Here is a 144,179-nt window from a genome sequence, read left to right as displayed (position 1 = left end):
ACTGGCATTGTTCAGTCTAAATTGTTAGGTGCTGACAGAAAGACCCAGCCTTTGACAAAGTCATTGGGGCTCATTTTGAGAACAGTTAACAATACTGGTATTGTATTTTTGAACTTTTAGCAGATCACAGTACATCTGAAATAGTAGGCCCAAGATAACCTAAAATGCCTCATTTTTATGAATGTCTGTTCCAGTCCCATTAAGCAGCAGCATTAAGCTTACTCTATTTGGATTAAACAAAGACTTTTAAGAGTTTGTCATTTTAAAAATTCTTCAATATACATTGGAAACACTTACTGACCTACAGAGCAATATATTAATTTCAAATAATTTCATGAAACTTACCAATAAAACAATCTGGTGTTGCAGTTATCAAAAACTGGAAAGAAAATTTCCCTTAATATTTTCCCCTGCACGAGCTGCTAAAACATACCCAACTACAGAGACAGCAGCCACATTTTTTTAATCATATTTTCCAATTGATGATAAGTATAGAGGTTCAGAAAGCAAAAGCCTGAATATCATATTCTAGCCAACATGATGTACACTATAAAAGTTTAAAGAAATCTGTAATATTTTAAATTTTGTTACAGAGGCCCATCAGTATGATTTATGTCATACTGTTCTATTATCGAAACATTAAACTAGTCTACATACCATCTATGTCTCATCCATGAGTGCACTGATGCAATTTAATGCTTTCAAAGCTTAAATTCAAATACATTTCTTTAATGTGTAATTCCAGTGACAAAGAGCTACATAGTTGCTATAGAGTAACCTGTCCAGATGTTGTTAGCCAGACTGAGATTAGCTTTCCAGAAAACATTTTCAAGCATTGTAACTTAAGCAAAAGTTTTTCTTTTGATAAGAGCAAACATACCCTTATATTAATATGGAATTCAAAGCATGTTTCAGTAATATTATCAAGCATGATTTCAGAGTGGTGTGCATTGCAAACTTCAGTATCCTCTTTAATCTATATTAATCTTCACAGGTCTTGGCTAAGTATTTTTAAAACACCATGAAAAGAAATCCCAGTGGGGCTATAATTAGGAAAGGCAAAAATGTGCAACACTGAACTTGGATAGGCCTTTAGTCTTAACGTCACAAACATGCTACCTGAAATTGTCTTCATTGTGCTTATTACATCTACAAAACTCCACACTTCTGACAAGAAGTGCAATAAATATGATTACTAGTCGAGCAAATTCAAGCCATATAATTTGGAAAAGGCCACAAGAACCAGTGAAGAATGCACAAATGCCCTTTTCATCCTTTTCCAACCTTTCTCTGCATTTGCTTTATTTTCCCAAATAAATCATAAGGTATTATGAAATAAATATTAAAACTTCTTAAAAAAAAAAACTCAATTTAATAGTTAAACTGATTAAAAATATTGAAAACTTCTTACACTAAAATAACATTAAATAAACTTCTAAATAAATATACAAACTGCTTTTTCGGAATTTAAGTTAGCACCCAATATCGTCCACAACATATGACATCTGATCATTAATCATAGAAATGCAACATTTTTAGACATACAGATCGTACCAAGACTTCACACTTTCTTCAGAAATGAGTAGACACTGGAACCCATGCCAATCATGACAACTTACAAGTCACTTTATAACTAATAGTGTCTGTATTATCCAGCTGTGCCAGATTTTATGTATATTTGCATAGATATTCCTTTCTTACAACTCCTAAAGCCTTACACTCATCTTGATAAAAAAACCAAACATTTTTAATTAGTTATTCCTTCAGGGAGGAGGTCATACTAAAACCTCCAGCAGCTTTAAAGAAGAAATTAGAGTTGTAAACCTGCAAACAAAGGGTGCAATAAGGCTTCGCTAGCAGTTATCCGTGTAGCAGGATTCATATCTAGTAATTTGTCAAGAAGATCATATGCAGTATCAGGAACTCTGTCCCATCCCATTGCCACAGTTGACATCTTTTTAGTGGTTTCTGGGTCCTTTTGACAATCCTGTTGGACCTCTTTAACGACAGTATGTTGTAGTTTTAAAGAGGATTTAAAACAGTACTCTTCCTTTGAATAAGGACTATTTTGCGTGTCATTAAGGTTTCTTGAGATATCCCTTTCACAGTTATTTTCCTTGAATGTATGGATCCCTCGAAGTTTCTCACACACTGTCCTTAAGTTCTTAGCTGGAATATCTTTACTGCACAAAACATATTTTCCTGAATAAAAATAAGATCATAAATATTAAAAAAAATAAATAAAAAGACAATCCACAATTTACAAAAATTATCCACAAACACATTACAATTAGTATTTCACACACTATGGTGTACTTTGTTACTCCACAAGAAAAATCTTAAGTGCAGAAAATGTAACTTGATGCAGTTACAGTACATAGCGGGCCTTCTATAAAATGTAATATTGCACAACACTGTCAAAATGATACGTTAAATTAGTTTACACACCCACTGAATCCAATTATACATAATTATTTGGAAGTATCTACTTTCACTTATATTTTGAAATATTTTCTATCACATCAAATAGATTATTTTAAAAGTAACTGAAAATATCTTTTAGGAAGGAACCAGGGGCAACCATATTTATTTATATATCACATTTAAATTACATACCAAATGTCTTGGCTGCTTTGGACAATTCTTTGGATCCACGAATAGCCATTATTTGTGCTAAAGCAACTAAGTCATCACTTGCTTTGAAAAATGGGTATCTACCACTCAAAAGAGAAAGAAAAATAACTCCTGCAGACCACATATCTATAGCTGGGGAGGACCAAAAAAAAAAAAAAAAGATTACATTGGCTTAGAAATAGACTTTTGTTTTTAAGCTGCCTACACTTTTCATAAAATAATATAACAATATCTCATTCACTTTGTGATTACATTAGCCAAAAAAAATTTTAAGAAAAGTTTTTATACTAAAAAAGTGATCAAATATTTTATGTATTACAAAATATTACATTTATTGTGGTTAAATATACCAGTTTACTGATAGCAAGGTTTGGCATGCAACAGGGCTGCAGCTAACAACTATTTTGCTAGTCAATTATTTTCTTGATTACGGAGGATTTTTATTTAAAAAAAAATCCAACATTTCTGCCAAAATGTAAACATTTTAATCAAAAATAAGTTTTACTTTTTGCGCAATGTACTCCTTTATAACCATAATACAAATATACTCATAAATAAGTTGTGCTAAGGTTTAGCTTAATAATTTCAAGACATTTGTTGACAAAGTAGCAGAAGGCTGAAACCATTAAGTGTTCACAAACATTGCTTGGCGTGTAATGCTTGATTTTATCTGCTAGATGGCAGCAAAAACAGAGATAGATAGATAGATAGATAGGATAGATAGATACTTTATTAATCCCAATGGGAAATTCACATTCTTCAGCAGCAGCATACTGATACAATAAATAATATTAAAGAATGATAATAATGCAGGTGAAAAACAGACAATAACTATGTATAATGTTAAATGTTAACGTTTACCCCCCGGATGGAATTAAAGAGTAGCATAGTTTGGGGGAGGAACGATCTCCTCAATCTGTCAGTGGAGCAGGACAGTGACAGCAGTCTGTCGCTGAAGCTGTTCTTCTGTCTGGAGATGATACTATTAAGTAGTAATGTGTATTTCAAATTTTTCTTTCCCCAGGTATGGCACTAAATTGTATGTGTTGGTATCATCAAAAGAAATACCCTGCAAAGTAGTTTCGAACATTGTTAATGAATTGGATAGGATTTTGAGCTGCCAAAAAAAATAGAAAAAAGGGATACTGAGAATATTACTAAATTGCAATATCTCCACAGGATGAGTGAGAGTAATCACCGCCACTCTGCTGTGTTTTCACCAAGTGAGCTTGCTTGTGCAAATCTTGCAAGATACAGATTTTTAACCAGCTGACTTGACTCCATAGTTCTTAGGTCTTTGATTACCAACTCCCCCACCCCCCCCCAAAACAACATCAGCTACATTTACATCCTACACCTCCACTGAATTTCAAAATATAGTCAACATTATTGCTGTGTCATGAATATATGGAATATATACAGCAACAATGAAAATTATGAAAATTGGCAAATATTTTTGTCATCAGTTATTATCAATGACATTGATTAGATATTGCAACCCTACAAGAAATTAGTTACAACTAAAATATGAATACAAATAAAGATTATAAAAAAAAAACAAAAAAAGTTAGGATGTATGGCCATCAAATTTGTACTGGTGACGTACTACATCAAATATTAGAATATATAAAGCCTTAGTACAGAGCTTATTTATAAAAATTAGAAAAAACCTAAACCTTTGAAGAAACTATTTTAAGCATCTACTATGCAAAAATTACCCAAAGCAACACAAACTTGCACAAAATACACACACACACACATACATATATATACCTGTTGTTTGATTGGGGCATTTAGTTAGAACTTCAGGGGCTCTGAAACCAGGGGTACCTGCTCTAGGTGCAACTTGCTGACGCCTTTAAAATGTAAAGATAAGCACATTATTGTTTTGTAGAAAGACATCTAACATGACACAACAAAGAGTCCACAAACAAAGTGTCACTTAAATATTTTTAACCTCATGACCAGTTCCTATATTTGAAAATTTAATCAAATATGAACATATTTTAAATTTACTGAAGTGCTACAAGACTATCACCTTCTCTAATTTGTTTGTATGTTAAAAGAACCTTAGTAATAATCTGCAAATTTAAAAAGTTTATTGTATTTTATATTTCAAAATCACATACATATCAAATTATGACATTTTACTCAAGGGTTTGTGTGAAACATTTCTGAGTTGGAATTAACATGTACTTCATAACCAGAAAACTACAACCAAAAAAATCCCATAAAATATAAAAATTAATACTTTTTCATATTTATATGGAACAATTCTCTACTTGTCAAAAAACATTCGTTTTGTGATTTTCACTTTGTGATTAGGCTTGTATGATATGGACTTCACCATTTGACAATTTGCCTTAAGAAATCAATTGCGATTACCAAATACAGTGGAACCTCGGTTTGCAAGTAACTTGGTTTACGAGTATTTTGCAAGACGAGCAAAAATTTTTAATAAATTTTGACTTGATAAACGAGCGAGGTCTTGCAGTACGAGTAGTACGTATACACTTTGTCTGGTCATGTGATCACAACTGAGCTGATGGTTCTTCTCTCTCTCGCTGCGGGACTGTGGGCAATCGTCTCCTATTTTCTGTATGAGTCGGCATGCCTCACTCATATAGTCAACATCCGTACGAGGATGTGGAACAAATCATCTGAGTTTCCATTATTTCTTATGGGGAAATTCACTTTGATATACGAGTGCTTTGGACTACGAACACGTTTTCCGGAACGAATTATGCTCGCAAACCGAGGTTCCACTGTACCTGTTACACCCACTGCAGTCATCAAAGTAGTGCAGCCAAAAGACTAGAAAGAATCTCAATGGCTTTTAATCTAGCATGGTACCAATCATATTTATGAAACAATTTTTAATATGCCTTGTTATTCACCTTTGCTTTTCTTAAGAAAACTTCAATAAACTAGCCCATTTAAACAACATACATCAAAAAAATGAAACAGCTTTAATACAGTTTAATACTAACTCTGCTGTCAAATCATTAAATTGCTTTTATCTGACCTATTATGGAACCACTCTACAAAAGAAAATACAAAGCAAATTAAAAATAGACCCTGAATGTCAGCCTTTTAAGTGTTTTTTGAAAGTTAAAAATGTATATATTTACCACTTCTGGTTTTTAGGAATGAAAAGCACAGCATTACAATATCACTGTCTGTACTGAACAACCTTTCAGATGCAGTGCTGGTAGCACACTTGCACAGGTATTTACATGCAAGTTTAGCTATGATCAGGAAGAGCTTCTTATGCATTTTCCAATAAATCAGCAAATTTTCCTTCTCTTCAAACACACAGATTGTGATTTTCTCACAGTTGCTATGGCAGGATCATAATGGGGTCACAGACTGCATGCTACATAATTTTAACAAAGAATTTTTTTTAAATAAAGAAGGAAAATAGCTCCTGATTATACTACATAACTAAGTGGTTACAAATCTTGACAATGCAGAATCATGTAGAGATGATTATTCATCATATCTAATGAGCCTAATTGTGATTTAACAAGAATATCTAAAATCAAGTAGTATTCACCATTATACTTGTAGAATGTGGTACCGGAAATAAGATTCATTACAAGCAAGCACTGGAATATATCAAACAAATTAATAAAACATTCAACAACAGAAGTCTTTATTAAAGATAAAAGGCCAATTTAGTACTTTCTAAACTGCGATTGGAGATTGGTCCATTGGTATGATCAATCTTTTATCATGAAAATGTTTAGTTGCAGCCCAAACATAGTAAATTAATATCTTAATTGTGTACAAAATGACTAATATTTCAGAATAATGTTCCAGAGACAAAATCTATAACATTTTAAAATTGTGTCCAGTACACAAACCAACTTCCAAGTTGTTGAAGTAAAATGCATTCACATGGCAACAGATTAGCTACATTTATGGTAGGCTATAAAAAAAAAAAGGAGAGAATATCAAGAGCAGCATTACCTTGACAGACATATGTTGCAAACTCGGTCGGTCATATAACAGTCACATGTCAAATTTATTGGACACTGACTTGATGATTTTTGACTTTGGTTGCTTACAGTACTAACTGAACCTTTAACTGGCACCATCTTGCGTTTAGGTAAAGCAATCTTCCGAGACTGCACACTTATTGTCTTAGATGGTTTGACTACCTGAAAGAAGAAAAAAAAAAAGATATTAGTTGAGAGAGCTACTAAAAGTGATAAAATTATTTCTTCATTTATACTATCAGCTTCATTTTCTGGTAGTATAACTTCAAATCCATCTTTAAATATACTAAAATAGAAAAATATTTTAAGCATATACAGTCATACCATATTTACCTTGCTCCCAGATCCATCATTTGAATTAAGGCTGTTTAGGCTTTTTTCACCAAATACGGAACGCTGGGAATTGACCAAGAGTGAGGTCTGTTAAAATAATTTTTACATCTTAAGGCACATAAAAAACAACACATGTAATAGCTTGAGTAGCCAAACACCATTTTCATATAAACAGCTAAGGTTTAAAAAAAAAAAAAAAAAAAAAAAAAAAACACACAGAAAGCCCTATTTAAGTCTTTAGATAGCTAATTTCATTCCACTACAATATATGCAAAAAGAAAAAAAAAAAACTCAGTAGGAAGTTTTACTATTCTATTGCGCCCTCTGCTGTATAAATGAATTAAATCAGCACAGACATTAATCGGTGCACAGATTTTAGTCGATTGATTATTTGCAATACACTTTTTCACTCAGTTACTACAAACTATTGTTTTTAACCATTACATAAAAAGGGAAGTCTGTAATAGAACATTAAGTTTTTTTAAAAAGGACAGCTAGCTTAAATCTTTCAATAAATTTTGAATACTTGAAATGATAGATACTGCACTACTAATACTTGCCATGGTGCTTACATACAGTATATCCATTGTATGCATCATATATACATACATACATATGTAAGACAGAAAAACTAATAAGTAAATTTACTACAATGATAAACTGTCCAAGTAAAATATGGCACATTACATGCATATTTCAAATATACTGCTTAGCTCTAGATGTTAATTATAGTATAATTCTCTAAAATCTTTGGTTAAAAATGTGCATAATGCTAAATTCATACACCAAACTATTTGCATAAATATAGTACAAACATTCACAAACCTTTGAATTTTTCTGCAGTAAAGGTGACAGGGATCGTTTAACCGGTGGCTTTATGGACTGATTCCGAGAAGCATCCTTTGAAGATGTACTAGCAGGAGGAATTTTACTTCCAAAAGCATGAGAAGATTTATTTTTCAAGCACTTACTTGGTTGTCCTTCAGGTTTAACAACCTTTAGAAGTTCTACAGTAGTATTAGGAGTACCCTGTGCAAGCCCAAAATCCACTAAAGCATACCTACAAATTTGAAAGAACACAACAAATTGTACAACTAAAAATTTGATTACACAATAGAATAATCAAGTCTCCCTATAAGTTTTGTCAGTAGACAAAACTTTATCAATAAGAAAAGCAACTCCTGGCACCTCCTTTGTAAATAACCAGACATCAATATGATAAGAAGTGAGAGAGAAACTTGAAATGCATTCTAACTGCTTCTACAAGGACTGAGAAACAGTTGTACAGCATTGCTATTAGTCTATTTTCCTTCTTTAAGCTAACTATATTAATTAAGAAACAAGCTGCATTTTATAGAAATGAAGGAGAAAGGTAAACATTAGTACTACATTGAAAATGGTATTTTGTTAAAATTATACTTGGCCAAATGACTGATTTATATCAAGTGTGATTATTGTGAAATTAAACATACATTTAATTAATATACAAATACACATTTAAAATATACATTTTACGTTAACTGAACTATGATATTTGACTTTCAAAAATACATACTTCATCTGTTTGCGGTTATAAAGGAAGTTGCTGGGTTTGATGTCTCGGTGAATGATTCCAAAATGATGAATATGTTTTAATGCTTTTAAGAGGTTAAACATATATTGTCGAACTTCTTCAAAACTCATAGATCTTAAAATGTCCTAAAACATAAATATATAACAGAATTTAGTCTGTTGCCATGGAATATATATATGTGTGTGAGAGAAGGGACAAAAAAAAAAAAAAAAAAAAAAAAAAAAAAAAAGAAAACTTACCACAAACGATTCATGTTCAACATATGGCATTACAATAACAACATGGTCATCCTTTCTTAAGCAGTAGGTGACTCCCATGACATTTTCTCTACCACTACGAAACAATGGGAAAAAGTATTACTAGTTGCACAGTGAAAAAGTTTACAATATTAGACGATATAACTTTGAAATATCAGTGCTAATCTTCTGTAAATATTCACCTTACAGTAAATTACTAAACAGACAAACTGAAGTACCTATATTAGAATACTTGTAAATTGAGAAAGAATTTGGAATAACCTACAATCCTTCATTAAGTACACTGGAAATATTTATCATTAAATTTAACAAATACAATTCACAGTATTAATAAAACACATAAAAGAAATTACTGAACACACATATACTATTTTCTTTACCTCTGCTGCAAAGTTATGGGCAATATTAGATATAAGCACTGTCGGGACCTTTTCAAGCTGTAATTAACAAAATGCTTCCTTTGCCCACTGGTCAACTCTGCTAACTGCCTGAACAAACTGTCACCTCTTAAGACAAATACTTTAATTTACAAAAATTTATAGTCTGTCTTGCTTAAACTACGCCATTTAGGCCATCCCACAACATTTCAATTATGTTGCCCGAATAATTTTTTTTGTTGTATCTAAATATTTTACTGTAAATCGTCTGGAACAACACATTTTAAACTACACAATCCACATTCTATTAAGGTTCTGCACATGAAGGATTTCTTGAAAATAAGTCATGCAGGTACAGAGCTCACAGCAAAGCCCAAACTTTTATATACAAACATGCCTCAAAGTTGGGAAGTCATGGACTAAGTGAAACACAAGATACCCTTTTCAACACAAAACATAAATCAAATGTGCACATTTTTTCTTATTTGTCCACTGACCATCCCTATTATATAACACATGTAGTCACTGACATAGTAGATGTGGACTGCAATGTTTTTCAAGAGATATGGTTTCAGACTTTTTGCAATACTTAAACCACTGTTCCGAGCTTTCCTTTATAGTGAACTTGTTAACAGTAGCATTAGATAATATAAGTGATGTCTGAACTTGCTAGCCATTGGTCTAGGGCAGGGATCTCTAACTTCGGTCCTGAAATGCGACTGTGGCTGCAAATTTTCATTCTAACCCTGTTTTTAGTGAATAGTTTTTGCTGCTAATCAACTTATTTTCCCCTTCATCTTTTATTTTTATTTTTTTTAAGATTCAGTCCTCAGAATTGCTTCATTGTTTCCTTAAACACCACCCAAACAGAAATGAGATGTGAAGTGAGACAACAGAGGACCAGTTAAGTCTGGGTCTCAAATTCAACCAATTTCATTACAACAAATTTCTTAAATTAAAAGCCAATTCTTGTTAATTAACCTCATTTACAAATTCCATTGTTTGTTGGTGCTCTTTCTTCCACAGCAGACATTTATAAAACTGTTGATTTTCTTTTTCCTAACAGCACCACTAAAATGTTTTGTGGACCTGAAGAGATGCACATTACTGAGACCTTCACCTTTCTTTATTTTCAAATACTGCATGATGGACACAGGCTGCTGATAGTGTCTTAGCCTGTTTTGTATCTCAATATTGTTTATCTGCTAATTAAAAGAAAAAAAATACTTAAGGGGTCCTAGTCTTCAATAGCAAGTCAATTAAATTAAGACAAAAAAAGAGTTTGTTGATCATAACCCGCAGCCATGATAGTGCTTCAGGACCAGAATTTGAGACATTGGGACTATGGTTGTTTGTAACATCCTAAAATATACTTTGAGCTCTTTTTATTCAAACAGTAAGAAAAATACCAAATGGCATTTTCTCCACTTGTATGCTGCTTGTCTGACCAGGTTAGGCTTATGTAGGTCAATGTCTTTAAAGATGGTTTTTACCCCTTCCCATCATTGTGAGTACTAGTTTTTTTGAGAAGTCCTTACAAATATTTTTAAAAGTACATGATTTTGCACTATAAAACTAGGAAATGGGGAGACAGGGAGTTTGGAGATGGGCAATTGTATAAATATAAAAATGTATGAGAATGTAAAGTTTAAACCAAATTGTAAGAGCAAACGTAAAATAAGTAGATTAAAATAAGCTGCCTTAATGCTAGAAGTATCAAAAATAAAACAAGTGAGCTGAGTTGTATGTAGCTGAGCAGAATTATGATATTATAGCAGTAACAGAAAAAGGTTAAATAACAAAGATGGGGATAAGTAGAACATAGATAGGTACACTTTTTTAGGAATGATATAAAGAACAGAAAAGAAGGGGTTTTATGTAAAGCAAAATTTAAATGCTAGTCTTCTCCAGTTGGATGATGAGGACATCTGGATTAGTCTGGAAAGAAATAACTAATGAGCCCTTGTTTTATTAGGAGTGTGCTACAGACCCACCTCCTTCACTAAATGCAGACAGTAATTTAAGCACCTCTTTTAGTAATATTAAAAAGGAATGTTTACAAAGCGATATTACAGTCATTGGGGACTTTAACTATCTGAAAATTAACTGGGTTAACTATGCAAGTAGTGGAGTACAAGAGCAGGGAGTTCATAGACTTGATCAGTGGCTGGTTTTTAACAGAGTATGTTAAAGCACCAACGCGGGGGGGAAAGACAGTCTAGATTTAGTATTTGGTAATAATCAGCCCTAGTGTAAAAACCAGGAAATAACTAAGAGCATAGAGGTGATTGAGCTGCTAGGATCAAGAGACCATAATATAATACAATTTTCAGTGTTTTGGAAGAGCACAGATGCAAAGAGTAAAGCTGCTACGTTTAACTTTGGTAGGAAACATTTAGCACAGATTTGGCAAAGTCTAAGTTCTGGGGGGCCACTGTGGCTGCAGGTTTTTGTTCCAACCAGCTTCTGTTTTTAATTGGACTCCTGGGCTAATTAAGTGAACTGTTATTTCCCAAGTTCTGTGTTTTGGGAACAATATAGAAATTAGAAAACTAGGTTTGTTAAAACAAAAATAAACTATATATATTAAAATGTATCAAGCAGTTATATGGGAATAATGTATTTTTTTCTTTTTAATATTTTCATCTTGATTTCCATTCTACTTTTCTAGGTGTTCTAATTGTTTAATTAAACCATTATTTACTAATTAGTGAGTCTGACGTTAAAGTATTTGCAGCCTGTCACAATTCACTATTTGCCTGGGTGTCTGCTCTGCTCATTTTTAAATTGTCATTAATAAGATAAAAGGGGAAAAACTACACAGAGAGAGGGCAAAATATAATGAAATCAACAAAAGAAAGCATTTATATCTATAGCAAAAACAGAAATATTTCTGAATGTCTGATAAATGTAAAAATCATGCTGCTGTGCTTTTCTGAATTTAGAATAAAAGAAAAATACCACCAGCTAATTAAAGGAGATCAGCGTTATCAGGTGTTGTCACTGATTAGGAATCTGGTTGGAACAAAAACCTGCAGGCACAGGGTATACCCAGGACCAAGGTTGGGAAACACTGAACTAGGATAATCTTTAAAATGCGTAGACATTCGAAGAGCAGTGTAAGAGGTTTAAAAACATGCACATAATGCCAGACAGGTACACTTCAAAAACTAGAATTAGTAGAGAAAAAAAATCTGTAGTGCTTAAGTAAGGAAATAAAGAAGAGGCAACAGAAAAAACGTGTATAGAAGACTAATAACTTTAATGCTAATTGTAAGGTGTCTATTAGAGAAGCAAAAAGGCCGTTAGAAAGGAATATTGCAGATAATGCAAAATATTATCCATACAGATTACTTCAGTATTTTAGTAGAACAACAGTCAAAGAGGAGGAGAAGTGCATCAGGAATACTAAAGGGGAATTACAATATACAGACAGTGAAATAGCAGATGCTCTGAACTTGCATTTTTTGGACATCTTCACATGTGAGGAAGCGGCTAACCTCCCAGGGGTAAAATGGATTACTGAAGAAGAGTGACATGGAAATTGTAGAAGGAGAAGTACTGCTCAGATTAAATAGGCTGAACTTAAACAAATCATCAGGACCAGATAACATTTATCCTCAAATGCTTAAGGAAGTTAGTTAGCACATATATAAACCTTTGATACATACTTTTATTAAGTCACTGCACACCAGAGAAATTCTAAAGGACTGGAAAATGTCAAATATTATCCCATGATATAAAAAGGGTAATTAGACAGATCCAAGTAAATATACACCAGTAAAATTAACATCAATCACAGGTAAATTAATGGAAGTAATTAAGGATAATATTGAGCAACATATGGTAAGAACAGGAGTTTTTCTGAACAGTCAGCATTGGTTCAGATGAGGAAGCTACAAAAGGATATGATCAGAGTGGTGCATATGACATTATTTATCTTGACTTCCAAAAAGCATTTCATAAGGTCCCACATGAGAGACTGGGTATCAAACGAAAAGCAGGTGGGAGTTGAGGGTGTAGTGTATAGATGAGTGTAGAATTGGCTAAAACACAGGAAGAAGAGGGTGACTGTGTGAGGAACCTTATCAGAATCAGGTGAAGTCTGGAGTCCCACAAGGCTCAGTGCTAGGGCCACTACAATTTATATATACTAGTGCTGGGCGGTATACCAGTCCATACCGAAAACCGTTTTTTATTTTTGTTATGATATGGATTTTTCTTATACCGCAACACCGGTTTAAATTGCCTAAACAATGTTCGGAACGTGGCATAGCGGGAAACTCTTCAAATGGGGACCTTTTTCACTGCTACACCACTAATCACAGAGGTGTTGCGCGGGGGCTCTTTTTCACTGCTACACCGCTAAATAGGTAGTGTATGTATTGCGCGGTGAAAATGGACAGAGAACATTCCGAAACTGAAGCTGTAGCCAACGATAAAGTTGAACATAAGGACATGGAAGAACTTTTGCCGAAAAAAAAGGAGTCACATCCGTTGCCTGGAGATACTTTGGTTTTAGAAGGTCGGATGTGGACCATTATGTTCAAATGTGTAAATACTGTTTCTATACTACTAGATAATACTGCAAGCCAAGTTGTACTTGTTTTATTTGTTTTCAATACAGTGTAATGTACCTGGGTACTGTGTAATAGTGTGACGACATGTTGACTTTAATCTTGATGCTTATGACGAGAATAAAGTCGACATGTTGGCTTTATTCTGGACATTTCTACTTTATTCTCGCTGTTTATGTCAAGATTAAAGTTAACATGTTGACTTTATTCTCGTGATTTGTCATTAAAGTAGAACATCGTAAACTAAACTTCATCGTAAAATATTTAATTTACTAGATTTTCTCAAACCCCGTCTTAAGTTATATAGCAAATTAAACGCCTTGTGTTAAGTGTTCCCCGAGCCATGTTGAATCGGTACGTGCTTCTTAAACTGACTTCCTCTTGTACTGAAGAGGCGCTGCAGTGATCGTCACACAGAATACATTCACTTCGTGATATTCCTGTTCTCTGAACATTTAGAATGCTAAGATAAATACTTGGTATCATTTTCATGATGAAATGCATGAAAGCATGTATTAATCATGTGGGGGCACGGCGGCGTGGAGGTTGCACTGCTGCCTCATAGCAAGCGTGTCTCGCGTGTACCCTGCCTTGAATTTACATGTTTTTCTGGTGGGTTTACTCGGCGTACTTCATTTTCCTTTCAAAGTCATATAGGATGTGTGGTTTTGTTATGCTATATTGACCCAGCTAGTGTATGTTTTGCTCGTATTCACCCTGCGATGTGCTGGCGACTCGTTCAGCATTTGCTCCTGCTTCACACACAATGCTTACTGGGGTGGGCGCAACCCTGAAGAGATGGCATAATTAAACATGTATAACGAAGACATTTTTAAAGTTCTGAACACTCTGTGGACTAAGTTTATAACTAGTTTTAATTTCACAAAGACGTTTATCGTGTGGTGATTGGTTATGTGGAGAAAGAAAAAGGGAGGATAGGAACTGGGGTTTTGGTACGTCAGACAGACAGCCAGTGGCGTAGCTCGAGTTCGCGCCACTCAGGGTAGGGCTTCAATTTACGGCCCTCCAACGTATCTGAATATGTTAACTTATTTAAATAGAAAATTAAAATGACGTATTGAGAAAAATTAAGATACATTTTGCATAGATTTATTTATATATAGAGAAACAGCAATATTTTTTTCACATATAATTATTTATAAGCATCAACTAGACAAGAATATAGTACAGACACACTGATAAGCCATGTTCTGATTATTAGTTTAATATAATTACGCTGCGAAAACCAGAACCGATGTGGTGTACAAGTGATAGGTGGGGATGAGCAAGAACGCATTCGGATCAATAACGAAACAAAATTATACATTGTGAATTAGTTGTTTATCTTCCTAGAAATTATTATCGGTGTAATGTTTGTTTATTTTTGTTATTGCCTCACAAATTTCAACTGCCATGTCTGATGCCGTCACAGAAGGACCGTCTGAAAATGACTTTTGAAGCATTTGTGGATGAAAATCAGAGAATTTGACTTTTTTTTCATTCACGAGTGATATTTTTCCGAACCCTGATGCTTACACGTGAAGTGTTCCGAGCCTTTTGGCCAATAATGCCGCCCGGGGCGGACTGCCCCCTCTGCCCGGCCCAAGCTACGCCACTGCAGACAGCACGCATGCAATAAAGAACGCCCGCTCAGAAGAACATCCATTGAATTCTGTGTTCGTGTCTCCGACCACGAGATCACAATCCCAACATTTACACAATATTTAAGTTAAACCTTTGCGATACCCATTCATACATCCAGTTTTTTCGAGCCTCGTCACACCTGCCGTAAAGTTCTCTACATTGAACATACACCTGGGGACCCCTTACTGCGAGGAAGCAGCACTACCGCCTCACTACCGTGCATGTTTAATACCTGCTTTAATGCATTTCATCATGAAAATGATATCAAGCATTTATCTTAGCATTCTAAATTTTCAGAGAGCAGGAATATCATGAAGTGAATGGATTCTGTGCGGTGATTGCTGTCAGCGCCTCATCTTAGTGTGGAGGAAGTCAGTTTAAGAAGCGTAGTGATCAACAACTGGGTTGGGGAACACTTAACACGAAGCATTTAATGTGCTACATTAACTTAGGATGGGGTTTGAGAAAATCTAGTAAATTAAACATTGATTTTAGGATGAAGTTTAGTTTACGACATTCTACTTTAATTATAAATTAAACTAGGAGAATAAAGTGGAAATGTCGACTTTATTCTTGACATATAGTATGTTTTTTTCTTCCGTGTCCGTATTTTTTTTTCTTCACCGTGGCCCTAATATGATTCCAGAGGACTATACCACAAATAGCATCATAAATGCAAGTTGCAGTTTTATTATTCATGTATATAGCTTAGCTTGAAGCAAGGTCCATATTAATGCAGTTTGCCTAAATGATGGTTCAGTTAGTAAAGATGTCATCACCAAGTTGCACTTGTTTTGTTTTATTTTATTTTAATTTGGTGAATACTATGTAATGCACCTGGGCTTGAAGTCTTGACGTAATAGTGCAACTATCAGTAATAATACTATTATTCATTTTATTGTTATTAGTTTAAATAGTATGCAGTTTAATGATGGTAAAGCTGTTTAAAAAGTCACTAACATGTCAGTGGACAGAGATGGTTAACATTAACAGAAAGTGTAGTTGGTTTACAAAAAAACATTTACTATTTATTCCTTTTCTAAGACATGTTCAGTGCAATACAACTTTTGACAAGCACCTCTTTATATTTTACTAAGTGTAAATGCCTCTTTGGATGGTTGAAAATATGTTGTCAAAATGATAGTTTAAGTTGTTTGCAAAATTTGTTCAATAAAAAGGTTCTATATTTTGACTGCATCTGTCATGCAATGTGATTCCTTCTCTTCATTAGTGCCACCCCCTTGAAAACTATCACTTTATGGGGCCATGAAAACCTGTATTAATACTTGTGTGCACATTAAAATGTTTTTATTGTACAATGTACAATGCTCATGACAGTGGAATAGGTTATTCTTAGCCAGTCTACTGCAGTAATTTGAGTGGATGTTAACCACATTTTCCACTGCTACATGGGGAAAAAAATACCATTGAATACCGTGAAACCGGGATAATATCGAAAAATACCGTGATACAATTTTGGTCATACCGCCCACCCCTAATATATACGTATACACATTGCATATAAATAATTTGGATAGGAATATAAATAACAAGCTAATTAAGTTTGCAGAGGATACCAAGCAAGGTGGACTGGCAACAAGAATGCGACAGCACAGCTGGAAACTTCTAATGATGGAGCAAATTTTAGACTTAAGGAGGTTTTTCTTCACACAGACAACCATAAACGCATGGAGTAAGTTACCAAGTAGTGTGGTAGGCAGTAAGACTTTAAGGACCTACAAAACTGGACTTGATGTTATTCTGGAGGAATCTAGTTAATACAAGACTTCCCAAAGTGTACAATTTTTTTTGTTGTCCCTGATCTTCTTAAATTTTCTTCGACATACACCAAGAAGCTCGTAGCTCCTTATCACTGCGTTAATTGCATGCTTTTGTTTTGCAAATGTGTGGATTAGCAGTACGCAGCCTGCTACGCCTCCCCCCACACCCCTTGTTGAAGTGTTTATCTGGCAAAGCAAGGAATTATATAGATAATTAAATATCATGATTTGAAATACATACATTTCATTATTACGATCTGTGTAAATATAGAATGACAAAGTGTTTTCATATGTTATAGTAATAACATCATAATTTAGATGTGAAGTGCAAAGCCCAAATATCCAAGAAACACTTTCACAAAAGGTGTAACCAAACAAGTACGCTTTTATTCAAGAGTAAAACCGAAGAAAAAGAAATTGCTCAATTGAGGATTTCTGAAGCCCAACTATCAGTCGGTACAAAGTAACAGATGTTCACATATGTGTGGTTTGACCGTTTCATTTTTAACCAATTCTCACAGTGGTAACACTCTATTAAACATCTGCGTAGAAGGTGCAGTGAATAAGCTACTGTTTAGCAATGGTGAAGTGATGTTATAATCCTGCATCATCTCTGCATTTAGCACTTTGAGTAGTGGGCTGCTGCTGCTATTATCTTGTAACAAAAACATACATTTGTTGCGAGTCTATAACATCCTGTGTAAATTTATGGTACTTATAAAAGATGTTATTTTTCCTCGCACACAGACATTCATATCAACATGTTATTTGAACAATTTTTTGTATTCAGTTTTATTCTTGAATAAAAAAAAAATCATTCAAATGACATGTTGATGTGAATGTCCGTGTGAGAAGAAATGTTAACATCCACCATAGACAATGTGGTGTCTGTTTGCTCAACAAGACACCAAGAAGAAATGATTGAGCTGCGTTTATGCGTCTGCTTTTATCCCTTCAGCGCCAACTTTTACAAGTACCATAAATTTACACTGGCAGTTACAGACTCAATTCAAATGTGTTTTTATTAAATAATAGTAACAATGATAGCAGCTCACTATTCAAAATGGTAAACTCAAGGAAGACCCAGGATTGAACCCACAAACTCTTGATTATGAGGCAGCAGTCCTTACCTCTGCACCAGCCAAGCAACATATCTACCTTGTACTGATTGATAGTTATGGCTTCAGTTTTTACACATTGTCAGTAATATGTACAGGTGCTGGTCATAAAATTAGAATATCATGACAAAGTTGATTTATTTCAGTAATTCCATTCAAAAAGTGAAACTTGTATATTAGATTCATTCATTACACACAGACTGATGTATTTCAAATGTTTATTTCTTTTAATGTTGATTATTATAACTGACAACTAATGAAAGTCCCAAATTCAGTATCTCGGAAAATTAGAATATTGTGAAAAGGTTCAATACTGAAGACACCTGGTGCCACACTCTAATCAGCTAATTAACTCAAAACACCTGCAAAAGCCTTTAAATGGTTTCTCAGTCTAGTTCTGTAGGCTACACAATCATGGGGAAGACTGCTGACTTGACAGTTGTCCAAAAGACGACCATTGACACCTTGCACAAGGAGGGCAAGACACAAAAGGTCATTGCTAAAGAGGCTGGCTGTTCACAGAGCTCTGTGTCCAAGCACATTAATAGAGAGGCGAAGGGAAGGACAAGATGTGGTAGAAAAAAAGTGTACAAGCAATAGGGATAACCGCACCCTGGAGAGGATTGTGAAACAAAACCCATTCAAAAATGTGGGGGAGATTCACAAAGAGTAGACTGCAGCTGGAGTCAGTGCTTCAAGAACCACCACGCACAGACGTATGCAAGACATGGGATTCAGCTGTCGCATTCCATGTGTCAAGCCACTCTTGAACAAGAGACAGCATCAGAAGCGTCTCGCCATGGCTAAAGACAAAATGGACTGGACTGCTGCTGAGTGGTCCAAAGTTATGTTCTCTGATGAAAGTAAATTTTGCATTTCCTTTGGAAATCAAGGTCCCAGAGTCTGGAGGAAGAGAGGAGAGGCACAGAATCCACGTTGCATGAGGTCCAGTGTAAAGTTTCCACAGTCAGTGATGGTTTGGGGTGCCATGTCATCTGCTGGTGTTGGTCCATTGTGTTTTTTGAGGTCCAAGGTCAACGCAGCCATCTACCAGGAAGTTTTAGAGCACTTCATGCTTCCTGCTGCTGATGAACTTTATGGAGATGCAGATTTCATTTTCCAACAGGACCTGGAACCTGCACACAGTGCCAAAGCTACCAGTACCTGGTTTAAGGACCATGGTATCCCTGTTCTTGATTGGCCAGCAAACTCGCCTGACCTTAACCCCATAGAAAATCTATGGGGTATTGTGAAGAGGAAGATGCAATACACCAGACCCAACAATTCAGAAGAGCTGAAGGCCACTATCAGAGCAACATGGGCTCTCATAACACCTGAGCAGTGCCATAGACTGATCGACTCCATGCCACGCCGCATTGCTGCAGTAATCCAGGCCAAAGGAGCCCCAACTAAATATTGAGTGCTGTACATGCTCATACTTTTCATGTTCATACCTTTCAGTTGGCCAACATTTCTAAAAATCCTTTTTTTGCATTGGTCTTAATTGATATTCTAATTTTCCAGAGATACTGAATTTGGGACTTTCATTAGTTGTCAGTTATAATCATCAACATTAAAAGAAATAAACATTTGAAATACACCAGTCTGTGTGTAATGAATGAATCTAATATACAAGTTTCACTTTCTGAATGGAATTACTGAAATAAATCAACTTTGTCATGATATTCTAATTTTATGACCAGCACCTGTAAATTAAACACTTTCCTTTTCTTCGGTTATAATCTTGAATAGAAGCACACAGGTTTTGTTATACTTTTTGTGAAAGTGTTTTTTTTTTATATATATATTTGGACTTCAATCCTCAAACATTATACACGTCACGTGAACATTTTGTTAATTATTACTATAACATGAAAAACATTTCTGTTTTAGTTACTTGTTCAACATTTCTTGCCATCCTACATTTGCACAGATCGTTGTAGACATGGAACACACATGAAATGTATGCATTCCAAATAATGATACATATTATTAACCCTGTATAATTCCAGACACCACACTCCAAGATAAAGTGACTTCAGCTGCCTCGGTGGGGAATGAGTGAGCAGGCTGCCTGCTGCTTGTGCTAATTGACACATTTGCAAAACAGTGACAATAATGAGGAGGTGTGAGGGAATTTAAGGTGGCCCAAGATTACGAATATTTTCGTAGGCTTCAGGGACTCTAATGTTACTAGTACTGGTGAGCTTTGATGGACTGAATGGCCTGTCCTTGCCTAAATCTTTCTAATGTTCTAAAAAAAAACCTGTACTATGAAAACTGAATTCCTATAATGAGGAAGGCAATTTCAAGTCTCAACTCTATTTGTACTTATTATCCACTTAACACAGTTGTTATATTAGAATTTCTCACACTGCAATTACTTTAACAAAGTCAATGAATCAGAGTAAATATATTAAATATTCAAGCTTGTGTCACTTATTTAATAAGAGTTCCAGATACTTCTAAGTACTGGCGACAGTCAGAATCTAATGATTGACAAACTTCATACAATGTAGCTACCGTGACAGTATCCTTTGATGTGCAGCAAGATGTGTGCATTCATAATCAAATGTATACCTGAATTAATAGAATGCCTTTATAATTTGCTATACACATACAATATAGCATTTTCTTTCACAAATAATGTAACTGTTCACTTTTATTAAAATACTGACAGATTTACGTCTAACTAAAACAATATGGTTAAAAACCTACCCATAACTTAAGTGTCAAACTTGGCTTTTTCAACTATAAAATGCTAAATATGAAGCCATGATAGGAAACAGTAATGTCCAGAGCAGCGATAAGAGTCAAAATAAAAACTGGCATATAGCTAAAGTCTACTACTAAAAAGAATATACAAGTTAGATTTATAGCAACATTAAAGAAAATTCCCATACTCACCCTGCCACAGTCAAACACTGAAGCTCTGCAGCTATTCTTACTGGATGACTTGTAGGGATCAAATGCTTTAGCGCAAACAGGTCTTCATTTCCAGATTTTAGCTTTGCTGTTGCCAAGTAAACTGAGCTAAAAGTACCTGTCAAGTAGAACTTTTGCAATTTAAATAACATTCCATACATTCAATACATCTGTTTGTCCAACTCCGCATCACAATTTTTCTGAAGCCTATCTAGGCAGCTCTGAGAACATAAAGCATTCACTGCATGTTGTACAAAGGCTGCAGCACAGATATCTTTAAGAAAATAAGTACTATATATAGGTAGATACAATCACATCTAGAGTTGGATACCCAGTACAAACCTAAACTAGATAAAATCTACATACTGTAGGTAGGCATCCCTGTTCTAGGTTAATAGACTTTAATATTTAATTCACTTATATGTAATTTATTGTTTCCTTTTATTAATCAAAAAGCAATTAACCACAGGAAACCAACAGCAAATAATTTCATTTGGCTATATTGCCACCTTTATGTGTGTACCCTTAAAAAAATTAAATTACCATGTTTGCAGACTGAACAAATCTTCCTTTGTCATTTTTGGCTAATTAACCCACAAAATAATTTAAAAAGTGAAACAAATTAACAAAGAACAACAACTGGGGTGGAACAGAAGAATATCTGCTGCTAAATGGCATGATCCATGAATAGAGGAAGAAATGATTTCTACTTTAAAAAGCTGGCTAGACTAAAGCATGTAAAAAAGAACTGGATTACCTCAATAACACAAAAACTCCACCAGTCTGAAGAGACATTTATTTCAACATAAACAGGTTAAAATGTACCTGGACAACAAGCCTTGGGTCACCCAGGAGTGTTGCATCTTAAGAGTAACTTTTATTCTACTTATAATAACTAAAATGTGTCCGGTTTTTGCCAGACAGCAACAGGCCTTTCGAAAACAAATGTGTGTTTTTCATTTAAAAAAAAAAAAAAATTGATGCACTTTTAATGACATGGTATTTATCTGAACATAAGTAAAGGAAAAACACATTTAAAAAATAAGAATGAGCTTATTTGACAAAAGATTAACATCCTCTTTAATCTCTTGAGCTGTTGAAATTAATACAGACCTTGACATCATGACTGAGGAAATAAGCTGTAGTTGTAAGAAGAATCTAACATGCGTTAACCCCTGCTTGATCCACTAAGAATAAATTGGTGTTCCAAAGCAAGTACATTGAAAGTAAGGGATTTATTCCAGAGAAACAAAAGCACGTGTTTAAATATCACAAGTTGACACACAGCTAAGACAAACCACACTTATATTTAATTGGACAGATTAACTTTAAAGAAAGAAAAGACAATTTGAAGTACTGTATTGTAAACCAATCATTTAGGTAGGAATACGGTATAAAAAACAGGTTCGTACCTTCACCAATTTTATCCTTTATCTGAAAGATTCTCAAAAGATGTGGCACTGCTTCATATAGATTCTGTATATCCTTTTGAACAGTACCTAAAAGAAAAGAATTACCAAGAATTGAAAAGCAAATATATTACAATTAATAGCAACAGTAAATTTGAATGCAAGTATTAAAAGAACACAAAAGCATATGCAGTTTATATAGCAGGCATACCTCTCAAGTTTCTAAAGATGCTCTGCATGGATTTTTAAACAATAGAACACATAGATAAAAAAAAGATACCTATAACAAAGCACACATACCAGTTTCACAAAATATATAACTTACTAGATATATTATTAGCACTTTCATGTTGGTCATCCTTTGAATGAGAACAGGTTATATTTTCTTTCAACAGCACTTGTGTAGCCATTTCCATTTTTCAAATAAAATCTTAATTTGAAGGAAAAAGATAGCATGATTAAGCATTCAAGATTGTAAAACACAATTTACATATTCAATTTAAGATTATTTTTGGAAAAAGTAATACCTCAATATTTAATTAATAATACAAATCAGCAGTTCATCTAACAAATACTTTTGAACATCACGTAACACTTTCTTTTTTAAATTAATACTTCTATTAGAGGAATTTGAGAGGTTTGATTGATTAATGGGAGTAGACTTTGCATTAATACACCTATAAGCATTCCGAACTGGAACTATTTTACAGTTATTACTCATGTATCTATCGTAAGCCATCAGATATTTTCTGTGCAAGTTCCACAGAAAAACAAGGTTTAAATACTTTCACAAATCCACAACTTAACAAAACTATAAGAAGATTCACAAATAATGCAGCATTGCTCCTTCTCACTCGTTTGGCTCTGCTAGGTAGTGAAAATTAACTTGAATTTTGTGAACATTGTAAAGGAACCAAAACCAAACACTCATATCTCTAAAATCATCAATTATACCTGTACACGCTTAAAACTAGTTAAATTGAAAAATTTTGTTTAAATCGGTTTTTGAGAAGTTATACAAAAAGTTTTATCATCTATTACCTTCTTGTGAAACAAATTATTTCCAGCTTTCAGGAAACTACAAACACTAATTGTATATTTTAATATTTTTCTTGACATGGAACTGAAGGGCAGCCAACAAGCTCAATGCTAAACAGACATTAAAGTCAGAATTTCAATGTATTCTGTACACATGAAAACATTTCTATTACTATTACAAGATGATGTCATTTTCACTTAATGTGCATTAAGGACAAAAACATTTTCTAACATATCACTTCAAAGTCGTTCTGACTGAGCTTTTCGCGCAAAAACCATATTTTTACTTTTTAAACTGGGCAATTACTTTCACTCGAACGAGGGCTGAAATAAAATTATTAATAAATAAACACTTCGCGGCCTGTAAACTACCATTACTTTCTCATAGTAACAGCAAGACTGGTAAAACCTCGCGCGAAAACGAAGCTATCAGTGAAAACACTTTTAAAATTATTTCAAACTTAAAATGCGTACAGTAAACTGACCTAAACTTCACCATACAGTAACATGAATAGCTCGAAGACAAGACGATTGTTCTGCTAGGATCTCTAAAACGCAGTGTCGCTACTTCAGGCTGTCGCTTAACCGCGCTATCCCATGGCGGCCTAGCTAATAATGTGCGATAAAAAGGCCAGCAGAGCTTAACGATACCAGTCCATTAACTTTAAGGCCACAGTCTGGGGGACACTGGAAAAAAACCAAATACATTTCTCAAAAATAATGGACGTAGTTTTGATTAAACGTGTACATTCAGATGCGCCACATGAACCAAGTGGAGAAAAATCCAAAGTAACTTAAAAATCCAAATACACCTTTGGGGAAAAAATAACTGTTACACTTCTAACTCGTTATACGAAGTTTAGACACAGAAGCATTAATGGTGTGGGGGGGAAAAAAATGTACCTCCTCGATTTCCAACTTCTAACCCTTGTATTCTTCTCTCCCTTGTTCCGCCAACAAACTGCCCGCTAAAAGTGACGTCAAGCAACAGGGCGGTCCTTTGACATCATCCCGGCGCATTTCCGCTAAAACGCATTTTTGACGGTGGCCCGATTGTTTATTTGACTATACTCTTCAGTTATCGTACTCTTCAGGTAAATGTACAAATTCAAATCAACTACAATATTAGAAGTTTGAACATTGAGATGCATTCGGGGACGTAATCGATTTGAAAATTGGAGAATGAAAAGTGTTTTGTTTTTAAATCAGATTTTGTTATATGTAGATAGATGAAACATTATTTGTCCCCATGGGAAACATGTGGCTTTTTACAGACACTCAATAAATAAGTCTGAATGAACCAGAATAACTTGGCCATCAGTTATGGATAACACATAGTCAGCCAGAAATGGACTGGCCATCCAGTTCAAGTGGTAGTAGTAGATGTTAACGTAATTGGAATGATTACGAGGGGTCTGGCAAATAAAAGGCGGCGGCTGTGGGAGGGAAAGTCTTTTTAAAAATTGGTACAGGGAGTTAACTTTATCCATATCTCCTTCTAGCACATGAGGCCTGGACTGTTTCACACATCTTTCAAGTTATTCTAATTGAGTTTTTCATCTAGTTTAATTTTGCAAGGTTCATTCATTCACAGAGCTTTTTCTTCTGCACCCACTGGGTGTCTTTCAGAGCCTCTTTATCACTTGATTTGAATGCTGTATTATTCTCATTGAGGAAACTATTGAACTCCTTAATCCAGGGCTTGTTGTTTGGAAAGCAACACACAGTCTTGTTGCATACCACAGTGTTAACACAGAATATTCATATAGTCTGTTTGAGGGACAACATGCTGGGACCATTATCTCAGCCAGGATTGATTTTACATCCCTACCTGGCTGCGACTCTATTAAAACAGACGGCAGGAAAGAGCGATATTTCTGGTTTATTGTCCCGCCTGGATGCTAGGTGGCAGCATCCCTGGGTATTGGTACCCTTTCGGACACTCTCGGAGAATACCAGGAATTGAATTCTAGTAGTGCAGCCCTGCTGGTGTCCAGGACTACTGCTATTGGGTGCTGCAGGGACTTCCGTATGCTCGGGTGCTGTTTCTAACAGGCAAAGCCCTAACATTGGAAGTACTCCTGTATCCTCAATAAAAGAGACTGCACTGCCTTGTTCAGGTGGGTAACGAAGGAAGGCAACAGGAGGTGTAGCAGTGTGACAGAGAGAGAGAGAAAGTAATAGAGACAATGTATATAACTGTTTGTACAAGTTACTTGTAATAAATAAATAAATATTTGATTCCAGGACTGTGTTTGTGTGTCGAGTTTGGGGCTCAGTGGCACCCCCTAGCTTTCACATCTGTGATGCAGTTACTGAGTTCCTGAATGTCATATTATGTTATGGCCAGATTTGCCCAAAGGCGGCAGATGATGTTTACACCTATACTGACTAAATTCATCCATGTTACTTCCTATATGGGGGAAGGTGCATTCAGGGACGTAATCGATTTTGGGGTTACTTCTTTTAGTGGAACATGATGCTAACTGAATGAAGTTTGTCATTGATCCTTCCAATTTCCAAAGTCACATGGTTGAAATCACCACATATTACAACTGCAGGGTCAGAATGATTTATTATTATAGTGTTGGTGATGGAGTGAATCATTTCCATTACTGATTGTCCATTTGCAGAGGGAGAAATATAAACATTAATAAAGACAATGTAACTTATCTTCCTGGGCAAATAAGATGAACAGGTAGAATTTCAACATCTGAATTCCAACTTGTAGTTTTAACTGTAATATGCTCCCTTTTGACATTCCTTATTCATACAAATGAATAGCTTTGCCCATCGCAATGCATGGCAGTCTAGTTTTGAATCTTTTTTTTATCTTGCTTTTGTTCTCACACCAGGTCTTTGCATATTCCATCTTCAGACAAACTCTTGCGGTACACTGAAACTAAGCTGCTTAGGTGCTTGCAATCGCAGTGCATGTAGCGGATTACAGGAGTATTTAGTATACTAATTTTGTTTTCGGCGGCACGGTGGCGCAGTGGGTAGCGCTGCTGCCTCGCAGTTGGGAGACCTGGGGACCCGGGTTCGCTTCCCGGGTCCTCCCTGCGTGGAGTTTGCATGTTCTCCCCGTGTCTGCGTGGGTTTCCTCCGGGCTCTCCGGTTTCCTCCCACAGTCCAAAGACATGCAGGTTAGGTGGATTGGCGATTCTAAATTGGCCCTAGTGTGTGGGTGTGTTTGTGTGTGTCCTGCGGTGGGTTGGCACCCTGCCCAGGATTGTTTCCTGCCTTGTGCCCTGTGTTGGCTGGGATTGGCTCCAGCAGACCCCCGTGACCCTGTGTTCGGATTCAGCGGGTTGGAAAATGGATGGATGGATTTTGTTTTCTCGTGTCTTTTATATTCTCAGGTGCTGCAAGCACAATGTTGCCTTTGGGTCCTCTTTGAGACCACTCCCAAGTGTAGAAGACAAGCTGGAGTTTGGGCTTGCATTGACAGCTTTTCATCTGTAAATGTAAAATCAATTTATGCCATTTGTAGTGGCAACTATCAGTGACAAACCAGAAGCCAGATCAAATGTAATTACCAAAAACAGTAATTAGCAAAACAAGTTCAGAAACAAAAAGAAAAACAAAGCATAGAGCTTCTGTAAAAAGGCTGCTGCTTGCAGTGCCCAGAAGTAAATATATTTTTGTATATAAAAAATTTTTGTATTTTGTATATATTTTGCATATTTTTGTATACAAATAACTGTAGTAATAGAATGTATTTAAATGTGTTAGTAGACTACTTTAAATAGATACTTCACAATGTCCAAACAAGCTTAAGGTGGCTTGATAGCTCTTGTAGGCAGAAGATTGTAATTTAAATCAAGTAAAAATGGCATTGATTGATATCCTATTGTTAGTTGTCAGGAGTGGGAGTTCTATTGCTAATTGCACTTGCATTTTCTTAAACATAACATTTTTGAAAGAAGCTGGAAAGCTAAAATCTCCTTTAAGTCACAAAGTGAAATAGTTTGCTGCTTCAGGTCATGAAGGAGAGCAGTCTGGAACTTTGTCGATAAATCATAATGTCAGAGAAATAGGGAATCACTATAATGTGCAAATAATGGGAACAGATGGTCATCTAATTACAAAATTGTAGATATACATATTTGTTCACTGTACACTTACAGGGCAACAATTACATCATTCCTTTACTCTTACATTCATTTCTTAAACCAAATTTCCCCAAGTCTAATTTAGTAACATCAACAGGGAGAATTTAATAAACATAAATCGTTTATTTTAACTTTGTGAAAAACATTATAATAAACAACATTTGTATAGAAAATAGAAAAACAATACTAGAATATAATATAAAAATCAAAGTATGTGAAAAAGTAAAATGCAAAACAATGTGAGGTGCACATGGTAATTAAAAATAAATAAACTGAACATTGTAATATTTTATAATATCAATAAAAAGTGACCATAAAAAAAATTAAAAATGGCTTGTAAAGGTGTTACTGTAACAATCAAAATTACTGTTTGCAGGCTCTGGGCACATGGTCGATCTCATTCAAGATTTAATCAGTTTAAAAAAAACAAAAAAAAAAAAAAAACCTTTTCTCACCAGAAGCAACAATGACCCTGGTAGGCGCCAGCTTTTTGCTGTTGTTACAGGAAGCAAAATTTTAACCAGGCAACAAAAGGTTCAAGGCAGAACCATGGATTTATACCAGTCTTTTGTGAACCATATTCCTGGCATGATTTAACCCTTTGCGGTCGTTAGGCCAGAAAACTGGCCTTAGTAAAAAGTGCGCTATAGGTCATCAGGCCACCGCTGGTGGCCCTGCAAGTTTCTGACCGATTTGCACAGTCGCCTGGTCGAGAAAAGTGGCCTGTGTTATTCCTACGTGCTTGAAAAAAATAACTGCTGTAATTATTGGCGTTTTTTCAATAATTAATTACGACTAATGTAGCGTGACGTTGAAAATTAAATACGACTGCAAAGGGTTAAAGTCACCATGTAGTCTGTCTTTGGACTATAAGGACAAACCAGAGTCCTATAGGAAACCTACGAAGAGCACAACCTCCATAATTTTAACACAATTAAGCTAAATTAATCAGACAGTTGAAGGCTCTTCATTCATTTTTATACTTTGCATTATTCATTATGGATTAAAACAAGTTTTTACATTTACTGGTTTTTACTTAGATTTCACTTCTGCCTAAAAAGTTAAAAAATAAAGAAGAGTACAATCTACTATATAATAAAATGCTAAGATCCGTGTTTCCTGTTTCTCAGAGCAATCTGATTGGTCAGTTTTGCTTTTGTAATGTGATGGAAAAAGGAATGATGAGTGTGAGACACATGAGGAGGAGTAAAGTCACAGGAGGCACACTGAGAGTCACCTTCAAAGACAGGGGGAATAAAAGCTGACAACAAGTGAGCAAGGTGCCACAACATGACAAAATCTGAGAGGCAGGCTTTATGGGAATGCGCTCCAGAGAGGGATTGCCTTTCAGGATTGGAAAGGATCTGAAGGTTCACATAGGCCAACAGATATGAAATATTTTTAAAATTTATTCTATTACCTGTCTTTGAAAAGTAATGTGGCTAGTTGTTTTCATATTTCTTTACATTGGTAAGGTAACTTGGTTCAGTGTCAACACCCTCTGCTCCACAGTTTAAAATTACAAATGAAACAATTCAGACATGATTAAAGTGCACATCCGAATTGTTTGACTTCTAATTTTAAACTGTGGTGCAGAGGAGTAAATCAAGAAAAAAAAAATGTATCCTTGTCCCAAATGCTATGAAGGGCAATGTGTTTTTGAAATCTGTTCGATAACTGGGCAGTAAATGGTACATCCCTAGATTTGTAGTCCTCATTTAGTTCAGCTATGCTTTACTTTTAAATCAAAAATAAATCAATCAGGTAGTTATATATAATCCTATTACATTTGTACAAAACACCTTCAATAGTAAATACCAAGATGAAATATGTATTTCAGGAAACAGTTGTAAAATTTATATTAAAACCCATGTGGTAAATCATAAAACATTTGACAAACGAGAGGAGGCTATTCAGTTCTTTAAGCCTGTTTGTTTGGCTAATAGATATTGTATTTAAATAATTAGGCTCATGTCTGTTATCCTTCCAACCACCACATGCGTTATGCTAATCATTAAAGTGTGCAAATAAAATGCCCACTTGGGCCTACACTTCTTGCATCATACTTCAGACAAGTATTAATGCCTAATGCTAATGATCACTAAATAATTGAGTACTAGATTAAGACTGAGTTTTTAAATATAAACATAAATGATGCTTGTCTTCAATTCACATGTTAATACTAAGTTTGAAGGAGTTTCATAAACAAAATGGATGTAATTAAAGGCTGGCTAACACAAAATGTAATAAATTTAAAAAGGGAAGATAGATGTTGTTTACAGTAACCTCAAAAAATATTAATGCATATTGTAATGGGAGAGTGTCTCCAGGGATAGTTGTGAGAAAAAGATAGAGACCAGGAGAATAAACTTGTAATGAGATTCATACTGCCAACCTAAGTCAGAACTGGGAAGAACAATCAAAGCAGGCAGCCAAAACACTAGAGAAAAATCAAGAAATGGTATCAGAGGCAAAAAGAGTTCAAAACCGAGATGGAACCTATCACAAGGCATGCCTAAAAAAGTAACTAAATGTGCTGAAAAGTTTTGTTTTCTTTTTTTAATCCAACTGAGTAATAACATAGATCATTTTATTCATACCTTACTGCTGCTGACATCATATACACATCAAGCAGGATAACACAACTTAAATCCCGGTTACAAAAAGCAAAAGATTAACTAAAAATAGAGACTGTTAAAATAATAAAAATGATTCTAAAACCCATTAATTTATTCTTTATGATAAAAATATACACAAACACAAAGTAAACAATGAATACTATGACACATATATTTACAACATAAAGACTCCAAAATATATAATGGGTAATAAATTATTTTAGCAAAAAGTTGAAAGCAATGTTAATTATCTACAGAAATTAGGGAAGCCTCAAAAATGAAGAAGTCTAGCACAAACAAGAAAGTATCTCCAGAGGTGTTTCAGATTAAATTGAGAAAGACAACCACTATCATTAAAATAACAGCACTGTTATGATCTTCCAGGCTCTGGAAACACAAATGTCTATGACTTCAAAGAAGGCATTTCCCCCAAAATTTGGTAGGCAGGCTTATGGCCTGCACAGGACCAAGTGAAAAACAGGGAAGGCTTTTATATTAAAAAAATCTGAATAGGGAATAGAGGAAATGCCAAAACTCTAACATAATAACTAAAACATTATTATATTTTAAAGATATATTTAACAAAGCATTTGGAATAAGAACAAAAAATTGAATGGGAAACGAAATGTATACCTGAAAGTCAAACCAAACCCATAAAATCAGTCTGTTGACCAAGAAATAAATAACAAAAAACAAGCCAAACCTATAATGCCAGAAAATTAGAAAAATGCAAACGCTAATTTAGAAATCCACAACATGAAAAAGGAGCTAACAACAGCATTCACTTGTTAAATGTTCCAGGAAGGATACCACACCTCAGCCCACATATAAAGACTGAGGTTCATCCTTCTGCTGCAATGCAGGGGGAGACCCCAAGATGTCTTGGATAAACGTTTCTGCTAAAATCTGAACAATAATATCAGTCTGTGTATCGATATAATTCAATATTTCACTTACCCTGTTCCAAAATTGATAAGTAGCATAACTTGACTGGCACTTTTTTCATGATTCCTAGTCTTATGTCCAAAATAATGAGAATAGGATCTATCCCAATGACTTGCTTTAATTTAGTTGTAAAATGGACAGATAATGGAAAATTGTTTTGCTTGGTGAAAATCACTCCCTTGGAAAAAAGAACATGATATTCTGATTGACAAATCTGTCTAGAATCCATTCCTCACTGACTATTGTGGATGAAGCAGTAGACAGACAGTTTGTGGAAAGGATTGCTTGAACCAAACTGAGGTATATGGATTTCCCAGATTTAAATCTCACAAATGTCTCGATTTACCCAACTGCGAGTCATTTTAGTGGTAGCAGCCTGACTTACTTTTACGCCTTTCTAAATTAATATTTTGAGTTGTAGAGGCACAATAGTAAACCTAAGACACAGAAAAAAAAGAGGTGGCTTAGCTAAACAAAGAAGTGAGGTTTAGTACCACACAGACTGGTATGTATTAAAGAATACAGTAACAAAATAGCAAAACTTCAGCCTATCTGGGCATTCCTAAAACAGTAGTGAACAGCCCAATGGTCTGGCTGTCCCACTCTCCCATTTACAAACACTCCTTCACCTCCCTCTCCTTTCCTTTTCTCCAAAATGACATTTGATCTCTTCTTCCCACCATACAAGCATTTGTTAGCTGCTCCACACCTGGCTCCAATCTAAACTAATCTATGGCAGTAGTATTCATTCAAACTCCACTTCTATTTCAGCATGGGAATGACTTATAAACCTAGATGTGGCCCTGCAAAACTATTGGGGATGCCTTCTAGAGATTCCCCTAGTATTCATTCAACCATGCAGTTTTCTGTCAGAATGTCAAAGCAGAAGCGAACAAAACAAATAAAGTAGTAATCAGCCGAGTACTAAACTCAGATTTCCTTGATACTGTAATATTTTAGCCAGAGTTCCTCCCTTGACTTGGATTAAAGTCATATTTTTGTATTTCTTGTTCATATTTTATTCTTTTGTTGTATTTCTTGGTCATTTACTTTTAATATATCTTATTTCATGTTTCATGTGTTTTATGGGTAGTCCACAAGAGGCAGGGCCACCTGCTCATGAAAACCCACATTTCCTGGTGGTTTATTGTGAATGTGGGTGTAGTGTTATTAAGTTTTTCTTTTAATTATTCTGTGTTTTTTGTGTATTATTGGATTTTACACCTCTGTGCCGTTTTTTTTTTTTTTTCTGACCATTCTTGAATTTTGTATTGGGATTATGTTTGCTATTGGGATTACCTATTTTGAAGTCATTGCCTTTTGCCTTGTGCTCCTTGGAGCTTATTTTTGATTAACAGGGCTTCTTGTAAAAAGAAACCTTTTTATTTATAAAGTTTTTTCATTACCCTTTGTTGACTAGCTGGAATATGAGAGTTATTCCCTTTCTAGTGTGCATTTTGAGCCACTGTAGAACTTTTGTGCTTAGGAATACTCCATCACAAAACAATAAGAATTGTCAGGAAGTAACAGGAGATGGATCACAACTGAGGATGTATGAAAAGTCAAAATCAGGAGAGCCTGGAGTTATACACCAAAACAAGAATGCAAACCAAATATGAAGTCATAAAAAGACTGCAAAGTATTCTTGAACCGCAGTTCTCTCAAAAAAATGCAAGGTATTTAAATTCACTATCCTCAATCATCAATACATCAGTAATGCTATGGTGGCTATTTAAAGCATTGCCGCATGATGTCATGCGGCTCAATCTTTAGAGCAATACCTTTAGCAATCAAGTATTGCATTCTTGCAACTGTTACCCAATTGGGTGACACCCTTGTAAAAACAAAAAAAAAAAATGGTGGTACAGTAAAAATGAAAACATAATAAACAGTGACTTTGTGATTCTAGAGGCCTAATAAAACAGAAATAATTATGCCCAAAATAATCTTTGATTTTCAAAACTTCAAATTTTAATAAACAGGAAAATTTTATTTAAAGCAAAATAATTTTTAACCTCCCCTTCAGAGTAACATAGCCCTAGGAAGATACTCAGCCAGACTAGTGTATATTGTGGAGACCAAAGCTAATTCCAACAGCTTATAACCACAGAGAAAGGATTCTACTTCTTCAGTGACTAATTTATATCCAGAACAATTACTCCATGGCATTCTTATATGTCTTAATATGAATTTAATGTTGGTCTACCTTCTAAGGTGCCACCTGACACTTTATAATTCAGGCCCTGACCATATTTACTGTACCTGTACAACATTTGCTGCCATTTTCTTACAACAAATTACTGGATAAATTCTACCTCTACAAAATATTTAACTTAATCTATTCATATTTTGTTATTTTACAATAATTACCCAATATTTTGTCTTAATATATCAACTTTCTTACTGAAATAATAACAAACAATATCTTTGTTATATCAAAATTAGGTATTTTTCATAAGGTAGTGTTACTATAATTAAACAAATATTTTTTGCTTGCTTTAATTTAGTTTATAAACACAAGATGTAATTATTTAATAAAGCTAATATGTCACTAATGAGACAACTGTTTCACAATGTATCATTCATACAATCCTGTCAACAAAAAAGCTATACAAAATTACCTACTAAAATCTGTTTTTGATCACAGCAAACTTAATTAATACAGAACTTAATCTATGCATTAATTTCAAAGAGGAAAGCAGATTTCTTTAAATTAAGGTATAATAATTATAAACCCATGTACAATAGCGATAAACATGTCTTTGTAAAAATTATGTTTAAGCTATCTTTTATATTGCATTCACAATGTGTATAAAATGTTGCTAAGTCACATTATATAAATGAAATATATTATGAATAAATTCTATTAGAAGGGTAGATTTGCTTCATGCGTAACATTTAAAATATTCCATCAAAAATTCCATAGAATGCACTGACATCATTAGATTCATTTTCAGTTTCATAACTGCAAAACATAATAACAAAGTGATTAAGGATTTTGCCAAGAAATACAAATAATTTAAATAATTTTAAAAAATAATAGTTATTAAAGTAGAAATGTTTTCACTCACAATTGCAGACACTTTTTGGTTATGGTAATAATTACTGACCATGCACATTATCTATCTGTATATATCTATATATTCTATATAATATTATATATATATATCTATCTACAGTATATACATACATACACAGTACTGTGCAAAAGTTTTAGGCAGGTGTGAAAAAATGCTGTAAACAAAGAATGCTTTCAGAAATATAAATAATGATTGTTTATTGTTATCAATTTACAAAATGCAAAGTAAGCAAACAAAAGAAAAATCTAAATCAAATCAATATTTGGTGTTACTACATTTTGCCTTCAAACCAGCATCAATTCTTATAGGTACACTTGCACAAAGTCAGGGATTTTGTAGGATTATAGTCAGGTGTATGATCAACCAATTATACCAAACAGGTGCTAATGATCATCAATGTCACACGTAGGTTGAAACACAGTTATTAACTGAAACAGAAACAGCTGTGTAGGAGGCTTAAAACTGGGTGAGGAACAGCCAAACTCTGCTACCAAGGTGAGGTTGTGGAAGACAGTTTCATATCATGGCAAGACTGAGCACAGCAACAAGACACAAGGTAGTTGTACTGCATCAGCAAGGTCTCTCTCAAATATTTCAAAGCAGACTGGGATTTCAAGATGTGCTGTTCAAGCTCTTTTGAAGAAGCACAAAGAAACGGGCAACGTTGAGGATCGTAGACGCAGTGGTTGGCCAAGGAAACTTAGTGCAGCAGATGAAAGACACATCAAGCTTATTACCCTTCGAAATCGGAAGATGTCCAGCAGTGCCATCAGCGCAGAACTGGCAGAAACTAGTGGGATCCAGGTACACCCATCTACTGTCTGGAGAAGTCTGACCAGAAGTGGTCTTCATGGAAGAGTTGCAGCCAAAAAGCCATACCTCTGACGTGGAAACAAGGCCAAGTGACTCAAGTATGCACGAAAACATAGGAACTGGGGTGCAGAAAAATGGCAGCATGTGCTCTGGACTGATGAGTCAAAATTTGAAATATTTTGGCAGTTTGTTCGTCGAAGGGCTGGAGAGCGGTACAATAATGAGTGTCTGCAGGCAACAGTGAAGCATGGTGGAGGTTCCTTGAACGTTTGGGGCTGCATTTCTGCAAATGGAGTTGGAGATTTGGTCAGGATTAATGGTGTTCTCAATGCTGAGAAATATAGGCAGATACTTATCCATCTTGCAATACCATCAGGGAGGCATATGATTGGCACCAAATTTATTCTGCAGCAGGACAACAACCCCAAACATACAGCCAAAGTCATTAAGAACTATCTTCAGCGTAAAGAATAACAAGAAGTCCAGGAAGTGATGGTATGGCCCCCACAGAGCCCTGATCTCAACATCATCGAGTTTGTCTGGGATTACATGAAGAGACAGAAGGATGTGAGGAAGCCTACATCCACAGAAGATCTGTGGTTAGTTCTCCAAGATGTTTGGAACAACCTACCAGCCGAGTTCCTTCAAAAACTGGGTGCAAGTGTACCTAGAAGAATTGATGTTGTTTTGAAGGCAAAGGGTGGTCACACCAAATATTGATTTGATTTAGATTTCTCTTTTGTTCATTCACTGCATTTTGTTGATTGATGAAAATAAATGAGTAACACTTCCATTTTTGAAAGAATTCTTTGTTTACAGCATTTTTTCACACCTGCCTAAAACTTCTGCACAGTACTGTATATAGATAATTTTTTTTATTTTTAATATAAACTTTATTTTGCACAATAATAGAAGACATTAACACATCAATACAAATAACAAATTCTCAAGAAAAATAATCATTTACATTACTCCTCCACTACTCCCCGGTCCATGCCTCTTACCCTACATATTAAGTCAAGTACACAAGTCTGTGGTAAGTATTCAGTACTCCAGCCAATCCTTTTAACATTTAACATAACAATCGCACACCAGCTCTTCTTCATTATTCCAAATTCATTTTAGTTGCCCCTCCTCAATGGAGCACAGCACCCCCTTCACCCCCCACACATTTTCAAATTCTTCGATATTACACATTGTTTTATAATACATAAATTCCAGTTTAATTCTCGAAATTACATAAAATTTGAAAATAAAGAGTACATCATCTGGTAACGTACCACTCTGTTTATTATTACGACTTTTTAAAATGGCCAACTTTGCTTGCCCAAGTAAATAATTTAAAAGTTGGAGTTTTGATTTTGATGTTTTGTTATATTTCATGCCCCAAATAAATCTCTGATCATTAAAACAAACAGTAAATTTTTCACATATTTTCTGAAAGTACACAAACAGAGTCTGCAGTCTCATACAATATAAAAATAAATGATAAACAGTTTCTTTCTCCCCACAGAAGGCACATTTATCGCTCACATCACTCTGAAGTTTATTTAGGAACACATGTGTTGCGATGACCCCGTGTACAATTCTCCACTGTAAAATCTCCTGCTCTCTTATTATTAGGGGGTTTATAGTGAAAAGTCAAGCAAAATGACACCTTTTATTGGCTAACTAAAAAGATTACAATATGCAAGCTTTCAAGGCAACTCGAAAGGGTGCCTCGAAAGCTTGCATATTGTAATCTTTTTAGTTAGCCAATAAAAGGTGTCATTTTGCTTGACTTTTCACTACACTCATAATGGCTAACATGGTACAACACCCTAGTACTAGGGGGTTTATAAAATTCTCTCCATGCTGGCCTGACCTCTGCTTTTACATTTAATTTTTCAGTCCAGAGCGTCATGATGCTGTATACATACACATCTTTCTTTTTTAAAGATCAAAAAAATTCAAGCCTTAAAATCGAGTCCTCCCTCACAACATTCATGTCTAATTTGGGTTCCATCTCCAGATCAGAAAAGCACCCCTCTTCCTACATCTTTGTATGCACTGAGGTCGAGTTCCCCTGACTTTCTTTTAGCCTGATGAAGTCTTTTGCCATAAAGGATAATATGACAGTTCTTATTGATCGAATGCCCAGCCTTGAAGTCAACACAGTGGGATCTTTAAAGCTCTTGTTGTCCTCCTCCAATAACTGAGGAAAAACCACAATGCCACTTTTGATCAAAGTCTTTACAAAACTAATTTTAAAAAGCAGTGGACATGTGAATAAAGAATTGAAAATGAGGGGTTCATTGAAAAGTGAAGGGGACGTGGATGGCACTCTCTGAAAAAAGGAGCTGCAAGTCAGTAAAACTCCCTTGTAAAATTTGGGTAACGGAGTGAGATCAAAATTGCTCAAATCCATTAGCAATAACTGCACATCAAAACCCAAATTTTCAATCATATGGAAAAACGAAAGAGCAGTTCTTTTCCAAATTAGGGGTTCTAAAGAGGAAAAAAAAGTGCTGTAAAACTAGCAATCTGAAACTAGCCGCTTTACAGCGGACATCAATCAGTCCTTGCCCCCCTTCCTCCACCGGTAAACAGATGAGTCCTTTCTTGAGCCAGTGCACACCATTCCAAAAAAAGTCAACTAATAATTTTTGAGTCTTGATGGCGGGTCAACACTCCTCAGTCTGTGGCACAGCATGGAGGCAACGAGATTAATAACAAGAACTCTTCCTCTAAAAGAGATCTTAGGTGCAATCCACTGCCATTTCCTCAACCATAAGTCAATCCGTTGTAAAAAGCCCTCCCAGTTGTACTTTTCAGTGTCCTCACCACCCAGCACAGCCCGAGGTAATGGAAAGCTTTTTTATTCCTGCCCAGCCCTGATGGCAAGACTGGCGGAGGAAGATGTACTCAGACCCCTGATAAATATACATTCCCCTTCTCCCAGTTAACTTTTGCAAAAGATGCTCCCTCAAAGAGAGAGAGAGATAGATAGATAGAGAGATAGATCAGCCACAACATTAAAGCCACTGACAAGTGAAGTGAATAACATTGATTATCTCATTACAATGGTATCTGCCAAGGGGTGGGACACATTAGGCAGCAAGTGTACAGTCAGATCCTGAAGGTGATGTGTTGGAAGCAGGACAAACTGTAAGGAGTGATTTTGTGATGGAAAATTGTGACGGCTAGACAATTGGGTCAGGGCAGGTTTTCTGGAGTATTCCCAGTATGAAATGGTTAGTACCTACCAAAAGTAGTTTAAGGAAGAACAACCAGTGACAGGGCCATGAGCACTCAAGGCTCAGTGATATGCATGGGGAGCAAAGGATAGAAAGTCTGGTTTGAACCAACAGAAGAGCTACTGCAAAATTGCTGAAAATTGATAAAAACTTAATGCTGGACATGACAGAAAGGTGTCAGAACACACAGTGCACCACAGCTTGCTGTGTGTGGGTTTGTGTAGCCAAAGACTGGTAAGAATGTCCATGCTGATCCCTGTACACTACCAAAAGCATCTGCAATGGGCATGTGAGAATCAGAACTGGACCACAGAGCAATGGAAGATGGTCACCTGATCTGATGAATCAAAATTTTTTTAGATCATGTGGAAGGCCAGGTGCAAGTACATTCTTTACCTGGGAAAGTGATGACAGCAGGATGCACTATAGGAAGAAGGCAAGTGAGCGGAGGAACTGTGATGCTCTTGGCAATGTTTTGCTGGGAAAACTTGGGTCCTGACATTCATGTGGATATTACTTTGACGTGTACCACCTAGCTAATGACTGTCGCACACCACATACACCTCATCATGGCAATACTGAAAAAACCTGGTGCCGATCTGACCAGTTTCAGTAATTTTTGTCCTATTTCTAATCTACCCTTCATTTCCAAAATTCTTGAATCAACTTCATTCTCATTTATCTCAAAATAATCTGTATGAACAGTTCCAGTCTGGTTTTATATAACAGCACTTATAAAAATTACTAATGACCTCCTTATGGCAGCTGATTCTGGTTTAATTACTATTCTCATCCTCCTTGATCTGACTGCAGCCTTTGACACTATTTGTCACACTACTCTTCTCAATAGATTATATTCGATTGGTTCAGATCCTACCACTCACGCCGCACTCAGTTTGTTCAGCTTAAAACTTTCACATACCAACCCAACCGCTGTTACTTCAGGTGTGCCCCAGGGCTCTGTCATTACTAGAACCCCCTCTATTCACCATATCACTCCCGTTTTGCAGCAGCTTCATTGGCTTCCAGTTCAGTTCCGAATTAAATTCAAAATTCTCCTACTAACTTTTAAGGCTATCCACAACCTTGCCCCTCCATATCTGTCTGACCTCCTCCATGTTGCCACTCCCTCCCGTACCCTTAAATAATCTTCCTCCATCCACTAGACCAGGGGTCTCCAAACTACGGCCCGCGGGCCAGATGTGGCCCGTGAGGCCCTCTCATCCGGCCCGTGGAGACTTTATCTACGGAAAAAAATTACGGAAATTTACATGTATCCTGCCAAGATCAGCCGCCGCTTACATGGACGTTACGTTTTTACCTAATTAAAATAGAGGCGCACAGTAGTGTGTTATGTTTTTCAACCGATCACTACATTGCAAAACCTTATTTGCTGCTTACTTTTTCTACTTCTGTTCACAGTCAATGAGATGATATAACACCATCTAGTGGCAGAGTTTTTAAATGGTTTGCTGCTTGTTCAAGACTTGATTATTTTGATCACAGTTTGCCAGTTGCGGTTGACTGCTGCGATGAGGAGGTGTTGGTGTCAGTTAGCGTCTAATTGCGAAACATGTTGCACTCTATTTTATTTAGTGATAATTTCCTTCGCGTAATTACTTACCAGTGTGTATAAAGAATTGGGAATGTCGGTAGTTTAACAAGAATTTTCTGAAGAGGAAACATTAAAAGCAACAATCTCTCTACCATAAGTGGATATATTTGCAGACTATATTCAGGTAAGTTTAGCTTAAGAAATCATAAGAATTTTTAAAAATTGTTTCGGGTCATTTGCAGCTATAATTGCGATGAAATTAGTTCGCATAATCAGGTTTTTTGAGCGATATTGTGTTCAAGATACTTTCAGTTTCACTATTTATTCATGTTGAAGTCACTTTATTTTAATGCCCAATTGATGGCCGAGAAGAGGAAAAGAGAAATAGACGATGAGTGTTGGCATTTTCAAGAAGAATGGAGTTTGAAATACTTCTTCATCAAATCTGGCGAGAAAGCATTGTGTGTGATTTGCAACGAAACCGTGGCTGTGATGAAAGAATACAACCTGCGCCGTCATCATCGAAGCAAACATCAGGAGAAATATGCACAGTTGGAGGGTAAAGTTCATGCCGAAAAATTTTCTAAATTACAAAATCAACTCACATCTCAGAGGGCATTGTTCAGTAAATCCTCAAATGAAAATGAATCCTTAACTAAGGCCAGTTATAAAGTTGCCTACGTCCTGGCTAAAAGTGGCAAACCGTTTACAGATGGTGAAGTAGTGAAGGGATGTTTGTTGGAGGTGGCTGAGGAACTTTGCCCAGAAAAGTCGAAACAATTTAAAAATGTAGCTTTGGGTGCAAATACCATTGCCCGCCGTGTTGCAGACATGGGTGAAAACATTGTGACTCAAATAGCGAAAAATGTAAGCAAGTTTCGCCATTTTTCAATTTCAATGGATGAATCGCTGGACAGCTGTTCCACCTCTCAACTGCTTGTGTTCATTAGAGGTGTGGATGAAGACATGAACATAACACAAGAGCTGGCTTCCCTACATAGCATGTATGGCACTGTTACCGGAGAGGATATATTCAATGAATTGAAAAAAACATTTGCTGATTATAACTTGTGCTGGACTAACCTCAGTTGCCTGACTGTTGATGGAGGAAAGAACATGAGTGGCATAAAGAAAGGCTTGGTTGGACAAGTGAAGCAGATGTGTAATGAGAAAAACATTCCACAACCAATGTTCCTGCACTGTATTATTCACCAGCAAGCTTTGTGTGCTAAATATGTGGGCATTAGCAGTGTACTGAATCCTGTGGTGAAGATGGTTAATTTAATAAGGTCACATGGGCTCAACCATAGACAGTTCAGAGACATGTTGAAAGATACTGACACAGAAGCGCAAGATTTACCATATTACACAGCAGTAAGATGGCTAAGTTGTGAGAAAGTTATGTGCAGAGTATTTGAATTAAGAAAGGAAATAGGTGACTTCCTGGAAAGTAAAGGCAAGCCACAGCCATTACTATCTGATGAAGAGTGGGTATGGAAATTGGCCTTTGCTGCAGACATAACTAGTCATTTAAATTTTCTGAACCTAAAATTACAAGGAGAGAAAAATCTAGTTTCTGATCTATACACCCACCTAAAGGCCTTCAGATCTAAACTTGTCTTGTTTTTGGAACAAGTACAGGCCAACAACTTGACGCACTTTCAGCAGTGCAAGGTCTTCATGGCTGAAGCAACAGCTGAGTTCCCCACGTCATTTGCATGTGAGATCACCAAAGACCTCCAGCTGCAGTTTCAGGAGCGTTTTCTGACTTGGATTCAAAGGCAGAAGAAGTGAGACTGTTTCAAAACCCATTTGAAGCAGATGTGACCAGTTGCCCAGATGAACTGCAGCTGGAGGTCATTGAGTTGCAAACAAATGACTTCTTTAGGGACAAGTTCAAAGAAGGACTGGTGGGTTTTTACCAGTTTTTGCCCAAGGAAGACTTTCCCAATGTCAAAACGTTTGCATCAAGGTACCTTTCAATCTTTGGAACAACATACTTGTGTGAACAAACATTTTCAAGAATGAAATACGTGAAGAACAATTTGAGAACAAACTTGTCTGATAATAATCTCAGGTCACTGTTGATGTTAGGTACATCAAATCTAAAGCCAGAAATGTCTGCTATTTTGGCATCCAGGAAACAATTTCACCATTCCCACTAATACAGGTGTTCATGTGTAGTGTATCAATGTGTTATTAAATAATAACTGAAAAAAATAATATTAAATAAATAATTAAAAACAACATCTATGTTTTGATTCTTTTTTATTTGGACCTCGAGTGTGTAGTCGGCCCCCAAACTGCTGTTTGATAGTTAATGCGGCCCCTCAGGCTGAAAAGTTTGGAGACCCCTGCACTAGACTGTCCCCTTCGTCCGTCTTACCACTATGGGGAGCACAGCATTCAGTTGCTCTGCTCCCCAGCTTTGGAACTCACTACCATCTGAGCTTAGAAATACTGAATTATTTTCACTTTTCAAATCTAAACTTAAAACTCATTTGTTTAAGACTGCTTTTTCTCTTTGATTACAATTGCTCTGTCAGATTTTAACTTTTGTATTTTACTTTTGTTTATAATCTGTGTTTTCTCTATTGTTCGGTGTCCTTGAGTGTTTAGAAAGGTGCCTACAAATAAATTAAATGTATTATTATTACTATTATTATTGTACTCCCTGATGGCAGTGCCCTCTTTCAGCAGCATAATATGCCTTGCAACACTGCAAAAATTGTTCAGGAATGGTTTTGAGCATGACAGACAGTTCGGGATGTTTATTTACTTGGCTTCCAGATTCCCCAGATCTAAATTTAATTGAGCATCTGTGGAATATGCTGGAAAAATAAGTCTGATCCATGGAGGCCCTACCTCGCAATTTGCATGACTTAAAGGATCTGCTGCTGTTCTGGTTCCAGATACCACAGGACACCTTCAGAGGGTCTGTGGAGTTCATGCCTTGATTGGCCAGAGCTGTGTTGGTGGCACGAGGGGGACCTACAAAATATTAAGCAGGTGGTTTTAATGTTGTGGTTGGTTGGTGTATATTATGCAATAATTACTTTGTATATTTAAATATCATTCATTATCAAGCCAGTTTAAACAACTCCATGGTCATAGGGCCTCGAAGTATATTCCTGGAAGCCACTTAATCTTCTGTGGTTATGTAGTTACACAGGGCTAGTTAATATTTATATTTAATTGCCAAAAAATTTCTCAATTGCAAATTAACTTAGCTCATACCAAATGAAAACCTATAAAGACAGTGTGGAAATTCCACATAGACAGAGCCCTAGCTGTGGTTCATAATCAGGACTTAAGAGCTGTGAAGCAGTAATGCTGACCATTCAGCTGTTGTGCATCTAATTTAAATCAAATTAACAATACAAATAATATAACAATTTGTAACACAATATGATGTATAATAAGTTAATTAAATAAGTCAAAACCTACTGTTGTTGACTTATAAGGTACAGTTGATATGTAATAGTTTACTTGTAGTTAAACAGTGTTTACTATCAGTCAATTACCTGCCAGTGACCTTTGATGAAGTCTTCCTCTTAAAAAAATCAAATTTTGTGCTTGTGTTTTCTTCTAGTTTGGGCAAAGAAGGCAGTGTTGTTGGAACATGTGTCTATATGTAAAATATTTTAAAGTTAACAGATGACAACATTAATAAGACATACAAGAACAAAAACACTTTTTTGTATTATTTCACTTAATTTGAAAGTTCCAGTGTTTTAAAAATACAGCAACTGAGAACTTTTTAGGCATTTAAAAGAATTTATAATATAGTTTTGAACATAAACAACAATATACAGTATTTGCCAAAATTTCCTAGCTTTTCATGCTTCAATCTCTGCTTATAACCTGGATGCAGTAAATGAGGGCATACTAGTTTTAAGTTTTCTTTTCTGGGAACAGAACAGTTATTCAAGTTTTTATCACTCTTTAGCAGGTGATATCCTGATTATATAAACATCTGTATTCTATAATTGTCAAAAAAGAAGTAACTGTAGAATTAGAAGTTTTTACTTGTTTCCCATTATATATTTCACATCTGTTACATAGTCATTTTGTACATTGGTTGCTATTCTGTTACTTGGTAGGTAAGCCACAGGTTGTTTTAAATGTGAATGCATTCAGCTATTTAGAGTCAAACCACATATTAAAGGGTGACAGAATTAAAATCTTTTAAAAAATATATCTTTAATGAACTATTTCAGTTTAGACGGAGAAATCTGGTCAACACTGAGTTTAATTTTACTCTCTGAACAAGATAACTTTAGTGTTTCAACACTTGCTTCAGACTAACAACTCGCTTTGGTTTATCCCTAAATCTTTGCCACTTAGCCACTATATTTAGCTCATTCATCTCTAGGGCGAATGATCAAAGCAATAATAATGCTATACAGTTCATTCAGCAAAATGCTACTGTTAGCCTATTGTATAATGTAAACAGTAATCAGAAAAATACTGGAGAACACTTTCAGAATTAAATTGGGTGGCACTTGATTATTAAATACTTCAAAGCAGGTAAGAGACATAATACCTCCAGTGTAGAGTTAGCACTGTCCTTGGTTGTTTTTCTGGATATGCTGTGTCAGGTAAAGCTTCTGTGGAGGACACCCTGGGGGCTTACTTATTATCAGTCATTATTTTACCCAATATCACAAGGCGTTTAAAAAAAATCAAATGAGAAATAAATGAGGGTATTCTGAAGGCACTAGTTTTCAGTAGAGTAGAATCAGGATGGTACAGAAGAATTAGTCATAGATGATAAAAGGATACCAAAGCATCTCAACTGTCTCCTATCAATCCAGAAATGTAGTGGAGTCTACCCCAAGATTCATTTAGATTTTGGACCTTCTCATTTTTGCAGAGAGAATATTCCCTGGAAAACTGCATTACAACATAATTAATACTGTTTGTACTAATAAATAAATAACTAAACTGAGACCTTTATCCCAGGACTGACATCAGCACATCCCCACCATTCTCTACTACAACACCCACAGACCTATTGCCCCCACATTTCTCCATTGTTCATTTGTAGTGTATGATCCTATCTACCCCCAACTGTGCACAATAACTCAACTGAATTAATCCCCAAACCCCCGACACCTCCCACCCCAACTTCTCCCAAAGATAGAACAATCTAGATGAGAAAAGGACATTCAGCCCAACAAAGCTTGCCATTCCTATCCACTTAGTTCTTCTAAAATAACATCAAGTCTAGTTTTGAAAGCCCCAAAAGTCATACTGTCTACCACACTACTAGGTAACTTACTCCATTTGTCCATGGTTGTCTATGACAAGAAAAACTTCCTGAAAATGTTCAGCTCTTCTAATCTTTCCTCATAATTTGTCCCCTGTAGCCCTGAAATCAGCCTAGTCGCTATTCTCTGCACTTTCTCAAGCACTGCATTATCCTTTTTGAAGCCTGAAGACCAAAATTGTATACAGTACTCTAGATGAGACCTTACCAGTGCATTATAAAACTTGAGCATAACCTCCTTGGACTTATACTGTACACACTGTGCTATAACGTAACATTCTGTTAGTCATCTTAACGGCATATGAACACTAAGCACACTATGACTCCTAAATCCTTTTCATAAAGTGTACTTTCAATTTTCAGACCTCCCATTGCATATTCAAACCTAACATTTGTACTTCCTAAGTGAAAAACTTTTAACATTTACTTACATTAAATTTCATCTACCACAAATCTGCCCAAGAACAATCCACCTAGCTTGGTATCATCTGTAAACTTAACCAGCTTGTTACTTATATTCCTATCCAAATCATTTATATATATTAAAAATAGCACTGACCCCACTCTTAACGGCTGCTGATAAAGTTCCTCACACTGTGACCCTCTGTTTCCTTAGTCTGATCCAATTTTGCATCCATCTACAAACAGCACCCTGAACTCCCACTTCTTTTAGGTTGATGCCCAACCTATCATGTGGCACCTTATTTAAACACTTTCTGAAAACCAAGTAAAAATAATACATGTTCCACTTCGATCACATCCTTTTGTTGCTTCCTCATAGAATTTCAGCATGTTGGTAAAATATGACTTCCATTTTCTGACCCCATCCTGACTGTTCAATAAAAGTCCTATTCTTACCAGTCTTATCATTAATAATTATTTCCATTAACTTACATGTGATGCAAGTTAAGCTTACTGGCCTATAGTTGCTCAGAACTGCGTGATCACCTTTTTTATATAACAGGATAATATATGACATTTTCCAATCCTTCAGATTTTCCCCAGTGTGCAGTTACTTCTTAAAAATATGAGTCAAGGGCTTATATACATACTTGCTAACCTCTATAAGTACTTGACTTTAAATATTATCTGGTCCTGGTGATTTGTTTGATTTCTGCCTATTTAATCTGAGGAGTACTTCTCCCTCTACAATTTCCAGATTACTCAGTACCTCCTTAGTAGTCTTTTTTACCACTGGGAAGTTATCCAATTCCTTACATGTAAAGACCTCAGAAAAATGCGAGTTTAGAGCATCTGCTATTTCAGTCTCTGTATTTTTTAATTCCCCTTTACTATTCCTGATGCAATTCACCTTCTCATTGACTGTTCTTTTACTACTAAAATACTGAAAAAATCTCTTTGGGTCATCTTTTGCCTTATCTGCAATATTCCTCTCTGCCTTTTAGCCTCCCTAATATCTTTCTTAATGGTTGCCCTCATGCTCTCATATGCCCTACGGGTCACCCTGCTGTTATTAATCATATAAACCTTATATAGCTGTTTTTTCCTTTCCAGCTTATTTCTCAACTCTTTATTAACCCACTGCAGTTTATTCATTACCTACAAATCCTAAATGTAGGCATGTAACTGCCCTGCATTATATCTAAAACATTGTTAAACCTTTTCCACTACTCCTCAACTTATCTGTGCACTTAAAAGCTTATCCCAATCTATCTCCTTAGACTTTGCCCCATCTGCTAAAAATGTGCCCTACCAAAGTTAAATTTAACCGTTTTAGTCTTAGCATCCACAGTCTTTCAAAACACGGAGAACTGCATTATTTTATAGTCACCTTGACCCTAGTGGTTCAATTATCTCTACGCCCTCAATTATGTCCTGATTATTACAAAATATCGAAAACAGGCAGGCTCCACCTCACACTGGTGCTTTATCATACTCTGTTAAAAAAACAGTCACTGATTAATTCTAAAAACTCTTGCTCTTGTGCTTCACTATTTGCAAGGTTATCCCAGTTAATATTCTGGTAGTTAAAGTCCCCCATGACTATATCCCCCTGTAAAAATGCCTTTTTAATATTACCAAAAAGATGTGCATTATAATTATTGCCTGCTTTGGACAGTCTATAACACAGTCCTAAAGACTTCTTTCCCTAATGCTTTCCAGACAAATCCACAACTTCTTACTAAGATGGGGATCATTGTCCAACTGAAGGGGACTTGCATTTAAATTCTATTTGACATAAACAGCAACCCCTCCTCATTTTCTGTTCTGTCTATCCTTCCTAAAAAATGTGTATTCCTATCTGTTACACTCATCCCCATCTTTGTTAATTAGCTAGGTTTCTGCTATTACTATAATATAATTACGCTCCGCTGCATACAACAACTCCAACTCACATTTTTTTTTGATACTTCTAGCATTAAGGAAAGCTATTTTTATTTTTACACTATTGGTTTATTCCTTCTTGTGTAGTTCTAAACCTGGCCTGTCCTAAACTCCTTGACCCCCCCCCCCCCCCCCCCCATACCCTAATTTAAACAATCCTCGACTAACCTCCTCATATGCCTCATCAACACATTGGTGCCCCTCTGGTTCAAATGTAACCCGTTGCAATGGAACTGGTCCCATGTGTTCCAAACGGAGTTTCAATGACTCATTAAGCCTTTTAATCGCCTCAGTCTAGTGCGTGGCATAGACAGAACTTAAGAAAAGACTTCCTTATCAGATCTGCTCCTCAGCCTGGCATGTAAGCCTTTAAATTTGAATGGCGGAACTCACAGACTACCGTTATGTATGTCATTTGTTCCAATGTGGACAATGACCACTGGATCCACCCCCACACTGGCCAAGAGCCTATTAGCACTTCCAGGGAAGTCTCCCACCTGTGCACCTGGAAGGCAACACACTGTGCAAGACTCTCCGTCTATGGAGCAAACCTGCACTTTCATCCCATTAATGACTGTATCCTCAAATATCACTACCTCTCCCTTTCTGGGAACTGGTTTTGTGGTGGCCTGCAGGGACTGCTCATGCCCGCCTACTACCTCACAATCTTTAGACATGCCGTCCATCTTCAGAAGGACATGAAAATGGTTTAGACACATCCAATTCTGAGGTTGTTGCCCCTTCACAGTGTGCACCCTTTACCTTGCGCCTTGTGACTGTGATGCATGTATTTCTACCTGTCTGGTCGAGAGTCTCCTCCCACACCATCTTAGGGTGCACACTAGCAAACTTCCCATCGCCAGTGCAGTTATCCCTACACCTTATAAGCTAATGTTAAAATCATACTGCACAGAACAATGTAAAAATAAGTAATAAGTAAGTAATGATGAAATGGGAATAACCATAAACAAATTCATACAATGTTCTGTATTCTACCGCATGAAGATAATTTCCCGTATACCTTAACCCTTTAACCGCCAACTCCCTAAATATTCCCCACGCCAGGCGAAATCTGAACAATTTTCATTTTTTTACTTTTTTACATTTTTTTTTACATTTTTTACATTTGTTCAAGCAGTATTGACCACTAAATGTTGTGCAAGTTCTAGAAATGGGCAAACACATAATAAAACACAAAATGTACTTTTTCTCAGGCTTCTGGATTTATTGTCTACAACAAAACGGAACAGTCAAAAGTAATTCAAAAGTCAAAAGTAGTTCAGTCAATCATAGTTTCATTCCCAGTATTTGAGTTTGCTGTGCCACAGGCCAAAGCAGGGAACTGCACAAAGTCCTGGATTGCTGGGACACTTTGAGCAGAAGGTCTTGACGTCTCTACGCTGACCCTTCTTTGAACAGACACGACAGCGTGCCTGTGGCTTGGTCCAAGTTGGTGTTGGTTCAAGTTTGTCTGGAAAGTGACGTTCTGTGAGCCTCACCACTGCCTCTACTCTATCTGCATGTTGTTCCTCACCAGAGAAAATGAAGGCTGCAATGACGTCATGTTCAAACTGCAGAAATATTTTTGTGCCTCCATTTTTCTGGTACAAAATGTGAGCATTTAACATTGCCATTTGGAGCAGATGAACTGATAACTTTTTGTACCACTTCATAGTTTTTCTTGCAGCCGAATAGGGTTCCAATATTTGGTCCTGCTTGTCAACAGCACCCATGTTGCTGTTATACTCAATGATGCATTGAGGCTTGTAACGGACATCAGTAGGTGAGGGGCGTCCTCTTCTGCGGGGAGCCTCCTGCACAGACTCATTGTGCTGAGTTGTTAGCATGTGAACATCTTTTTTGTCTCGAAATTTCAGGCACAGCAATGGGCCACTGCGGTATGCAATGTGCTGACCCGGTGCTGGCGCTGAATTGCGAACTTCTGGAGGGACCCTGTTAGAACGAATTGTGCCACATGCTGTAGTTTTACGGTGATGAAGGTAATGGAACAGCCTACAACTGGAGTACCAGTTATCCATCCAAATGGTGTACCCATTGTCCAATAGTGTTAGGGCAAGGTACACAACAATTTTTTCTGAAAGTCCAAAGTCCTTACATTCATCTGGCAACACTGCTGAAATACTACTCATAGGATCCTCTTTGCCAGTGTATATACGAAATCTATAAATGTAACCTGAATTCTCAGCTAAGCAAAACATCTTGATACCAAACCGTGCCCTTTTCAATGGTAGATACTGTCGAAACTGTAAGCGGCCCTTCCACAACAATAAACTTTCATCAACTGCAACTGACAGTCCTGGCATGTAGGGCAACTGAAATGCTTCAAATAAATGATCAATCAAAGGACGTAGCTTGAACAAGCGGTCGCGGTTTGGATCTTTCTTATCTGGCTCATTTCTGTTGTCATTCAAATGAAAGAATTTCAGCAGCAAAGAGAATCGGTTACATGTCATGACAGCTGCAAAAATAGGTGTTGCATACATAGGATCTGTAGACCAGTACATCTCAATATCTGGTTTTCTGATTATTCCCATCAACATCAAAATCCCAATGAATTTTTTCATTTCGTTTTCATCAGTGTCAAACCAAGCACGAACACGGGAATGTGGAGGTAAATTGGGATTTTTCTCAATAAACTGTGCTGCATACAGATTTGTCTGATGAACAAAATGTCTGATCAAATCAGGTGACACAAACAGCTCATAAAACTGCTCAGCAGTGTAATTGTTTACATCAACAATAAAGCCAGACGTTGCCTCAAACGGATGCAGAAAAGGTAGTTCACCTCGGGCAGCAGTCCAGCTGAGGTGCTGGGGATACACCCACTCAGCGCCGTCATCCGATGCGTCTTCATTCACAGTATCATGCAGCGCACGTTGCTGCTCATCACTGTCGCTAAAATCTTCTTCAGAACTGCTACAATCATGATCAGAATTGTCCAAAATCGCCTGCAAAGCCTCACTTGAAGTCAGTTTACGTTTCGCCATATTCACAGCTGTCACATGCGAATCACGTCACATGACCGGCCAAAACAACCACAGACTTGTCGAAATGCAATGTAGTAATAATACCCACGCCAAACCATCAGTTATACTACTTGCCAGGCATTCATATAACCACAGGCAAATGTGCCGGATAATTCCGGCAGTATGGCGTTAGCAATAAAACAACGGTGCCGGATATATCCGGCAGAGGGCGGTTAAGGGGTTAATGCTATATATCTGGATTTTGTTATATCATTGGTTGATCTTATACATTCTAGTGTGAAAAATTAAAAAAAGCTACTTCAACACTTAGGTGACACTTTTCATCTTGTTGTTTATGACACTGAATGCTAGCTAATAGTGACTATCTGGTGAACATTTTTTTTTTTTAAATAAATTACATGTATTCAATTTATGTTTATTGTTTAGTCATATTATGTTGTGTTCATTCTTATTTTTGTATTTTTTTCTTTACACTAACTTGAATTTCTGCAGATTTCTCTTTATTGTAAGTTCTTCTTTACATTTACCATATGAAATCCTAGACCTTTTCTTCCTCACTGCCAACATAACAAAGCTAAGCATATGTATAAACCTTTAATAATACCGAGCCTTTATTAAGCCTGCTTTTGATTATTCTCTTGTTCAGTATTACAGTTGATTATTTTTCATTGGTCCATACAACAAGTAAATTAAGACATTCTGCTGAATTTAATGTAGAATCATTCCTAAAACAGTCACATCTGTAATGTCATACCATAATGCTGTTCATTATACTGACAGGATATGCCATTTTATAATAAAAAAAAAAGTCTATGTAAATGTACTGTACTGTAGTAATGATTACTGATACAACTTACATCTTCTACACTGAAACTCATGGCACCTGGTTTTAAATAATTAGTGCACATAGTTTGAGGTCTTCCAGTTACATGAGCCATACTATTCTTCAAGATTCTTCTAAAATTAAAGAAAGTAACAAGTTTAGTATATTGAGAGATACTGGAAACAAGTTATTAAACGATAAGGTGCTCACACAAACAATGTACAAAAGAAGTAATTAATATAATTTCATAATTTTTGAAAATAACTTTAATTTTATAAATCAATTTACTGTATAACTTGCATTTAATGTTGTGATAACTATGTAAAAATTAAATAGCAGCATAAAAGTACATGAAAAAGATTAATTGCATTTGCACAATCTAAGAAACCAGTAAACCCGCGATTATCGCAAATCCAAGAATGGCAATCACTTTCTGTTCCCTCCAATATTTGGAGGGATGAAAAATCATGGAGGGTGGGTGCGTCCTGGGAAATTTTTCATTCAATTAAATAAACATATTTGTACTGAAGCGGTTTCTTTCTGGAGCTGTGACTCATCTGGTTCTGGTGTTTCAGAAGTGCATTGTAGATGCCTTCGTTTATTGTTTTTATCTATGCAGTCTCGTTTTTGTTTTTCTATGGCTGTGTCGTCAGGTAGAAGTAGTTTGCTGACGGCTGCGGATTCGCGTGCTGAAGTGACGATGGCGGCGGACCCAGGCTTGGAGGGGCACATTACTAAACAAAGGTGGTATATGTGGTGGTGTGGGTGGTCGCGTTCAGGCAGCGGTGGTAGTGTGTACGGCTTGCCTGTTGCCTCTGGCATCTGTGCATATATACTGTACAACCTGGCGTGCACGCTTTACCTCAGGTTTAGTTTACAGGTCGTATCCATACGGGCTTGTTTTTGTATTTCTAATCGTTGAGCTCTTTCTTTTTGGAGCTGTGACTTCTTTGCTTCTGGTGTTTCTGAAGCGCGTTGTAGGAGCCTTCGTTTATTGTTCTTATCCATGCGGTCTCGTTTTTGTTTTTCTGTGGCTGTGTCGTTAGGTAGAAGTCGTTTACTGTTAGGAATCATAATTCAACTTACTTTTAATACTGAATTACCGTTATGTGATTCAAATATGCCACACTGACTGCTGGCACAGTGGATTAGAGCAAGTTTAGTTTACAGGTTGTGTTGTTTGGGCGCCACCTACTGACTCTGGGAAGCCGCTGGGTGTGACTCTGGGAGGCTGAGGTGCTGTGCGCATGCGCCTCGGTGCGTCCTGCGTCCATGCATATAATTATACAACTGTCGTTTAGTAATATAGATTTACACAAGCTGACAAAAACTTTATTTTTTAATTCTAATTGTATTAATGTCTTACAATATTTAAACCTTTGTAAAGGTTTAAAACTTCGTAGACCTTTGTAAAATATTGCAGTTACAAGAATCAACAACTAAAATCTAAGAACTATATATGCGAACACACACAAATCATGTGATACTCTTTGTGTGTTACTACTAATAATAAGTATACTTGCCCCTGGAATCTTTCTATGTCAACATCTTCTAGTACAAGTGTGGCTTCTCTGTCTTTTTGCTGTTGAGGTCCGAGAATCTCTAAACATAATACAAAAATGTTTTTTAATTCACTTCTTTGATCCCATCCGATCATAATACAACATTTTAATAATCCAAAATTTGCCTGGGTGGTGTGCCACGGATACCATAACATTCTCAAATGTGCACATAGTCTAAATTGGAATCACCAATTAACCTAATACATAGGTCTTTGGGACTGTGGAAGGAATACCAAGTGCTCAGGGGGAGACTCATGCAAACATAAGGAGAACAAGCAAACTCCACACAGTCAAAATCTGGGCAGGGGATTTGATTCATGGATGCTAGACCTGAGGGTTGGCAGTGCTATCTAATGTATAACCAACAAGTAACAGATAAATAATAAATACAATTACAAAAAACAGTTTATACAGAAAATAGTAGAATAAGGATAATTTCTGGCATTACAGTAGGCCAAGTAATCATTAAACAGTGTATGTCTATGCCCAGTTTCAGGGAATTTCATAAATAAGTTAAAAAGCCTAGGGATATAATACACTATAATTTATAAGATCTTTGTAAAATACTGCAGTTACAAGTATTAACAAACTAAAACATAACTTTCCAAGGACTAATTAAAAAGGAAGTGAACAACCAATAGTAAATCATCATTTAATTATGGGTTATAATCAGCTACTACAGTAATCCCTCCTCCATCGCGGGGGTTGCGTTCCAGAGCCACCCGCGCAATAAGAAAATCCGCGAAGTAGAAACCATATGTTTATATGGTTATTTTTATATTGTCATGCTTGGGTCACAGATTTGCGCAGAAACACAGGAGGTTGTAGAGAGACAGGAACGTTATTCAAACACTGCAAACAAACATTTGTCTCTTTTTCAAAAGTTTAAACTGTGCTCCATGACAAGACAGAGATGACAGTTCCATCTCACAATTAAAAGAATGCAAACATATCTTCCTCTTCAAAGGAGTGCGCGTCAGGAGCAGAGACTGTCAGAGAGATAGAGAAAAGCAAACAAATCAATAGGGCTGTTTGGCTTTTAAGTATGCGAAGCACCGCGGCACAAAGCTGTTGAAGGCGGCAGCTCACATCCCCTCCGTCAGGAGCAGAGAAAGAGAGAGAGATAGAGAGAGAGAGACAGAGAAAAACAAACAATCGAAAATCAATACGTGCCCTTCGTGCTTTTAAGTATGTGAAGCACCGTGCAGCATGTCGCTTCAGGAAGCAGCTACACAGAAGGTAGCAACGTGAAGATAATCTTTCAGCATTTTTAGACGAGCGTCCGTCCGTATCGTCTAGGTGTGCAAACAGCCCCCCTGCTCAATCCCCCTACGTCAGGATCAGAGAAAGTCAGCGCAAGAGAGAGAGAGAGAAAAGTAAGTTGGGTAGCTTCTCAGCCATCTGCCAATAGCGTCCCTTGTATGAAATCAACTGGGGCAAACCAACTGAGGAAGCATGTACAAGAAATTAAAAGGACCCATTGTCCGCAGAAATCCGCGAACCAGCAAAAAATCTGCGATATATATTTAAATATGCTTACATATAAAATCCGCGATAGAGTGAAGCCGCGAAGGCGAAGTGCGATACAGCGAGGGATTACTGTATAATTATTATCAATAATGTTATGACATTTCATTAAAATATTGAATATTTCATAGTTCCTGTTTACAAAATACAGTAGTATCATTGGCAAATACATAGTTATAATTAACACATTTGTTCAAGTTAAAACTTTTTTTTAATTAAAAATTTGACAACATAAAAGCACAAAATTTGTTGTGGTCATCTTTAATGTATACACTATAATCAATTTTTCATGTTCTGAATTTAAAAAAGTACTAGTGATAAGCTGTATATATTATTAATATATACTGTATATTATAAAAAGGTGCCATAAAATACTCATTACCTGGAGTTTTTTGTTCATTCTTCTTCCTAACTTCATATTTGTTTGTATTTGCAATGGCATCATCTTTCCAGTCCTCCTCCTCCTCATCAACTCCAAGTTCAAATGTTACATCAAAAATACCTGATTTATGGCAGGTATTAAAATAATCATTATGCATGTTGTCAATATTACTTTTTATGCCAGAACTGGGCTTCTTTTCCTTCGTACTTAAAGATGGTTTCCAATGCAAAAACACTGAAATAAAAATAAATTTCACTACACATGTCTTACACATTTGAAAATGTAGCTCCTAGGCAAATTTTCAGCTGAAATGTCATTTTTTAGTATACTAAAGTTTACATATTCAAAAAATTTTAACATTTACTGTATTTTTTCCAGCAAGCACCTGTTTATTTATTTCTAATTATTATATTTGTACTTTCTCTTGTTGTAGAGAAAGATATGGGTTGGTAATCTTCACATCTCCTATCACTTCTTATCTAACAATTATCACACGAGTTTGAAGAGTGCAAAGTCAACGCACAATATTTTTTTTTAACAATTAATATTAAATTGAACCTGTATCGACTTGCATCTTTAGGAATCCTTTTACAGTAAATCTTTATAAAACATTGTATGCAAAAAGTCTACAGCATTGTGAAGGCCCACTCCCACCCTTCCATTGACCTGTTTGTCCTACTTCCATCTGGCGTAAGGCACTATAGCATCCAAACTATGTCTGGTAGTTTATGTCAGCTTATACCCCAGCCAAAGGCTGTCTAGACTCTGAATTCTGTGCTGTCCCCTCCCCTATTTATAGTACAGTACAGTATGTTACCTGTCTTGCACTTGTCCTGTGTTTATGTATATGTTGCGCTGCGGTCCAGGGGAAAATTACGTATTTCATCCCACTGTATGCTGCAATACTGTGTATGGATGGCATGACAATAAAGCCACTTGACTTGACAGCCAGCAAATCTTTCTTAAGTTAATAAAATGCTACCATTTTTCTATTATTTTAACAAAAATGTGATATGAAAAATGTAAATGAACATGTGTCATTTATTAGGTTTAATTAAACAACTTTTAAAATGACAAAAGCAGAAGTTGAACCTTACAGTTGGAAAAAGTCCTGAAAATTACTTTTGCTTCCATAAATTTCTATATATATGGTGTAGGACGTGCACATTATGAGTACTGGGTTTAACTTTCCTTTAACATATATTCCATTAATATGATACTTTTAGTAAAATAAACTTATATGCATATTAAAATTTATATTTCTTAAAATGTGCTATAAATATACCATCATCACGAAATATCTTGGGTAACTGTGGTAGTGATGAAATGCCCATCTTGACTTCGTCTTGACTTTCACACCTTTAAAAACATTTCAATTAAAACATACATCACCTTAAATAAATCACGTTAAATACTTCTGACAAACTCTACTTAAGAAAAAATACAAAATAACTTAATTGACTACTTGATTCCTTCAATGAGAGCATTACTGTCTAGCCTGGTAGGATAAGGTTACCAAATTCCTTATTCTAAGGAAATGCTGCTGATGCAAAGCCCTGACAGGGCTGAAAGTCAGATGCAAAAACACATGAACGGAAAGGTCTGTAAATATCCATCATACCTTTCCATGCCTGGTACAGGGGACTTTCTTCTTTGTGAAAATTCATAATGGTCCAAAATCCCCACATCTTGTGACATTTTCATCTAGTTGAATACATAATAGTATATAAAATGATATATAAACAAAGGTAACAGTTATATTGCTAATCCCTTTATAAACTCTTCTTCCACCCATAGTCCGTGTTTCCCATTCAGAAAAAATGTAAAATTTATTACCTTTAGACGTTTTACTGGTGTATATGGTAATACTTCATTTCTACTTTTGAGATCCAGCAGGTAAGAAGAAAGGTTTGAGTCTGAATATTTGCTGTTTTTTGTTGCCACAGATATCCCTTTATTACCTACAAATAAAAGAGTGGCATTTAGAAAACTGTGATGGAATTTACAAAATTGTTTAAAACTGGCATTTTAGGTCAAGCAGGGAGTCCTAATATATAGTGTTAAATTTCAACACATTTAGCAAATTGCTTACGACATTTGCTAACTAGGGAGCTAGTCATTTATTAATATACAATACATGAAGAAGAAAATACAACCTATAGTTGAAAGATGGTGGAGTTCTTTTAAAGACATTTTTCTTTGTTTAGTATCCAAAATGATTACCGAAATGGATGTTATTTACTTGACTTTTAAAGAAAACTGAAAGACAGAGCTACTTACGGTCACAATGTGAAAAATTATTTAGAAGGACAGCCTTGAAAGTCAGCTGACTTGGTTACAATTACAGTCTCCACATGTAATTATTTTTAAAATAATGGCAACACTGTTCCATACCTGTATATTTATCACTTGCATTACTCAAATTGTGATTTTGTAAGTGTTCTTTAGAAAATATCCTCACAATTCATTATTTTTCAGATACATTAAACTGTTAAGGATTATTTTCTTTATATAAATTTGGAACACAATGCATAATTACATTACAAAAAAAAATTTGATTTGTTTGCTACTATAATGTTAAATTATCATCTATGAATCTGTATGCATACTTTGGATAATGCTGTATTAGACAAATAGTGCAATATTTAGAAAATTAAAGGAGTAATTTTAAAAATAACACCTTTATCAGAATTACAAACAAGATTTCCAGATTCCTCAGTTGAACACTGTGGAGTCTCCAGTCTTCCATTCTTCACCATATTTCTATGAATTCCATATCTCTTAAGTACACAATAATACACGCCAAATTTCTGCTGAATGTCTATTCCAACTAAATTAACAAAAACATTTATTTCGATTATAAAGGATAAACTTTACATTTATTAACATAAATTTAGAACTTATCACCTTATATTACAAACTACAAGTGCATCATTCATATATTATACTGTATATTATTTATTTTTGTTTGCTTGAATTCCATAATGGTTTTTAGGTACCTTATCCAATGTTATTTTTCATATGATTTTGAAATCTTCATTTAGTTAGCACAAAGAATTCATATAAATTAGACAGTGTAAAATAAACTGATTCCCTAAATTAAAAGCCATCATAGCAGTAAAAACATCTGATATTCTAAAAAACTAAATATATTGCGGCTGGCATGGTCGCGCAGTGGTAGCGCTGCTTGCCTCATAGTTAGGAGACCCGGGTTCACTTCCCAGGTCCTCCCTGCATGGAGTTTGCATGTTCTCCCCGTGTCTGCATGGGTTTCCTCCCACAGTCCAAAGACATGCAGGTTAGGTGCATTGGCGATTCTAAATTGTCCCTAGTGTGTGCCTGGTGTGTTGGCGTGTGTGTGGCTCCAGCAGACCCCCGTGACCCTGTAGTTAGGATACAGAGGGTTGGATATGGATGAATGGATAAATATACTGCACAACATAATATCCTGAAAATACTAATTGGCATTGGCAGAAAAGAATTTGAAATCCAGAATTAGCAGCTGTACACTCTTTCAAAGTCTGTATCATTAAATGTTAATTATGTTCAGACTACAGGCCATTCAATTTTTTGAAATATAGATAATAGTCATTGCTTGTAGCTTTCATAGTATTGCTGTCTGACTCTAAGACTTTTGTAGCTTTTGTGTGTGGTGCATGATCTGAAGCTTTCAATTTGTGGCTACATTTTCTTTGTCCTCACAGGTGGCGCAGTGCTTGTGCTGCTGCTTTGCAGTAAGGAGACTGTGGAAGATTGTGGGTTCGCTTCCCGGTTCCTCCCTGTGTGGATAGCGCTTTGAGTACTGAGAAAAGTGCTATATAAATGTAATGAATTATTATTTTATTATTATTATTTGTAAACAGGTAAAAGCAGTGGAATAAAAAACAGCTTGTCAGGGAATTACAATATATATTTTGATATCTTACAGAAGTCAACAAATTGAGGTTGACTTCAGCATATCTTGAAATATGACTCAGCATTAGCTGAATTGGTAGGAAAATTAGGCAAATAGGCAGACAATTTTAAAACTACTATTTTTTATGTAAAACATTGGTTCTTAAACTATGGGTTGCAACCCATTGTGTGTTGTTTGAATTTGGGTCACATAGGACCGTGATTCAAAACAGTACTCAATGGAAAAGTGTCACGTTTGGTTTGTGTAGCGCCTAGCGATGGGTCACCATGGGCATTTTAATCAAATGCCATTGTCTTGCATAATCGGTGGCGATTGTCCAAGGTGGAACTGGGATGACTGCCAGTGCCAGTTCTCCAGAGGGGACCCAATCTCCCCCTGCACTCCACTGGTGTGATGGCAGTTGGCAATTCTAGATATCAAGGATAGAAAAATGGCAAAATTGAGTTGTGATGGAAAAATATTTATGAACCACTTATGATATATATAATTAAAAAAACTATCAAATCAACTAGGCCCCACTATAGTATATGGGTGGCCAAAGCCATCAGTGATTCAACTTTAGAATAAGTGAGTTACAGTTAAATGGACTATTTAGACAATCTAGGTCACCTATTTATACCCTGAAAAGGTACCTGGCAAACAGCAACAAGTCTGTTGATTATGAAGGTAAAGTGCTTGTCATTGCCAATTCTATATTTTGGGATGTCAGAATTTCTAGACATGAAAGTACAGCAGGAAAAGTGAAGCTAAATGAATTCAAATTGAAGACAATTAGTTTACAGCTTAATATTACTTGTCAACATTAAGTACGGAGGTAAGTCAAAAATGAAAGATAATTTTTGGAATAATTTTATTTGGGGTGGTGTCACAGATTTCCTCGTAAATACAGTATATGGAAATATGGTGTGTTCCTGGTCATAGCGGTTAAGTTCTGACCTTGATTAGTCATATTCTCGTTGTTTTCTAGGAGAATATATTGTTGCTTCACTTTCGGTTTGTACCAAAGAAGAACAGCAGGCAATAATTTGCTTTAAATGGGCTAAAGGTACACCAGGGAACAAAATCCAGTGAGGGTTTTCTGCACAATAAGGAGTGTGGAAGAATAATTTTAGGGTAACATAGCATTCATCTTAAAGAAATAGCATAAAGGCGTAATACATATCAGAAACCTGTTCAGGCACACCAGGAAACCAGATAAAGGTCAAGTGAACAACAAAATGTATACTGAAATATAAGAATTGGTTAGGAAAAATACTGAATACCAGAAGAAAGGTTGATGTAATATACAAAATGTACTGAAGGATGACTAAGAAATCAGCAAATGTCCTATAAATGAGAATGGACACTTATATGCACAGAAATTTAAAGGGTGGTGGCGCAACTCAAAGGTATGAGAAGAACCAGAATATAACAGACTTTTAGTTTACATAAATCATTTGGGTGTAAACCAATGAACCAACCAGAGTAAAATGTATGCATTGATTGACACTCTATGTAAATTCAGTAGTTTATAAAATGAACCTCTATTCTTTGTTTTCTCTGACCATGCTGTAACAGACTGCTTTTGAAGAATGCTCCCTCCAAGGCATTTTGCTGAGTAGCAATTAAAAGATACAATGAACATCTTTTCTCCTGCCTGATTACTGAATTGTCCTGTTAGAGGATGTTTCTTTCTTTAATAAGAGGTTACATTTCGACCACAGGAGACAGTGTTTTACCACAGTGGAATGTTTACAAAAGGATTGAGAAGTTCAAAAATGGTCAGATAAGAATTAAGCGTGAAAGAGAATGAGCCCACCTACATTCTCTACTGAAGACAATATTGCCAGGTCTGTATAATTATTCTGGCAAACAAGCCAGAATTTCAGTCCCTGGTATAGCTTTTTTGGTGAAAATGGAGAAAATAGTTCCCACAGTCACACCATGTTTACATGCAAGCAGGGAAACATGAACACATAGCAGTGTTTCTTTTTATAGAATCAAACAAAATCAATTAGATAATTTAATTACTTACACTAAAGATTCAAACTCTTATGGTTATTTTTTTTTTTACTTGAAGATATTATCGTGAAGAATGCCATTCAATTCCTACTAACATGGTGCAGCTACAGTACAATAGTAACAAGAGAATTAATGTTTGTGAATTTAATATTTTCTGGCAAACATTTAACTTAATTTAAAATGTGATTCGTTCATAAAATTTGCTTTGTCATCTTTAATGATTTGTAAAATAAAATTGGGTGGACAAATAAACACTTAGCCATAGATATTCCTATGAAGCTACATAATTTGTAAGCAAATAATCTGAACTATGAATAGGTCAGGCCTCCATTTTCCCAGCACACATTACATTAAGAAGGAATTCAACTGAATATTTAGTCATGTGGTAGATGGGAAAAAAAGTGTATATATAAAACAATATAATGTTTCAGTATTTCCATCTTCCCATATGTTCATCCATTTGTTCACTATTTCAGAACATGAAAAAGAGTGGCAAGAGATTGTTTTGAATCACAGAATTTGAATATTCATTAGAAATGTGATTTGATGAAAATGCTAAAACAAAGATTGAGAACACATAAAAATGTGTTATTAGTTCTGTGCTAGTGATGATCTATACTATTTGGTAATTTTTGACTGGAGAAAGCTTGTTACCTCATATAGCTCTATAACTGCCTACATATTAGAAAACAAAAGATTGGCGTGTGCAGTTTTGCAAAACCATTAAGCAAAATTACTCACAAAATTTTAACCAGTTGCAATTTTATTGTGTGCCTCTGACAGAGAGGTAATGACAAACTGCAAGTAAAGCAGCAAATGCATGTCTCATTAGTCTCTGTTTCTTCAAAATCCTTGTGTGAAGGGTTTCTCTCTGTTTACTCCATGAATGCATGTCCAGCAAACAGACATGTGCAGTTTGGTGTTTACTACTTCTGAAAGCGACACCAAATAAACAAAAAAGCATTACCATAAAAGTACAGTGAACATGATTCACCAATTTGCTACCGACTAGTTACTCTTAGTAGGAGTAAATGAACTACTCTCCTCCACTACTTAGTGATGGAAGCAAACAGTGTGAATGTTGGTAAATGAAGTAGTATGCAAATTTACTGACCAGTGGAGGCAAAGTGTGAGGGTTGGGGGGAATATGGCAATCGAACTGGGATTCAGACTTGAACAAGGTGATCCAAGTGTGAAATCATTCTTAAATGCTGTAGTCATTATTAACTCTTTACTGTCACACGTACACAGGACAGTGAAATTTCTATCTGTGTGTTCTAATCAACACATAATACATTGCTCATCTACAGCCACGTCAAGTCCTCAACTGCATTTTTTCTACTTTTTTCTATCATCTTCAGAAGAAAAGCAAAGTTCTTCCTTGATAAGGTGAGCAGTCTGAAATGAAGGCTTTACCATTATTATTTACTTTCTATGATGTTCTGTTCTAATATAGGGTCACAGGCCCATGTCCTAGCTACAATTTGTGCAATTCCAGATCCAAGCCTTACATGGGCCATCAGTTTATCAGAAGGCAAACTCACTTACATGGATGATATGTCTTAAATGGCATGGGATATTAGTCAGCTAAAAAAATAATTTTAACACGACAACATAGAAATTCCTCAAAAATAGTAAGCCAGATAAGAGACAGACCAGTAAATCAGGCATTGTTATAAGGGAACACTACTATAACAACACTATGCCTCACTGTCTTGGAATTTCAAAGCTATACAGTTATGCATAAACTCACCATATTCTGAGCTTATTAGGTTCACACTTAATTCTTCTCCTTCTACTGTTTTGGTGACCTCAATTTTCTTTGACCAACTTCCAGATTTTAGCAACATAAAATCTCTTAGGATTAAAGAAAATATTAAAATCTCCAATAAAATTATTTAAAAAGAAAGAATCAAGCCTACAAAATGACTGGGGGTAAAAAATATCCATGCATTAAAACATTATTAACCCTAAAGTCTTTAAAAGCCCGGAGATAGCATTCACAGATACAATGGTTGCAAACTGAAGCATATTGATAGTATTATATTCAGGACACCCTACCTACCAGTGTACAGCTAAATTTTAACTACAGTGGAACCTCGGTTCACGACCATAATTTGTTCCAAAACTCTGGTCGTAACCCGATTTGGTCGTGACCCAAAGTAATTTCCCCCATAGGATTGTATATAAACACAATTAATCCTTTCCAGACCGTACGACCTGTATGTAAATATGTTTTCTTTAAAGATTTTTAAGCACAAAAATAGTTAATTATACCATAGAATGCACAGTGTAATAGTAAACTACTGTAATGTAAAAACATTGAATAACACTGAGACAAACACCCAGGCTCCCTGCTCAGCTGCACCCACAGGCTCGCTTGCTCTCAGCTGCACGCGCTCGCTCTCTCTCTCTCTCACTCAGCAGCAGGCGAACCTTCTCTCTCTCTCTCTCTCTCAGCAGCACGCGAGCCTGCGCTCTCTCTCTCTCAGCAGCACGCGAGCCTGCACCTACTTTATTTATTTATTTAGTTATTTATTAAAACTGGCCTTTTTGACAGGAGCTGTGGACCCACTATACCACAGGAGGAAGCTGGGTTGAGAGGAGGTTACAGTTTTGAGAGAGAGTCCCTCTGCGTGATGCACCGAGAACAATGTACAGTACAGGGAGAGACTGAATACGTGCGGAAATCATCGGTGCGCACAAACCGAAAGGGAAACTTGTTTGTTCGTATACCGAGTGTGTGGTCGTGAACAGATGCAAAAGTTTGGCAAACTTTTTGGTTGTAAACCGATTTGTACATGTTCTGAGACGATCGCGAACCGAGGTTCCACTGTAGATGAAAAAACAAAGTGAAAGTCAGTCAATTACAGAACAAAAGTAAAATAGTCAGCACCCATTAAAATGGTTTCAAAGTATTTTGCAGAGAAGAATAGTGTGAGGTACAGAAGGCACATTTTAAATTCCAAAAATTGTTATTTTGATGATTCTGACAAAGCATTAGTAGTTACATATATAATTCCATTATAAATTATGACTATTAGTGACAAAGTTATTTATAGAAAGAAGTTAAAATAGTTACGTGAGTTTTTGTTTGAAGATCACTCGATTATCAGTATCTCCTATTAGGATAGTTACATAATGACTATCTGGAGCTGTCCTTTTCAACTTCAACTGTTCATGGTTTATCAAGTTAACAGTAATTACAATTTCCGCAACTAAAGCACTGTATCTTGCGATCTACAAAATAAAATTTCCAGAAAACAAACTTAAGATTAGATTATATGATTAACCCTTAATGAAGACCATAAATGACTGCAAACATCCATACAATACGTTTTCTGATTATGCTTTATTACGATTAAGGTCACGGAGGACTAAACCAGGACAAGCTGTCACTCCATCACAGGAAAAACTCAAAAATCCACTCATTCATACCAAGTCTGTTTAGCATAGCCAAAAAACTTTACAAAATGTCTCTAAGCTATTGGGAAATAAATAGATTCCTAAATAAAAAAACCCACAAAGAAATACAAAGAGAACATGAAAACCTCAGTAATAACATTAAGCTCCAATAATAAAAAACACTAATAACTGCAAACATATAAATACATTTCATTCTAAATAGTAATGTTTACACTTCAGAAATTTAATACCTGTTCTAGACTAACTTCATATTTTGGAAGATGTCTTACAGCGTCTTTTATCTGATTGCCAAAAGGCGGGTGCCTATTTAAGACCTGTAAAATATATAACCACATTCATTAAATAAAACCTGAATTTGTATAGTAATCTCAGACAATAAAATATAAATATTCTCTTAAATACCAGCTCCAGTTCCCTAGCATGTATTTCTTCAATCTTTTGGAATGTGGTCAAACCAGCATTTACCATTGCAGTAGATAATGTCACACCTGCATGAAAAATAATTTATAAATATCTGAAAAAGTAAATTATAACTTGTAAACAATGCTTACTAAAAGAGACCAATGTTTTCTTCTTAAGCAAACAGAGACAAAAATAATTTATGATTACTTTTCCAACAAGAACAAGACAAGAATGGAAAAAAGGGTACATTTCACAAAAACTTTAGAAAATATTTCTTTCCACAGGAATCTGTAAATTAAAGAAGTACCTTAAGTTTCCACGCATTATACACAAAACCTTTGTATCTCATGAAACTATTTACACAATGTTTTTCAAAGTAACATGGGGCCCTTCATTATTATGGACAGGTCAGGTGAATGCGATAAAACCATGTATGTTGGTCTGAATGGTCTGTTAACATTTAAACTTTTATAACTGTCATCAGAAACTCTTTCACTGCAATTACACTGTATATTTTAACGGAAATAAAAAAAATTGCACCCATTAAAAACCATTTTCAAGATTATAGGTTTTGTATTTACAAATCTTGTTATACACATATACCAAATCGTTTTAAGTGTCAACAGTTTAGTTAGTGGAGTTTTCCCATTTTGTTCAGATTTAGGACTAGAGACTGAGCTTAAATGTTTTGTGCACTTCAGGCATACTTCATTTATTACATTTTTTCCTACACTGATATTCTGAAGGGGCAGCACGGTGGCGCAGTGGTAGCGCTGCTGCCTCGCAGTTAGGAGACCCGGGTTCGCTTCCCGGGTCCTCCCTGCGTCTGCGTGGGTTTCCTCCGGGCGCTCCGGTTTCCTCCCACAGTCCAAAGACATGCAGGTTAGGTGGATTGGCGATTCTAAATTGGCCCTAGTGTGTGCTTGATGTGTTTGTGTGTGTCCTGCGGTGGGTTGGCACCCTGCCCGGGATTGGTTCCTGCCTTGTGCTCTGTGTTGGCTGGGTTTGGCTCCAGCAGACCCCCCGTGACCCTGTGTTCGGATTCAGCGGGTTGGAAAATGGATGGATGGATGGATGGATGATATTCTGAATATACCCTCAGTATTTTAGAATTTAATTTGCATTGCTTCATGATGGGTCCCTGCTTTAAACTGCTACTTTCATCAAAAGTTTAGACAACCATGCCTCTTAAAGGAAACTTTTTTTTGGGGGAGAGGTTTTGTTTCACCAAGAGAGGTTTTCACATTTCGCTGATCTTCTCACAAGCTTTTGAAAAACTAACTAAAGAGGTTAGTGAGAAACTAGTGAGAAGAGCATAAGTGAAATTCTCAAATTCTGTTATCAGCTAACCTGCCCAATATCCATACAAGACCTGCCCAATATCTATATAAGAATATGAAGTCCTAATAATTTCCAATCACACAATTTCATGTCCAAAATAAAATATTCAGCAAAAAAACTTCACTGTAAAAAAAAAAAAAAAAAAAAAATGAATTATAGTATACATTAACTTGCTTCAAACCACAATATGCAAAAACTAAAATCATATATTGGCATAATTTTGAGGACAAGAGGAATTTCTTACCAATTTTATCAAGCTGCTTTGAGATAAAAGGAGATTCTTCCCAAAGTTTTGCTCTAAAACATTTTGCCAGAATCAATGAGTTTAGAAGTGCATTGAAGTTGTTTTTTGTATCTTGAGCAAGAAACTCTGATAAACCTAAATGTAAAATGACAGATAAATATATATATGTTATGTCACATACTAGCTAACAAATCCCCCAGAAAGTTGAGTGAGGGTAGGGGTGATCATGATATTCACTAACAAATAATAATAATAATAATCTGGCAATGAAAATGAATTCATGACTGTAAGAATGGGTGGAAGGACAGGTATGAACAGATAAAACAGGTTTTGACTTTAAAAACAAACACCTTTGTGCATTGGACTGGGATGCACCTTTACAAAGCAGTGTTCAACCAGAAAAATCCATCCATTTATACATCTTCAAATACAATTATTCCAATTCAGGGTTGTGTTTGGGGGGGATCATAGCCTATCCCAGAAGCATCAATTTCAAAATACCAGCCTTGGACAGGTCTCTAATCCACTTCAGGGCACACTCTCTCACACAAACACTTTTGGATGCTGGTGCAATTTAAATCTATCTCTACTCTTAACCCCTTCCGAAATGCTACTGCTGTGCTAGGACATAATTGTTTAATAAAATCTTCCGTAAAAGTGCACAACATTAATACTGTAATAACCAATCTCAATGCACATAGAAAATCTAGGCAATACGGCATAAACACCAATAATTTAATTAAAATTACTACTTTAGATGAACAATGTATTAAAACTATAAAAACAGACTATAGATTAAACAAAAAATACACACAGAGCGGCGCTAATAAAAATAACTTAGTTCCTGTTCCAAATATCAATAACGCACATAATATTCATCTCTGCCCCGCCGAAACATTAAATATGGCACTATTAAATGTTAGAATTATGAATGTTGTGAATTTCCCCTTGGGATTAATAAATGTGAATTTCCCCTTGGGATTAATAAAGTATCTATCTATCTATCTATCTATAGCTTTAACTAACAAGACGTTTTTTATCAACGATCTTATTAGTGATAGAAAAATAGATTTTATTGCACTAAGTGAAACGTGGCTTAGCTCAGATGGCGCAGCTGTTTTAATCGAATCTGCGCCTCCGGATTACAGTTTTACTCGTGCGGATCGCCAAGGGAAGAGAGGCGGTGGCTTGGCAAACATTTACTCAAGCCGGTTAAAGTGTAAAGATGTCAGTTTTGGTAAATTCAAGTCCTTGGAGTATCTCGCCGTTGTTATCCATGGAGATTCTCACGTTCTAGTATTATCCGTGTATAGACCTCCTAAATTCAAAGTGTCTTTCTTTGAGGAATTCTCTGACTTAATGTCAATTTTAATTACGAACTATGACACACTCTTAATAGTCTGCGACTTTAATTCTCATATAGATAATCAGTGTGACCAAAATGTAAAAGAATTTATGAACCTCCTGGACTCTCTTGATTTGAGACAGCTCGTTAATCAGCCTACACATAAAGCAGGTCATACGTTAGACTTAGTGATTACTAAAGGACTAAAAGTTGATATAAAGCAGGTCATTGATATGGGTCTATCAGACCATTTTCTTCTACTTTTTAATATAGAAATAATGATAGAACACACTCGTGAGAAGCACACTGTTAAAAAACGCTTCTTTGACTCATCAGCAGCTTTAAAACTTACAAACATTCTAAGCAATCAATCCGTTTATAGTGCCAACTATAATAGCGAGGATAATGTAAATAGTAAGGTGGAAAGATTTAATACTAAAGTGAGAGCTGCTGTTGACATAGTTGCACCTGAAAAGTCAGTTAAAAAATCTTCTAGCATTGTTATACCATGGAAGACCCAAAGAGTGTCTGATTTAAAGAGAACATGCCGTAGAGCTGAGCGTAAATGGAGGAAGACTAAACTAACTATCCACTATGAAATATTAAAAGTTAAAATAACAGAATACAATAACACAGTCCGTCTTGAGAGGCGCTGCTATTTCTCTAAGATTATAAATAACAATGCTAGTAATCCCAGAGTCTTATTCTTGACAATTGATCATCTGTTAAACCCAGGTAACTCAAAGGAATGCCTCCTAAGTACTTCCAGTAAAACCTGTGAGGCTATCGCTGTATTTTTCAATCAAAAAATTAATGATATTATAAATAACATAGTATATCTCCCCAACACTCAGGATCCTCCTAAACCCCAGCATTCCATTATAAACAAATTAAACTCTTTCACTAGGATAGATTTACCTGATTTACATAAAATAATTTCTCAACTGAAACCCTCCACCTGCGTCCTTGACCCAATACCAACAAATTTTTTCAAAGAAGTATCGGGCGTGCTAATTGATAATGTTCTTGACATAGTAAATTCGTCATTAGATACGGAGGTCTTCCCAGACTGTCTTAAGACTGCTGTAGTTAAACCCCTACTTAGGAAAAATAATCTCGACCCCTCTGCTCTTGAAAATTTTAGACCCATTTCTAACCTGCCTTTCTTAAGTAAAATTCTGGAGAAGGCAGTCATTATGCAGTTAAATAAGCACCTCAATAAACATGCTATTCTTGATAAATTTCAGTAAGGTTTTAGAACAAATCACAGCACAGAAACTGCACTCGTTAAAGTAGTAAATGACTTGCGGGTAAATGCAGACAAAGGCCATTTATCTGTTCTCATCCTCTTAGATCTGAGTGCCGCATTTGACACCTTTGATCATAATATTCTTAGAAATCGCCTTAGTCAATGGGTGGGCCTCTCTGACAGTGTCTTAAATTGGTTTGAATCCTACCTGGCAGGGAGAAAATTCTTTGTTAGTTGTGGTAATTACAACTTAAAGACACATGATATCCTATATGGTGTTCCACAAGGCTTTGTCCTGGGTCCGCTGCTCTTCTCAATCTACATGCTTCCGTTAGGTCAGATTATCTCAGGGCACAACGTGAGCTACCACAGCTATGCTGATGACACACAGCTGTATTTATCAATAGCACATGATGACCCCGATTCTCTTGATTCACTAGCACAATGTCTTACTTGTGTTTCTGAATGGATGAAGAGCAACTTTCTCAAGCTAAATAAAGAGAAAACTGAAATCTTAGTGATTGGCAATAATGGATACAATGAGGCTATTAGAAATAAACTGGATACATTAGGATTAAAAGTCAAGACGGAGGTAAAAAGCTTAGGGGTAACTGTTGACTATAATCTGAATTTGAAATCGCATATTAATCAGATCACTAGGACAGCATTTTTTCCACTTAAGAAACATAGCAAAAGTTAGACCTCTTATATCATTGAAAGATGCTGAGAAATTAGTTCACGCGTTTGTTTTCAGTCGGCTAGATTACTGTAACACAATCCTCTCAGGAATACCCAAAAAAGACATAAATCGTTTGCAACTAGTGCAGAATGCAGCTGCTAGAATCCTAACCAGGAAAAGAAAATCCAAGCACATTTCTCCAGTTTTGATGTCACTATACTGGTTACCTGTGTCATTCAGGATTGACTTTAAAATTCTGCTTATGGTTTATATGGTTTATAAAGCCTTAAATAATCTCGCCCCATCTTATATATCGGAATGTCTGACATCTTATATTCCAAATTGTAACCTCAGATCCTCAAATGAGTGTCTCCTTAGCATTCCAAGAACAAAACTTAAAAGAAGTAGTGAGGCGACCTTCTGCTGTTATGCACCTAAAATCTGGAATAGCCTGCCAATAGGAATTCGCCAGGCTAATACAGTGGAGCACTTTAAAAAAACTGCTGAAAACACATTATTTTAACATGGCCTTCTCATAACTTCACTGTAATTTAAATCCGGATACTCTATATACCCAATTCATTATAATATCTATTCATGGTGGCTCTAAAATCTGTACTAACCCCTTCTCTCTCTTCTGTTTCCTTTTCTGGTGTCCTTTTGGTGGTGGCTTGTGCCACCACCATCTACTCAAAGCACCGTGATGTTCCAGCAGTGATGGATTAAAAGCCAGAAGTCTGCATGACCATCATTATCAAGTCCTTCCGTGAGAACCCTAATTACAAGGAGGACTATTTCATTTATGTTAGGTAGAATGCCCAGAGGGGACTGGGCGGTCTCGTGGCCTGGAACCCCTGCAGATTTTATTTTTTTCTCCAGCTGTCTGGAGTTTTTTTTTTGTTTTTTTCTGTCCCCCCTGGCCATCGGACCTTACTCTTTTTCTATGTTAACTAATGTCTTATTTTAATTTCTTATTTTGTCTGTTATTTTTCTTTTCTTCATTATGTAAAGCACTTTGAGCTACTTTTTGTATGAAAATGTGCTATATAAATAAATGTTGTTGTTGTTATCTTCCCTGACAATAAGATATTTTAGTGTTCTTTTGCAAATCCTAAGAACTGTAAGTCGCTGGTTATGTTAGCCTTTGTTGAACACTAAGTCAATAAAATAGTTTAATTAGTCGTTTTATTTGCTACATAAAATAAAGTTCAGTTTTATATTTCAGACTAGCTGTCTCACACAGCTCCGCTGCATAGTAGTGAAACAGGACATACTTTAAAAATCAATTTAAAAAAATGTAATTTGTAATTTAATGTAATTTATATTCATAGCTTTTGTATCCGAGGGCCTCTTCATATACAATATTTTTGGTTTTGCTATTATGGACGAGAATGCAGCTATGATCGGTTTTCACAAAAATGTAAAAAGCTGGGAAGGTATGTCTGGCAAAGTGGAAGGTTGGTAAGGTCCAACGTCAAACGATGGCACTATATTTGATCATGTTGAGCTCTGACGGGAGAGCGTACCCCGCGTGGGGAGAAGAGCATGTGGCTGTGATATCTCTGGCAATCAGCAGCTACCTTGTAAAACACACATTGCTGTGATCTCTCCCTCAAAAACATGAAACATTACTCCTGAACAATACCTAGATGATAATGTCCGCTAAACAAACAGGTATCGCTAGCTAAGTGGAGGCAGGGTATGCTCGAACACATGGTGAGATGTACACCAACTTGAATGAAGGCTGCCGTGTAAGTGTAGAAGAACCCCCCCGCTCCCCATTCCTGACGTCATGTTACTCCCTCCCCTCAACCCGCAGCCTGTCTCTTGGATTCATGCTAATAAATTGCTACCAGAACCAAACTATGATAATTAGCACAATGAGAGTAGTCGCAAAATCAACAGGAATGTTCAAGCAAATTATAGAAAAAAAACAAATCCAAAGCCGTAAGTAGTTCTCTCATGAAAAGCGGACAGACATACATTAGGTAGACAGACAAACGTTGGATTTTATTTTATATATAATTATGTTAAAACGTTTTATAAATAATTTTTCATATTAAAATATACAATAAAATTATTCTTTATATTTGTAATATTAATCTTTCCTTTTTGCCATTATAATAATTTAGAACAAATATTACTAAATTGTTAACCAAAATTGACTTAAAAAATAGTTTTTACATAAAATCTTACATTTTGTTAATCTGATTCCATTTCTGAAAATTTTTCCTGTATCTTGTGTTAAACCAAAATCTTGAATTTGAATGCAACCAAGCTGTGCCTGAATTAAACTATAAGAACAAATTTTGGGAAACTGTTAAATATTGCTTAAACACCAATAGCATTATTCACAAATGAACGAATACCTTTTAAAAAATAATTATTCAAAATAAGTTATTTTTAATAATGCTAAAAAATAAAAAAGCAGATGCTTCCTTTTTACTATTACCCTCATGTTTCTATTATTACTCATATTTTAAAATGCATTTAAAATCAGTAATAAAATGCTTTGCATGCAGCACTGCTTGAAAGTATGTTAAGACTATTTTTCAGAAAACACACAAAAATGTACAATGTTTTATGTTAATCGAACAGAAAGTGAATAATATTGTCTACTTTTTAAACATACTGTATATAATCTGATTTCAAGGCCTCAGCAGGGTGGGGAGGGGGTGGTCACTGCTGTTTGGGCCCAAGGTATCCTGGAAAGGTCAGATGTCCTTTAAAGGGTACACTCACAGCAAGCTAATTTAGTCACTAATCAACCTAACATGAACATCTTTGGGAGGAAAACCAGAGAAAATACTATTCAGATGGTGGGAGAACATGCAAACTCCTTACACATACTATAACAAACTGTGGCCATGTGAAAGTTGATTAAATATAACAAACTGCATGCTACATTTACATTTTTAGTCCCATTTTATCATTTAAATAAACATAGATGTAAAATTCGTATGTGGAAAAAGTAAGTTACACCCCTACATTTAACACTACATCAAATACCCAAGTTTAGAATTAGGTCCACTAGATCAAGTGCAAATATCATTAAAGAGCATCTTGCAAGGACTTGTCTTATTCAAACCTCAAGTATTTAGTTTGGTTTACTCTTTTTAGTTGGAATGTGTGTTACCACAGTACCTAGATCAAAAAAGCTCTCTAAAGCCTTCAGAAAGAAGATTATAGATATCTATGAGTTGGGGAAGATGTTTAAAAGATCTCCAAACAATTGGAAATCTTAACTGACCACACATTTTGCATAGGAGTAAGGACGTGAGGATCTTACCATTCACTATTGAGAAACATAGCCTAGAACTTTTCAAATCTCAGCAAGATCTAGAGTGCCATTTCCATGCAACTTTTGTAGCTGTATTAAAGGATAAAACTGCATCAAGTCTAGAGATTCCTAGATGTCATCCTGAGGTTTTTCAGGACATCATGTGTCATCTGTAAGATGGTTTTAAAGACCACTTATAATATTGAGAAATTTCCTCTACTGTTAACATGTCCATAATTTTTAAATGTTTTTTTTAACCCTATAAACTGTTTAGCAATTGCAATATTGTTCCTGAAATCATTTGCAGTTTCTTTGGATCATTTAATTATATATTCCATGCATCATTTCAATCCACTCATACAGTTCTAGGGTGTCAAGAGGTGGTGCCTATTGCAGCAGCAGTGAATGTAGGGCAGGAACATTAAAGGGTGCTAGTTTACCACATTGCCCACTTACACATAAATATACAGTGACATGCACATAAGGCTGATTTAGAATTGCCAATTAACCGAAACCACACATTTTTTGCGATGTGGGAGGAAAACTGTATAGTAGAGTTGTTTGCAATTTTCTTTAATTCACTGGTTTAATACAGAGCTCTGCATAATATGTACAACCTTTAGTGTTTTTGCCTTAGGATACACATACTTGCTGATGTTTTCAACAAATGTATTCATTTGTAAAGCTAATGATTTCATTCAAATCATTTTCAGTACTGTCAGAAAGAAAAGAAACCATAGTCACTTTTAGAGGAATATTTAAACAAAAAGTAACAGGGCCTTATACAAAATCCTAGAACCCTGTGATGGAACTTGGAAGGTGAAAATACGTATTTATGGAGTGGCAGGAAATTTCATTACAGAAATAATATGGGATACAATATGAAATACTATCCTATGCTGGTAAGACCACTGTAACTAGATTTTCTTGGTAATTGGTTCTTTGATTGCTTAATGTGATACCAAGTTATTTTACTAACTAATTTAAATTATTTCAGTTATGCTAATGAACACTGTGCTTCATTAGATTTTTTGCTTAAGACTTCATTCTTTTTTGTTGCATGCATTAGTCCCTAAACAATATAATTTACAAATATAAAACTTTTTTATAGAAAAGTAGAGACTGGTTTTAATTAAATAAGGTTCTGATGTAAAGAAATGTAAAGACAGTTTAATTTAAATTAAGATTTGAAAGTAAAACTGTAAAGTCTAAAGGACAATGATTATTCACAAACTTCAAGTAGCAGTGCAGGTTTGTTAAAATTGTCTTTTGTTTTGAGTTAATTTTACAAATATAAGCATTATTCAAGTAAATCGTAGCTTTATTTAACAACAATGTTCCACTACTTATGCTAAACATATTCTGTTTCAATCTTTTTTTTTTTTTTACTTTTTATTGCATATTGACAAATAATGAACTAGTATAAATTGAGAAGATTGAAATTTAACAAATACAGAATTACAAACATCTGTTAATTGATGGGAGTCTTTTACTGTATATTTATTTACATACCAATTTACTTTCATTTCACTGCTTTTTATCTTTCCATCAATTGGGAACCTATTCCAGATTTAAAACATATTAAAAAATGTTCAAACAACAATATTCACTAACACACAATCAATATCAATGCCTTTCTGGGATTTCAAAGTGTAGCATTTCATTTTAAAATGTGGCAAAATTCTGTTATCTTTTAAATGTATAAGAAATTTAAAAATAAAGTAATTTCTATAGTACTAGGGTGTTGTACCGTGTTAGCCATTATGAATGTAGAGAAAAGCCAAGCAAAATGACACCTTTTATTGACTAACTAATTTCTAATAATTCACTTTCAGGATTACAATCATCCAACCACCATTTAGGTTACATTTAGAGTTCTCTGTGCTACTTGCTATGGTTGCAGTGATTCCGCCTCACTCATTCAAGCAGGGATGTAACTTTTAATGGGGGTAAGTACAATTACATTTGCATTTTGACCCCAAATCATTCAGAAAACAACAATAGAACAATATTTAAAACATGTAAGTGTATGCAAGTGTTTAAGTCACACATACTAAATATCTGAAGGGGTCTCACAAAAGCTTTAAGCGACAGACATAGCCAAAAAACACATCTGTGCATTTGTCATTCACAGCATAGTAAAAAGTGCATGCACTGAATATTTTAATATGAACTCTCTCTCTCACTGACTGACATAATATTCCAAGAATTATTTTTTCAAGTAACTGTAAAACAATATACCTTATAGTTGTCTTGTTTTTGTTTTTGTTTAGTGCATTAAGAATTCTCTTCTCATTAACTCTTAATTGTATATCTGAAAATTCTTTTGCACTGGATATAACAGTAAGCTGTATAAAAATAATCTGTACATGTAAATCACTATATTTCATCAAAAGCTATTAACATTCATTTGATTACACTTTCATAAGAAATAGAACAAACAACATGTAGCACTTTTACAGTTTGTATTAGTAAGACACTCTACACAATTAATAGTGTACAATACAACAGAAATAAGCAGCTGAAGTTGCCTACTTGCCTTATTTTTCTAAATGAATATGCTTCACATTAAAATACAAAATATTAATATACTGTAACTTTCCTTACAATATTCATTGTACATTGTTAATAATGCACAGAAAGATGCTGTTTTGTAAAGTTTAAAACTAGATCACAAGTTTGCTGTTAATATCAAGAGTACAGTTGGGCTCTGAGAAATAATCATAATATATAGGAAAATTGGAAAACAGGCTGTTTAATATTGGTTTAAAGGAATAAATACATTTAAAAAAATAATCAAGAATCAAAATGGGCTTTTCAAAAAAATAATGTAAACTCAAAAAGTTATTTCCTACACGTTTATGTGAAAAAAAAAAAAAAAAAAAAAGTAAAAATGTTAAAGAGAAACATGATAGAAAATAACACTATAACATATAATCGAACAGTGAGTTATTCTATTGCATATATGTAATTGTCAGAAATGTAGTTGTTTTACTACCAGATCAGTCAATGTTTCTATCCCAGAAAAAGAACTGAATTGCTTCATTGTATCATAAGCAATGCAATAACGTGCCATGAGTTTTCCAGTCTCTATTGACAAAAGAAGAAAGTTAATAGAATACAAGAGTTACTATATTGGTACAACAAAAGATTAGAGGTTTCATTGCTTCATGTATTTTGATAACAACATGTAGAATCTTCTCGGTAAAATTACTTTTTTTTATTGAAAAATAATTTGTAAAATTTTGAATTTTTAAATAATTTCTTTTTGTGACAACTCCTGGTTTATTTTGTATTTGGTCTTCACAACAAACTTAACTGTTAAAGAATCGCAGAGTATATCAAAATGTATTTTTGTCTTTATAATTCTTTTTGTTTTCTCTGCAAACAGTGCTAAGGGAAGAGCTATATACTACAAATATAATAAAAAAAATGACATAATATATGTGCTATTGTGGATACTACACACTGTACATCTCACTATTGGGAATGTCATTTAAAGGGTTTGTTTAAAAAGACTGAAATGTCTGAGCTGTGCTCTCACAAGCATTTAAATTTACTTCTAGGCAGCTGAGTATTTACATATGCAACTTATTTAATGACAAACACGTAATGTATTATTTCCATTCATGAATACAAAACAAATCACACTTATAGGTCTACTGTTGACTGGCTTTTATTCCTATTGTATACAACACAAAATGAAAAACTATCTTCTTGCAGACTGTACTAAAATGTAGTTTGGCATTTGTAGAATTTAGACTCTACAGCTGTTCATTTTTAGCACTCAATTGTAAAACTACACAAACACTGCAGCATATTCAAAAATATGGCAAAGACCAGCAGTGGGCCTTTTGCTTTCTGATATTTCTGTTACAGAACTTCTAAATACCTGGGGATCCATTAAAACAACAGACTATATTGTGTGAACAACAGATCTACTGTACAAAAATGTCCAAAGCAGATTCTTCTATCTGTGGAGACTCAGGTCCTATATTATGTTTGACACGCTGTTTGTGATGTTCTACCAGTCCCTAGTGCTCAGTGGTTATTCTGCGCGGAGGACTGCAAGGGTAGTAACAACAGTTTAGGGGATGTGAAATGTCTGAATAAAAAGTGATAAGGATTAACAGTATTTACAGTACTGACTCTGGACTCCCCGAATTAGAAGACTACCATAGCTGATGCTGCTCATGCTCTCTACTGTATGACACGTTGTTTTGGAGCAACTTTGCTACCAGGTTATTCGTCCATGGCCTACTAGGAGGAGTACAGAGGCATTTTTTTGCCTGCAGGTATTGGACAATAGAATATTGGTATTTGGTACTCTCCTCCCTACCTTGGTAATCTTCAACATGACCACTTATAAGAGATAACTGGCATAGGAACACTGTATTACACTGTGTGTAATATTCTAAGTTGTAGCTGGAGGAAGAGAATTTTCCATTTGGGATCAATAAAATGTTTGTATTTGTATTCTTCATCCTATAATTTCTACTTTAATGTTTCCATTACTAAAATGTGTATCTATTATTTCAATTCAGTTTTTATTTTTTCTGATCTATGATGTTTAAAAAATAAAGAGCAAATGAGAGAGAATAACAAACTACCTGTTGGCTTAAAGCTGAAATCTTCATCCATTGAAATCATGCCAATTGAAGAGAGGGCATTCAGATTTGTTACACAAAGTTCTGTTTAAAATAAAACCTCTTCATATTGTAATAATTTATTATATGGCAAACTTCAGCCTAATGAAAATGTTGTACAGCAAACCTTGCAACTTGGATTCAATTCCTTCTTTATCCAGTCCTTGAGGAAAACCTATGACATAATAAAGACTGCTGTCTAATTTAAGTCAAAGGAAATATGCTTCTGTGGCTTGTTTATATCAGTAATTTGAAATATCTGTGTAAATTACATTTTAATTAAAAGTATCAGAGGAACCTACCATAATGAATTGGATTTTGGAAGATTCTTATATATAGGAAAGTAGAACGTATCCAGTCAAGAGCAACATTAATATCAGATATTGTATGCAGTGCGATCTCTGCATTTAAATGTTCAACAAGGTGTTTGTGCAAACTGAAATAAAAAAAATGAAAACAGAGGAATTAAAAGAATCTTGCTTTTTAAAAAGAACAATGCTAAAAATATACATTTGCAAATTATCCATACATTTTATCAAAAAAGTTCAATTATTTTCTATAAAAAGCACAGAGTTTAATGGTAAAAAATAAAAAATAATACCTGCTTTCTATTGTGTCAGTTCCACTTATAAGCTGCATATATTTTTCTTTTGTCTGCAACTTTGTCATTATTACTGCAGTAGCTGAGGTATCAAACTGTAAACACATTTACCAAAAGGTATATACTACTGTCTTCGATAACAGTGAAAATGAAATCACAATTGTGTAACAGAGCAACACTTGTTTAATTCAACAACATAATTCATAAAATAAAATCATAACTGATAAAATTCTTAAAAACTAAATATGCTCTAAACTTATTTTTTAAAATTTTTTTGGAAAGTCAGAATGTATATATAAATAAACATCCATATTGTTTGGAAAGAAAATAAAATCTACTAAAGCTCTTTTCTATTAACTGATTTTCTGTTTAACTTAAAACATGTTAGAAATTTCACAAAAAAATGTATCAATAAAATAAACAAGGTTACTTTATTAATAAATTCACAAGGATACAAAATGCTATTCAAATCTAAAACATTTAAGTTGTGCTTATTTTCATTATTGCTGAAATTCTGATCATACCTGTGGTCTACCAGCTCTTCCAATCATCTGTAGTATATCAGTTTCACTATATTCTTGAAACATTCCACCAGCATAATGCATTGTTGATTTTATAATAACCAAATGAGCAGGCAAATTAACACCTATTGCTAAAGTTGACGTTGTAACTGCAGCAAAAATAAAAAGCAAGCAGGTATTTTTCCATGGTCAAAATTGGTGTTTATACAATTATATACAGTAAAATTTCGATTATCCATCCATCCATATCTATCTATTATTTATCCAATTACCGAGGTCATGACAGATAAAGAGAAAAGACAGATAACAGAACAGCTACTTTAAAAATGATGTACAGTTGATAATTTTAACAAATAGTCATAGTTATTTTAAAAAAATACATAAACAAAATATATAGTATTAACAAAATTCATTAATTTATATAATATTGTAAAGACCAGTGTAATAAGCAAATACAACTCAGAGGTACTGGAGTTTTCGAGTCTTCGTTCCGTAACAAACGCACAGCTTATACTCCCTTATCTAGGTTACAGAGCACATATCCAAAACAATAAAAGAAAGCTTTCCCTACCAATTATTATCTCCTGCCACTCACGTTCTTTCTTTTTCTATACAACAATACAATTTATTTTTGTATAGCCCCAAATCACTCAAGAAGTGCCGTAATGGGCTTTAACAGGCCCTGCCTTTTGACGCCTTGACTCTCTAAGAAGACAAGGAAAAACTCCCAAAAAAAACCCTAGTAGGGAAAAAAATGGATGAAACCTTGGGAAAGGCAGTTCAAAGAGAGACCCCTTTCCAGATAGGTATACTAGGTATTTCTATACTGGAAACAATCCTGCTCATTGTCTCCTGACTCCCTACTCAAAACTTCCTTCTAACTTCAGCTGTCACTCATCTCCTAAAAGGCGCATCCGCCCCTCACTGAAAAGAAGCCCTTCACCCAGTCCTATCATTTACACAGCATTCCGCCCTTTCTGCACCTGCACAGCGCATCACAAGCTGCCTGCACGTCACAATATATTAACAAAACATAAAAGCAGTTAGGAGACCCAGGTTTGCTTCCCGGGTCCTCCCTGCTTGGAGTTTGCATGTTCTCACTGTGACAGCGTGGGTTTCCTCTGGGTACTCCGGTTTCCTCCCCCAAAGATATGCAGGTTAGGTGCAATTGCGATTCTAAAAATTGTCCCTGTGTGAGAGTGCGCGCGCCCTGCGGTGGGCTGGCGCCCTGCCCTGGGTTTGTTTCCTGCCTTGTGCCCTGTGTTGGCTGGGATTGGCTCCAGCAGACCCCACGTGACCCGGTAGTTAGGATATAGCAGGTTGGATAATGAATGGATGGTTTCCATTTTTGATGTTTTTCAATTTTGTTGGCAGCACATATCGTTCACTGTTCTTCCTACTTCGTAAATTGAAGCAATACTTGAAGCACTTTTGCCATTTTTAAACATTTAATAATTTCAATTTTTTTGTAACAATTCCAACACCACATGCATATGTTTATCGGCCATAATGTTTAGTAGTTTAATTATAACAGGAGAGAAAAGCTATGAAAACGCTATTAAAGCTGAAGGTATGCAACTGTCACTGTGATTTCAAAATGCAACATGACACGTGGAGATGGGGAAAAAACTACGTGCTAGTAAAAGGGAGAGCTGTGCATAGCTCACAGCATATTGTGCAGTAGTAGTAATAATAGGCAGACGCTGGTGTGTTTTTTTTTTTTGCCCTGACGGTTAAAGGTGACTATTAATCGAGGTTTTACTGTAATTATTTTCTTAACATTTTGAGAAAGATTAATAACATTTACTATCTAAAATAACAATGATTCAGAAAACCTGAAAGGAAAATAATAATTTCCCACCTGACTGTGATGTAGTACTTTTTAATTTAAGAACTTCGCATACTAGAGATTAAAGGATAATTCATTTAAGAAATAGGGAATACAAGACAAAACCTGGATAACAACCTTTTATTTTCTATATCCAGTTTTTCTTGGTATGGGCTGTGAGGGGAAAATGACTATCCTTAAAACAAAATATGCAGGGCCGGAGTTACTTTTAGACAAGAAACCAATTAATTCTAATAACATATACTCATACTTGGCCAAACTAACAATGTATGTTTGAAAGAAATTCACAAGAACTCTGGAAGGACTTGCACACTCAGGTGAAGTCAAATCAAGATTCTTTTTGTGATCAGCTTAGAACTTGTGAGCAGAAATTATCCAAGAATCGACTGCTTTGAGTGCCAATGGCCAGAAGGGGGGGCTTGAAAGGAGCAGTGAGAAAGGTGTAAGTGCAGGATGAATGAGATCTTTAATTATCCTGTTTTCCCTTCTAGGGCAACAAGTGTTGTACATGTTCTGAACAGAAGATAGATTGATGCTAGTAGTAAACAGTGCTGTCTTTACCACCCTGTACAATGCTTTACAATTTTTGGGCCAAGCAGGTGCCATACCAGCATATAATGCAGCTAGTAAGGATGGACTCCACTGTGAGCCTGTAGAGGTTCATGACATCAGATGGAGAAATGAGAGCTGTCCACAGACGTCTAAGAAGGAGGCACTGGTGAGCCTTTTTGAGAAGAGTCAATATGTATACTGCATACAGAAGGTGTCATAGCTCTGAATCAAACCAGACACTAAGCTCTGTGAGCTAGAAATGATTGACAATATGCCATCACCCAACCCTCACAAATAACTCATAACTAAGAGATTTTTATATTTATCCACCACCTAGCTCTTTACTGTTACCTACCACCTACAAATACCTATAATTAGGCTAAATATCTCAAGATTTCCGATAAAAGTTTGTATCATCATTTAATTATTTTAAATGTTAAATTCTGCATATAAGTACCATGATATGTACTGTTAAGAGTTTAAAATAAAATCCATAAAACCTTAAACAGAAATGTAGGTACAGTAGATAGTAAATTTTCTTATGGCTGACAAAATGACAAAATAAATGTTTTCTTAACATTTTAAAAAACACAAAACTAATATGCATACTCACTGAGACAGGAACAGGTTTAATTATTTGTTTGGGGTGTTGCAGAAAAATATTTGATATACTTAACATTTTCCTAACACAAGTGATATCAAATATGAGTGAGGTGAATGAGGATATTAAACAGCTGGTATGCATATACATTAAATAAAATTATTACTGTATTTCAAAGTTACTCAATAAAGTAAAATGAGATGCACCATGCTACTTTGACTGATGCCTTTGAAAATTGTAAGCATGTCCTTTAAGGACTTACTTATTGCCTTGCATATAATGCTTCCAAGAAAGGCTAGAGTCCAGAGTGGTCCTATACTGAAAATAGAAAAATTAATGAAGTCTCTAAAGAGCTCCTCAGCATACTTACTTTTTTTCTTGCAAATTATATCTCCCTACGTGGTGTAGGAGTACATAATTGCAAACTACTAAAATACTTCAAGTAATTTAACACATCTGTAAATAAAGTTGCTTATGCAAAGACCTAAACAAATAAACTTCACATAAATTTCTAAAAACATTCAATGGTCAATTAAATATTGCAAATAAAGAAATCCACAAATATAAAATCTTGGGTAAAGGAAAGTTCAGGTGACAAAGTGGTTAATGGTGCTAATTTACTGATCCAGTATCCTGGGTTGGATTCTCTTGCTGGATGGATGGATAAATAAACTTTATTAATCCCAAGGGGAAATTCATATGTTTTTATGCATGTTTTCTCTGCATCTGCATGAGCTTTTCTCCAGGTAATTATTTTTTACTACAACATCCAAAAAGTGTGTGTGTTAACTGATTAACTGGCAATTCTAACTTTGCTTCATGTGAATGTCAGCATGAGTATACTAAAAGTTAGCCCTGTGATTGACTGGTGTTTCATCCAGGGTTTGTTCCTATTTTGCAAGTACTGTAATGTTTCCTCCATGACCCCAAATTCGATTAATGAGTTTTATAGTGCTGTGTTATGTTATGTGTTTTGGGACAGTTTCACATAATAAAAATTTTACATTGATTGGCAACTGTAATTTAGTCTAATGAATATAAGTGTACAGTTGGATGAGTCTTGTCCAAGGTTGGACATTGCACACCCTGCTCCTTGGATAAACTCAGAAACCATAAGACCCTAAGCTGGAAAAAGTGGACAAAAATGGATGAATATTTAAAAATTGAGGTAAAATGTTATTAAAATGTAAACTGAAATGAAAGATATATATTAATGAAGTATGGCCAATAGTTTGAAATTAATTAATTAGTCCTCTGTGTCAATTTGTTAATAGTAATAATAATAATAATAATAATTTCTTTATTCTGGCATCTATAATATATTACTGAATAACAAGGTGCTGGAATTATAACAAAAACAATAATGTAACCAATGTAATTTTAATGTGTAGTAAATATACAATAAAAACCTAAAGTTCTAAACAAGTAAACAACATAAACATACATTAGAATCAAGCAAATTAACACTTAAATTTCAAAATTAGATTTATAACTACTATAAGTACAAGAATCTCATAGCTGTGGTGGTAAAGTATTCCATAATATGAGAGTGTAATAACAAAAGCAATCTCTAACCTGTCTTAAAAATGAACTGATAAAACTGATAAAAAAGAAGCACCCTTTTGAGTTGATATACAGTGCATAGTATATTCTGGAGCTAAACCAGGAAGGTCTTATAAACCAATAAAAGAATCTTACAATCAATTATAAATTTCACAAAATGAGAATGCAATTCCATAAGAACAGGAGTGTTATGCCCTCTTTTAGATGACCTAGTCAAAAGGACCTGGACAACATACAGCCATGGGTGGATTTATGGAAGGTAAAATTTAATGAAAGTAAAGGAAGGCTATTACACACAGGAAGTAAAAATGTTAGATTTGTACACCCAAGGGGAGGTTTAAAAGTTGAAAATACACCTTACGAGACGAAACAAGGAGTCATATAGTGGACTTGTGATTACTGAATATACATCCAGATAGTGAACAGAATCATTCAAGAGGTTAATATGATGTTCGGTTATATTGCACAATGTGTAGAGTTTAAGTCAAAAGAGGTTATGTTATAGCTATATAATGTACTAGTGAGGCCACAACTGGATTATTGTGTACAGTTTGGGTCTCTTACCTTACTACTGCTATGTTTTGTTGTACGACAAAGGTCAACTGAAAAGAATGAATAGGCTGATTCCAGGACTAAGAGGTATGATCTATGAAACAAGACTGAAAGTTGAAAAATTTTAATGTAAATAAATGGAGATTAAGAGACAACATGATTGAAGTGTTTTACAATTATGAAGGGAATTAGTACTGTAGATCTCTGCTACTAAATTCTTCAACAAGAATACAGGGACACAGGAGGAAACTTGTTAAGGGTAAATTTCATACAAATGTTAGAAAGCAGAATCATTGACACATGGAATAAATTAGTAACCAGTGATGTAGAGTAAGACATTACAGACCTTTAGTTCTCAACTTTTGATATTGGGGAGAATCTAAGTGAACATTGTTGGCAAGTTTGATGGGTCAAATAGCCTGTTCTTGTCCAAACTGTTCTAATGTTCTAATTGAGTCAATGAATTCTGAAATCATTTGCAGATGTTCTGTGAATTTCTTAGAAGACCAGTATAAAGAGTTTTCCAATAATCATTTTTACTAGGAACAAAATCATGAACAAGCTGATTTGCATTTATAAATGAAAAGTAAAGAGTTCAACTTAGCTGTATTACATAAACGATAAAATGGAGTTAACATATTTCAAATGAACTGTACAGTTCAAATCAGAGTCAAAGATCACTCCTAAACATTTAGCTTGAATGCTATATTACTGTACATGTTTAATAAAGCCAAATCACTCAAACTGATCGGAAGGCATTACATATTCTCAAACACTTTTAAATGGCAATATACAGTATAAATAAGCAGTTTATGAAATCTGTTTCTAAAATCTCCCAATACTGTTATTATTGTAATATAAAATTTCATTCTCAAACCTACAGTTTGAGGCAGAAGCATTGAACATGACATAAGAATATAAGAAATCTGACAAATGAGAATAGACTATTCAGTCCACCAAGTTTGTTTATTTAGCTATTAGCTAAGATGTTCCAATGTCTCATCCAGATACTTTTCAAAGGCTGTTCAAGGTTTCTGCTGTAACTACATGACTCATTAGTTTGTTCCAGATTCCCACAACTTTTTGACTAAAGAAGTTCTTACTGGCTTCAGTCTTAAATGCACTTCTCCTTTATCTTCACCAGTGTATTCGCATATGTGAATCACTATTTAGTTGAAAGAATTTGACTGCATCTATTTCATTGATGCCTTTGTGAATTTAGAAGACCTGTATTAGGCCCCCAGACAGTCTCTTCTGCTTGAGGATAAACTTTTTTTTTTTTCATGTCTCTCAGAGTAGAGCATGACCTTAAGACATGGGAGGCATATATTTTACTCTCCTGTGCTCATCTTCAAGTGCTGCTGTGTTTTTCTTTAAATCAAATCAGATCTGCATACAATACTCCACATGTGGTCTCACAAGTGTATTATGTAGTCTAAGCATAACGTAAAACCGATTCAATATAATTGTGTGACATTAGAGCCTATTAATTTATTAGTCTTTTGAATTGTTTCTGCCTACTGCTTAGGTGATGAGAACATTGTATCAGAATAAATACCTCAATTCCGTTTAGTGACTGCTTACTGAAGGACAGTGTTTTCCATCTTGTATTTATAATTGATGTTTCTTTTGCTCACATGTAGCACTTCACACTTTTTTTGCTCAGTTCTGAAGTTTGAACAAGTCTTTTTGAATTATTTTCCCGCCTCAGCAGAGGTGAGACATGAGCACAAGTTGCTGAAATCTCAGCTGCCAGGCCTACAGATTAGCCAAAGAAGACCTCTATCAGCCAGCAGCAGATTTACCCACTTACCTGTAACAGTACAGTGGAACCTCGAGATACGATCACCCCTGTATACGAGAAATTCAAAATACGAGGAAAGTATGAGCGGAAAATTCAGATCTAAATACGAGCATTGGCTCGTGTAACGAGCCACGAGCCAGGCTGTGGGTATAGCTCGCGGCTTAGCGAGAGGGCGTGGTAGCAGTTGCGAGCCGCAGGGCGATCTGCGGTGTCTGCGTTTCTCACCTAAGTGCACAGGTGGGAAACTGCCCACATCCATGATTGTTCCTGTGGCTGATGGGCTGCAGCTGCCATGTCCTCCCCGCATATATAGAAAAGCGTGAGCCGGTTAAGAGGGAGAAGTAGTAAAAGAAAAGAGAGGAGAGAGAACGGAGGTTGCAGGAGGAGGCAGGAATCGGCAACAGTAGGAAGTCGGTGCGGGAGAGCGAGCGAGTGCAGGCTCGCGTGTAGCTGAACAGTGAGCTGAACAGGCAAGCCAAACAGCTGAAGCAGGACGGTGTAGAGAAGGTCAGCTGCATTAAGAGTGTCTCACCTGTTGCAGAGCCCGCATGGGAGAAGCAGGTGAGACGCTAACAGAGAAGAAGCACCGGGGATTGTCATCTGTTTTTTAAAGCCTGCTTCCTGTTGACGTTTTAACCTTGTGTTAAAGGATTGTTATTCTTGTGCATTTTAAACCTCCACTTCACAACTGTTTTAAGGATTATTTATTTAAAGATTTATTGAATGCTCTACTGCACTTTGGACACCTGTTTTGATTCTTTTAATAATCAGTTATATTATTTACCAGTGTTATTTATTAAAGGTAGACTACAGTATACAGTTTATAATTTATCAGTGTTGTTAGGAAAATTGATTTTTATGTTAATATATTTGGGGTGCGGAACGGATTAACTGGATTTCCATTATTTTCAATGGGGAAGTTTGTTCTAGATACGAGAAATTCGCTATACAAGCTCAGTGCTGGAACGAATTAAACTCGTATCTAGAGGTTCCACTGTATTTCTGTTGTGCAGCAGCAAGCCTCTCTCAGCCTGCACATTTGTCACCTGCAAGGCAAAAACCAATCCCAGGATGAGGTGCCAATCCACTACAGGGCTCACTAATGCACGTTCCTACAAATATTGATTACTAAAAAGACGAGCAACTCAAAATTGTCATATTACCTCAATTACAAATCTTTTCAATATTGGCACACCAGTAGAGCCTATATGAAAAATGTATTAGGATTGTGAAAATACATATTTCATAGATTTAAATTAGCTTTAGCTTTTAATTCACAGCATTGCTTTGTGTTTGTGATTACCTTCAACAATATGGGATTTTAAGGCCAAATTTTAGACAGAGGCACATATGTTTTTTATTTTCATGTTTTATTTTCCTTACATAAGTGTGTAAAACTTTCTATGAAAACGTGTGCAGAAATTGCCCCCTTGGATTACAACCTTGTCACATATGAAAGGAAGGCATCATGACCACTGATGAAAAAAGCTGCTTGAATGACTTTATCAGATTTTACTTTTTTGATGTGTTTCCTGTTCTAAGAAAATGATATGAATTGATCATTACAACAACTGATAACTAGTTTTGTGCTCACTTCTGTGCTAAAGAGTATCAGTTGGATAGACAAAAATAATACGAGAATGACCAAAACTCAGATTTAAGGTTGTAACGTAAAAAAACGTAAACGTATAGAGTATTACAGATCACTAATTTCACTGTGATATTTAAAACTGTACACACAACAGCATTGTACTTTACACTTCTTAATATTAATGTTAACAACAACAACGTTTATTTATATAGCACATTTTCATACAAAAAGTAGCTCAAAGTGCTTGAACTTGTGTTAAGTGCACATTGAAACAGCTTAATTAAAATTAACTACTGTAACTCATTTTTAGGAGCCGATTTCATTGCTTTATTGTTTTTAATGTTAATTAAAGTATCCTTTTATTAAAGCATACTTACACAATACTGGCAAATCCCCAGAAGTAAAAACACTTTCAATTATTTTTCTGTCAGAAATGTCCACTCCTGCATGATGAAATCCAATCCCATGTATTATGAGATCTGTCAAAATAACAGTAAAACGTTAAATGTTATACTTGAGGTTTTACATAAAAAATACTTTTAAGTATACAAACCTTTTAGTTTGGAATCCTGAATAGACTTTGCATGCTGCTGCAACCTGTAAATTTCACCATACAAAAATTCTTTAAAGTCTTGATCTTTGATTTTTTTTTGTGCTGTATAAATTATGCTATACAACCATTTAATACTGCTTCACATTACATTTTTAAAAGCTTTAGCTACAAAGATATATACTGAATGATACAAAATGCCAAAAATTATTATGAATATTTTTCTGCTTTGACTACGGTACCATTTAACAAACTTTCAGATGGTACAGAAAAGACCCTATTTTGATACCTTTGTTTATGCTCAGTGTCCAAAATGAACCGGGCATCTTTTGCAAGTACAGATGCAGCCTGCTGAACACCCTTTCGTGTAGCACAAAACTGGATAAAAGAAACTAATTATTGCATTGTAAAGTTCCAAATTTGAAAATTCGAAAAACACACCACTATAATTGATATTTACCACAAGCGTTGGCTTTTGATCAGAATATGTCTGAATAACATTTGACACTTTGTAATTGAGAGATAAGTCAAACTTAAACTCAGTCTGATTATTGATGCATGGAAATCCAAGAACTACTTTTCGAAGTTTTACTGGTCTATGACTTTCATCCATTTTCAAACAGACAGCGGGCTCTTTTTCATTGGACAGCCATGCAGCGATCTAAAATGGTAAAAATGACTAGTTTAACAGAAAAAAAGAGAGAAACTCAGCACTCTAAATTTATTTTCAAAAAACACTATACAATTCAATTTTTTTTTATTAACGGTAAAACCCATTGATGCTCTGAAAAAAATGGCACAGTAGATTACTTACATCTTTTATATTTGGAATTGTTGCAGAAACTGCAACAAATCTTAGAAGGAAATTTGAGCAGGACTTCTCTGGCCCACGTGAAAAATATAAATGCATGGTTTTCATTCTGCTGACAACTACTTCCAGAGTTGCTCCTCGTGCTGAATCTTTTATAACATGGACCTAATAATAAATATAAAATTTCACTCTGGTGTTACACTTTAGTTTAAAGAGTTATTTCATACTATAATCCTTATACTTCACAAGACAAGAATCAGCTGAAGCTTTATTCTCATAATATACACAATAGTGTTTTATATATATATATATATATATATATATATATATATATATATATATATATATATATATATATATATAAAAATGTACAGTACAACAAATAAAATGCAAGATCAATTATATATTTTGCCCCAATACAAACTGCACAGTTAATAAACGATTTATTGAACACATACAGGCAGTTACGGAAAAAAAAAGTTTTTCGTCAACAAATAAGAGCACTTTAGTTTTTTATAGTTATTGACAACAGAATCCTATACATAGACAGTGAATATTCAAACTACAAATATGCCTTCCAAAACAAGAATATTAAACAAGGTGTTTAATATTCAAATGCATAACAACAACAACAATACATAATACATAATAAATGCTTCCTTTACAGTTTGCCAAAGGTAAGGCCAACATATGTAAGTGTTATTTACCCTGACCTAAACAAAAACCTTTTGGTGGTACAAAGGAAATAATCCTCAACTCAGGAAAAGCCAAATGCTCTAGTAATAACAGAGTTAATCCTCTAAAATACAGAGATGACTTGCTTATTAAGCTGTGACAAAAGATAGAGAATATATTTTGGTTATGAACTTTGCTTGGTATCTGATTTCTGGTATATTTCCCAATTCTTAATTAAAAAGAAATACCTTTGCCTTTCTCTGAAGGCAGTTACAACATAAACCTCAAAAATCAAAAGTGCTAACAAAAATTAATGTCAAGGAGGAAAATTAAAGTCTTAGCCAAATTTAATTATTAATGATATCCAAACCATAATAACTATAACAAGTACATAAAATATCTATCTATCTAAAAGATTGTGATTTTTATCCACTTTCTTGGAAAACTTCTTTTGTGAAATGCCAGCTTTAATAATGTTATGCAAGTGACATCATGAGTGGACTTCCAGGTGTACATCCCCAAAAACGCAGCTTAGCATTTGAGTGACCATCACCCAAAATACAAAATCCAACACAGTGCTGTGACCTTTCAAAACACAATTAAAAATAAAATCACATTTCAAAAACACAAAATGCAAAATAGAGAAACAAAACTGAATTCTCCATTCTTCAAAACCTTCATAAAAAATGGTAAAACCCTGGATAAATTTCTAAATGTCAGAAGAATTTTAAAAGCATGGCAAGTTTATAACAGTCTCAAATTTGTAGTTTAGTAAAGTACAACACATGTACAACTTCTCTCATACTTTGTAATGAATAAACTGTAGCAAATTATAGTTCTACAAAATGATTTCCTCTACAGCAAAACTTTTAACATGATTTTTACCCAGTACTGAAGTGAATAGGTCACTGTTTTTGTTTCTTAATGTAACACTAATCACGGAGGCATTACATTACTTAGAAAAAAAAAATGAAGACATCAACAAAAGGGAAGGAATGCTGAATCAGTACCTTCTTTACTTTCAGTTATGAACAAGGACATAGCAAATACAATTCCTACTTCACAGATTCGGGGACCCAGGTCCTAATGTCATCCACACTATAAATTCAGTAACTAAGATGTTTTATATAAAAAAAAAAATTGTTTTTTACATCCATGGAAGTGACAGGAAAATCTCAGAAAGCCAGGCTACAGTACAGTAAACTCAAAGATAAATATTTGAAGGAAAACACTAATGGCAAATCAAAACATGTTCAGAAAATAAATAAGTGACAATGAGTAATTTAAAAAGTATACTTTTACTATGAATGTTTTTCACATCATTTCAAATAGATGGCTGTCTGCGCCAACTTACTTTTAATGAGTTATTTTTTTTAATTTTGTTTATTTTACAGACAAAAATAAAAAACATTTTAATATATATATTGATACAATGCCGCCACTCTTTAAAAAATACAATAGCCTTGCTGTACCTGATGCCTACATTTTATTTCTGTTAATTTATAGCTCTGGGTGCAATTAAGACAATGATTCAGAATATGGAAGGATGGAAGAAACCAAGCCAAGCTGTGCTGTTTGAATGATGGTGACCTGAATAGCTCAATCTCTCAGTCATACATTTTGAAAGTAAAATTTTCTCTCTCATTATAGTTCTATTAATCTCTGACATTTTAAAAATGTAATGTACATTTAACATTCTTCATGTTTGCTACTCGTGTCATATTGTACATTGTCCTTAAGCTGTCTAAGAATTAACTTGTTTTGGAAGATGTAATGTGGTGAAAACATGGACCAATGGCAGCATTTACCATTGTTAAAAGAAGGGTGAATTGTTAAGAATCTGTAACTATAGACAAGGAACCCATATAATTAGCAGCACATCAAGACAATAAAGCATGCCTGCCATAGAGCACTTAAAACCTCCAAGCACATTCCAAATTTTTGTAACACATCAGCATTCTCAAATTCTGGTGTATCTACTGTTAATCAGGCTGCCAATCAACTTCGAGTTTTTTGTCAATAACCTGATCAATCTATTTAGCTTTCTAACTCAAACTCCAAGGCCTAAACTCTCTCTCTCTCCCTCTGCTTGCAAACACTAGATTTACTAGCATTAAGTGAGATGGTTATTAATTTTTAAACTATTGTTAACTATGCTGACAAGCTGCATCAGCCTGGTGATGGAATTACCAACTGTATGAGCTGGATTTCCATCATTCAAATAAATAATTTTGGTGCAAGCTGTAAGGAAACAGACAGTAATAGAAAGCCTAGCAAAATCGTAAGAACTCCAGTTTATTCTGCAATAGCAAGCTGATCTTCTAAGGACAGCTAGCTACATAAAATATCAACGTAAAGAGTAATAATCCATTAGTATTCTGCACTGGCGAGCACTGGTGTGGTTCTACATTGGTGTCAGGAGTTGGATGTGAAGACTCCCCATAGTCTGACTCTGCTACTTAAAGTATTGATGCTGAATAGGTGAAACCAACTATCCCTGTAGACCAGGGGTCTGCAACCTTCACTATCAAAAGAGCCATTTTGCCCCCTCTTCCTCCAAAGAAAAATAGTCTGGAGCCGCAAAACATAACACAGCTTATAAACTTTTAAAAGTTTTAATCTTTTTTAGATTTTACATGTTACAACCACGGAATACAACAAACAGAAGTGCAGTGTGCATGTGTAGGCCTACTTTGAAATAAATTTAACTGAACTCTGCAGGCCTATTTGAGTCCTTCCTATACCTGTATAAAATTAAAATAAAAACTAGCCCACTTTAATATAAATAAAACATTTAGCTGTAGCTTAGCAGCTTTAAAAAAGTAAACATAAAATTCCATTTCAGTGTGCTCTCATCCTCTTCAGGTTTCCCTCTCAGCCAGCAATCAACTGAAGCACCTGAACATACAAAAAAACCAACATCAGCTCCGGGTCTGAAATAAATGTGTTTTTTTTGTTTTTTTTTAAATATTAGCCTATTAAATGCTATTGTTCTCACCTGTTTAATGTGACTTCTGTTTCTGAAGTTCGCTGCAGATCATCTCTAGCACTTTGAGCTACTTTTTGTATGAAAATGTGCTATATAAATAAATGTTGTTGTTGTTCTATGTCGGGGCTATACGATGTGACTTTGACCTTCACACAGGACTGCAGGCTCATGTGTGAGGTGGGAGAGATATTTGGACTTTATGAAGTTCATGCTTGAGAAAACTTGCTCACATAAGTATGTTGAGCCAAAGATGGACAGGACTCCAAATGCATATTTTTTCATGTTCATATATGTTTCGGGAATGGCACTCCATGTATTGAAAACAAGTTTGTCGGGTTTGGGGAGGTTTTCAATATCAGTCCATTTGTGCTCTTTAGCGAGAGTAGCCTTCTGACGGGTGACTTCTTCAAGATCCGCTGTCAGGCATTTGAACTTGGACACCCATAAATCTTTATCCGCTATGCGGCCAGTTCAATTTCTAGATCGGGCTTACTTACTCCTGTGAATGCGGATGTGTTCAGCAGGGATGGGTCGATGTCCAGGGAAGGAGAGAGTGTTTTTTTTCTTTCTGAACTCACTGAATCTTTCTCTAAATGCAGCTTGCATTGCAATAATTGTACGGTGGAAATAATCACAATTTATGTGAATATTCACTGCTTTGAACTCTCTCAGGGAGGGGAAGTGAGAGAGTGTACCTTTCTGTACATCTCTGGCAAACACTGTCATCATGCGCTCAAACACCAAAACATCCTACGCCAAAACATTTAAAGTCAGAGAATAGATGCTCTGATATTTTTATGAACGATTCTTTCATGTATTCTCCGTCTGTGAACGGCTTACCCCTCCTTACGATCTCTTGAGCTGCCACAAAACTAGCAGCTGTAGTTGATTGTGGAGAAGTGATCCACTTTTTTTGTTTGCTCTGTTCAGCTTTCCGTTGCAGTTCCGAAATTGCTCTCTTTCACTCATCTTCACTTGGGTATTTTTCAGTGAATGCTGAGTGCTTGTTTCGAAAATGTCTTTCAACGTTACATTTTTTGTTGTTCGATAATTTATCGCCACATATTAAGCACACCGGTAAGCCAGCGTCGTTGGCGGTGAAGGCAAATGCTTCTGTCCACGCAGAATTAAACTCTCTGTTCTCTTCTGGGATTTTTCATTTTTGGGATTTATTCATGGTTAGTGCAGGGGTCGCACACTCCAGAAGCCACCTGCAGGTAAAGGCGAGGGCTATAGACGTAGATGTGACGCATATTTTAGTTGACAAATTATAAATAAAAAATAAAAATTAGATGTTAAAGTGTATAACAGTAGTAGTAGTAAATAAACATTATATATATTACATATATTATATACAAATTAAATTAAGAAATTGCCGTTATTCATTTTCATGTTTTTTTTTTTTTTTGTCAAGGCCAAAAGGAGCCATTACAAGGAGGCTGAAGAGCCGCATGCGGCTCCAGAGCCGCGGGTTGCCGACCCCTGCTGTAGACGCACACTAGAAACTCAGCCTCTAACATTCACAGACTGAATAGTCCTAATTGGTGAGTATTCTGTTTATAGTCAGGCTTTATGCAACACACATTAAAATTAAGTTGCCTAGCCTCTGAGGTTTCATTCTGAAACATAGGCTAAGGAATGGTGCTTAGCTTCTGAGGTTGCATGTAAAATATTATTCATGTAACACATGTGAAAAGCTACTCAGCCCCTAAGGTTTTATTATAGAGCACATGCTAGTTAAACAGCACTTAACCTCTGGGCTTACATATAAAAGCAACTATTAGCTATAGTCTTATTTCTTTATAAAGGTACGGTATATCAGTGTTTCTCAACCTCGGTCCAGGGGACCCACTGTGGCTGCTGGTTTTTGTTCCAACCAGCTTCTGTTTTTAATTGAACTCCTGGGCTAATTAAGTGAACGGTTATTTCCCAAGTTCTGTGTTTTGGGAACAATATAGAAATTAGAAAACTAAGTCTGGTTAAAAAGAAAAAAATATATATTAAAAATGTACCAAGAAGTTATATGGGAATAAGGTATTTTTTTCTTTTTAACAATATTTTCATCTTGATTTTCATTCTACTTTTCTAGGTGTTCTAATTGTTTAATTAATCCATTATTTACTAATTAGTGGATCTGATGCTAAAGTAGTTGCAGCCTTTGCTTATTCAGTGTTTGCTAGTGTGTCTGCTCTGCTCATTTTTAATTCTCATTAATAAGATACAACAAAGTGGAAAAACTGCATAGAGAAAGGGCAAAATATGATGAAATCAACAAAAGAGAATTAAGCATTTAAATCTATAGCAAAAGCAGAAATATTTTTAAATGTCTTATAAATGTAAAAATCATGCTTTTCTGAATGTAGGATAAAAGAAAAAGAATACCAGCTAATTAAATGAGATCAGTGCTATCAGGTGTTTTCACTGATTAGGAATGTGGTTGGAACAAAAACCTGCAGCCACAGTGGACCCCCAGAACCGAGGTTGAGAAACACTGCTGTATATAAACTAAAGCTTTGCAAATGATAAGTCAATGCTAACTCAAAAATTACAATAACTAAATAAAGAAATTCATAACTTACAGAAATAGTAATCTTTAAATAGTGATAATAGACTGAAGTCAGATTATGAGATTTGTATCCTTATTCCATCATTGGTTAAGGTGCATGACCCCCATTTAACTGTAGCTTAAAGCTGGTGAAATACATTGTGAAAATAACAACAATAAATGCATACTGTAAATGAATAGCCAGTTAAGAAGGCCTGCATAGTAAATGTATTTTTTCATAGTTATTTATAAAACATGATTTTTGTTTGAACTGACTAATGAAAGAATACCAATCCACTTAACAACAGAATAAAAACATTAGAATAGTGGTTTCCAGTCTTAGTCCTGGGAGACCCTGTGAATTCAGATTTTTAATAAAACTGGTTTCATGATCAGTAAGTCATTTTACCTCTAATCGATCTCATTATTTAATTGTTGATCTTTCTGCTTTGCGCGCCTCCCCTACCATAACCTATCGTCTATGGGTGAGGTGCGAGCGCTTTAGGTTTGTCAAAAATTTCGATCTCCGGTTTTCAACAGATCTCGATGTTTTAGGGTTCCCTGATACCAAAAACACTGATATCTCAATGATGGGCATGTGTGTGTGTCTGTGTGTCACAGTTTCTAGAGCTAAAACAGCTGGACGGAAAAATACCAAACTTGAAGCTTAAGCCTGTTATGAGATGACAATGTGCTGATTAGTTTTTGATCCAAATTGTCCAAGAGAAAGAGGCACCCTAGAGGAACCCTCAAATACCATAATTCTGCAATTAATTATGAATTCTTCTTGTCAATTGCTATCGTAATGACCTATTTTATGATCAGAAAGATCAGCATCAGTAAATAATTACTGAGAAAAGCCAAGCAGAATGACACCTTTTATTGGCTAACTAAAAAGATTTCAATATGCAAGCTTTCGAGGCAACTCAGGCCCCTTCTTCAGGCAAGATGTAATGTAATTATGCAAGTAAATAATTACTGAAATGTTATGGAATAGTTTGGGTAACTTGGTTCCTATCGCACAAAGCCTACTGAATGAAGCTCATGTCCAAATTTTTTTCTTTAATTGTGCATTTAGAAAAGAGATTTGAGATTTACACTCAAAAGAAATTTATAGATGTCTGCTTTCTACAAACACCATCATCCAAGTACCATATCACATCTATCATTTCACATATGAAAGCTATAGCTTTTTATAACCTTTGTGTGCACATGATAATCCAAAATGAAACTTTGCCCCCCTCCCCCCCCCCAAAAAAAGGCAAATGTGGTTCATAATGAACATTGTGCGACTTCTTGATTCTACTGCTCAATCTACCCACCAAACCCTTTCTTTGCATCTAACTTAGCACCTGACATGGCCTGTAGAATGCTATCTACTGTGGAGAATCTTGATTTGAGGCATGGAAAGCTATGAGTCAATATCAGAAACTCAGAACCTATTTATACTCCCAGTCTTTTGAATTCCATCCATATATGTCAAAAACAATTGTCAGCAACACATATATAGGAGATATGCAACCGATCTTCTGGGGCTTTTATAGACATTGTGGCTAATTGACCTGGGTACACATACCATAGACCATATACCATAGAGAGAGTTTAATGGTGGTCACAGATGCACTAGGTTACTTAAACAAATTTTCAATAAAAAGTTTTTTCCTCTAACATTTTTTAAACACAGAAAGATTCTGTACAACATAAATGATAGATGTTTGCTATTAAATATTTAGCTTGAGAAAGGCTGATTCAACTTATACAGTACATTTTGTATTCAGTTATTTCCTCTATTAGATGTCAGACAGCTGCTCCTGTCTGCAAAACAGATCCTCAAGCAGATACTTAAATGGCTGCATCGTGAATGTGCTGCCTGTTGAAATAGCGGTGCAGTAATCTAAGAAAATCTCCACCACACAACACACACCACTATGTCAAAGTATTTACTAAACAAAAATGTCTCTTTGATTAAGCAGATCTTAAATTAAAAATGCTCTAACTTTCCATCAATCCATCTATTTTCTAAACCCATTTATCTAGAGCATGGTTCTCAAACTCCGGTCCTGGAGGGCCACAGTGGCTGCAAGTTTTCATTCTAACCCTTTTTCTAATTAGTGACCTGTTTTTGCTGCTAATTAACTTCTTTTGAATTAATTGTAGTTGACTTGCTCTTGAAGACTCAAACCCCTTGGGGGTATTTTCCCGTACGTCGCTTAAATCATCCGAGATCAGATGCCTCATCTTGGAGGAGTTAATGCCAGTGAAACTCATCCAGGATAAGTCGGTTTTTCAAACGCAGCCATGTAGTAGATTAGTCTAGCTCAGGGGTAGGCAACGTCGGTCCTGGTGAGCCGCAGTATGTGCAGGTTTTTGTTCCAACCCAGTTCCTTAACGAGAACTCAATTATTGCTGATGAATCACATATTGCTTAAGTGACATTTTGATGCTTCATTTTAGTGGTCTCGCTTGTTAAGGTTCTCCAACCTTAATTGCTTATTTCAATCTTAAACTGGTGCATTCAGTGTTTTAATTGCTCCTTATTAGCAATAAGATGTAAAAGACAAAGCAGCCAGCAGTTCTCCAGCTAGCTTTTTTCCAATTACATCTGTGTGTGTTCATCATGCACTGTTTGATTTAATAAAACACTTAATAGAAAAATGTGACAGACTGAAAATGATCTGTTTTAGGCTTCATATCATTTGGATGATATCCTTGGAAAGGAAAAAAATCTACGATATAAGAGCCTTACATTGCACAGACTAACAAGCCATAAAATTAAATAAGGGCTGAGATTGGCAATGATTGGTTTCTAATTAAGCAATTGGGTTGGAATGAAAACCTGTAGCCACTGCGGCTCACCAGGACCGATGTTGCCTACCCCTGGTCTAGCTGGATCTAATCATCCGAGATGAATGCGCGCGCCCGCGCTGACTGAAAAGCCCATATATATTGATTCTAGAAAACATGATCAGCAAGTCTTTGATAGGCTGTAACAAAATGGCGAAAGAACGGGCGCATTTTTTTTCACACAAGCGGAGCAAGACCTTTCATTCGAAGGACATGAAGAATTTCAAGATTTAATATGCACAAGGGGTAACACTGCAAAAGCAGCACAAACCAGAAAAGACGGCTGGCAAAAAGTGGCCGACAAATTAAATGTGTGTGCATTGTACTTATTGAAAGCAGCGTTTCATTTCCTATGTGTTAGATTAATTATTATTTAATATGTCATAATTCCAGATCAAACGTGAGTACAAGGAGAACACGGGAACAGGTTAAAGTGAAGTATAAGAATATACTTCAAACTGGTAAATATTGATATATAACTAACTATTTAAAGAATTGATGACATAAAAGAATCATATATAATGTAAAGAACATTAATTTTAAAGCTAATAAGAAGGCAGACAAGCAAAAAACAGGTGGAAGTCCACGCGGTCCAGATCTAACCCCTGCAGAAGAGTTGGCTCTCCAGCAAAATGCCCATCGCCCTGTTTCTGAGGGCATTCCACGGGGAAGCTCCTCCTCAGAACCAGTGGCAGGATGCAGTGGTCACTTCATTTCAGGTAAAGGATGGTCATTGCATATATTTGTACTCAATGTGTGCCACAGGTATGTTCCATATAGCCCTTTTTTTTTGTTGGGTCAGTTGCAGGGAATGTCATATCCCTACAACCTGTGTCTGACCAACGAGATATTGACGAAGGTCAAATATTTGATGAAGACACTGTGTCTGATTATTCATAAGGAGGAGAGGTACATTTTCCAAATCAAACTCCACTCTGATCAGTCCCATGTGCCCCAATCACATTTGGAAATCCTGGGTAATGAGAATGTTAGGCTGATTGTGAGATTCTTTATGGAACTGTGGGTGTTTTTACCTGTGTATTACCTACCTGCAATGGCATGAAACACCTCTTTTATTGTCTGCACACGCAGGTGTCCAGTAAACACAATGAAAACCCGAAGGAAATCTTTCAGAGCTAAACAGACTTTACGAATTACCTGGCTAACTGCACTTTTAAATAGATTTTCCGCATCACCTACAGTATATAAAAAAAGTGCCACTTGCAAAAAACCTCAAAGCAATGCATACTGTGTATGGTTGTGAGAGCCCGACTTCGCCAAGTTTGACTTCGAATATAAGGTCCTAATAAATTTTTGAGGTACAATATTCCCCCTCGGCTAAAGCGGTATCTTTCGAAAAGTATTTCCTCTGGGAGCAATAAAGGATCTTGCCGATCGCGCAAACCCTCTCTATATGAAATTCTCTTCTTATAATTTGCGTACCGATATCAACTGGTCGCTCATTCATGAACGGCGAAGTCATGACTGAATGAATTCCACGCATGGACACTGATTAAGCATGTGAGCTAATCCTTGTTTACATAGAACAAACCTGCTCCGAGCAGGTTTGAGGATTAGGATGTGTTGCTATGACAACACTTCCAGCAAGAGTTTTGAAAAACCGACAGATCCAGGATCAGGCCAAATCGTCAATTACATCTTGCTAAACAAGTAATCCACGTATGAAAAATACCCCCCCCCCCCCTTTCTTTTTTCTTAATTAGCTGCCAAACAATAGTGAGATATAAAATGAGCCACAACATGACCAGCAAATTGTGTCCATCATACAGTATCTGAAAATAAAAAAAGATGAAGCTCTTAGGAATGTTGATCTGCTAAGGTCCACAAAACATTTTAACAGTGCTCTTAGAAAAGAGAAAATCAACAATTTCGGAAAGATATGTTATTGCACAATGAGAGCAGCAACAAGCCATGCAATTAAAGAATGGGTTTAATTAACAACAAGAATCAGTGCCTAATTAAACAACTGCTTGGAGTGAAATTGGTTGGAGTTTGAGGCCTTGACTGAGTTGGTTTTCTGTTGGCTCACTCCTCATTTCATTTCTGCTTGGGTGCCATTTAAGGAAAGAAATGAAGCAATTCAGAGGAATGATGAAGAAATTCAGGGAAACAAATATTAAAAAACAAGTCAATTAAAATGGATTCAAAAGAAGTTAATTAGCAGCAAAAACAGGTCACTAATTAAAAAAAGGGTTAGAATGAAAACCTGCAGCCCTCTAGGACCGGAGTTTGAGAAGTGTGATCTAGACCACTCTGGGTATGTGGAAGATGACATTGGCTGCGTGAGTCCTCAAGGGCTTCCACAACACTTGCAAAACAACACTGCTTAATTTCTTGCCACCTCCTATATATGTTGTTTTATCTCCTCTTTTGTGGTGTGTCACTTTTTTCCTATCATTGCTTGCCACTGTTCTTTTTTACGAAGGAAACCATGTCACATTTTAAGAAATTTCTAGATTTTAAACTAATAGGTTAAATTTTACCTTTTAGTAAAAAGTTTATTTTGTGCTTTTCTGTGTGGTAGTTTTTTATTACTTTTATTTTCTACATTTGCATATGTCTGTCATGACAATGTATTTGACGGGTGGGATCATTGTTCCTGTTATTGACAGTCTGCTTTTCTTACATACACGCTGGGAAGGAGCTCAACAAAGAAGTACTTTAAACTTGTTTGTTAAATGTCAAATAACAAAACACTTTGGCAAACACTCACAAAACTCACCTGTTCTTCACCTACATCATTCATTATCTCATTCATTTTTCACTAAGATGAAATGTTTTAGGGAAACACAACACAAAATGTAACAATTCCAAATATAAATCCTCAGCACTGAGGTTGAATGGTCTGGGTTGGATAGTTGACCATAACACATGGAGATCTCTGTCAAGTTTGTACTCAAAAGTTTATTAAAGTAACATTTGGAGTTGTTTTGTCTAATATGAGTAAAAAAAAAAAATCACAGTTCACCACTTGTCACCAGTATTTTGTGACATAGAGCAACTAATGGTCATAAATATATTTGTCCTGATTCAACTGTATTTGTAGAATTATTAATCTGAACACTTGCTACCTTATTAATTTAGTTCGGTCTATAAACTTTATTCTAAGCCTTTGTATTTTCCCTTTAGATTTTTAACATGGCTAAATTCATTCTTACTTTTGTTTGTTGTTACATTTAATTTTTATGCATTTATTTTATTATAATTTTTGTTTACCACAACATCGTCTTTTTTTTATTAGGCACCACCATTTTGTGCTCCTGTTGAAAACACAAGGCCATTCATTGATAAGGGCATGGCCTCAGAGGTCAAAACAAGTGACATCATCACCTGTCAACTATTTAAGGTGGCAGCATGGTATTCAAAGCATCCCAGTTTCTATGTAATCTTTATACAAAAATCAGTGTTAATTTGCCTTGCATTTTGCCTTCCTAGTGGTTGCTTTTGTTAGTTGTGACAAATTTTTTCCACTTGCTTTCCTTTTCGACTTTAAACTTTGCCTCAAGTTTTTGTGTTGGTCCAAGGAAAAGTTCAAGTCTATTATTCTAATAAAAAAGTTTTAGCACTTCAGAAAAGAAACTGTATAAAAAATACCGGGGTACGATATCACTATAATACCTGTGTTTAATATTTTTCTTCTAATTCATTTCAATAGATTTTCACTGGACAACTTTTCATTATATAATAGAATACTAATGCATTATGATAAGTGAAGAAATACAACTACAAAACATACAAAGCCACTCCTACATATTAAAACTTTATTTTTCTTTAAGAAACTGACCTCATCTACAAGGATAAGTCTAACCAACTGGACCAAGCAATTATCTCTCCATTTTCTTGTCATGCTGTCCCATTTTTCCTGAAAAAAAGCATCTAAAAATAAATGCCTCACAACAAAATAAAGTCCTGGATGAAAATGAACTTTAAGTATTAAATGTATATATGACAGATGTGTTTGCATTATTATAGCATACAGAAACTTGCCTTAAGATATAAAAACGTGATGTATTTCTTGAGCAGTATTAGAAGTGTCACTTACTGGTGTAGTCATGATAAGCTGTGCATCTTGAATCTCAAAGAAGTCATCCATTTCTGTATCTCCTGTCAGTTCTTTGCAATTCAACCCTAAAGGCCCAAATTTTTGTTTCCAGTCATCATAGCGCTGACTGCATAGGGCTTTAATTGGTGCCACTAAAAGAAGAGAAAACTGATTGTTATAACTGCTATTTCTTGAAAGTTTGTTTCGGTTTTAGGAATTGATGTTGTATGATGAGCATAAAAGAAAATCTGACATTTAATATAGCCATTACTATATATCATATTGAATCTAAAATTAACAAATGTGTATTATATATACATATACATATACATACATATATACACACACTACAAATCTGCAGGCATATTTCTCTTACAAAAATAAGATAATGGTTTTATTATCAGATAGAACATAATTACTTACTGTAAACAACTTTGATATTACTCCAAGCAGCTGATTCCATTAGTAAGCGAATAATTGCGATTTCAAAAAGTACAGTTTTTCCAGAACCAGTTGGTGCACAAACAATAACATTTCTGTTGGTGTACAGAAGCTACAGAGATAAAGGTTTTAAAATAATTAAATAATCAAAAAAGGCCTTATTTTAAAACTTTCAAATAATGAAAATTACAATGACAACAATACTTACATCATCCAAAGATTTAGACTGAATAGAATTGAAATATGGAAATTCCTTAAAAATATGTCTGAACTGAGTAGCTATGAAATATATAAATTAAGGCTAATAATGAATACCAATCTAAATATTTTTCATACACATTAACAACTTAAATAAAAGTACAAAAAAAATCAAGCATATGAAAAAAAACATACAGAGTATATACTGTACATATATAGACATATGCATTGTAAATATGTACACATACATAAAAAGGTGGTCCAAATTCTAACTGCTATAGGGTAAACCAAAAAACTGCACTTGAAAAGAGGTCTATCATTGAGATGATGCACTCATAGAAAGACCATGTGTCACTGCAAACCCCAAGAAGGGAAAAACATTGAAAAATAATGGCATAACAAAAACAATTAATAAGCAATATGAAGGATAGGACTCCATTAGTAAGCACATCTTTTTAATAATAAAAAAAGGCAAATTTATAGGATATATTACAGTCATGGGGAACTTAAACTACTCGAATATTAATCTGGCTAATCTTGCAAATAGTAGAGTACATGAGCAGTAGCTTAAATATATAATCAGTGACTGTTTTTCAAAGCAGTATGTTGAAGCACCAAAACAAGGGGATGTCTGTCTAGACTTAGTATTTTGTAATAACCAGGGAAGAATTGAGGGTGTAGAGGTAAATGAATCACTAGGGTCAAGTGATCATAATATAATACAATTCTCAGTATTTTGGTGGATTGCCAATGCAAAGGCTAAAGCTGTTTAACTTTGGTAGGGCAAATCTGGAACAATAAGTAAAAGGAGTTAAATAAAACAAGAAGTCAACAATAAAATCTCAGAAAAAGAAATAAAGTTCAAGGGAAAACATTATTTCCAGAAAATATTAGCAAAAAACAAAACAATGTCAAATACTGAAACTAAATAAATACTGAAACTAAATAATGAAGCATATTTACAACTTTACACATAGCACAAAGGATTTCAAAATTAGGGTGAGTTTCATTGTAGACTTCTAAAAATATCAAACTCAATGTTAAGATCAATCATTCATTTATGAGTATTTCCATAACTAAAAAAAACACATTAAATTCATTGTCGTCTACATCATTCCCAACCCACTCATTAATTAGTAAGTGCAACTATGGCTGTCTACCTCTTGTGGCAACAGAGTAATACATTAAATTCCGAGTCCTGCAAATTCATGGAACATTTAGAATATTACTAAGATTTATATTGGAGATGATCTAATTTTTAAAATTAGATGTGTTAAGGCATTTGTATAATAATACTACACAGACAAGTTGTTAAATAAATGTAAGTTATTTTACTGTGTTGTCGGTCAAGGGTGAGACAGGAGCCAAGATAAAAGGTTGGGAGTGGGGCACCTTGTTTACTCAAAATAATAAGTTGACTCAAATTAACAAGCGCTCAAAACAGCAGTAAAATAAACAAAATCAAAATGCAGCCATAGGTTGTAGCTTAAAAGGCTCTAGAAAGTGGTCAGGCTTCAGAGTCAGAGCTCCGTAGTAGGGGGATGGCTCATCTCCCAAATGAGATGCCTCCTTCTAGGACTGCCTTGCTTTTGTAGCTCATAGACCAGCAACAGTGAGGTCAGTTGCCGTCAATGGGCAGCTAATCGATGCTGTGGTGACAAGAGAGACAATTATTGTGCCCCCTGGTGTCTCAGGGTGGAAGTGCTTACCTTCAACGAGCCCAGAAGGTATCCCTCTGATGCACATGCATGACAACTGTTAATAATTTCTAATTTATGAGCTGAAAATATAACAATGTTTATTAAATGTTTAGAAGAATCACTGTACTAAGCTTGATCAACTTTAACTGAGACATGTTTGCAATTGGTAATAGAGGACAGAAAGCTGGAGAAAAGAAAAGGGATGGAAAAAAGAATGACAGCTGGTATGTCTTTGGACTGAATAACACTACTGCAATAAAGAAAACGTCCTCACAAAAATATCCACTAAATTTTATGTTTGTCTCTCTGATCATCTGGAACCCAAAATTCACATTTCATCTAAATTAAATCATTGGGCTTTAGTTAATATCCTATCCACTCATACTCCCTGCCTATTGCATACTATTTACACCAGCTATAAAGGTTCTCCACATGGAATGCACTAGTGATTTTCAATCACTAAGAACTTTACTGGTCTGGAATCCCCACACTTTCACTATCTTTCACTGTGGGATAATTCGGCATGGCATCAAAACAAAAAAAATGTCACTATTAACCAGTTGTCATCCACTAACAAGGTTGACATCTATAATGAATGCCCAGACATTGGCCAAAGAACAACACAGCACATCATCAACCCCCAGCATGGTGGAAGATAAGTTGTATGCATAGCTAGGAGTATATGGAAAATGTACTGAGAGTGTCTTCATTAATGGCTTGCTGAAATCTGATTTCACCTGTAATAGCTGTATCTGCAATGCTGCACAGGACTGCTATTAGTGCAGGTGCACCTCTGCCAGAGAAGAAAAGGGAGAAAGAAGTTGGAAGCATAGAATTTCCAGATCTTAGGGCAGACGGTGTATAACAAGCTAATATGGATGCATGGCAGGCCATCAACACTACCATTTTTATATAAATATTTTGTTTACTAATGTCTAATTAAAATTCTTTATTTGCATTTAATTATATTTGACTTATTCCCTTTACATTCGAGAAATAAACACACAGTGCACTGTCCAGAGAAGTGTGGAAACATTTAGCACATAATGAAAGGTATGCACTTTATTTAAAGATTGTGGAAAAATTGCACATTATAAAAAATGAAACACATAAACATTATACATTGCCACCAGGCTGCCGAGGTGTTCCCTGTGTGCCTGAAAAGAGCAAAAGTTGTGCTATGATATCCAGGCTTATTCTCTTCACCATCTCATCCCACTTTTGTTTTTTTTTTTTTTCACTTTTAAAAAAGGCTGCCTGAATTAAAGCTCAATCATAAAATGGAGTTTACAACATTCTTAGCATTATGATGCATTCAGAAAACTCACCCCATATTTGAACCTGCTAATGCGATTTAGCAGTTAAGAGTTAAATGGGCATACCTCTTAGCTCTGTTGATAATTCTTTCTGCAGTGTGGAATTAAATGTAGATGACCATAAAGCATTACAACATTAAATTCAGGTTAACACAAAATAATATTAGCTTTAAAAGACCCTGCAATATAAGAAACTGTCTAAATTTTGCAATATTTCTAAGCTCGATGAAGCAGGTTTTAGAAACACAGAAAGGCGATGACTAAAGGTTTCATCCATATCAATAATACTTCCTACATTTTTGAAAAATTCACTTAAACTAAAATTCAAGGCTTTTGAATTAACAGGTTTTAGTATTGATTTGCCATTCACAAAGTTACCACCCACTGAATAAACTTCTTTTTGATGACTTTTACACAAATAATTATCAGTCATCCTCTATTTTACATCAACAAAGCAGTTAATGATGTAATTGAAAGTGCAGTTTTGGTTTAAGAGTTTAGTAGTTCCCCTACGCCTATACAGTATGCATACAAAACAAAAAGTTTTTTGAAATTCAATTTAATCCCAAAGTAAATCCATCAAGCAAGTATCAGATTCCTTTTATTAAAATATATATTTTTCAAATAAAAAAAATGAAAATTATTAAACCAAAAGGAATCATGTTGTAGGTACTGTATACATCTTCTTTACAATCTAAAATTTACAGAATCAACAATTTAAACCCATTACTCATTTAATTCATTCATTCCTTCATCAGTGTTGTTGGGTCCCTGTGGCCTATGGTCACTGCACTAGAATAAAATTGAAGAAAGTGCCAGTCCATCAAACGGCACAGACATGCACACAATTTCTAACGCAGGACCACTTTACAGTGCCAATTAACCTAGTCTTTACAATATGTGAGAAAGACCAGACTACCCCTAGAATAACACCATTGCAAACAAGAGAAAACATTAAAATTCTACAAAGACCATTAAAAAGTGTTCAAAGTATTAGCAATTTTATTACACAAATATTTCCTGTTTGCCCAGGTTTCTTTTAAAATATTTTAGTTAAGCAGGACATTTACAGACATGGTTTAGATATCCATAATATTTGCTTTAATCATTAAAATAATGAAAGTGAAGTAAAGGGCTGCATTAGATTGTATCTATATATATATAAAATCCCTGTGTGCGTCCAGGTGTCCATGTGTGGGTGTCTTCTGGTGAAGTGCGCATGCGCGGGGCACGGTGCGATGCGCGATATTACTGTCAGAGAAAGTTAGAGGCGTTTTAAGGAAATACAAACCAGTATTACTGCGAGAGGAAATTAAAGGTATACAATACAGTGACGCATATTACAGCCACATACAAGCCAGCATTATTGTCAGAGGAGATTAAAGGAATATTACCGACGCGCACGCCTGTATGACTGCCAGAGAAAATTAAAGGTATATTACGGATGTACAAGCCAGCGGACGTACAAGACGGTATCCTTCAATAAGGGCGCGCACAGGCATCCTTCATTAAGGGCGCGCACAAAAAGGCAAGCATCAAAAGGGCGACCTCAACTGGGCGCAGTGAATAAAGGCACGCGTAAATAAAGATCTGCACCTTTGTTGCTCTTCACATATTCCAGAGCCATTTGAACTAAATTATCTACGAACGCCTTTATTCGCCGCACTAAATTGAGGTCGCCCTTTGAAAGCTCGCCTTTTTGTGCACGCCCTTATTGAATAGAGCCATACAAGACAGTATTACTGTCACAGAAAATTAAAGACACACAATACACGGCGACAGCCCACGAAGAACGTTCAGCTCAGCAAGTAAACATCAACAAAAGAAAGGCTGAAAGAAAGAAAAATACGACCACCAAAAAGAATGAGGTCAAAGTCCCTTGCCATTTAATATAGACTGTTCCTACTAATGTTTATTCACTACTGTTCTAGCGCCCGTTATTGTAACGGGCTAAATGACTAGTCTACAATAAAACAAAATAATAAGTTATTCCCACACTAATAAAAAGATTAGAGATATAATGTTTTGGCTGTGTTACTTTCATCAGTTGTGGCACTAGTGTTTTCTTTTCTTCACCAGGAAATTAACCATTAACTTTGAATCCCTTAAAAACATGCAAATATATGAAATCACTTTATTAGCTATATATAACTTTTGTTATTGAAGGATACGGATTTCAGAAACTGGCCTAAAACTTTGAGAGATTTTGTCAGTCAAATCTAAAAAACCAAGAAAAAGAGTCATTTAACATTAGATTTTAGAAACTGTTTTCTTAAAAATGTATCCATGGACCTTTGAAATTTTAATATTTCATATAATATAATTTTAAATATTTAACAAGAATCACAAAGCCACATAGACAAAGGGAAAACATGCATAATTCACAGGGAAAACGTCTGGTTGTGTAATTCAAACCAAGATGCTAAATTCATGACGTGGCTGTGCTACGTCGTGCATACCTTGCCACCCCATTCAAACAGACAACAATTAAAACTATGAAAAAATGTTTTGTTTGAGACTGTTCAGTTTGAAGAAGAAAAAAAAAAAACAAAACAATCATATACATAACTTTTTTCCACATTACAACTTCTAGAACCAAAAACACTTCTGATTAAAAACTGACAGAAAAGTAAAAGTTTCTAGAATTACTCCCGACACATTTTGATATGTTTTGCCTTCTTAACATTTCTAACTTTAACTTAGATAACTGATTAATAGCAATTGACAGTCAAACCACATATCAACTAGCATACTCCACGTTAAAATGTTTTATAAAACACGTACAGTATGTATGCAGAAAAATAAAAATAAATTATAAAACTGGTAAAAGCTAAACACAAAATTAGTTAACATAATACTTCATTGCGAATTATAAATACTAAACCTTCAACATTGGATAAAACCTTTGCAAAAAAGGAAAACTAAGAACTGTAAGAGAAAAACAATAATAAACTGTCTGAATTATACACTAAACCAATTATCAATCCAAATGTTCTCTCTTCCAGACAAGACTAAACTACTAACAACCAATAAAAATCTATATGCAGATCCCTCAAGAAATGTTATTAAATATGTCATTCCTTGGTCGTCAAATTTTGTGGGTCATTAATGATGCTAGAAATACTTAGGAATGTCATATTAAGTTTAAAAGGATAAAATAATTATAAAGGATTATTTATACCTAAAGAACAGTGAAGCAGTTTGTATTTAAAGTTTCCTAACATATGTGGTAAACATATGTTCCTTCTTTTCTTTTTAGCACATATTAATTTATCCAACAAAATTCAGATGGTAAAATATTAGTTGTGGGCAGTGCAGCAAATACTGTTTAAATAACATTATATCCTAAACAGGTAACATTGAAGAGACAAGGCACATTTCATAAGGTATAAAAATAAAGCATTTCAAAACAATAAAATAGTGTATATAAACAAAAAATGTTCTACGTTGTAAATTTAACTTTATTACTTACTGTTCTATATATATATTATTAACCTTTAACAGTCTCTCTGTTACATTAGGAATTATTATTATTAAATATGCTTAAAAATAGCATTTAACTATGATTCCAGAAGCACAAACACTCCAGATGTTATACAGCTTAAAATAAAGTTATAAAATAAATTAAATAAATAATTTTATGATTACTTGTGTTCCTACGAATTTGCCCATGTACAACTACATTTCCTTAGGTAAAATCTGAAATTATTTAATCTACAATTTGCCTTTTCTGTCATATGCTTTAAGTGTCTGTTTTTTTTTTATTAGGATTTATGTATTAATTTCACATTAATGGTGCACTTAAGTTAATGTTTCAGTCCTGTGGCTTAAGGTGGCAGATTTGTCTCCACTATCAGGATAAGAATAGGTAAACAAGGGGAAATTCAAAAAATTGCCTGCAGTACATCAACATATGAAATAAACTGCAGCAGATAACTAGAAACAGAGAATGCAAGCAACATAATAAATTCCTGAAGATTTTACTTTCTTGGAAGACAGATATCAAAATTTAAGTATAAAGTTGGCAGGCCATTAAATCATATTTTTCTCTGTCTGAAACAGAAAAACAAATGTCAAAATGAATTCCCCATGAATAGTGATATTTTCTACAACTGCATTAACAAATGCATTCATTTTGCAGAATAAACATATATGTTGTACACTGTAGAATAAACATATATACTGTAATGTTTACATAAACCTTACCTTGTCCAGTATGTGTTTTCTGTGTCAAAGGATGAATATGTGCTGTTTTTGCAAACTTTCCATGCCTTTTACTTACAGATTCAGATGTACTGAAAAGTTCAAGTCCTGGACCATACAATGGGCTTTGACTTTTATCCACAGCTTTCACAAAACTGTCCTCTATCAAATTTGGAAATATGACATTTGAACTGGAACATATGGGTGTGGCTGTTAAACATAAAGAGGTACTGTTGTAATCCTGAAATTCTGAGGTCAATGCTGCTTGTGAGGTTCTAAACAAACTGTAAGAAATAAGAAAAATAATCCATACATTTAACAAAACAATGCTATAACAATACTTTCATTTTTTAAATATTTGATTAGAATGATTTGTAGCAGCTCTACAATTATAAAAGGTCTTGTCTGAAATTAAGTACTTTTTTGTTCTGCTATAATGTAAATATTAAATTCTCTCACCAGATTAATGAAGTAAATCAAATCAAAATTTGAATGTGGACAACTCTGTATTATTGTATACATTTTGATTAACACTGGAATAATTGCTTTTGAATTTTTTTTTTTTTTTTAATAAATGTGTTTTGATCTCAACAAAACTCAATTTTATTCATTACTACTTTTCATAATAAATATGAAAATTTGATGTTTGCAGTTCTGAATTTAGTGTATTTACACAAGTTCTATAAATAATAACTGATTTTCCGATTCAAGTGTGCAGTAAAAACTTCACGGAATCCATGACATATTTTAATGTTAGTGTACCTTGAATCAAAATTATCAGAAATTATTGTTTACACAAAACCATAGAGAGCACTTTATTAAATGCATTAATGTGTGACTAAATTTATTTCAATTACATATTTATCCCCAACATATCTTTGAAAAACACAAGTCCAATATAACTATTTTAAATAGTTTTAAATAAATTTGGTAATCTTAAATTTCATTAATGTTCCATGTTTACACTAGTATGTGTGACTTAATAAATATTATTATGATTATGAACATAACACAGAATTTTAGACAATTTTAAATAAGCATGTAGGCAATTAATAAATGAATCATTCATATGTATTAGCTGAAATAAACCTGTAGTATTTTGTTGTCATCAGAAGATGGCAGCCTCTGATAATATTAATTTTACTGCACAGCATTAAATCAACAAAATATTAGTTCAGGATAAAACATCTGTATCACAATGAGACTTGGGAAAGCCTGCACTGCTGTGCTTATTTAATATTTTTCTTGCCTTTTATTAGTTTACAATGTGGCACATTACCAAAAGATGCTAGATCCACAAAAATATCTGCTTATTTTTTAATAAAACGATAAAGATTGCTATAATCTTTCTACTTTTTTTGAATAATTCAGAAAGGAATTGTTTATGGAATATATTTCAGATAATTCTTAGATTTACTGATGTTAACAAAAAAAAATTCCCTGTTGGAAGACTATGGCAACATCTTTCCTCTTCAAGAAATTATTCTCTGACCTAATACTAAAGTGTTTAATCAATGTACAAAATGTACTGTTTCTTTTAGAGCTTTCCTGTAACTGAAACTACTGTTATTTTTACTTCACTATAAACTCTATGGTTTATTCTGAAAGCAGTAAGCTGCCTTTCAGTCTTGTGATTTAATACCAAAAAGTAATATTCAAGGGTAAAGCATAATTCAGAAGAGTCAGGATAAAAACCTGGATATTTACTACTTAGCTTACATACTTTAAAATTGTATAGTTTAAAATTGTACTACTTTATTACTTTTACAAGGACAGTTTAAGAATTTAAAATAATGCAGTAAGCAGTGTTTCACAGAACTAATCAATTAAACAAATAACATAACATTGTCAAATCCCAATGGGTGCAAAGCTGGAATGGACAAGGTGTCAATCCATACTAGGGCCGACTCTCACGTGCTGTACACAAACAGGGCTAGTTTGGATCTACTAATTAACCTTACCAACAAGTGTAGAAGTGAGAGGAAGCCTGGAGTACCTGAAAGAAAAACAAAAAACCTACACGGGCACAGGGAGAACCCTAAAATTCCATATGGACAACAACTGTGTGTGGGACACAATCTCCCACCTTAAATAAATAAACATACCTAATATTAAAATACTAGCCGTCCACCGTGGCTCCACCCACATAGCAGTGAAACAAGACAAACTTTAAAAATCAATAAACAAAAAGGTATCACTAGCTAAGCGGTATCATGACCGTGACAGAGAGAATAAAAGTGGAAAAAAAAAAAAAGGGCCAACTTTTACAAGTACCATACATTTACACCAGCTGTTACAGATTCACATCAAATGTATGTATCCATTATATAATAGTAGTAAAAATAGCAGCTCACTACTTCAAATGGTAACTGGTGGACAGAGAATTGAATTGGTGACCTCTTGATTACAAGTCAGCAACACTTACAGCTGCACCACCCAAGCAGTTGCCTTAGGGTAAGTCAATGACACAACTTCTTTTTCTTCGGTTATATTCTTGAATAAAAGTGCACTTGTTTTATTATACTTGTACCTTTTGTGAAAGTGTTTTTGATATTTGGACTTCAGTTTTCACACATTATACACTTCATGTCTACATTATGTCAATTACTACTAAAACATGAAAAATGTTTGTTTTAGCAATGTGTTTACATAGATTATTGTAGACACAGAGCACACATGAAATGCATGTATTCTAAATGACGATATTTTATTTACTCTCTTCAATTCTAGATCTACTCACTCCCAGTTAAACCATTTGAGCACTGTGAATCTTCTTTGCACTTGAGCTGCTACCATGGGGGTTGAGGGAGGGTAATGGAATAGCAGGCTGCTTGCGCTGATTGACTCATTTACAACACAAAAGACACTGATGGAGATGTGCGAAGGGGTTTAAGGTGGGCTGGGATTACGAGTTTATCCGTAGGCTTCGGTAATTCTAGTGTTAAATCAGTTTGGTTTCAGACTGGGAAGAAAAACTATCGATTAAATCTTTGCACTGTGTACCCTACCTTTTTTGACCAAAGAATGTCTTTTTTGGAAACATCCTTTGCCTGTTGTTTTGACACTGGTTCGGTCTGTTCCCTTCATTTTCATTTCATCTCCTGTTCCTCCTCTCTCAAGTTTTTTTTTTTTTTTTATTGTGCATACATTATTTATCGTGAAGTGTGCATAGCAAGCTTGAGTTATGTAAAAGTACAAGAGAGGAATGGAAAATGTAATTAGAGAAGGGGAGAAATTATGGTTATTATGGTCCCCTGAGGCAGAGCAGGCTCTGAGAGACTGCTTTGGAACTACGGACTGGGATATCCTGCAGGGATCACATAGTGAGAACATTGAGTAGGTTGTTGACTGCACTACTGACTACATCAACTTCTGTATGGACATTGTAGTTCCAGTAAGAACAGTATGCTGCTATGCTAACAACAAGCCATGGATTACAAGTGACATCAAGGGCCTTTTGAACCAGAAGAAAAGGGCTTTTAAAGGTGGTGATCAGCATGAGCTCAAGCGCGTGCAGAAGGAACTCAGAGTCCAGCTCAGGGCGGCGAAGGAGCAGTACAGGAGAAAGCTGGAGCAGAAGTTGCAGAATAACAGCATGAAGTAAGTGTGGGATGGGATGAAGATCACCACTGGCTGCAGCTCGAAGCAGTGTGCCACCATCAAGAGAGACGTGGAGAGAGCAAACCAAATGAACAACTTCTTTAACATGTTTGACCACCCTAACCCACTCTCACCTCGGAGTACTGCACCCTCCACCCATTTTTCTGCTGATAGCAGAATAAGAGAGTCATCCCCAACCAGCATAGGAGAGACATCCCCACCCACAATTACAGCAGCGCAGGTGAGCAGCGAGCTGAGGAGACTTCGTGCCAGCAAAGCAGCGGGTCCAGATGGAGTATCGCCACGACTGCTAAAGGTCTGTGCGCTGGATCTGGGGAGTCCTCTACAGCACATCTTCAACCTGAGCCTGGAACAGGGGAGAGTCCCGAGGCTTTGGAAAACATCTTGTATCACCCCAGTCCCAAAGGTATCACGTCCTAGTGAACTGAACGACTTCTGGCCTGTCGCTCTGACGTCACATGTGATGAAGACCATGGAGCGGCTGCTGCTTCACCACCTGAGGCCACAGGTACGCCATGCCCTCGACCCTCTGCAGTTCGCATACCAGGAGAAGGTGGGAGCGGAGGATGCCATCATCTATATGCTACACCGATCACTCTCCCACTTGGACAGAGGCAGTGGTGCTGTAAGAATTATGTTTCTAGACTTCTCTAGCGCCTTCAACACCATCCACCCTCTGCTCCTTAGGGACAAGCTGACAGAGATGGGAGTAAATTCATACCTAGTGGCATGGATCGTGGACTATCTTACAAACAGACCTCAGTATGTGCGTCTCGGGAACTGCAGGTCTGACATTGTGGTCAGCAACACAGGAGCGCCGCAGGGGACTATACCTTCTCCGGTCCTGTTCAGCCTATATACATCGGACTTCCAATAGAACTCGGAGTCCTGCCACGTGCAAAAGTTTGCTGATGACACTGCTATCGTGGGCTGCATCAGGAGTGGGCAGGAGGAGGAGTATAGGAACCTCACCAAGGACTTTGTTAAATGGTGCGACTCAAACCACCTACACCTGAACACCAGCAAAACCAAGGAGCTGGTGGTGGATTTTAGGAGGCCCAGGCCCCTCATGGACCCCGTGATCGTCAGAGGTGACTGTGTGCAGAGGGTACAGACCTATAAATATCTGGAAGTGCAGCTGGATGATAAATTGGACTGGACTGCCAATACTGGTTCTCTGTGCAAGAGAGGACAGAGCCGGCTATACTTCCTTAGAAGACTGGCGTCCTTCAACATCTGCAATAAGATGCTGCAGATGTTCTATCAAACGGTTGTGGCAAACGCCCTTTTCTATGCAGTGGTGTGCTGAAGAGGCAGCATTAAGAAGAAGGACGCCTCACGCCTGGACAAACTGGTGAGGAAAGCAGGCTCTATTGTAGGCATGGAGCTGGACAGTTTGACATCCGTGGCAGAGTGACGGGCGTTCAGCAGGCTCCTATCAATTATGGAGAATCCACTGCATCCACTAAACAGTGTCATCTCCAGACAGAGGAGTAGCTTCAGTGACAGACTGCTGTCACTGTCCTGCTCCACTGACAGACTGAGGAGATCGTTCCTCCCCCAAACTATGCGACTCATCAATTCCACCCGGGGGTTGAACGTTAACATTATTCAAAGTTATTGTCTGTTTTTACCTGCATTTTTATTACTCTTTAATATTGTTTTTTGTATCAGTATGCTGCTGCTGGAGTATGTGAATTTCCCCTTGGGATTAATAAAGTATCTATCTCAGTGTTTCTCAACCTCGGTCCTGGGGACCCCCCTGTGGCTGCAGGTTTTTGTTCCAACCAGATTCCTAATCAGTGACAACACCTGATAGCACTGATCTCATTTAATTAGCTGCTATTATTTTTCTTTTATCCTACATTCAGAAAAGTACATGAATTTTAAATTTATAAGACATTTAGAAATATTTTTGCTTTTGCTATAGATTTAAATGCTTAATTCTCTTTTGTTTATTTCATTATATTTTGCCCTCTGTGCAGTTTTTCCCCTTTGTTGTATCTTATTAATGAGAATTAAAAATAAGCAGAGCAGACACGCTAGCAAACAACACTGAATAAGCAAAGGCTGCAACTACTTTAGCATCAGATTCACTAATTAGTAAATAATGGATTAGTTAAACAATTAGAACACCTAGAAAAGTAGAATGAAAATCATGATGAAAATATTGTTAAAAAGAATATAACTTCTTGGTATATTTTAATATTATATATATATATTTTTTTTTTTTTCTTTTTAACCAAACTTAGTTTTCTAATTTCTATATTGTTCCCAAAACACAGAACTTGGGAAATAACAGTTCACTTAATTAGCCCAGGAATCCAATTAAAAACAGAAGCTGGTTGGAACAAAAACCTGTAGCCACAGTGGCTCCCCAGGACCGAGGTTGAGAAATACTGATCTAAATAATTTAGAGGGGTATGGGATGAACAAAATCTGTATATTTGTTCTATAACCATAATGGAGAACAGAAGATCATAAAAGTAAACCTTGGAACAGAAATGGGAGTCCTTTTGGTACATAGTATCAATGATACACAGGAACGAAGGTCTAGAGACAGAAATGAAGCAGAGAATAAGAACAAGATATAAAAGTTGGATAAAGTGTAGTGGAATACCATTGTGATATGCTGACACAAATATAACAAAATGGTGTGAGGCCTATTAAAAGATTTCAAAGAAAGGCTTCAGCCTGCAAAGGCCCAAAACTTAGAGAGTCAGATTGGGGGGAGGGGTGATTTTAGAGCGCCTGAGCTCATTCAGTGCAGCAGGAACAACGCACGTTGATCTTTTTTTTTTCTTTCAGTACATGTGCCTTCCCTGTTTATTTATATATCTCTGCCTGTCTGTCTCTCTACTGTATTACGCAGTGCTCGTCAGTCTGTGTGTTATGGATCTTAAAAATAACAGTTATAAGGACAGTTGTTCCTGTTAATTGCAGTCTCAATTGTTAAAAAAATATTTTAAAAGGAGCATCCCACATGAAAATATAATGCTCTCATTAACTGACAGTGCATACTAATTTATAAATTTTATGTCCGTTTGAGGTTAAAAAGAAAAAAAAAAAAAAGCAACATTTCATCCCCAGCGGGGAATCAAACTCGGGTCTGTGAGGCAGCAGAGCTGTTGTGCTCTAAGAGGCAAATCTTAACGCGCTACGCCACGGAGGCTGTTGTACCATCCTTGAAGCTTTTGTGAAAGTGTTTATTTGATCTTTGGAACTCTGGCTTTATACATTCTATAGTTTATGCCTACTACATTTTGTAACATTTATTACTAAAATATGACAAAGTTTCTGTTTTAACAATGTGTTTACACAGATTACTTTAGAATAACGATCTATTATTTCCACTGTAAAACTCCACTTCACTCCCACATAATCAATCAAGGCATGAGCTGGGAAAAGTTCCAAGTCGGTGGGGGGATGGAATAGCCGGCTGCTGGCAGCTCGTCTTTTATCAGCACATTTAGAGGACAAAGGATGCTGGCGGAGAGGTGTGAACGGATTTAAGAAGCGATTTAAGGTGGGCCGGATATACGAGTTTTTTCGTAGGCTCTGGTAATTCTAGTGTTAATAAACCACCAAGAAAAGTAACATTGCAACAATGCATGCTACGAACCAATTGCTGTAAACAGAAGTGAAAACAAAAACAAGCCCAGTGCATTCTTTAATTGCCTTCTCTACCTTACGAGTCCAGCCCACTCTCTCTCGTGTGTGTGTGTGTGTCTCTCTCTCTCTCTCGCACACGCCCGTGTGTGTGTATGTCTGTGTCTCTCTCGCACACGCCCCCCTCTCTCTCTCTCGTGTGTGTGTGTCTCTCTCGCGCCTGTGTGTGTGTCTCGCTCTCATGTGTCTCCCTCTCGTGTGTGTGTCGCGCTCTCTCGCTCTCTCTCTCTTGCTCGCTGCACAGGAAATGCACAGGGAGAGACTGAACACGTACAAACCGAAAGGGAAACTGGCTTGTTCGTATACCGAGTGTGTGGTCGTGAACAGATGCAAAAGTTTGGCGAACTTTTTGGTCGTAAACCAATTTGTACGTGTTCCGAGGTTCCACTGTACAGGCAAAACACAAATTACTATAAATAAAAAAAATATATATTTATATAAACAAAGAAGAAGCACAAAAATAAGGCAAACAGTTAAAAGAGTAGAGGGTATGTCTAAAAAGGCAATTAAGGCAACCAAGTCTAAAATTGAATACAATAATCAAAATCCAGAAACAAAATTATCAAAATATCAGAAAATTTCAAAGAACAATACTCACAAAAAGCAGTCCATGGCAGTCAATGAACCACTGCTGAGACAATCTCACAAAACACTAAGAATGTAAATACACTTGAATAAATAATACATAATTACTAAACAATAAACATAGCAATATTAACAGAAAATACATAAACACATTAAAATTACTTAAACAAAAGAGAAAATTTATACAAGCCAGGGAATAAGCCTTAGCTGTAACACAACAAATACTTTGCAACAAAAGGATAGTTTGCAAGGTTCAGGTGAGGTTAGGGAGCAAACACTGGTACAGCGCTTTGCCACTCCCACCACATTATGAAACCGCTTGAGATCTCAGTCGGCAACCCCCCCAGGCAGGCATTATGTGGGTGTCCCTTTGGCCTGGTCCAGCTGCTCGGGTCCTCAACAGTGAGGATCCTGTGAGCCGAATCACCCTCAGAGAATCGCACCACATGGCTGTTTTGCCGTAACTGACGCTCCCTCACAATCATTCGGGCCTCCATGAGCAACTGTTTCTCACACAAAGTCAAACCAGTGGTACCCAAGGATTCTCAGAACAGACACAGTACTGAAGGAGTCCAGTCTTTGTCTCAAGTCACTGGATAATGTCCATGTCTCAAAACCATATAGCAAAACAGGAAGCACCAGGACTCTAAAGACGTGGACCATCGCCCTTTTGCAGATATTGGGAGAGCCACATACCCCTTTCCAGAGACCACATAACCCAACCCCCCCCCTCAAATGTTCTTTCACTCTGTCTACTGACTTTATAGGAAGAGGGGGGAACACGCAGTCACCGATTACAACCACAAGATGTTATGCAAATGAATATGTATAATATGAATAATGTTGCATCCATGCCACAATGTTTTCTGAAATGTACTATACAGGTCATAAAATGAATAATTCCAAATATCATATATACCTATGTCTCTGTTTTTTGTCAGAGACTAAATGTGCTATGGTCCTCATGGACCATAAGGTGCATACTAATTCAGCGTGAGCAGGAACACTCAATAAAACTGAATAAAAAAAAAAATAATCAAGTGACGAGATACGAAGAAGGCAGATTCACCAGCGTTTGTGTGTCGGCTTTAATCCATCCAGATCAGAGAATGTCCAGTACCATTGCCTCAAAACAACATTCACATCTACAGTTTTTCCCAGTTTCAAATAAAAACTAACAGCGTCAGATCCCTGGGTGTTTGCAGGGTGGTAGTAGTATGTATCGTGACAGAGAATAAAAGTGGAAAAAAAAAAAACTCTAATTTTTACAAGTACTATAAATGTACAGCGCCTGTTAGACACAAACCAAATCTATGTGTTTACTGAATAATATTAACAATAAGAGCAGCTCACTACTCAAAACAGTAAATATAGGAGGCAGTCAGGATCGAACCGGGGGACTCTTGATTACAAGTCAGCAAATCTTAACGCTACGCAACGGAAGCTGTTGTATTATCCTTGAACCTTTTGTGAAAGTGTTTATTTGATCTTTGGACTTCAGGCTTCACGTTATATAGTTTATGCCTACATTTTGTCATTTATTACTAAAATATGAAAAACGTTTGTTTTAACAATGTGTTTACACAGATTATTGTAGAAACAGAACACACATGAAATGCAGGTGTTCCAAATAACGATCTATTATTTCAACTCTAAAACTCTACTACTTAAGTCCAAGATAATCAAGGCATGAGCTGGGAGAACATTGTGGCCGTTCTGCAGTGGTGAGGGGATGGAATAGCAGGCTGCTGGTCTTTATCGGCACATTTACAGGACAAAAGACGCTGAGGGAGAAGTGCGAAGGGATTTAAGGTGGGCCAGATTTATGAGTTTTTTCGTAGGCTTTGGTAATTCTAGTGTTAAGGGATGGGTCAATTCAAGGATGGTTTCTACATCAGTATACATAGGTCTTAAAACTTTTCAGAGAATGTGATTTTGGAGAGCTTGTTTGCTAGATTTTGAAGCCTTAGTGCCTCCTCTATGCTAAATGAAAATGCAGCCATTTATTTGGATTGACAGGTTTTTATGATTCATATGTTTAAAAAACAAATGTACACATTTAAATGCATCAAAATACAAAAAAATACTCTCTAGCTAGCTTTATTAATAAACAATATTAAAATAACAATTTTATTGTAAATACAAGAAAAAAATGCTACATCAAGTGAAATTATGATTAACATATATTTTTGGGACTCTGTTGGCGCTTCATCCCTGCCTTTAATTTATTTATTTGTTTATTGTTTTTGCCATTGCTTTAAATTAATTCTTGTAAATTATTTTATATCTTTGTTTTTTTCATATTGATTAATTTTATAAGTGTTTTATTACTTAGTTGTTTTCAATACATTTTTCTTTACTGTTTAATTATTTATGAAGGTATGCTATCATTACGGTGGCCACTTAAACTCCCATTTAATGGTTCCTTAAACTCCAGTCTAACCACTGTGCTCTTTTCTCTTTTGCTTGTCCCCAGAACGGAGTTGGTCTGTTTTCCTTAATAGGACTGGTTGCTATATCTTTGTTTCACTTTAAGAGAATTATAGTTTCTTGGGGTTTACAATTTTCTCTCTCTCCGAGGGTCCACCCTTGGGGATACAAGGGTCAAGTATTTTGGTCCTTGGTTTTATTTAGGAATTTGAATGTATCACTGCTTACTTTAGATTTTAAACTTCATTTTGTCTTTAATAATTTAATTGATAAGATATTTGGTGTAGCCGTTACTCTTGTTTATTTGTTCAAGGTTTATTAATTTTCGTAATTCCTCTTGTGTACTTCCTTAAGACATTATCTTAAGTAAAATTACATCATCCTGCTTTTCTGGAATAGTATCCCAATTTCTGTTTTTGTGAGCTCTGTAAAAAGCATAGCATAAATTAATAAAAGCATGCTATAGTTTAAAGAAAAACATATATTACTAAGAAAATAGATACTAACCCATCCTGAAAAGAAGGTTGCTTAAAAAATAAGTTATCTAATTGCAGTCTATGGTCTTCAGAATTTAACATCATTCAATGAGTTCTTTTTCATAATCTATTAGAAACAAGAATAAGAGTAAATATACAATACAGAAAATGAACAGTGAATCTTTCTTCATCTTAATTTAAATCTAAACTCTGATATACTGTATACATAAGTGAAGTGGTGGCTCAGAGGCTAGGAATCTGTTCTGGTATCCGGAAGGTTGCCGGTTTGCAAGAAGGGATCCTACTCCCTGCAATTGCTCCAGTGGCATTGTACAATGGCTGACCCAGCACTCTGACCCCAAGAGGTATGCAAAAAATAAAACCCTACTTCAAAAATAGGTATAAGGCAAATATAACACAAAAAAGTATATGTACAGTATAATACATATTAAATGTACATCATGCCCCTACCTCTGCATATTTAATAAGTAATGCATGTTTTAAAAATACTTCAGTATTAATTGTATTAAAAACAATTTCTAACTACTGCACATAATAACCAAGTGAATATTTTATAGTTAAGAAAACAATCCATTTTTACCATCTATACACAAGAGTGAATATGGAATGCTTCAAAGCATACATTTTAATAGTAAAACAATCTACTGAATAAAATTAAAATACTACAATTTCTCCTGTATTATCATTCGAACAATGTGTAACTAACTCAGATAGCTGAAACAGTCAAAAATGCAATCTACATATATTATGAACAAATACTTTACAGCCAGCACAGATAACAACAAAATATTACTTTAAGATATTATATCTCTCTATTATAAAAGGAAATCTTGGGAGAAGACGTGATTTTCTCGGAAAGACATTTTGATATCTTGCGAGGACTATTAACATGAGATTCTTTCAAGTCATGCCCTACTTACAGACAATTTTAAATAAGATCACGGACATCTAACCTCTTAAGTCATGTAAAGGCTTTTATCATACACACGTCCTATGCTCTCAGCATTTTTAAATTTTAAATGTCTTTTCCCCAGTTTTGTGCTTATGCAGGCCACAAGCCTGCATTTGAGTTAGGGTCAGGCAGTACTGAGACCTATCCAGACTGCCCAAACCGGTTCAAAGAGCAGGTCAGGCTTGTGTCTGGCTTAATGAGGGCTGCACACATTTTTTAGCTTCAGAGTGGCAAGATTTACAAAAATATTAGACTTTGATGAAGACATGACAATATTCATTGGTAAAAATTGCAATAATACAGGAAATAGGGAAGGGGCAAACATCATCTTGATACTGTACAACTTTAGTCCTTTAAAGCAAAACTCAACAAAAATCTATCAAAATATTACATTTTTACCTATGTTTTTCCAAGTGAACTTTTGATACAACTTCCATCCAGGTTTGTTCCTGATTTGCAACCAATATTGCCAAAACAGGCTATGACACTCAACTACATTAAGAAGGCATGTGTAAATTACTTGATACACTTGTAAATAAATGAACAAATAATAACCATAGTTTTCACCAATTAATTTAATAACAACTTTTCCTAAGCAAACATCTATTACTTCATGCATTTTTAAAGCTTGTTTTGCACTGAAAAATACTTGTACATTAGTTCTGCTATATATGTACTGAACGTCTTCGCAGGACTTGTAACTTTACTTTGTTCCCTTTTATCATGTTTTAAAAATATAGCAGATCACTTTCTGAATTAAAGTTTTTTCCCTGCTCAGTTACAATTGTTTTACATCTTTGCAGATGTGAAATAAAAAAACAATGCACTTTCAAACCTGCTTAACCTTTTTCAGGACCATGGGGAATTAAGCAAACATATAGGGAAATATGCAAAAACAATTAAATGCTTAACATTTCGCTACTTTTGAAACTTTGTGTGTACCACCACAAAATACAATGTACCCTTTTAGATAATCATCCATCCATCCATTCTCTTCCGCTTATCCGAGGTCGGGTCGCGGGGGCAGCAGCTTGAGCAGAGATGCCCAGACTTCCCTCTCCCCGGCCACTTCTTCTAGCTCTTCTGGGAGAATCCCAAGGCGTTCCCAGGTCAGCCAGGAGACATAGTCCCTCCAGCGTGTCCTGGGTCTTCCTCGGGGCCTCCTCCTGGTTGGACGTGCCCGGAACACCTCACCAGGGAGGCGTCCAGGAGGCATCCTGATCAGATGCCCGAGCCACCTCATCTGACTCCTCTCGATGCGGAGGAGCAGTGGCTCTACTCTGAGCCCCTCCCGGATGACTGAGCTTCTCACCCTATCTTTAAGGGAGAGCCCAGACACTCTGCGGAGGAAACTCATTTCAGCCGCTTGTATTCGCGATCTCGTTCTTTTGGTCACTACCTATAGCTCATGACCATAGGTGAGGGTAGGAACATAGATCGACTGGTAAATTGAGAGCTTTGCCTTACGGCTCAGCTCCTTTTTCACCACGACAGACCGATGCAGAGCCCGCATCACTGCGGACGCCGCACCGATCCGCCTGTCGATCTCACGCTCCATTCTTCCCTCACTCGTGAACAAGACCCCGAGATACTTGAACTCCTCCACTTGGGGCAGGATCTCGCTACCAACCCCGAGAGGGCAGTCCACCCTTTTCCGGCTGAGGACCATGGTCTCGGATTTGGAGGTGCTGATTCTCATCCCAACCGCTTCACACTCAGCTGCGAACCGATCCAGAGAGAGCTGAAGATCACGGCCTGATGAAGCAAACAGGACAACATCATCTGCAAAAAGCAGTGACCCAATCCTGAGTCCACCAAACCAGAACCCCTCAACACCCTGGCTGCACCTAGAAATTCTGTCCATAAAAGTTATGAACAGAATCGGTGACAAAGGGCAGCCCTGGCGGAGTCCAACTCTCACTGGAAACGGGTTCGACTTACTGCCGGCAATGCGGACCAAGCTCTGACACCGGTTGTACAGGGACCGAACAGCCCTTATCAGGGGGTCCGGTACCCCATACTCTCGGAGCACCCCCCACAGGATTCCCCGAGGGACACGGTCGAAAGCCTTTTCCAAGTCCACAAAACACATGTAGACTGGTTGGGCGAACTCCCATGCACCCTCCAGGACTCTGCTAAGGGTGTAGAGCTGGTCCATTGTTCCGCAACCAGGACGAAAACCACACTGTTCCTCCTGAATCCGAGGTTCGACTATCCGACGGACCCTCCTCTCCAGAACCCAGGGCGGAGTGGTGGCTCTGAGGCTAAGGAGCTGCGCTGGTATCCCGAAGGTTGCCGGTTCGAATCCCCATCACTTTCAAAAAAGGCCACTGCTCTGCTGGGCCCTTGAGCAAGGCCCTTAACCTGTAATTGCTCCAGGGGCGCTGTACAATGGCTGACCCTGCGCTCTGACCCCAAGGGGTATGCGAAAACTACCAAATTCCTAATACAAGAAATTGTATAAGGCGAAATAAAGAACAAAAAAAAAAAAAACAAAAACCCCGGAATAGACTTTTCCAGGGAGGCGGAGGAGTGTGATCCCTCTGTAGTTGGAACACACCCTCCGGTCCCCTTTCTTAAAGAGGGGGACCACCACCCCGGTCTGCCAATCCAGAGGCACTGTCCCTGATGCCCATGCAATGTTGCAGAGACGTGTCAACCAAGGCAGTCCTACAACATCCACAGCCTTGAGGAACTCCGGGCGTATCTCATCCACCCCCCGTTTTCTGACCACCTCGGTGACCTCAGTCCCAGAGATGGGGGAGCCCACCTCCGGGTCCCCAGGCTCTGCTTCCTCATTATTTCACTACTTTTGAAATTTTGTATTTACCACCACAAAAACCACAAAATACAATGTACCCTTTTAGATAATCATGAGCTACCTAAACATAAATGAGTCATAGGATAAAAGACCAATGCCCCTGGTGCACACTTTCTGCCAATGATACTGTGTTGTGTAGCACCAGAAAAGAGTAAGTGAAGAGGAAGTTGGAAGAATGGAGAAAGGCTTCGGAAAGTAAATAGGTAGATAAATAGGAGAAAGACAGAATATTAAAGGTTTAATGATGATTGTGATTCAGAAGTTAGCCTGCAGGGACAGCTATTGAAAAGAATGGATAAATTTAAATACATAGGATCAGTGGTAGTCCAGTATGGAAAATTAGATAGAGAGATAACCCATAGAGTGTGGTGTGGATGGAAAAATTGAAAGATGGGATCAAGAGTATTGTGGGATCGAAGAATTAATGGGGAAGTTTAAAGGGAAGGTTTTGAAGACAGTGGTAAAGAGCAGCAATTGTGTGTTGTGCTGAGACATGGGCAGTAAAGGGGGCACAGAAGAGGTCAGATGTTGCAGAAATGGGAATGATGAGATGGATGTATGGAGTTACAAAAAAGGTCAGAATAAGAAATGAGACAATCAAAGGTACAATAAAAGCACAGGTAAGTAGGTTGAAGTGGTATCGACGTGATGAGGAGACACAATGAATACATGGGCAAAAGGGAGTGGAAGTACAGGGGAAGAGAAAGTGTCAGGAGTCATAGTGGAGGTGGATGGATAAAGTACAAGAAGATTTGAAGGAAAAGGGTTTTAATGGGGAATTGGTGCAAGACCGAGCTGTATGGAGAAGTATGATCATGCACATCGACCCCACATTGAAGTGAGCTACCTAAATAATCATATTAAAACATTTGCAGTCCTTATTTACTCATTTTCTGAAACTTTCTTACTTTTGGCTAACATCCATATGTCATTTTTTATACCTGCTTACTCCAGGCCAGCGCAGCTGTAGAGTTTGGAACCCAGCAGCATCAGAATTGAGGATAATCAGCTCTGTACAAGACATTAGCCAATCAGGTGATATTTATTTACAATGTGCAAAAATGCACTTTCCTTAAATCCAGTTGTAACAAACAAAACTGCCATTTGTATAAAAAAAACAAAACAAAAAAACATCTTATTGCTTGATTCAAGTCACATTTATCATAGGCAATACAAGTTATGCATTTCAAAAATAACCTCTTTTATTTGTAAATAAACTAACTTTTCGATAATTCACTAAAACTATTGCTTGCATTTTAATCCCTTGCTTTCAGTCTGCTCTTTTTATTGATAAATACTGCGCGGTAATCCAAGAACAGAATAAGAAAGACTAAAGTTATGTAAACAAAAAAATAAAAATAAAACTCCAATCAATAACAATGTAAACGTAATTGCACTCAGCGTTATTCGCTCAAAAACATACCGTGAAGCGATTTGGTGTTAAAAATCAGGAACATTTGCCCAAGGCCATAACTTCTTGACCCCCAATGACTTTCTATGCCACCAACATGATTAAATAAAACATACCAACAATAATAAAATATTTATTTTTTATTTAAAAAAATATGGTAAAACTCCCTGCTTAACGACAAAACAGTATGAAGGCCCCTGCAGACACTCACCACTAACGTCAATATTTCACTAAGATGGCGCTGTGTGTTTGCAAGTCGGTCATTCAGGCACCGGCCCTCCAGTCATGCGCAGAAGATCCCGCCAAACCTTACACCACTAGTGAAGGCTCCGTTCAGCCAATGACCGCTGCTTTTTGTTGGTGCCGTGTATTCATGATGAAGTAAAACGTGTCCGTTTTAGCTGGTTGGTAGAGAGGCGAATCACTTTCCTCTGAACAAAAGTTGATGGTTAACTGGGCCCCCTGTATGTTGACAATATATGTCCATTTATTTGATACAATTTAAAATTAACTTTGTGGGTGTCGCTGTGGATATCAGTTCGATGAAGTGTGGTCTGCGATGGAGTTGCTTCCTATTTTTTTGTAATACTGTGGTGTCGGTGTGTTCAGAAAACGTAGATTTATTTGAACAACTTTAAATCTTTTAATGCACATTTGTTAAAATTGTTACAAGATTAATGTATAAACATATTCACTGGTTTCTTTCATTACCAATGTACGGAAGCCTGTTAAGCCCACGGAGAAGAAAAAAATACGGACATGGTGAAGAAGAAATTATGTGTCGAGAATAAAGTCGACATTTCCACTTTATTCTCATCGTTTATGTCGAGATTAAAGTCGACATTTCCACTTTAAACCCTTTAGTTTAACTTGCAATTTCGTAAACATTTTAAAATCAATATGTAATTTACTAAATTTTCTCAAACTCCGTCATAACTAATGTAACACATTAAATGCTTTGTGGCCCGACCCAGGTGTTAATCGATACGTGCTTCTTAAACTGACGTCCTCTTGCAGTGAAAGGAGGCGCAGGTAGCGATCGCCACACAGAATACGATAACTTTATGCTATCCCTGTTCCTTGGCATTTAGAATGCCAAAATAAATACTTTATATCATTTTCATGATGGAATGCATTAAAGCAGGTATTAAACACGGTGGCGTGGCGGTAGTGCTCTTCCCTCCCTTATGTAAGGGGCCGTCTGGTGTAGGTTCAGTGTAGAGAACCTTTATGGCAGGTGTGACTAGGCTCCAAAGAGCTGGATGTATGAATGGGTTTAACTGAAATATTGTTTAAATGTTGGGTTCGTGTGGTCGGAGACACGAACACAGAATTCAATGGCTGTTGTTCTGAGCGGGCTTTCTTTATTGCATGTGTGCTGTCTCTATCTGACGTACCAAACCCACAGTGATTACCCTTCCTTTTTCTTTCTCCATATAACCAATCAACACACGATAAACGTCTTTGTGAAAGTAAAACCAGCTATAAACTTAGGAACGCGGAGTGTTCATAACTTTAAAAAATCTTCGTTATACATGTTTATTTATGCCATCGCGCCCATCCCAGCAAGCATCGTGCGGGAGGCAGGAACAATTCCAGCACATCGAAAGGTAAATACGGTACGAGCACACACATAAACTAGGGGCAATTTAGCATAAGAAAACCCCACTGCCTACGTGACTTTGAAAGGAATCTAAAGCACGCCGAGTAAACCCACCAGAAAAAAACATGTAAACTCAAGGCAGGGAACACCTGGGAAACCCCTGCTGTGAGGCATTATTAATGTATTAATACATGCTTTAATGCGTTTCATGATGAAAATGATATCAAGTATTTTTCTTAGCATTCTAAATGTTCAGAGAGCAGGAATATCAAGAGTTTAATGTATTCTGTGTGGCGATCGCAGCCTGTGCCTCCTCTCCGTGCAAGAGGAAGACCATTTAAGAAGCATGTACCAAGTAACATGGGTCGGGGAACACTTAACACAAAGCATTTAATGTGCTGCATTACTTATGACGTGGTTTGAGAACATCTAGTAAATTAAACATTGATTTTAAGATTAAGTTTACAACGTTCTGCTTTAATGACAAAATAAACTACAAAAATAAAATGAACACGTCGACTTTAATATTGACGAGTGGAAATGTCGAGAATAAGGTCAACATGTCGACTTTAATCTCAACATAACCTTAAGTTATTGATAGCCTGCTTGATGGCAAAGGCTTGTGTCTTCACGTTAGCATAACTCTTTGCCTGGTCCAGTGATTTCTACCTCAAATGTATAACAAGGTGTTCCTACACCACCCTTTCATCCCTCATTATAAGCAAATATGACAAGGGGGAGTAGCTGATGCCAATTCTTCTATTTTGACAAGTCACTGTAATATCTAGTTTAAAGTTTGGTTAAACTTTGGATTTTATGGCCCCCGATTAGTAAAAAGTTCTTTGGGGACTCCCACTTGTGCAGACATCCCCCAATAGTTCACAGGCAATTCTCTTTCAGTTTGCTACCCCAGGCATAATGGCTATAGGATATCAAGTAGAACAGCTTATGATTACTATGATGTAGAAGTGGCCATGAGACAATTGTTCCAACAGGCTAGCAATATCCATAGCAGTGTGTTTGAAAGGAATGTGAATCAGTGGGAAGAGAATCAAAAGCACTTTTATTTTCCATGGAATTTGATTCATGTGACACTTGGAACAAGAGGGCACAAAATTATGTTACTTCCTCACTGATCCCTGGCCAGCAGAATCATTGTTTTATTGTTGCCAACATTTTTTCTACACCAAGTTCCCTACCAATGTTTATAAATCTTCAGTTCTCAGTGATATAGGCCAAGGGCTAATATTTGTTAACATACTTTTCTCTGGTGAAAAGTTACTGGGTATACTGTATTGAATTGTCCAGAAATATGAAATGGGTGTCCTGTTGAATGAGTCAATGGTGTGTTTTATGTTTACTGAAATCACTGTATTTCTGGTATGCCTAAAGGAGTCGTTATTCCACGCAATTTGAAAAAATAATTTTCAGTGCTCTGAGAGAAAATTACCAAGCCTTTTGGTTTTCATATGAAGCGCAGCCAACATCAGTTTATTTCAGAAGGTATGAAACTGTGTACTCATGGCTCGCTTAAAAACACGACTACCTGATGTGAGGAGTATGTCCTTTTATGCCATTCTATTTTGTCAACTACCACAGATGAATAACATTCTTATGAAGCTTGAGAAGGGTAATGCTACCCCTGTTTATTTAAGGCCAGTCCCAACCTATATTTTCCATATTCATTTTCTAAGATAAAATCTTACACATATGGTATGTTATCTGAGATTATGTTAATTTATGTTTATGATTTCATGTAGACCACATGATTGCTTGCAATGCCCTAATGTGAACTGAAAGAACAGAATTGAAAAAGGGTGTACTTCATTTTTTGTCTTTCAGATTTTACACAGCTCTGCATATTGAGTTCTGAATGTGTGCTCCGGAGCACAGGAATTAATACATTTTGCAAGGTCGGGAGATGTTAACAGAGTTTTTTTATTGAATCAGAAGAGGAGTTTAAAATTGTTTTCATAATTAACTAGAAATCAATTTAGCAGTTTAAGAATTGGAGTCATATGGCCATACTTTTCAGATCTATCTATGGTTCTAGCTACCATGTTTTGATATATTTGTAGTGTAGTAAGTGAATAATTTAAACAGTCTGACAATAGTGCCATACAATTAAAAAGTTTGCTTGATACATATAAATGAAATAGCAGTGTATGATCCCACATGTGTATAAACCACCTTCAAATATTGTAAATCTAGAAAAAGCAGATTTTAAAATGTGTGACAGTTAAAAGTTAAATCAGTGTCAAAGATAACACCTAAATATGCTGAATGACTTGAACTAAAGTTATGTCCATTGCATTCCGGCATTAGGAGATATCAAAAGCCTAACCATTGGTGGAATTGCCACCCAATAAAATAACTTACGTGTTTTTTTTTTTTCTGAATTTAAACACTATGAATTTTCATTCAAGCTGTTTCATCTTACTACAGCAGTACAACTGTGTGTCAGTTTTATAAACTGATTTGTTTTGATTATCATTGCACTTAAAGCAATCAAAAACTACTGTCTTCAGCACACAATAGAATTTGAAAAATGTTGAACTAAATTGTTCCTAGTGTGTGCTTGGTGGGTGTGTGTGTGTGTGCCCTGCAGTGGGCTGGCGCCCTGCCTGGCATTTGTTCCAGCCTTGCGTCCTGTGTTGGCTGGGATTGGCTCCAGCAGACCCCCATGACCCTGTGTTAGGATATAGCGGGTTGGATAATGGATGAATGGATGGATTGAACTTTTATCTCACTAATATAGTAGTATTTTAGTAATAGTAATATTTCACACCTACAAAGGATAAAATAATATGACAAGGGCAAGAGCCACAAATGAAACACCAAAGTATACTCTTTCAAGATATCCACTTAAGAAAAGATTACAAAGAAAAGTAATAATGTCTTCACAATATCACAGATTCTACAAAAATCATCTTATCTATACAAAGACATACTATACTTGCATGCCTATTAGAAAAGTTTGAAAAAAATACTGTAGCCCCAAATGGCAAGTATTTTAAAAATTGTCACTAGTACTAGGGTGTTGTACCGTGTTAGCCATTATGGATGTAGTGAGAAGTTAAGTAAAATGACACCTTTTATTGGCTAACTAAAAATTGCCTATATGATAGTGAGAGCTTCATACAAATTTTATTGTCTATTAGAATTCAGGCAGAGGTTTTGAAACTGAATAGCATGACTGCACAGTGGTTAACAGTGACTCTTAATTGGCCTGGTATGGGCTTGAATGCCCTGCAATCCCATCCATGGGTCCCTGCTTTGTGCCTAATGCTCCCAGCATAGGCTCATAAACCTTGTACTCCCAAAAACTGGATTAAACCAACTCAATAAATAAGACTCATTAACTATATGGTATGAGTATATATACAAATATTTCCTGATATACAGTATGCACAAGCTGTTATTTCAACACCACAGATTATCTGTCATTGTCACTTGTCACCAGCCTTCTCACAATTCAAAAGACCTGTTTTTCAACTCTGAGTGCACATTGATCTTTTTTGCTCCTAATTTCACAATCTTCATGTCTCATCATAAATCCACTGGTGGAATCATTCAAATCTTGTGTAAAGACTCACCACTTCACATTAACATCCATCCATCCATCCATCCATTTTCCAACCCGCTGAATCCGAACACAGGGTCACGGGGGTCTGCTGGAGCCAATCCCAGCCAACACAGGGCACAAGGCAGGAACCAATCCTGGGCAGGGTGCCAACCCACTGCAGGACACACACAAACACACCCACACACCAAGCACACACTAGGGCCAATTTAGAATCGGCAATCCACCTAACCTGCATGTCTTTGGACTGTGGGAGGAAACCGGAGCGCCCGGAGGAAACCCACACAGACACGGGGAGAACATGCAAACTCCACGCAGGGAGGACCTGGGAAGCGAACCCGGGTCTCCTAACTGCGAGGCTCACATTAACATTTTAGCTATATTTCAATTCCATTATTCTATATTAACGCTACTTATCCTAATACCACCATATTTTCATCCCAGTCTGGTTACCTACCCTAGTGTAACATTGTGTTGTTTTTTACTTTTTTACACTTGAAGCATTTTATTGTAACACTGTATGTGAAAGATTTTGTGTTTATTGTTTATTTTGAAATGTATCCTAATTGATTGAATGATTAAAAAGTTAAATACACATAAATATCTAACAAACAAACTAGATGAAAACAATATTTGTGTGTAATACAAGATAACAGAAGAATAACATGCAAATTAAATTATTTTCTACATTCAACCTCCAAAGTAGTAGAATTTTATAGGATGAGAGCATTAAAGATTAGGGACACATTGCGACTTCAGAGTCCAGAAATTGTTTTGCTTGTAAAGTACATATGAATAATTAACTAGAATGCAAAGACATCTGTCAAAAGGTTGAAGGTAAAATCAAACAGACATTACAAAAGGACATTGATTTAAAAAAAAACTCAAACTAATGCATAACAAAATGACTGCAAAAATGGAGAGGTATGTAACGTTTAAAAGCCAAGGTATAAATTCTATTGAAATTTGGTGGGAGACTTGAAAAAAGTTCTATACGCATGTACAGGGCAAAGTTCTTATAGTTGATGTAAGCAGCTGATAATTAGTTGCAAAAAAATGTAGCACTTTTTCATGTTCATATATATTTGAAGATACAATTTTCATGGGTTATACTTACTTTCACACTTTATTATAACTGTATGTCTTTGGAATAAACCACCACAAGCAAATTAAGAGTTGATGTGCAAGGCCTACATAGAAGACACTCTAGCTGTGAATCACGCTTTGGTCTAACCTCTGTAAAACTGCAGAGCTACATGCTGCACCATTGTATTATCCATTTCACACAGGAAAAAAGCAAATGCATAGACAAATTCAAATATGTGGGAAAATATAGAGTTAGTCACTTTTAGAAATCACAAAAAGTACTATGCAATAATTCAGATCTCAGAAAACATTGATTATAAATTCAGTTACAGACAAGCCTTATTACTATGTAGGATTTTATTGATCTGGATCCATTGGTCATTTTTTCAGTTTGCAGATTAAGAGTAACAAATTATTATGGCAAAGGTTGGATATGTTTCCACTTTCAATATGAAAAACATACAGTACAGTATATACACTGTAAAACCTTCATCAAACGTATTTCTTGGTAGCCATGGAAAAGAATAAATAGACTGATTACATGTTAATAACTTATAACTGATACAATTACAGTATTAACTCAATCATTCATTCATCAATGTCTTTACTTGGTAACAGTTATAAAAAAGAAGAAGTCTGTCCTAAAAAATCAGCACTGAATAGGGCACTGGACCATTTCATAGTAACTATTAAAGTACCTAGCATTATATTCTACTTATTGTTTACATACAAATGCAAAACAAATAGATGAGAACAGTTTATTCATTGCAATACTAATTTTCCAAATCTTTTTGCCCTAGTGTACTGAAAAAGCATTGTTGTGCCAAGTCCATTTAGTACTAACCCTCTGCCAACTCCCTAGTCAACTATCTTGTTCCAAACAACTCATCTTTACATTCAAAAGGCTTCTGTAGAATTATTTGTTTAGTTCCTACATTGTACCCAATGTTGTTGGAAAAAACACCAACTAGAATGACCCTCATCTAGATAAATGGATTAGAAATTAGTAGGATTAATGGACTGATAAATCTTTAAATAATCTAAACTTTCTTAAAGTCAAAAGATATTTTTACATAGAGGATTTGCTTTACCATAAATTCCTTTTATAATTCTGCCTGAAAAAAAAATTCAAAATGTATCATTATAGTAAGATGTGTACATAATTTAGCTTTGAAATTTAAAATTATGTACTGTATGTTATTGAGGCAGAAATAAAAACAGAAAAGAACAGAAAAGAGTATGGACGTTGAAAAATACAGTTCTAATATATTTGAAAAAATATTGTCATTTGGCTAATTGTCCGTTATGAATTAAACTGACCTTTTTTCTCATAAAATAACTGCTGTATATTTGACTCTGATTGCAAACTGCCACTAATATAGCTGGATACTTGTGTTTCTTATTTTGACCTTTTCTGAAAAAACTGCTGTATAAAGGTGCAGTATTCTCACTTGCAAAGGACAGCCTATACAGTTTCATTTACATGTTTTCATGGTTGGGAAAGTGTATCCTGTGGGGGAAGAATGAGAGTTGCATTACAGGAAGTCTAGCTAGAAAAAAGTAAAATGAACTCCAGAATTTAGAATGCAAGTTCATTTCACACACTTCTGCATACACATTAATTTAAAAATACTGTTTCATACAATAGTATGATAATAGTTTGATCCAAAACTTCTACTCACGTTATAATAATACATAATAACATAAATTAGTATTTAACATACAATTTTAATTATTCACATAAATAGTAAATTACAAAGGTTAGGAACTTGCAAGCAAATCTGACTTTAAAATAATACTAATCAACCTACAGAAAATTAACCAGAGTGAAATACATACATAGTGTCATTACTGTAAGTGATCTATAGAGTGCTTTTCATAAAAGATTATCCTTGTCAAAAAGGCCTTAAAAACCATTTAAGAAATGCATTAGAACCTAACTTTATAAAGTGACTTTCAAGGAAGCCACAATCAAATGACCTTACACAAAGAAATCAAGAGAAATATTATGAAATATTATGTGCTTAAAATATTGTACTTATCAAATGAACACCATCGAAACACTTATGACTGCCATCAGAAAGCGCTGAGCAAAGATTCAAGAGTAAAACTGTAGACAAAGTGATATTTTATTAGGCACTTTTCCTTAGGGAGCTCTGTTGCAAAGAGCATTAGTCAATTAACAATTTAGTAATAATACTCCTGCACAAAAATAAATATAAAATAAAAAACTAATAGAGACAAATAAACAACTAAGAGATCTCATTAAACATAAAAATATAAGTTTTGCATGCAATCTTGATTTTTATGGTAATAACTTAATAGGTTTCAATGAAAACACTTGTTTGTATCCCTGCAACAAGTAGCATTTTTAGAACGTTCACCCATCTGTTTCCTCTTTTGAGACAGGCTTGTAAGCAGTCTGTTGGTCCTTGACTTGGGTCCTTGACTTGTTTTGTCATCTGCCTTGTGCACTGTGGCGCACTTCTTTCTGTTGTTAGTATAATTCAAAATGGCTAAGTTTAGAAATGTGAATTGCTTAAATGAATGTCAGCTCTTGACATAGTTTTTATTTTTGTAGCAAATCTGCATGAACCCTCTCCATGGGAAACACATACATTACACACCATTTCTGTATCTGATAAAAACTTTAACGTATACATAATATTATAATGTATAATAAGCTTATATAACCTTAAGCAAATTCTTCAACAAAGGTAATATTTATTTTGAAAGACACACTTATTATTTTTTTGCTGATAACATGAAAGAAAAGTTTGATAAATTTATATAATCCATTATATCCACAATACATTAAATAATATAAAAGGAGAATGAAAAAATATAAATTCCTTGCTTCAAAACCTACCTCTCTAACCATCTAGCTTTTCAGTATAGGTGCCACCATTAATCCTCTCTGAAAGGATTCCACCTAAATTCAATACTGCATCCTTTGGGTATGTCACCTAGACTAAGGCTAAAAAAATATTAACACTCAACCTTTCTTCAGCTTTCTGGACCACCTCATGACCTCCACTATAAATTACTTAAACTACAGTAGATGGTGCCATCATGGAAGCCACCATAGGAAGGAAAGCAAACAAAAAGCAGTTTTTGAATAGAGAGAGTATCCATAAGCTTGGTTGCTTTGAATACTATAGTTCCAAGTGTTTCAAACTCCAAGGCCACACTGCTAACAACAGATGATCACATTTAAGAAGTGGAGCACAAAATAACAGTGGATGCCCTATTGTTTCTATGTGTAACTGTCCCACAACTATTATTTCAGCTGTTCTTGATAGCCTGATGAGACCACTGGTTAAGAGATTGCCTGCAGTATAATGCATTACACAAGTATAGACTTTGACTTTTGACTTGATATTCAGATGCTGAATTCAGTAAGCATTTATGAATGACTTTACAGTAGGCCTATATATCTAAACTTTGACTTTATATGTCCAGGAATTACTTTATATACCAAGATTTTCAGTAAGTATGCACCCAAATAGAGGTTTTGAACTTCAAGGACACTAAAAATAATATTGTTTTTCCTTTTATGGAATATTAGTTTTGCTGTAATGCCGTATTTGTTTGTTGTTTTGGAGTGGTCAAATTGACTGTTTCCATGGTGATCTATCCTAGAAACACCCAGAAATGCTGGACACATGAAACTCTCGGTTTGAAAAGTATTATAGGTTTCTAGGAAACAAACGTTTGACTAGGCTGGAACGGTGAATTTTCAGGGTATAATCTTTCAGCAAACACAGTAAATTCACTGCAAAAGAACACTTTGTTGGAGCCTCAAGCCGCTGCACCTGTAAGCCCTTGCTATAGTCCTAGTATAACTATGTGTTGAGCCCACGGAGATTGGGACCCTGAAGTTGACACAGGAAGACCTTCCCCAGTTCTATTTAAATGTAAAGGAAACTAAATACAGCACTGCCTATTGGCTCTTCTTTGGACCTTGGCATTTTTAAGTGTTTTCTCTTTTGTAATATTTTGGTTTTGGAGTCTTGATTTAGAATTAAGAGTTTTCGGATTGTGGACTTGTTTTGTTTTTACTTTGCTTTACATTTTAGAAATATCATTTTCAACTCCTTTTTTTACTTTTTGGACTGTTGTTTTTCAATATTTGTTATATAAATTTTGAAATATAAAATAATTCTGTATTTGTTAATGTGGACTAGGGATTTTACAGTTCCTCTCCTCCTATTCTAAGTTGTTGTTTTTAAAGCATGTATCCTTTTTGTTGAACATCTTCTAAGAAGCCTGCTACTAGATTTTTGGGAATGGCTGATTTTGATAAGTTGGCTTCACGTGGAGGTTCCTGCACCTTTTTTGAGTAGTGAATGCTAGACAGATCATAACAAGTGTGTTCTCAGACTGAATCACACATTTCTCCTGGACTAAACGATCAGCTATCATTTTAAATGTATTCCTTTCCTTCTCTAATGGCAATTTTTTGTACATATTTGATCACTTCTTTAATCTCCTTTTTTTTTTGTTCTTCCCTTCCTTAACTATGTATGTAGCCATATAAGTGAAGGCAAGAATAACCTTAACCTTTTTCCTAAAAAAAGACTTGGTACTCATTGCGGTAATCATTAGTAACATACTTATCAAAAATGAAGGCAAAAGTCTCTAAAATAAAATGCTAAATTCTTGAACTGTCAGTTTACAAAGCTGCCATTGTAAAGAGGATAGTTGTGGCTCATGCTTTAGCAACTTCTTTGAATGTCTGACTGGCGTGCCATTACTGGCAGAGCTGACTATGGCAAGCAGTTTCTTGTGCAAATACTGCAATCTTTTCTTCAGGCATCTGACTGACTGTCATGGTTTATTTTTTTACCCAGTGCTTTTGCTGTTTTGTTAATATTGCGTTGTTTATTAAGTTATTTGTATTTAAGTGTCATGTTCTGCTGTATGTTATGCACTCTGTGAGTCCTGCCCCCCAATAAATCCATTTCCAGCTGAAGAGCTGCCCTTAGCCTTTATATTGTGGTGGAGGGCCAAGCTTCTTCAGAGTGACAATGCATTTGAGTTTAGAGCTTGGTTTATCATTGTAAATACTGTTTGAACTTTTCTGGTATTTGTGAATGTTTTGTGGCTTTGATTTCTTGATTACAGACTGGTTTTGTTTGATTTGGGTTGATTTGTAGGCAAATTCTTTGCCTTCTATCCTGCCTGTTTTGTGATTTTTGAATTAATGAATAAAAATTTCATTAGTTATATTAAACTTGCATTCTCTATGGTTTCTTTTGATAAGATATTTACGGTAATCAGCTCCTTTTAAGACACTTTTGAAATTGATTTTTGTTTACTTAAGAACCCCTTGCCCATTTCTGGGCTCGTGCAGGCCAGGAGTGTGCCTTCCGAGTTGAGGTTATGCTGCCTGGGATGAGGCCAAATTCAGTTAGCCCAGACCTGAAATAGAGACTGGTTAGGTCTTTTTGGCAGAACCAGCCTATTCCAGCAACACTGAGCACAAAGCAAAAAGAAACCCTGAATGAGATGAAAATCCATTCAAATTCACTCACATAAACACTTACACGACTCGTTGATGTCCGTGACGGGCAGGTTTTGCTTGTGGTGTTTGAGAGGCGCGTTGTTGCATGTCCAGTATTTGGGACGCGCTATTTTGGAGGTGTAATTGATTCGCTTGTGCTGTGCGAAAAGTCCGTTTCAGTCTACGTCGTGCATTGTCTGTATCGAGCCTTGTCCGTTTTTGTATGTCGGTCAGTTGAGCTTTCTGTTTTTTGTGCTGTCTCTTCGCTCCCGTTTTTGTATGTCTGAGACGCGAGGTGTTTCGGTTTGAACTCGTGCCTGTTTCGATGCAGCACTTTGAGACGCGCGCTGTATGCATCTACGTTCATTGTGTCTGTCCATTTGGGCACGTCTCTGTAACGGGGTTAGTTGAGCTTTGCGTTTTTGGAGCCGAGACATTTTTTCTCCCGGAGTTTCAGAAGCGCGTTGTATGCGCCGCCGTGTATTTTGTTGTTTCATGCGGGTTCGTGTGTTTGGTCCCGTTATCCGAGCCGAATCGTTTTGTACTCGTGAGCGTGTATTCATGACTTGTTTGTTCCTCAGCGTGCGAAATATGGATAAGTAATAAGGAGGATCGCACTCACTGTTAATATGGAGCCTTTTCTGCAGTTGAACGGTTAATAGTGGTTATTGTAAGGAGATCCACCTATGCTGCATAGTGTGAAGGTGTTGAGATGACGTATGTTTAATATGGACGGTTCCTTTAGAAATGGGGCTTTGGGTGTCACTTCTTATTGATGTTAGTGTGTTTGTGGGTCTGATTCGTCGTTGTTGTGAACGTTTCGTGTGCCATGTCTCGTCTCTAATGGGCTTGGCGTGGCGGTCACGGCTTCTTTTTTTTGGTGCGTTAGGAGCTTGTTAAATCCTCCTCTTTGTGTGGGTCCCGTTTCATGTGCAATGGGATTCGTGCGGCGCTGTGTGCTTTTCCGGCGTCTGGGGGGGGGGGGGGGGGGGGGGGGGTTGGTGGGGCGCGAGCGTCTTCTTTCTTTTTGTGTGCCAGGGGCTTGTTGAATCCTCCTCTTTGTGTGTGTCCCGTCCGGTGCTTGTAGGGGGGGTGGGTGCTTGCAGGTGGGCGCGAGCGGCTTCTTTTTTTGTGTGCTAGTTTTGTGTGCAATGGGTTTCGTGCGGCGCTGTTTGCGTCGCCTGCGTTTGACTCCTTTTTTCTGTGCTGACTCCTTTTTTCTGTGGTCGCGGCGCCTCATTTCTTTGACTCCTTTTTTCTGTGCTCACTCCTTTTTTCTGTGGTCGCGGCTGTCTCTCGCGGCGCCTCATTTCTTGGGGCGCCTGCGCAGTACGTCTTTTTGTGGCTACGGCCCATGGCCGGATGTCCCTGCGTCCATCCGGTTTAGCATTCTCGGTTAGTAATATGGATGTGTTGGCTAGTTTAATTGTGGATTCCAAATTGGCCCCATGTGTAGAGTGTAAATGTATGCCTGAGTGGGCCCTGTGAAGGACTGGTGCCCTGCTCACAGTTGTTTCTGGCTTATGCCCAGTGCTACCCGGATAGGTTCTTGTTCACTGCAGCCCAGTATGCTTGAGAAAGTTATGTTTCCATCTTAAAGACTAAGATCAGAAAATTGCTCCAGGAGTTCTACACAATGGCATCCTGCAGTCTTACCCCCAAATGGCATGCAAAAAGATAATTTCCCCTTGGGGATTAATAAATTATATCAAAATCAAAAAAAAAAAATTGAATCTATAACATTTTAATTTCTCCCTCTTTCCCTCACTTTTTTTTATATATTTGCTTCTGACATAAAAATTAAGTATACTGATATATTAATTTTGTACTCTACATTTGTTAAATGCTATTCTACACTTTTTGGCATTCGGTTATTACCATAAGAAGCTTTTACACATTTTTGACTGTCACATTTTGTGCACTTCATTGCCCTTTTTTGCATAATGGCACCATGCCCAAAGAATTTTCCCTACAAAGTGGTTTTTAGGTTAGTAATCATAAAAGATGTATTATTATTTTGGATTTGAATACTTCTTAAAATTCTGTGAAAAGATAACAATAAACAAAAATAATGAACAGTCTGTTGAACTCAAATACACACACAAAAAAAGCAATCACCATATGATAAACAGGGAGCAGATTTTAAAATCTAAAATTGTGAATGAATAAACTGCTTTTAGTTCAAAAGATCATTTTGTTATCCTGATCATTATGTAATGATCTTCTATTTAGCACAAGTCTAGCATTTTACCTTCCTCTTTCACTCACACTCTTTTTCAGTGTGTGTGTCTGATGAAGAGGCAGTAACCAGCCTAGATTACATGGAAGAGCCTGTTACAAAAGACAAAAATTTTTAAATATCTGTAAAGTTGAAAACTTTATAATTGTTATCATGAGCTGCTGTTGTTGTGCTATAATGAGGAGCTGGATGCTAAGTTGGCACTGTCTGCTCCACAGGTACAGGTACAGTCCACCATCCTCCAGACAAACATTTATAATCTCAATATGATGAAAAACTGGTCCACTAAACCCAAGTCAGCAAAGAGCAGAGAATATTACAGATGCATTTGCGGAAAACCATAACAACAGAAGAATGCCAGTGAAAAATAATCCCAAAATCACTATGTAATCTCCATATTAAAGTATTTATGTTTATGTTAAATAAGGCAAAGTAACATTAAGAAAGGAGCTCCAATGCCAAAAACATGCTGTAAAATTCATTAGTATGAAAGAGTTAAATCCTTCAGAAGCGCGACAAGGACAGATTAACATTTGATAATTTTCCATGTGATCTCAGCCATAAAAAAACAAGATCATAAGAGAGAGAACTATCTTTACTCTATATTGAGACAACCTGGCTGAATAAGGTATACAGGGACCCCACAACTAGGAGAAGTTGCAGGCGCCAACTGGCATTTACCTCTCATAAAAGCAGTACCCTTTGAAGTCCACCTTTGACTCATCTGCCTCTAACCTGCTCCTTTACTTCTCTATCTGGTATTTCCCTGTCGCTGCCTTTTAACACTCACCACTCTCCTTCTGGTCTAACCCAATCTTATCCAGTCCCTTAGCTCTCTCTAGGGAGGTGCCCTTAAAAAGGGCTTTCCTTGTGCTTGTGCTCCCCAGGCCATTTCAAGACATGTCACACAAAAGCTGTGTAACATAAAATCAAAAAAACTGTAAATTTACAAGAACTAGGATGGGGCAGAATTTTGCACATAAATCATTATGAACATTTCTCCTCAATAAAAGGATTCTGTTTGTAAAGCCTAAAGGCCAAATAAACACAGCATACACATATTTAGTATAATCAAGTAAGACTAACTTAGAAAAGTACTAAACAGACAAGGAAGCAAATCATAATTATCTTATGCATCAGTTATTGGAAGTGTTGAAGAAGTCAAGCAAAAAACCTAACAGAATAGATAATTAATTATATTTTATATCCTTTACTAGGGGGCTGTGCCCCCTACTCGCTTCGCTCGCCCATCCCCCAACCAAACTAACCCAGGGGTGCGCTTTAAGCCAGGTGCTGCTTGTGCCTTGCTGCGTGATCTGGATGTCACGCTGCACGTTGATCATTTAAAAGCCTGTACAGAAGCTGTTGCTGCCGTGCTGCGTGATCTGCATATACTGTAGTGCTGCGCAACAATCATTTAAAAGCCTATACAGCAGCTGCTGCTGCCATGCTGCGTGATCTGCATGTCGCGCTGCGCATCGATCATTTAAAAAGCCTGTACAAAAGCTGCTGCTGCCATGCTGTGTGATCTGCATGTCACACTGCGTAATGATCATTTAAAAGCCTGTACAGAAGCTGATGCTGCCGTGCTGCGTGATCTGCATGTCATGCTGCACAACAATCATTTAATAGCGTGTACAGCAGCTGCTACTGCCGTGCTGCATAATCTGCATGTCGCGCTGCGTGACAATCATTTAAAAGCCCGTACAGCAGCTGTCCCTTTGTCTCACTCGTTTGTCTTGCAGGACGTTAAAGTGTCTCCGAGAAATTGTTTGTAAGTAGGGCGTGACATGTAAGTAGTCTCGCGGGACTTCAAAGTGTCTCTCCGAGATGATCACGTTTTTTTATATAATAGATAGAAATGTTTTTTGTATTACAAATATAATTTTTGAAAATACATGGTTAGTATTTTTCTTATTAGATAAAGAAAAATGACAATACAAGGCCTTCTTTTCCAGTGGATCATCCCATTAAGTATTCATAGTAGTGGTCTATATTTTGGGTTGGCTAGTCTACTTCCGCACCTTAAAGCAATGTGCCCGAACCCTACCTGCCACTTATCTCTAACTGTAGACTCTGGTATCTCTTCTTCACACCAGTTTTGAATCTTGCAGGGCCCTTTCAAGCTAACCTCTGAAGTCACTTTGGGCTGGGATGGCACACTTCCTTCTAAGGCAGTAAGAGGCGATCTTTCTCTAGAGGTTCACTGGTATCACGAAACCTATAAATACCCCATTACCCTTAAAGTGCTGAATCCCTCAGTTGACTGTCAAGCTACCAGCTCTGTTAGACAGGCAACACTACTCACTAAGATTTCTGTTCTCCATTGCTTCCATGGCCTGTTAAACAGCAGTCTGTTCCCAGTTTTCTTTAGATGCTACATGCTGCCACCTTTCAGCCTGAAGGTTTTGTGGCCTCTTGCCAGTTCTACTTATCCTGTTTCTCTCTCATCTTTTTCTCTCTCTCTCTTTTTAATGCTTCCAAAAGATTTACCTTTGGGACAGCACTCCCTGTTAATGTGGCCTCTGCTCTTTTAGCAGGCTCTTCTATGAGCCACTAGACTACAGCATGATCCTTATTCTTGGGGGTAGCAATCGTCTCTCTCCCTTTCTGTTTCTCCCCTCGAATGAGTTCAGCTTCCTTTTCCAAGCTTCTGGTAGTGTGTACTGTTATGAAAAAAGCTTTCCTTCATCTTTAAAGATGGCAGTCACAGAGCCCACATGAGAATGCAGAACATTTTCTTATTTGCACAGAGTTGTGCAAAAATATTTTACTCCACGGAGTCAGCGATCAATTAAACAATTCATCATTTTCTCTGACTACATCACCTCATCTAATACATCACGTCATATGATTCTTTATTTATGAACTTAATTACCTCCTCCAACCAACTAACACCACTAGTACTTTCTGACTTGTGTTGATTCTCCCATCATTTACCTCATTCTAAGCTTCGTAAAATATACTGGTATCTCCTGTAAGATGAGGCAGAGACCTCCTGTGCTTTCATCTATAAGTTACATTTAGTTAACCACTGAGTTATGTTCAATCCTTTTCCTTGTGTTTAATTATTCATTCTGTTATGGATTTATACAGTATATTGGGATGTGGAGGTCACAGTCTTGCATAAGAGAGGAGGAGAGTCCAGGTTTAACACATTCAAAGGGTATCTGTCACATCAGTACACACAAATACAGCAAGCAAGCAGTGATAATGTCAGTTGTCCTGCAATTACTCTCTTCGCAAAATTAAAGGAACTGATAGCCTCCTTCATTAAACAGACTCATTCTGGAGGAGAGATGACAGAAAGCAAGTCTATAGCCAAGTGAGTGGCTGGTTTTAAATGTTCCCTGAATAAACCATTGGGCAACAGATACGTTTATGCAGTGAGCCTGCGAACTTTCATTTGAACTGGCAGAGGACAACCAATTCCTGCCTGTTTCAGTCTCTTTCAAATGACAGTTTTAAAGGCTGGCAGAGGAAGTGAGGTCATCAGGGCCACAACCAGAAGTGACGACATTGGGCCCAGAACTGGAAGTGACATTATCGTGCCCAGAACAGGAAGTGACGTCATCTGGGCCAGGCAGAATTTCCCGTAACTTGTCTGCAGAAGAAAAAGCTGCCCCCAATGTGCATGCATGTGACATGGCCGCTCCTCAGCCCAGACCCATTCCTGACCGACTGTCATGAGCCCGAGAAAGAGCATCAGCATTGGTGTGGAGCCTTGTTGATGAATGAGTGAGAATTTATAAGGCAGTAGGTCAAGAAACCACCTTGTGACCCACAGGTTTGATGTAAGGCCATCAACTATAAAGATGCATGATCTGTAACAAGGGTGAACTCACAGCCCAAAAGATAGTACCTCAGCTGCATAATTGCCCATTTGATCGCAATGGCCTCCTGTCCCACCGCTGCATACCTAGTTTCTCGTTCTAGTAGTTTCTGTCTCAGGATCATGATGGACACTCTGGCTCAGCACCAAAACCTGTATTTGAAGCATCCATCTGAAGTATGAAAGGTAAAGAAAAGTTAGGAGCTTTCAAGATGGGTGCTGATGTAAGGGTCTATTTTTAAGTCACTAAATGCAGCTTCTACCTTATCATTCCATACCACAGTATTCGGGACTCTCGTCTTTGTAGAATCAGTTAAGGGTACCACTCTCTTGGAAAACCGGGGTATGAACCAGTGGTAGTAAGTAGCCTGCTAAGCTGAGAAAGGCTTGGACATGCCTCTTGGTCTTCGGATGGGGCCATTTCAATATGGTATCAATTTTGGAACACTGTGGCCTTACAGTACCCTGGCCCACCAGGTAGCGAACCATGGCATGATCTCCTGGGTGGAACTCCAACAGAGACATGCCCTGATCATAATACTGGGACTGTGCTGCTTGTGCCTCTTCCATGTGACTGTTTAGAATTGGACAAATCTTGAGGGGGAGGTACGGCTACCCAATACAAAAGGTAATTTTCTAAAACAAAGTGAGGGCCCTGAGGCATGGGATGATGCGTGTATTGGCCATTGACAAGAACTATTGCATTTTTCGCAAATTTAAGAGAATTGTCATTCCATTTTTTTAAAAGAAGCCAGGGTTTCTCTAAATTGAACATGTAACTGGGAGAGAGGGTCTGTGCTGACCTCAAGGGGTATGATTTCACCATGTCATACTGAGTCATACATACTGTCATACAGCTGGGCCAATAAGTCGGGATGGGTTCTGTCCAGGTTTGAT

The 144,179-nt window shown here is 36.0% G+C and overlaps 2 protein-coding genes across 5 annotated transcripts; both read right to left on the bottom strand.

Annotated features, from left to right (window-relative positions):
• Positions 1–1,359: 1,359 nt before the first annotated feature.
• Positions 1,360–24,663, bottom strand: cdc7 (cell division cycle 7 homolog (S. cerevisiae)). 4 transcript variants are annotated; one of them, XM_051932801.1, is made up of 12 exons: positions 24,571–24,663; positions 22,955–23,059; positions 22,633–22,719; positions 21,203–21,338; positions 8,781–8,874; positions 8,524–8,666; positions 7,794–8,028; positions 6,960–7,055; positions 6,607–6,797; positions 4,408–4,490; positions 2,617–2,766; positions 1,360–2,202 (listed from the first exon to the last, which is right to left on the bottom strand). In XM_051932801.1, exons 2-12 carry the CDS (start codon positions 23,043–23,045, stop codon positions 1,811–1,813), a joined length of 1,698 nt encoding a protein of 565 aa, XP_051788761.1. In that variant the 5' UTR covers positions 23,046–23,059; positions 24,571–24,663; the 3' UTR covers positions 1,360–1,810. The 4 variants fall into 4 exon arrangements, with proteins under 4 accessions (XP_051788761.1, XP_028667265.1, XP_051788762.1 ...); XM_028811432.2 differs by having other exon boundaries at positions 6,969–7,055; XM_051932802.1 differs by having other exon boundaries at positions 6,960–7,031.
• Positions 24,664–48,036: 23,373 nt separating this feature from the next.
• hfm1 (helicase for meiosis 1) lies at positions 48,037–125,715 on the bottom strand. Its single transcript, XM_051932442.1, has 35 exons — positions 125,645–125,715; positions 120,260–120,355; positions 109,451–109,731; positions 107,416–107,463; positions 102,239–102,309; positions 102,013–102,142; positions 101,590–101,741; positions 101,332–101,409; positions 88,477–88,638; positions 88,123–88,323; positions 87,952–88,040; positions 87,666–87,709; positions 87,490–87,591; positions 78,604–78,749; positions 78,080–78,174; positions 77,781–77,914; positions 77,606–77,653; positions 77,443–77,523; positions 75,831–75,922; positions 75,074–75,180; positions 74,345–74,392; positions 71,749–71,846; positions 66,280–66,414; positions 64,695–64,780; positions 64,523–64,606; positions 63,949–64,106; positions 62,620–62,723; positions 57,630–57,779; positions 56,786–56,910; positions 56,571–56,653; positions 56,235–56,308; positions 54,950–55,183; positions 53,002–53,080; positions 51,513–51,612; positions 48,037–48,333 (listed from the first exon to the last, which is right to left on the bottom strand). The coding sequence occupies exons 2-35, from the start codon at positions 120,331–120,333 to the stop codon at positions 48,037–48,039; spliced, it is 3,990 nt and encodes a 1,329-aa protein (XP_051788402.1). The 5' UTR covers positions 120,334–120,355; positions 125,645–125,715.
• Positions 125,716–144,179: the final 18,464 nt, after the last annotated feature.

This window comes from Erpetoichthys calabaricus, chromosome 10 (assembly GCF_900747795.2).
Source record: "Erpetoichthys calabaricus chromosome 10, fErpCal1.3, whole genome shotgun sequence".
Lineage (NCBI taxonomy): Eukaryota > Metazoa > Chordata > Cladistia > Polypteriformes > Polypteridae > Erpetoichthys > Erpetoichthys calabaricus.
The sequence above is the reverse complement of the archived record's forward strand: the minus strand, read 5'-3'. Positions and strand labels throughout refer to the sequence as shown.

What these genes read in the sequence shown, in the direction of transcription:
- cdc7 (XM_051932801.1), bottom strand. Translation starts at nt 23,045, where the DNA reads ATGGAAATGGCTACACAAGTGCTGTTGAAAGAAAATATAACCTGTTCT. An exon ending in CTGGGAGCAAGGTAAATATG is followed by an intron (nt 6,798 to 6,959) that starts GTATGACTGTAT and finishes TTCTTCTTTCAG; the next exon opens with GTAGTCAAACCATCTAAGAC. An exon ending in CAAAGCAGCCAAGACATTTG is followed by an intron (nt 2,203 to 2,616) that starts GTATGTAATTTA and finishes ATTTTTATTCAG; the next exon opens with GAAAATATGTTTTGTGCAGT.
- hfm1 (XM_051932442.1), bottom strand. Translation starts at nt 120,333, where the DNA reads ATGATGTTAAATTCTGAAGACCATAGACTGCAATTAGATAACTTATTT. An exon ending in GAAAACACATACTGGACAAG is followed by an intron (nt 107,464 to 109,450) that starts GTAAGGTTTATG and finishes TTGGTTTTTTAG; the next exon opens with ATTTGACTGACAAAATCTCT. An exon ending in AGCTTATCATGACTACACCA is followed by an intron (nt 101,410 to 101,589) that starts GTAAGTGACACT and finishes GCTTTTTTTCAG; the next exon opens with GAAAAATGGGACAGCATGAC.